Source organism: Balaenoptera ricei, chromosome 1 (genome assembly GCF_028023285.1).
Source record: "Balaenoptera ricei isolate mBalRic1 chromosome 1, mBalRic1.hap2, whole genome shotgun sequence".
NCBI lineage: Eukaryota > Metazoa > Chordata > Mammalia > Artiodactyla > Balaenopteridae > Balaenoptera > Balaenoptera ricei.
In genome coordinates, this window is record NC_082639.1 from 21,170,563 (window position 1) to 21,283,038 (window position 112,476).

The 112,476-nt window shown below is 49.3% G+C and overlaps 1 protein-coding gene, 1 long non-coding RNA gene and 1 other non-coding gene across 5 annotated transcripts; 1 reads left to right on the forward strand and 2 right to left on the reverse strand.

The window, feature by feature from the left end:
- Positions 1 to 37,916: 37,916 nt before the first annotated feature.
- SLC9A1 (solute carrier family 9 member A1) lies at positions 37,917 to 88,500 on the reverse strand. Its single transcript, XM_059916299.1, has 12 exons — positions 87,347 to 88,500; positions 50,904 to 51,364; positions 47,571 to 47,821; positions 46,431 to 46,648; positions 45,268 to 45,470; positions 43,227 to 43,316; positions 42,682 to 42,752; positions 42,390 to 42,563; positions 42,043 to 42,157; positions 41,788 to 41,889; positions 40,399 to 40,471; positions 37,917 to 39,776 (listed from the first exon to the last, which is right to left on the reverse strand). Exons 1-12 carry the CDS (start codon positions 87,696 to 87,698, stop codon positions 39,439 to 39,441), a joined length of 2,448 nt encoding a protein of 815 aa, XP_059772282.1. The 5' UTR covers positions 87,699 to 88,500; the 3' UTR covers positions 37,917 to 39,438.
- Positions 77,295 to 102,300, forward strand: LOC132362204 (uncharacterized). Of its 3 annotated transcripts, XR_009502300.1 has the most exons (5): positions 77,295 to 77,468; positions 79,967 to 80,311; positions 90,142 to 90,312; positions 98,923 to 99,046; positions 101,499 to 102,300. It is a non-coding gene; the product is annotated as an uncharacterized LOC132362204 (long non-coding RNA). The 3 variants fall into 3 exon arrangements; XR_009502298.1 differs by lacking the exon at positions 98,923 to 99,046; XR_009502297.1 differs by lacking the exons at positions 98,923 to 99,046; positions 101,499 to 102,300 and adding an exon at positions 93,102 to 93,229 and having other exon boundaries at positions 90,142 to 91,410.
- TRNAV-CAC (transfer RNA valine (anticodon CAC)) lies at positions 92,681 to 92,753 on the reverse strand. Its single transcript has one exon. It is a non-coding gene; the product is annotated as a tRNA-Val (tRNA).
- Positions 102,301 to 112,476: the final 10,176 nt, after the last annotated feature.

The following is a 112,476-nucleotide window of genomic DNA, read 5'->3' on the forward strand; positions in this document are numbered from 1 at the left end:
CTTAGTACAAGATTATGTCCCCTCCTTAGGGGCAGCCTGGATTCAGGGACTGGTCACCGGGGAAGCTCAGGGGCCTGGTCCCCTTGCCTCAGCTGGGGTTAACTCTGAAGGGCTGTCCCAGCGCCTTGAGGAAAACATTTCTGACACCCCACCACCTATTAGGCCTCTTGTTCCCTCATGCATAGACTTCCTGTATTTTTCATTCATAGCCTTCGTCCCACCTCATAATTGTCTTCATTCATTTGTTCAATACCAGGAGTGCTCCACGCACTGATACACCAGTGAACAGGAGGCAAAATCCCTGCTCTAGACGGGAGACAGGCCATAGCACGTATATAGTATAACGTGAGGTGGTGACCTGCGTTCTGAAAGAAAGTGAGGAGGACAAAGGATGGAAGGAAGATGCACTTTTTTTTTTAGAATTTTTTTTTTCTTTGATGTGGACAATTTTTAAAGTCTTTATTGAATTCGTTACAATATTGCTTCTGTTTTATGTTTTGGTTTTTTGGCCTCAAGGCATGTGGGATCTTAGCTCCCCAGCCAGGGATCGAACCCGCACTCCCTGCACTGGGAGGCGAAGTCTCAACCACTGGACCACCAGGGAAGTCCTGGAAGATGCTCTTTTGAGATGTTAACATTTGAATGGAGGCCTGTGTGGAGTGAGAGAGGAAGTCACAGTGACATCGGGGCATGGGGCATCCCAGGAGAGGGAACAGCAAGTGCAAGGGTCCCTGAGGCAGGAATGTGACCATGAACTTGAGAAACAAGGAGGCCAGCATGTCCAGAATGGAAGGAGCCAGGGCCAGCTGCATGTGCTGGATTCCTTGTTCCTTCATCCCACCTCACCGGTGCCCTTGGGCAAGAGCCTGCCCTGTCTTGAGATTCAGGGTCTCCATCAGGTGCAGCGGGGGTGAGTCATCCTTGGCCACTGCTGGGCAGGCCTGTTGAGGTTAAATTGGGGCCCCTTATCATTTTCTCCCCTGGCTCCCCTCTATCATTCTCTCCTAGCCCTTAACCCGATTTCTAACTATATTTTTATGTGTGATTACTCGCTGTCTGTAAGGTCTCTAGGTGCAGGGACGGTGCCTGCCTCATTCACCAGGAGATGCCCAGAGTCCAGCACTGTGCTGGTTTATACAGGAGGCACTCAGTAAATGTTGAATGAATGAATGACACCACTTTATAAATTATAAAGCAGGAGTGATGGGAAAGGCTGTGATGGTTGTAAAATAACTGCTGTCTACACAGGCAGAGGAAGCTGCCCAGCAGGAATCTAGCCAGTGTGTGGCTCGGGGTGGGGGTGGGGGGCGGGGAATCTGAGCAGCCTCGTCCCCACCCCACCCCTAACCCCAGGACTTGGTAAGACTGAAAATAACACTGATAACAACAGTCATTTCGGCCATGCTACCTCATTTAATCTGCATAACAAAGTCACCGGGTGAGTACTACCATTATACCCATTGTAAAGATTTGGAAGCTGAGGCTCAGGGATTTTAAGGAATTCACCCAAGATAAATAAATGGTGGGGCTAGGATTCACGCCCAGGTCTGTCTGAGATCATGGTCCACCAGAGGGTTAGCAATGACATTCTCCTGCTCCTCTCCTCAGTTTTACACTTTTAAATCTTCCCTATCCCCATCTTGCCTTCTCCAGACTCCCTGCTCCAGGCACCTCTCAGAACCTGTTTATCTATCTGTAAAGTGGACACATTAATCCCTGCCCATTTCATAGTGACGGCCCATGAGGATGAGGACATTCTGTACATTGTCAAGGGCTGGGTGGTGCCGAGGTAGTGGAAGACGCAGCAGGGACCTGCCCAAGGCCACCTCGAGGTGGCAGGTGAGCATCCCTGGGTTGTGGCTGGGCACTGTTGGTGAGTGAGTGTGAGTGTGTGAGAGTGTGGGTAAGTGTGAGTGTAGACCAGCCTTCAGGGGACTCTTGGAGGGCAAGAAAAGCCCCCTCTGCTTCTAACGTAAGGCTTCCAGTTTATTAAATGAAAAAGTAAAAAGGGCTGCATGATACATGGTATATTTTAAATGTTTACATTTAACAAATGAATGCTTTTAACACACAGAATACAATGCAATATAATAGTGCTATTCACAAGATAATTACAGGATTTATAGAAAATATTAATTCATTGTGCACTGCAGGGGGTGTGGTCGGGTAATGAGACCCAAGTTTAGATTTGCCTAACGAGCAGTCTGTGCTTCTCTCCCATCGTGTACCTTTGTCACTGCATGTTATATCCTCATTTGGGCATCTCAACAGCCTATAAGGCCCTACTCCATCTGGTCCCCTCTTCCCCCCACTCAGCCCACTCTCTGGCTTCTTCACGGCTCTTTGAATCAAGGCAAGCACAGTCTTGCCCCAGGGCATTTGCCCTTGCTGTCCCCTCTGCCTGGGACCCTCCTTCCTCAGATACTCTCATGGATTACTTCCATCACATCTTCTGGTCTCTATGCAAATGTCCTTTCTCAGGAGGCCTTCCTGTACCATCCTATTTAAAATTGCAAACCATCCCTACGTTCCCTATTCCCCATCCCATCTTTATTTTTCTCCCTAAAATAACTTTTCAACATCTCATCACCACACACACACACACACACACACACACACACTATATTGGTTTATTGTCTAGCTGCATCACCAGGGCTGCTAACAGCTGGACCATAGTAGGTACTTAATAAACAAGAATGAATTACTGGTTACATCAAAGGGTTCTATCTGATGCCCTGTCTGTGAGGCCCACCCCAGTTCCTTGACCTGGTGCCCATGCGTTATAGGACGAATCTCTGCTATCTCATGGGTGTTGGACATTTGGACCCCAAGGGATGTCCTGGTGCTGCCATCTGAGAGGCACTGGTTTAAACCAGATGGGGACTGTGATCCCCTGCAGCTCGAGTCTCAGGCCATTCCCCAGTGGCCTCTGGGACCTACTTACTGCCCCCTGGTGGCTATACCTACCCCTGAAGTGCATCTGGTGTGGGTAACAAGTCAAGAGTACTAAAGGTTACTGTGGGCCAGGCTTCAAGACTCATGTCATCCTCATCTTATTCCCATTTTGTGGTTGAGGAATCTGAGGCATAGTCAAGGGAGGGTTTTGTTTTAATGGCAAATCCCTGATGAATTCCCTGCAGACCTCTCTTCCTCCCTTTATGTTCTCCTAAAGGCTTAGAATTCGCAGTGCACACCATGCAGGTGCTTGCTTGAGCTGTGGCCTCTATCTGGAGTGCCTTTCCCCTTCCCTCCTTTATAGGTCTCAGCTCTGCTGGTTGTCCTTCTCAGGGCTTCAGGGCAGGATGCAGTTAAGTGCCTCCTCTGGGTCTGAAATCTCCTGTGCATCCCTCTGGTAAAGCACTGAGGGAAGGTGGGCAGTGCAGGAGGAGGGGGGTGCGGCGGGGGAGCAGGAACCACTCCTGCCCTTTACTGATCTGCTTTCCTCACCAGGCCCTCAGCGCCTAGAGGGCAGGGACACATTTTCGGGTTTTTAAAAATCTTGTATTCATTCATTGATTTATGAGTTCATTCACAAATGTTTATTGAGCACTTATTCTGTGTTCTGAGATCGATTTTAGCTCAGAGACACAGCATCAGTGCTGTGAAGGGGATTAACAGGGACTGAGACGGAGGATTACAGGAGATCCCAGTGCCCAGTGTAGGGTCTGGCAGAGTCAGCAACAAAAACATTTGAATTAGAGCCGAAAGGCCCCAAAGCCAACCAGCGGTTAAGGGGCAGGACCGACTGCTTCACCGTCCCTCTTCTGTACAGAGAGAAGCTCTTCTGGTCCACTTCCTAGCTGTGTGGCCTTGGGAAAACTCCTTCACTTCTCTGTGCCTCAGTTTCCTCATTTGTAAAATGGTATTAAGTATTACCTCTCTTTTAAAGCTGTTCCAAGAATAAATGTGGTAAAGGCCTGAAAAGGGCTGAGCACAGAGTCTGGAATACAGTTAGTGCTCAATACATGGCAGGGAGAAGATGAGGAAGAGGATGGAGGCCAGGAAATTTGGAGGAGTGCTGGCGGGCCTCCTTCTGCCCTTGGATCACCCGCTCAGCCTGGGTGGGCAGTTTCACAAATGGCCACGAGGTGGCGCCCAAATCCCAGTTATTTAGTTGTCGGTAATTTTTTTTTTTTTTTTTTTTTTTTCCTTTAGCAGATGAAGCTCTTCAGGGGAGTTGGGGCCAGAGAAGCAGCTGGGCTCCTATGGCTTAGGATGGGTGGGGGCTGGGGTCTGGTCATGGCGGTCCTTCCAGCCTCTCTCTCGTTTTGGTTTTTCTCTTGGGGTTTCCCTGTTAGTGTTCAGGTATACAGTCCACCCCACCCCCAGTGTCCGCCCCGACTTTTCCCCTCCCCTCCCAGGTTTGGAGTCCAAGGCTTCTGCTAAGTAGGCCATGATCCTTGACTGCCAGCTGATGGGCACCCTGGCCCCTCAAGCCATTTCCCCTTCCCTTTCTCATTCATGAACGAGGCTAGGTTGTAGGGATTGGGGGACACTTAACATGTCCCATAGGCCTTGCAGGGTGGCGAGCCAGAGGAAACGACCCTGTTCCTGTTCTTAATATTCTGGGGGTGGGGTGGGAGGTCGGAATAGAAAGCAAAAGAGGCAAAAGGAAAACATGCAGGAGTTACTTAAGAATTCCTTCCCATCTGTATTTGCAGCACACCAGAAATATTATCCTCATTGCACAGATGTGGAAACTGAGGCTGAGAAGTGTTAGGCCACGTGCATATATTGCCCTTCGCGTACACTGGGCTCTCTCACCAGCAGGGGTTGTGGTCCACACTAAGTATATTCATAAATTCATTCAACAGCATCTACCAAGCTCTGCAGATCCAGTGAGAATCAGACCTAGCCCCTGCTCTCGGGCACTAGCAATCTGGAGGGAGAGGCTGGCAGGGAAGCACACAGGGCAGTTTGTCCTTGAAGTCAGTGCTGGGGGCAGTGGGGACCCAGAAGATGCAGTTGCTGGTGCCACCTGAACAGGTTGGGGGCACGATGGGAAGGAAGGTCTGAGAGATTTGTAGATTCCTTGAAGACCAAGAATCTACTCAAGTGTAATTTTCAAAAAGGTAAAATCATGACCTTCATACAAAAAAAAAATAATGAATGTGTGTCAAAGATTTTCTTTAACTCTGTAACTGACAAGGAACCAGCAAGGTGTTAAAAGTAGTTCAAATGAGAATGTTCTCTCCTGGACAAAATTCCTTTGCGTGATTATAAATAGGAATCATTTGCTTGCTATGGGCAGGAATCATTTGCATTATTATCTGTTTTCTACAAATTACTTCTATCCCTACAGAGTTATAAAGTCAGTCAAAGACAACCAACAGCACACAGTCCTACGGATCAGATCATCATCAGAGGATGCTCAGCCTTCCTCTGAAAGGACACCTAGGACTCTCTTTTGCTTTTTCCAGGGGCTTTATATGTTTTCTTGACTAACACTTAGAAGGATCAGGAAAAATCAGGTAGCAACTGTTCCTGAGGGAGTAGGTCATCTGGAGAGAGCCTGGTCCCCATCCTTCCACCATCCCCTTCTGCATCCAGGTGACAGATTTCCAACTCTAGCAGGAGCTGTCCAGTCAGTGCCCACCAGCAGGTGGCACTGAGGGGAATTCTGGGGCTGGGAACTGGGGGCTGACTCCCAGTTTTCCACCACTGCTGGCCTTCGGGAGTCAGGTTTCATGACTTGAGGATATCACAGGGCTGTTTCCGTGTGAGCTCACCTAGAGCCGTGAAGTCAGTCATTCACTGATTCAGCCATTTTTTCATTCAACAAACATGTGGTCAGGCCCACAAATCATGTTCCTGAGATTCTCCAGAGAATCAGTTCTTTTCTTTGCTTGTCTTTGCTTGCCTGGCTTTGCTGCCAGGACTCAGAGTGATCTGAAATTCTGAAAACTCAGAATCACTCCACTGCACCCCAGCCCTGCCTACGCATGTGTCCACTTCCCTTGGAAAATTCACCTCATCAGAGGTTGAATAAAAGCTTTAATCCTATAATCTCCTTTTAAGATCTTATTATTCCCATTTTCCAGGTGAGAAAGCAGATTCCTCCTCTTCTGGGGCCGTCCTGGCTGTGTGGGAAGGCTGTGCCCCCAACCCTTGAGGACCAAAGATGGCTGAGATGCCACCCCAGACCTCACCATTTCCCTGGCCTTCCCACAAGTTCACACTCACAGAGGCCTGCAGCATAAAGGGCACCTCCTCAGCCCTTCCCAGGGGTCATAAGAGTTCTCCAAAATGTTGTGGGGATAACTACAAACTCAGTGCCCGCCCGACTCAGCAGACAAGGAGCTCTGGAGTGACCTCACCTCTCCTCAGCTGGGACCCCTGATCTGGGGAAGGGTCAGCCGGCTCAGGGATGGAGGTGGGTAGGTGGGGTCCTGAAGGCCACTGTGGTAGTAAGATCTGCGCTGGGGCGTGAGAGTGGTGCGGGGAATGTGGCATTGGGCCACCAGAGGACGCACCTGTCCCACTGGGCACTGGGCAGCGGTTTCCAGGAGGGTCCTGCCCTGGCTCCTTGGCCCTGCCCTGTGTGCTGGGTCCAGGATCGTGGAAGAAAATCTTCCTCCCATCCTGGGAGGTGGGGAGTGAGTTAGGGTGAGGGTCCCTGCTCCCACCATGACAAACATCCACAGGACAGAGGTCACCACAGTGCTGTTGTCAAGCCCCTCCGGAATTTCCCGAAAGAGGAATCTTTGAGAGAAAAGAGTGGGACTACATGGGAGGTGGATCCTGAGGGAAAAGGCCCCTGGTCTCTAAGTACCTTGGGCCTGCAGGCAGCCAGATATGGTGGGAATGAGGTAGAGGTGGCGGGGTGCAAAGCGTGTGGAGAAGTAGAGGACAGGAAAATGAAGAGGAATCATGAAGCTCTCAGAGGCCTACATTTCCCTGAGGGAAGTGACGAGCCCAGACAGGCCAGGAAGATTCTCCACGCTATTAGCACAACCTTGAGTCTCCCTTCTTTCCCGAGAACCATGCAGCCTGACTCAGCATCCAGGACAGCTTGTACCAATGGCTTGGATTTCTTTGCTCTAAAAAATTGGGACATCCCTAAGTTGTTCCTTCAGGAAGGGTCCCTGGGCTTTTTGAAAAGGCAATGTTTCCTTTCCTCAGAAATGCTCTGGGAAACTGCTAGAACTTCTGGTTTGGCAAAGGCTGTGCAGCTGAGAAATGGGCCTCCTCAGTGGTCTTGACCAGACTTTCTGGTTTCTTCTTCTACCAGGAGAAACCAACCAGGGTGGCCTCCTTTGGACTGGTAGATTCTCTGCGATCCTTGGATTTACCTCAGGAGAAAAAAAGGTGCATCTCTCACTATCACCAAGGTGGGCACTAAGATGGGCACGTTGGTGCTATATGATGGGGCAGGCCCTAGAGCTGGTAATATTGCTGAGGGCTGAGAGTCTCACTGGGAGATATTTATTCAGGAAAGAGGTTTGTTCTGTGCAGAAATAAAGTATCTGAAATATTAGGGAGTGCCAAGGCCACATTGCATCCCCTTTCCCTTTCTAGAATCTTCCTGGGACTCTGAGAGCCACTGACTTATTCAAGAAGCTTTCTTCTTGCTTATTCTTCCCCTCTGAATACCTACCGGCATCTGGCATCCACTTATGGGCTTCGAAGTCACTTCAAAATGTGGTTCAAAGACTACCCACTTAGGAAGCTTGTCAAAAATCCAGGCTCTAGGGATTGGGCCTATGAATCTGTATTAAACCCACTACTCAGGTGATCCTAATAAATAAGGTTGAGAAGCACCACCTTGGAGTACTTCAGATGTGGCCCACAAAATGACAGAGCTCTATGGGAAGCCACTTCGTCACCCCCGTCCCCTCCACTATCCCCTGACCATCTCCTGGATCTAGTTCCAGCACTCTCCAGCGACTCTCACGTCCCTCTCCTAGCAGGAGCTTGGACCTCTGAGACACACATCTTTGTTCTGAACCTACTCCTGCTACCATCTTTTGTTTTTTTCCTACCTTCACTTTCCTTCTGTTCTGATTCTCTCCGATACTCATTTTTAATTTAATTTTATCATTTAAAAATCTTTGTGTTTATATAAACAACCTGAAACAAATTTTTTCGGAGCTAGGTGATGAATATCCAAATGAAGGAATGAATTTCAATTGTCCCTAATCCTAGGGGATTATTAGTCCCTATGCAAATAGGCCTAATGAGCACTGCACTAGGATTTCTAATTATCCTTAATGAGCTTCCAAAATGCATGGGGCATAATAGGGTAAGGTGGGTTGTTACCTAAATGGCCCAGTGAATCAAGCCTCTGGTATCTATACCCTCCCACATTGACTCTGGGCTTGACCATGTGACTTGCTTTGGCCAGTGGAGTACCAGTAACCATGATACAAACAGAAGCTTGAAAAATGCTGGTACTTTGGGTGTTTCATCTTGGAACTCTCATGGAATCACCATGTGAGGAAACCTAGCTAGGACTATCTTCCTTGAGGATGAAAGACCACATGGAGAGGGAGGCCCAGCCCTCCCCACTGTTCTAGCTGAACTCAGCCCTCAGCCATCCCTCCAACTGAATGAAGCTGCACAAGCAAGCCCTGGAAAAACCAGCAGAAGAATGCAGCCAATCCACAGAATCATGAGAAATAATAAAGCATTATTAAGTCCTAAATTTTGGGTGTTTTTTTTTTAATTAATTTATTTATTTTTATATTTATTTTTGGGTGTGTTGGGTCTTCGTTTCTGTGCGAGGGCTTTCTCTAGTTGCGGCAAGCGGGGGCCACTCTTCATCGCGGTGTGTGGGCCTCTCACTATCGCGGCCTCTCTTGTTGCGGAGCACAGGCTCCAGACGCGCAGGCTCAGTAGTTGTGGCTCACGGGCCTAGTTGCTCCACGGCATGTGGGGTCTTCCCAGACCGGGGCTCGAACCTATGTCCCCTGCATTGGCAGGCAGATTCTCAACCACTGCGCTACCAGGGAAGCCCTTGGGTGTTTTGTTATGCAGCAATAGCTGACTGATACATAAGGTCATAGTAATAATCACAGAACAGTACTTCTGTGCCACTATTTCTACCTGATATTCTGTAGCCTCATGTATATCTGCTTTAGTGAAGCAATAAAAAAATACACTGGCTTAAACAAGATAATTTCTTTCTCTTATATGTAAGAAGTAGGTGGTTCAGGGCTGGTGGGGCAACTCTGCCCACCCTCAAAATGGCTCTTCCATCTTTGGGTCCAAGATGACTGCTCAAGCTCTTATTATCTTCCCACCAGCAAGAGAGAGAAGAGCAAGGGGAGGGCATGCCCAGTGCTTTTAAGGGCAAAACCCAGAAGTGGCACGTATCACTTCTATTCACATTCTTTTGGCTAGAACTTGGGCATATGGCTTCACCTAGTTGTAAAGGAGACTGGGAAATGTAGTTTCTAGCTAGGCAGCATGTGCCCAGCTAAAATATGGCAGTTCTTTTTATTAAAGAAAGGAGAAACTACACAACATTGTAAATCAACTATACTTCAATAAAATAAATTTAAAAAAAAAAAAAGGAGAAACTAAGTATTTGAAAATAACTGGCAGTCACTGCCATAGTCTGCCTGCAGGGTGAGTATTCTCATCAATAACTATGAGTGTCCTGTAGACTAGGTGGTTTTATCCTCATTGTAAATCAATAATGGAGTCAAGTTTTTTTTTTTTTTTAATTTTATTTATTTATTTGTTTATTTATTTATTTTTGGCTGTGTTGGGGCTTCGTTTCTGTGCGAGGGCTTTCTCTGGTTGCGGCGAGCGGGGGCCACTCTTCATCGCGGTGCGCGGGCCTCTCACTATCGCGGCCTCTCTTGTTGCAGAGCACGGGCTCCAGACGCGCAGGCTCAGTAGTTGTGTCTCATGGGCCCAGTTGCTCCGTGGCATGTGGGATCTTCCCAGACCAGGGCTCGAACCCGTGTCCCCTGCATTGGCAGGCGGATTCTCAACCACTGCGCCACCAGGGAAGCCCTGGAGTCAAGTTTTATGTACAAATTGGTCAGGATGATTTAGGACGCAGGTAACAAAATACTCAACTAAATGTTGCCTAAAGAGTTGAGAGTTTTGGGCTTCCCTGGTGGCACAGTGGTTGAGAGTCTGCCTGCCGATGCAGGGGACACGGGTTCGAGCCCTGGTCTGGGAAGATCCCACATGCCGCGGAGCAACTAAGCCCGTGAGCCACAACTACTGAGCCTGCGCGTCTGGAGCCTGTGCTTCGCAACAAGAGAGGCCGCGATAGTGAGAGGCCTGCGCGCCGCGATGAAGAGTGGCCCCCGCTTGCCACAACTAGAGAAAGCCCTCGCACAGAAACGAAGACCCAACACAGCCATAAATGAATAAATAAATAAATAAAAGAACGTGAATTTCTTTAAAAAAAAAAAAAAAAAAAGAGTTGAGAGTTTTATTATCGTAAAAGGGCTTGTTTTGGAATCAATACTGCTGTCTTCTTTCTGCCTTCCTGACTTTTATTGATATGTTAGGGGTCCCTCCTTCATGGCTAAAAGATGGCTACAGTGGTTCCAAACATCATATCCACAGATAAAAATAATAATAACAGCTATCATGTATCGAGTGCTCATCATGTGCCAGAGATGTCTAAACATTTTAGATGTGTTTGCTCATTTGATCTTCACGACAGCCCTATGAGGAAGGTGCCATTATTATTTTCATGTTGCAGATGAGGCAGGAGATCAAGTAACTCTCTCCAGACCACACAGCTAATCAGAGCCCAGCCATGCTTTTAACCCTGACTCTGTTTTTAATGGCTCAGCTGCTCGGCCAAAGACAGCATCTCCAAAACAGAAAGCTGGGGCAGGCCTTGCTCTAAAATGGCTCGCTCTCCTTTTATTAGAGAGGGCAATCCTTCCTGAAGCCCCCAGCCCACTTCCCCTTCTGTCTCATTGGCCAGAAGAGGGTCACGGGCCTACCGCAACCCAATCACAGCAGAGGGGAGTGGGAACACATAGAATTATCTTTGACAAGTCATCAACCTCCCCCAGCTTCTCTGGGTGGGTACATTGCCCTCTCACCTGAACACAACAGGCTTCTTTTAGTAAGGAAGCAGGGGGCAGAGTCTGCCCCGATGGCAGAACCCAGGCTTGCCTGGGGGTTCCCAGCTCATCAGGACTGAAATAAATTTGACTCAGACCCCATCCCTCACCCTCCCCAAGACTTCTGCAATTTCTCAGGCTTACAATTGTGTGGCTCTGGTTTCCTGCTTCTGCTGAATTCTAGCAGCTGTTCCCTTTATTTCTGCCCTGGAATTGACTCAAACGTAGGATGCAGCCCATTTCTTCTCCCAAGAAACCATGAATACCAGGCTGCTCTAGTGAGCAGAAGCTGTCTGGGTCTCTGGAACTCACAGCGCTGCTCAGCACACAACTGAAAGCGACATTATTAAAAGCTGCGGCCCCCAGGCCTTCTTCACTCACGCTTCATCCCAACACCCCCAGCCCTCTCTGCTGCCCTCGCTGGGCTGCCTGCTGCCATCTGCTGGCTCCCCCATCTCCACCTGCCCTCCTTCCTTCACAGCCCTCCCACCTCACTGCCCACAGGGGCTTCCCCTGCTCGGCTCACTTGTGACACCAAGCAGTTTGAGTGATTCGGCCTTCCCCAGCTTCTCCTCCTAAACTCGGCTACCTGGCTACCTTTGCCAAACCCAACAAGGGGCCTCAGAACAAAAGGGCTATTTATTTATTTACTTATTTAATTTTTGGCTGTGTTGGGTCTTCGTTGCTGCGCGTGGGCTTTCTCTAGTTGTGACGAGCAGGGGCTTCTCTTGTTGCGGAGCACGGGCTCTAGGCGTGCGGGCTTCAGTAGTTGTGGTGTGTGGGCTCAGTAGTTGTGGTTCGCAGGCTCTAGAGTGCAGGCTCAGTAGTTGTGGTGCACGGGCTTAGTTGCTCTGCAGCATGTGGGATCTTCCCGGACCAGGGCTCGAACTCATGTCCCCTGCATTGGCAGGTGGATTCTTAACCACTGCGCTACCAGGGAAACCCAGGGCCTTTTATTTAAAGAAGCAGGATCTACTCTCCAGAGAAGGAAGCTGTGGTTATAAATAACAATTGTCCCCCCTCTGGATTCCTCTGGGTGAAATCAAAATTTCACAGTAAATTGACAGCCAAGAGGGTCCTCTCCCTGTCGGGACCTCAGCATCCTTAAAGTTCACCATAAAGGAGACAGTCGCTCTTCCAGAACCTGAGAAGTAAAACCAAACTTAGATCAAAATTAGAAAGGCACTGTCCTCCTGGAGCTTTCTAAACCCCTGTCCCCAAAACTGGTGCCTCTTGATGCATCTAGGGGTTACCCGTCCCAGCCAGCAGGTTCTCTGCTTCTGAGACTCAAAAGCCTCAGTGATTCCTCGTATGAGCCTGCTGTGAGTGATTCTGAGAGCCAAAGAAGTAGGAAGGATCCTCAGCCCAGCATCTCTCACAATATTCCTAGAATCATCTCAGGGCCAGCTTAGCTCAGAACCAAACCCCAGTCCTTGCCCAGCCCACGGGAGGCAGAGTCCCACCTTCAGGCCTTAGCTGTCTTCTGTCTGCCCACAGGGTTTGCTCAGATCAGAAGCACCCCCTTCCTGATCTGGGGGCTCAGACTCAGTATCCTTACTCCCAGGCTCTGCACAGGTGCATTTCTCTGACTCTCCTGCCCTGGGCCCACTGATCAAGGGTTTGGCCACTGGTGGGACTAGGGCTGAGTTGGGGAGGAGGGGGTGGAGGGAACCCATTGTTCTGATGGAGGCATCGAGGGGGGAGGCGTGTGTAGGAGAGAAGGCAAGGAGGAGGGGAGAGGAGCTGGCTGGGCCCTGTGAGGGGTGAAGGGCCCTGAGAACTCACCGAGAACCTCAGTGTCAGGGCAGCCCCAGGGCTTTTAAGAACAGGAGCGGCTCCTGTGCTATTTTCCACTGTGTGCTGCATCTTTACTAAAAGTCTCGCTCACACAACAGCCGGTACCCACGGTTGCTCTGTGAGCTGGGGAAAATGTTCTCCGCCCCTCGTCCTTCACTTGGGTCCATTCCAGGGCAGAAATAAAGGCCATAGTGACAAGAAATCAGCAGAAGCAGGACAGTGGCCATGAGAACTGGCAGAGATCGGGGGACGTCTTCGTAGAGCCACAGCCCATCTCCAACCCCAGAGGCTGGTCAGAGGCCGGGTTACATCTTGGGGGCAGACATTTGTCCCCCTCCTCCTGGGATTCTCAAGGTCTGGTCCTGGGATCATCAGCAGCAGCAGCAGAAGCATCTGGAAAATGCAAATTCTTGACCTTACTTGAGACCTACCTAAGCAAGCCTGGGAGGTGAGGCCCAGAAATCTGTGTTGTAACAAACCCTCCAGGGGATTCCAATGCACCTGGAGTCTGAGAAGCACATCAGAGCTAACAGAAGCCTGATTTTGTCCAGCTCTTGTATAACTAGGGCTTTTCCTTTCCTCTCTGCCAGTTATTCATTTAGGGACAGATGTGGAACACAGTTCTGGTCAATGAGACAGAGGGGGTTCTGGAAAGATATCCCATCCCCAACCCCCTCATCAAACAGGAAAGGCATCTGAGTAGAAGCCTTGCCCTGTCTTATCACCTTTGGACACTGTCAGAAGCTGTGTACAGAGGGGTTAAATGTGGGCGCTCTGCAGTCAGGCTGCTGTGGCATGAGTCCCAGGGTAGAGGGCAAAGGGAAAAATGGAACAAAATTGTAATAGTCATACTGCTAACTTTTATCAAGGGCTTTTCATATGCCAGGTGCTGTTCTAAGTACTTCACTTAGCATATTTCACTCTCATAGCAGTTCTAAGAGGTAGGCTCTGTTATTCCCATTTTATAGATGGGGAAACTGAGGCATGGAGAGGTCTAAATGACTTGTCCAAAGTCACATAACTGATATATGGAGTCAACGATTCAGACCCAGGCCGTGGGGGTGGGCTTCAAAGGCCACGTAGGAGATCTTGGCCTTCTCCTAAGTGCCACAGGAAATTGTTGAAAGATTGTGAGCAGGGGTGCAGCCCTGATTTACCTTTTAAAAATCACTGAAGCACTTTGCTCATAAAATTCTCCAGGTGGCTGGGGACGAGCCAGATGCACTTGCAGGGCCTGTTCTTCAGCCTCTTTCACTTGCCTCTGAGCCATCATCCCCCTTAGCAAACCCAGAGGCTTGGGTGACTGTGTGGGACCAGGGTGACTCATGCTGGTGGGGGTGGGAGAACCACAAATACTAGTCACCTTCTGGGGAAAGAACAAATAGCACCAAATCACTATGATATTAATTCAATACAAGAATAGAAAGATGATCTTTGGAGAGTGGGATTGTAGGTGATTTTTTTTCAATCTGAATTTTTGCAGTTTCTACCAGTTGACCATGTATCACTTGTTACTTAAAAACCAACTTTATTATGCAGAAAAAGGAAGAAGAAAGGACAAACAGCCCTCTCCAGGTGGTTGGCTTCTGCTGGTAACATCTTTCGCTGAAATAGGCATAATGATGACTAATTCTTGGAGACTGTTGATAGAGAGTGTGCTGGCCCCTTTCTCAGTGCTTTCTGTGACATATTAACCCATTTAATCCTCACCAGGTCACAAAGCTGAGGAGTGACAGGCTAGAGTCCAGCGGTTCAACCACGTACTCTGCTGCTTTTCTGGAAATTGTTTCCAAGTCCCCTGTGGATAAAAGGCCTGTCCTCCTTTCCTCTCTCCACAGTGAAAGTGGCCTCCATTTTGGGCAGCAGGATCACTCAGGTGGTGGGTTAGGAGCAGGGGAAATTGAGGAGACCGACAGGAGTGTCCCGCAGTAGTTTGAATCCTTGGAAGCCCAGACAAAACTCATTCTTCTTGTTTGTGTCAATGCACAGAACCATCAGCCTAGACCCCAGGCTCCTGGGACTTCCATGGTACGTGTGGGTAGAGAGGGGTGGCTATTTGAGAGCTGTAGACATCCAAGCATTGTGGTTAAAAAATGTGTGGCTTCAAATCCTAGCTCTACTATTTACCAGGTGTGAGACCTTTGGCAAGTACCTTGTCTTTGTGAGTTTCAGTTTCTTCATCAGTAAAATGAAGATCTTGACAGTTGTCAGTGTTAAGTGGCATAATATATGTAAAGCCCTGAGCATAGTTCCTGGTGCGTGATAAGCACTCATTAAATGATGGTTATTGTCGTTATTATTCAACAAGCATTTAGGGAGCAATTACATTGTGCCCAGCACTGTGCCAACAGCAAACACTCCTGGAGGTCCCAGAGCCCAGGAATTGCACCTCCAGGCTCCAAACACCCACAGACATAATTTAGCAGAAGCAAGAAGCCAGAGCTAGCGACCCCTAGCATGACCACGGGATGGGGTTTGAGTGAAACTTACCTCAGTCTCATGGGGCTCCTCTGCTGACACCTGGCTTATAGACATTAGGGCAGCACATACCCTTTCTTCCTGGCTGGCAGAAGTCTGACATGGTCAAGGTTTGGGGGGCACAATGTATCCAGGTCTCAGGGGTAAATTGTGTCTGGTCTGAGCTGAGTATGGCTTACCTATTCTGTTTTGCCAGCAAAGAACTTGATCAGAGTCACTCAGGAAGTAGCTGGCAAGGCTAATCTTTCAATTGGTGCAGTTTGGGGGTGAGTGTGTGACTCCATTCTGACAAACAAGGAATAGTAGGACCTATGTCACAAGATTGTTGGAAGAATTGAATTCATGGTTACACACAAAGAGCTTAGAACAGTTACTGACATTCATAAGTATATGACTGGGGTTAGTAGACTGGTTTTATCTTCCTCTCCCACCACCCTTTCCTCTCTGTTTCAGCTACTTTACACACTCTGTGCCTTAAATCACTATTTACAAACAAATATCTATATTTCCTGATCTCCCTTATGACAGATCTAGCCATTTAACTAAGTTCTGGCTAATGGAATGTAAGTAGAAGTGGTTGTTTAACTTCCAGGAATTGCCCTTAAACAAGACTGTGCTGTTCTCTTCCCCTTTTCTTTTCTCCTACTGGATGAAATGCAGGCGTGATGGCTGGAGCTGGAGCAGCCATTTTGGACCACGAGGCAAAGCTGAATGTGGAGGATTTGGGACCAACAAGATAGAAAAAATCTAGGTTCCTAATGATTGTGGAACCACCATACCAGCCTGAATCCAGGACATTCCTGGACATTCACATGAGAGATGGAAACTTCTAACTTCCCTCTTGTTTAGGCTCCTGTTGTTTTGGGTATCTACCCCTCACTGATGCAATGAATCCAAACTGATTCAGGAACAGAACTTGGATTTGGACCCAGGCTTGCCTGTCCCTGAGACGCTCCACCAGGTACATGGCAGACTACCTGAATCAGAATCATGGGTGTGGAACTTGGTTAAAATGTGTATTCCAGAGTCCCACATCAGCTCTGCCAAGTTAGACTTTCCAGAGTTAGGGCCTGGGCAATTCTATTTAAAGCAAGCTGCCCACCTAGAGGGTTCTGATGTACACTCAAGTCTGAGAATATGACATGTCATTCTGTTTCCTCTTGCAAATCCTAAGAAAATCAGAAGTCCATTCTGATCCCTTGGGTAGAACTAAAGGTAAGTAGAACTCAGGGGCCTAAAAATAACAGAGGACTCTGGGTTGGAGGGGGGCTTGTGGACAGAGGTCAAGAGTCAGGAGCCTCAGGTAATCTGCATCTATCCCCCGAGGCAAGGGGCTGTGCAGCCCTCTCTGAGGTCGAGGACGTAGCTCTATTGCGGTGGTGGGTAGGGGTGGCTGGATAATGTGGAGGATCAGCCATCTCCACACTCCTGCCCTCACACATGACAGTTGCTCCAAAGCTGGGATCGTCTGAGTCCCCGAGTGTCTCTGGCATATTGAGATGCCCTTATGGAGCCCAGGACAAGCCCCAGGAGGCAAATCTCAGCTCAGGAGCCTGGATTTTGGTGCAAAGCTGTTTCCCCTTTTGCCAGCCACTGTTCTTTTGAGAAACAGCTCATGCCTTTCATAAGCTGGTGGGCCCCAGGGGAGACTCAAAGCCTGACATGAGGCACCTGGGGACCGTGTGACGAGAGCTGCGTGCTGTCTGACTTTGCCACAAAGTCAGGTGTGCCCAGCAGCATCTGTCATCAAAGGGAGAAGGCACACAGGGAGAGAGACTGGGCCCAGGCACGTCCTGAAGCCCAGGCGAGCGCTGAGCAGGCAGCTAACTCCCCGGAGGCCCTTCTCCAGCTTCCAGCTGCCCATCCCTCCACCCACACCTCAGACGCAGGTCCCCCAGGCCCAGTTGCCCAAGGATTGAAAACTCGATCCTGTGCCATGTAAAGAGCTCGGGGGACACTTGGCCCAATACTCAGTGAAGATTGCAACTCATGGGCAGAGCGCCCACAGACAGCAGGTCCCTGGTGAGACTGGAGGCACCATGGGACAGAGGGACCCTGGTCCCCGCCTTGTTCTCCCTTTCACAGGCAAGTGTGAGAAGGACCTCGGGGCGATGGCGTGAGGGGAATGAATGCTAAGCAGTCTGACCTTAAGCGTCAGCTATTTGGGAAAGCCAGCCTGGAGGCCTTGGGCGCCTGTGCCCCACCTCATCATCATCCCAGGAAAGGCTGAGTTCAGGCACAGCCCCTCCTTCAGGGACCCAGAGCCACTGGTCCCAGCTTGCTAGTTGCCAGGCAACCCAGGATGAGCCTTCGAGGTCGTTTCTCAGACAATCCTGAGGTCTCTCCACAGGCTGCTAACAGATGGTTCCGCAGCAGCCAGCCCAGCCAGAAATCGATTGCTGTGGCACTGCTGCCCGTTTCCGACGGCGACGGTGACGAGAAACCTTTTCAGGGTTTCTAGCAGTACATTTTGTTGTCCGTTTTGCCTGGAAGGAGAGGCGGCTTGAGGTCAGGCTCTATGTCAGTTCTGGGCAGTGGCTGGTCTTGCCAGGTGGGCAGGGATTTGGAGGGAGGGAGATCGGAGGACTGGTGATAAGGAGGTACTGTGTGGTTGGACTCTCAGGATGGGCCCGGATTGCGAGACAACGATTGTCCCAGGTGACTGTCCACCAAGGGGCACCCCTTGAATGGAGGCTCAATATTCAGGGGATGCCTGTGGGTGTCATTCTCTTCCCTTCTCTGTTTTTAGGACCTGGACAAAATTAGAGAAAATATTGCAACATCCACTAGGCCTTACCTTTGATACTTCTAATTGCAGTGAGACAAATTTTAGGACAAGAGACACAAGTCATGGCTTTTTCCTGTCCTGTTATCCTGACCTAAGATAATGCTAGCAACATTTGGCTACTATTCCCTGGGGACAGAACTAGTCACAACTAGATTGTGACTCTTACTCATTCCAGGCAGCTTCAGAGGTGACATCTCAGCATGACTTTCTTGCCTTCTCTGAGGCACGAAGAGCTTCAACTTCCTGATAGAAATGTTAAGCTGCAAGCCAGCATTTTTTTTTTCCAGGACAAGGACAAACTCCCTTAAGAATTTTGCAAACATTACATGTTCTCTTTCCCCTTGTTGCAATATGTATAATTTATCTTCTGGTGTAACTTGCTTAATAGTCATAGTTTGTTAATTCCATCTGTTTCCCAAGAAGAGGACAAATTGTTACATGGTGACACCCTGGGTTCTGAGAGTCTCCATAAGCCACAGCTGGTCAAGAGCCTCATCAGTGGAGAAGCAGCAATTTGTCCTCCTGCAATAGAACCTTATTGTAGAGTTGGACGTGCTTCCCCATCCTCCTTCTGCACCGCCATTCTTAAACTTATTGAATGGCAGCGCTGGGCCTTGTCTAAGACAGCATGGCCCACTACAAAGAAGCTCATGTTTCTGTGAAGACCAAAGGCATACACCAACAAGCCAGGGCCCATGAGGTTCAGTGGTCTTTCCTTGTGCCCCTCACCCAGGACCAGGTGGCCTTGAAGCATGGGGAAGTGTCCCACTGCAGGCTCAGTTGTGATATGAGCTGAGAGACACCTCCACATGAGACCTGCTGGCCTGAAGATGGTGGAGTGCTCCGAACCAGTATCAACATAGGATGCTAGTTCTCCTGGAGTCATACACGTGGGTCTGGGAGCCAGCGGGGGGAGGTTGGAGCGGTACATACTCAGTACCCAGGAGGAGAACTGGGTCCATCAAGAGATACAAAAGTGATCCCTCTGAAGTGGAAGCTGAGACTGTCACTGGCCACTGAGAAAACAGGTAATGAGGTGGGTTATGGTGTTGGCTGGGTGTTGACCTTGACTGTGGAGAGGAAATGCAGGCTGCCATAAAGCAGAGACAAGGAGGAACCTGGAGACAGCCGGGGGTGGGGTGCGATCATCTGGACACCTCCTTGTTCCTCCAGTCCCAGTGGTAAAATTAAATGGAGGATTTCTACCCTACATGGCAAAAATACACGCGGGGTTGAGATTCTTCACGAATGAAGCCTTGAATCATGAATGAATCCTCCAGCGGTGGTGCTGGCTAAAGGCAAAAGGAACGTGCAACCGAAGTGCCAGTGAGAACCACTGCCCCAGGAGGACCAACAGACTCGGATGCCCCTTGGTGGGCCCTGCGGAGGGCGGTGGGGGTCTAGACTGGGACAGTCAAGAGGGAGCCTGTTCAGACAGCCCAGCCCCTCCTAGGACAACTGGGAACCCTGAGTCCTTCCAGCCTCTCCTCCCCTCTCCTCTTCTCCAGCCCCTAGCGCTCAGCTCTCTCTTCCCGTCTGGAAGGACAGGGACGTCTGGCCCTAGAGAATAGTTTGGTTGGGTTCCCTCTCTCCCCAGTAGCACCTTTCAAAAGTGGTCCAGAGAGGTGTGTCAGAGTTTGGGTCTAGCGTCTGACCTCTTGGATTCCAGCCCCAGCACAATTACTTGCTAAGGGTGTGTATGTGTGTGTGCCCATGTGCGAGTTACTTAGTCTTTCTGTGGCCGTAGTTTCTTCCCCTATGAAAGGGGAAAAAGTACCTAAATCTTACGAATTGTTGTTGAAATTAAATGTAGAACTAAAACCATAAGGTTGGGCTTCCCTGGTGGTGCAGTGGTTAAGAATCCGCCTGCCAATGCCGGGGACATGGGTTCGAACCCCGGTCCGGGAAGATCTCACATGCCAAGGAGCAACTAAGCCCGTGCGCCACAACTACTGAGCCTGTGCTCTAGAGCCTGCGAGCCACAACTACTGAGCCTGCGTGCCACAACTATTGAAGCCCACATGCCTAGAGCCCGTGCTCCGCAACAAGAGAAGCCACCACGATGAGAAGCCTGCGCACCGCAAGGAAAAGCAGCCCCCGCTTGCCGCAACTAGAGAAGGTCCGTGCGCAGCAACAAGGACCCAATGCAGCCATAAATAAATAAATAAATAAATAAATGTGTAAAACCGTAAGATTTCTAAAAGAAAAAATAGAAAATTTTTACAATCTGTGGGTAAGAAAAGGTTTCTTAGACTGGACACAGAAAACAATAACCATCAAAAAACAGTAAATTAGACTTCATTACAAAAGTCATCTTTAATAGAATGAATAGACAAGCCACAGAGTGGAAGAAAATATTCACAAAACCCATATCTTGACAAATTATTTGATTCCAGAAAATATAGAGTTTCTAAAGCTCAATGATAAAAAGACTAATACCCAGTTTTAAAATGGGCAAAAGATTTGAACAGATACGCCACAAAGAAAGATATGAACTTGGTCAATAAGCATAAGACAATATGTTTAACATCATTAGTTGTCAAGGGAATGTAAATTAAAGCCACAATGAGATACCACTGCAAAACCTAACAGAATGGCTAACAATGAAAAGACAGTCCCAAGAGACACTGAGGATGTGGAGCACCTGGAATGCTCGTGTATTGTTGGTGAGAGGATAAAATGGCTCAGTCAATTTGGGGAAAAGGTCTGGCAGCTTCTTATAAAACTAAATACTTACATACCCTGTGACTGGCAAGTCCACTTGCAGGCATTTACTAAAGAGACATGAAAATATATGCCCACAAAAAGATTTGGACAACAAGATTCATAGCAGCTTTATTCACAAGCCCAAATTGTAAACAGCCCAAGTGTTATCAACAGGACAATAGATTTGACTGTATACTTACAATAGAATACTAACCAATGAGGTAGAAGGGACTATTGCTAGATGGCAGCAACATGGATGAATCTTAGAAACAGGCTGAGGGAAAGAAGACAGACACGGAAGAACACACAGTGTATAATTCCATTTATATGAAGTTCTAGAACAAGCACAACCAATCTATGGTTAAAAAAATTATTACAGTGTCTGCCTCAGGACTGGGGACAAGGGTGACTGAGAATTGACTAGGAAGGAGCATCAGGGAATTTTCTGCGGTGATGGAGGTGTTCTATATATTGATGAGGGTCTGGGTAACATGGATACATGCCTTTGCCAAAATTCATCTAATGGTACACTTATAATCTGTGCATTTCACTGAGTCTAAATTTTATCTCAAAAGTAAAAAAGGGGGCAGAAGACCTGAATAGACGTTTTTCCAAAGAGGTCATGCAGATGGCCAAAAGGCACATGAAAAACTGCTCAGCATCACGAATCATCAGGGAAATGCAAATCAAAACCACAGTGAGATATCACCTCACACCTGTCAGAATGGCGATCCTCAAAAAGAACACAAATAACAAATGTTGGTGAGGATGTGGAGAAAAGGGAATCCTGTACACTGTTGGTGGGAATGTAAATTGGTGCAGCCACTGTGGGAGACAGTGTGGAAGCTTCTCAAAAAACTAAAAATGGAACTACTATATGACCCATCAACTCCACTTCTGGGTATATATCCAAAAGAAACAAAAACACTAATTCGAAAAGATACATGCACCCCAATGTTCATAGCAGCATTATTTACAACTGCCAGGATATGCAAGCAAACTAAGTGTCCACCAACAGATGACTGGATAAGGAACATGTGGTATATATACAACAGAATACTACTCAGCCATAAAAAAGAATGAAATTTTGTCATTTGCAGCAACATGGATGGACTTGGAGGGTATTATGCTAAGTGAAATAAGTCAGACAGAGAAAGACAAATAATGTATGATATCACTTATATGTGGAACATAAAAAATACAACTGACAAGTGAATATAACAAAATAAAACAGACTCACAGATATAGAGAACAAATTAGTGGTTACCAGTGGGGAGAGGGATCAGGATAGGTGCATTATAAGGGTAGGGGATTAAGAGGTACAAACTATTGTGTATAAAATAAGCTACAAGCGGGAATTCCTTGGAGGTCCAGTCGTTAGGACTTGGTGCTTTCACTGCCGAGGGCCCGGGGTTCAATCCCTGATCAGGGAACTAAGATCACACAAGGCACACGGCGCAGCCAAAAAATTAATAAATAAATAAAATAAGCTACAGAGGGAATGGATAAAGAAGTTGTGGTGTATATATACAATGGAATATTACTCAGCCATAAAAAGGAACAAAACTGGGTCATTTGTAGAGACATGGATGGACCTAGAGTCTGTCATACAGAGTGAAGTAAGTCAGAAAGAGAAAAACAAATATCGTATATTAACACATATATGTGGAATCTAGAAAAATGGTACAGATGAACCAGTTTGCAAGGCAGAAATAGAGAGACAGATGTAGAGAACAAACATATGGTCACCAAAGGGGGGGAATTGGTGGGGGGGATGAATTAGAAGATTGGGATTGACATATATACACTAATATGTACAAAATAGGTAACTAATAAGAACCTGCTGTATAAAAAATAAATAAATTAAATTAAATTTTAAAAAATAAAATAAAAATAACAGAAAACCCTAAAAAAAAAAAAAAGCTAAACAGGGAATATAGCCACTATTTTATAATAACTATAAATGGAGTATAACCTTTAAAAATTGTGAATCACTATACTGTACACCTGTAACATATAATATTGTACATCAACTGTATTTCAATAAGAAAAAGAAAAAAAGAACTGCAAACAAATATTGAACTCTAGTCAATGCTATTCATGCTGAAGTGTTTAGGAATGAAGTGTACTGACACCTGCAAATTACTCTTAAATGCATTAAATATAAGATGTGTTGTTATTCACAATAGTCAAAATGTGGAAGCGATCAAAGTGTCCATTAACAGATAGATAAATAAAATGTGGTATAGACACACAAAGGAATATTATTCAACCTTAAAAGGGAAGGAAATTCTGACACACGCTACAACATGAATGAACCTTGAAGAAATTTTGCTAAGTGAAATAAGCAAGTCACAAAAGGACAAAAACCTCTATGATTCCACACATATGAGGTGCTTAGAGTAGTCAAATTCATAGAGACAGAAAGATCGGTGGTTGCCAGGGGCTGGGGGTGGAGGGGAATGGGTAGTTATTATTTAATGGGTACAGAGTTTCAGTCTTGCAAGATGAAAAAAATGCGGAGATGGATGGTAGTGATGGTCACACAATGTGAATGTACTTAATGCTGCAGAACTACATTTAAAAGTGCTTAAAATGGCAAACTTTGTGTTATACATATTCTACCACAATTAAAATAGACAAAGTAAGATGTATTGATGGATAAATACATGATGAAGCAAATATAGCAAAATGTTAACAATTGTAGAATTCAGGCAGTGAGTATATGTGCATTCATTGTACAGTTTCTTCAACTTTTCCATGCATTTGAAATTTTTCAAAATAAAATATTGGGAAAAAATAGATATGGGAAAGTAGTAATAGTGTAAATTAGTACAACATTCCTGGAAAAAAATTCAGCAGCATTTATCAAGAGCCTTGCCCCACTAATTTCCCTGTTCTAAGGGAATAATTGGAAATGAGAACAAAGATGTATGTAAAATTGGAATTGTTACTTTAATACTTGGCAGAACTTAGCGTGGAGGCCTGGGATTTTTCTCTGTGAGAAGATATTTGACTGCCGATTCAATTCCTTTACTCATGTGATGAGCAGACTCTAAGATGACCCTCTTCTGGTATCAAGTCTTTGTGTAATCTGCTCCCCTTGAGTGTGGCAAAGACATGTGATTTGCTCCTAAACAATAGAATATGGAATCATGGAATGTCACTTCCATGATTAGGTTACATAAGATTGTAACTTCTGGCTGGCTGGCAGACTCTCCCTAGACTCTCCCTATTGCCTTCTTGGCTTGTACCCTCTGATGAAGCAAGTGGCTGTGTTGGAGAGGTCCATGTGGCAAGAAACAGATGGTGACCTCAGGTTAAGAGCCAGCTGGGAACTGTAAGCCCAGAGTCCAACAACTTTTGAGGGACTGGATTCTGCAAACAACCATGTGAACCTACAAGTGGACTTTCCCCAGTTGAGCCTTCAGATAAGACCTAGCCCTGGCCAACAATTGCAGCCTTGTGAGAGAGTCTGAAACAGAGCACCCACCTAAGATGTGCCCAGACTCCTAACCCACAGAAATCATGAGATAATAAACATGTGTTTTTAATTTGCTAAGTTTGTTGTAATTTGTCACATTGCAATAGGTTACTAATTATAGAACTATTCAGATATCTTATTACTTTTTGATTCAGTTTTGTAAAGTAGTAGTTTTCTAGAAATGTATTCATTTTGCCTCAGTTTTCAAATATATTGGCATAAAGTTGTTCTGTTTAAAAACTTGATTGTAAAATATAACTCACATACAGAAAGGTGCATAAAACATAAATGCATAGTATAATGTACAATTACAAAGCAAACATCTGTGTAATCACCACCCAAGTCAAGAAATAGAATATTGCCAGCACCACAGGAATCCCCATGGGCCCCTTCTCAATCACATCCCCACCTTTCCTCTTAGGAGTAATCATTCGTTTATTTACGGTTATCTCTGCCTAGTGTTATAGTTTCATCGTTCTATATAGCTTATCCATCCTTATATAATATAGTTTAGATTTTTCTGTTCTTGAATTTTAAATAAATGGAAAAGTTCCCTACATATCTTTTGTGTTTTGCTTCTTTCGCTCATCACTGGATTTATAACATTAATTCATGTTGTTGTGAAGTTCTAGTTTATTGTCACTGCTGTTTAATATTCCATGGTATGATTATACCAAAATTGACTTAGCTACTTCACTATTGATAGGCATTTTGATCGTTTCCAGTTTGGGGCTCCCTAAATAATTCTCCTCTGAACATTTTTTACATGTCTCCTGGTGCACAGTCCATGCATTTCTTAGGGCATTTTTCCAGTGGGGATGTTGCAGGGTCACAGGATGTGAGTATTTATACCACTTTACTGGAGAATGCCAAACTTTCTCCCAGAGTAGTTGGGCTAATAGTCACCAGCAGTGTATGAGAGTTCCTGTTGGACCATACCCTTGTGACCACTTGGTCTTGTCCCACTTTTGAATTTTACCCAACTGGTGTGTGTATAGCGGTATTTCATTATAGTTTTTGTACTACCTTGATTATTTATGGAGTTAAGCACTTTTCCATGTATTTATTGGTCATTTGGATTTCCTTTTTTTGCAAAGCATGTATTGAATTTATTTGCCTATTTTTCTGTTTGGTGGGTTTGTCTTTTCTTGTTGATTTGCAGGAGTTCTTTATATATTCAAAATAAGACTCCTTTATCAGTTATATGTGTTCAAGTATTATTCCATTGTATGGCTTGTCTTTTCATTCTCTTTGTGGAGTTTCTGGATTGTGATATAATTAAATGTATCTATTTTTCCTTTATGGTCACTTATGATAACTTGTTCCCTTGTTTGCATGGTTAACGGTTCACATTTTAAAAAACATAACTTGTTGAAATTTTGAGGCTTAGGATGATGGTGCATTCCTTCGGTGGGCATTTGCTTCTATCAGGTGCTAGGGGACATTACAAGTCCAGGATCATTTTAAATTAAATTTACAGTCTGAATATTTGTAGACCATGATAGATGATGTGAATTGTATGCATAAGGGACAGCTTCAGGAAGCATCTTCTCAGGGATATGGTTTCTTTCCTCCTGCTCTTTTCGGCACCATGGCGTATTTCCTTGTAGTCCCCGGGGGGTGGGGGTGGGATGGTTTCTGCTGCTTCACTCTTACAGTGAGAATGTGGCCCCTTGGGGTCTCTTATCAGCTTCTCCTTCTTGGTTAGGTCCTAGGCTTTGTGAGATCATCAAACCCGAAGACCATCAGATATCAAACCCAAAGTTGGCAAATGACCTCAGGGAAAAACAGCTCCACACCTTGACTAACCTCACTCATTTCGCTTAGGTTTTGCCTGGTTATTCATTATAAGCTTGTCGGAATTCAACGATGCTTATTCATATAAGCATCTTCCTAAAAAAATCTTCTTTTCAGGAAGATGTTTTTAGGAAGATGCTTACCAGAAACTTCACTCCCAAAGACTTATGTACTAAGATGTTAATTGGCAAACTAGTTAAAATACATACAAATTAGGTAGAATAGGTAGTGTTCAAAAAAAGGTGAATTATTAAATTATGATATCCATATATGACAATTACCGTGCCCATTTTCTAAAGTACCCCCTATGGCAAAGACTGTCAGATGTCCATCAAAATCTGTTGTCTCCTTCTTTTGTATCAGCAGTAGGGTTGCTTATCTGCCAAGCTAGAAACTACATTTCCCAGCCTGCATTGTAGCTGGGTGTGGCTACATGATAGATTATTATCAGTGGATGCGAGCAAAAGTGATGGGCGTTACCTCCAAGCCCAGACCTTCAACTTTAGGTGCATTCCCCTTCATGTCCTTTTTTTCCCCACTGGGCTAAACATGGGCCATGATTTGACTATGAAGATGAAGACAACACCTTAGGAGATGTCAGAGCCACAGGATGGGAGAGACCTAGTCCCTGAATGACCGCAGGGAGCACAGTGGCCCCAACAATCTGGACCACTTATCTCAGGATTGATACATGAGAAAAAAAAACAAACTTCTGTTGAGTTACTGTATTTTGGGATATCTTTGTTATAGCACTTTGCCTTTCCCCCTAATTAATACACACTCACTTAATGCTCCCATTTCATGGAGATGTCAATCCATTGACCTCAGTTGTTCTTCTTCCTCCCATCTTTACTTCTCTTGGGATCTCTTCTTGATTCTACGGTCTCTTATGACAATCACATCCCTGCAATATTAAGTCTTTAGCCCCTCTTTCATTTCATTTTACTTGGCAAAACTCATCCTTCGGTGCCTGTGCTCAAGTATCTGAAGACCACTGATAAAATCATACAATTAAGGCTGACTGGTTTTCTGTTCTCAAACAGAAAATGGACTCAACATGGAAAATTCTACTACGTTTTTTGAATAAGCACCATTTCCTTCTTCTCTACTCTCTCAAGATTACAGTTTCATTTCTTTTCCTTGTTCTTCAAAATTTGTACCTCCTTCCCTAGGTTCATTCTTGTTTGGTGACCTTGCCTCATTTTTTCCTAAGAGAATTAAAGCCTTCAATCACACCGACATGTTTCATCTTCCCGCCACTAAATCTGCAAACCCACCTGCTTCTGCAGGCCCTGGAGAAGCTGGCCCCGCTTCTCTCAAGGGTGTCTGACTCTGAATCTCCACCTCTTTTACATTCTCAAAGTGTTTTCTTCTCAACTGGGTCATTTTCCAATAGCTCACGGATATCTGTAATATCTCTCTTGTTTCGCCCAATGAAACAAGACACATATCTCTATTCACTTTCTATTCCGTATGACACACAACCACAGACTTAGCAGCTTAAAACAACCCAGATTTATTGAGTCACAGCTTCTGTGGGTCAGAAGTCCAGTAGGTTTTTGCTGGGCTCTCTGTCCAGGGTCTCACCAGGCTGAAAGCAAGGCTCTGATCGGCCAAGGCTCTGATCTCCTCTGAGGCCCATGTTCCTCTTCAAACTCACCAGTTGGTGGCAGAATTCAGCTCCTTGCTTCTCTATCCACACTGTCTCCCTAGGTAGGGTCAGTTCATCTGGTGATGTGGCTTTAAACGCCATTTAGATACTGAAAGACTCACACCACTTTATCTCTAGCCCAAACCTCTTCTCCAAGCTCCAGACTCATTTCTGTGGGAACTTATCTGATAGTTTCATTCAGCTCTCTCACTGGCATCTCAAACTAAACGTGTCCTAAAGGGAACTCTGGATTTCCTGCTCCCCAAACCTGTTCTCCCTCTGGGTGACTGCACCAACCCGCACCCAGTCAGAGAGCCAGGAACCTGGAGTTTTCCTTGATCCCTGCCTTTCCCTCACTTCTCATACACAGCCTGTCAGGGTCTGTCATTATACCTCTAAACTACACACACCTGCATCAACACTGTCTGTACCCTAGTCCTGACCTCTGTCACCTTTTCCTGGACTACTGTTCTAGTCTCCTTACTTCCTACTTCCATCTCAGAGCCCCTAAATCAATTCTCCATATGGCCCAAAGGAATCCTTTAAAAGCATAAATCAGGTAATATAACTTTCCTGCTTAAGTCATGTGAATAATTTCCCAATGCACTTCAAATAAAATTCACTTTCTGGGACTTCCCTGGGTCCAGTGGTAAAGACTCCATCTTCCACTGCAGAGGGTGCAGGTTTGATCCCTGCTCAGGGAACTAAGATACCACATGCCTCGCAGAGCGGCCAAAAAAAAAAAAAAAAAAAAAAATTCACTTTCCCCCCTGGCCTATGAAGTCTGTGGTCTGTGTAATCTGACCATTGCCTTCTCTGAAGCTCTCAAAAATGTCATCGTCCTGCCCGTCCCTCTGACCAAACAATCTCTCTACTGTTCATCAGGGCTGGTTCCCTCTTTCCTTCAGCTGTGGTTTAAATGGTACCAGCTCAGAGAGCCCTTCGCTCTCCAATGAATCTAAAGGGTCCCCTCCTAGTGCTCCCTCCGTCTCTTTCAGGGCACTTGTTTGATGTGTGCACTTGTTTATTGTCCATCTGCCCCACCAACCCATGGTTGGTTTCACCTTTGCACGAATGGTGAACTTGCAGAGAATGGGACGCTATTCTAGCTGTGGGACTGGGCTGACTTCTAACCAGCCAGGCTCCCAGAAGCCTCCCAAGTAGCAGCAGAACAGCGAGTGCTGCAGGGGTGAATTATCCAGGATGTGAACTCAGGGCTGGTCGCTAGATTTTTTTTTTTTTAATTTTATTTATTTATTTACTTTTGGCTGCATTGGGTCTTCCTTGGGTTGCGTGGGCTTCTCATTGCAGTGGCTTCTCTTGTTGTGGAGCACGGGCTCTAGGCTCGAGGGCTTCAGTAGTTGTGGCTCTCGGGCTCAACTGGCACAGGCTCAGTTGTAGTACACGGGCTTAGTTGCTCCCCGGCATGTGGGATCTTCCCGGACCAGGGCTCGAACCCATGTCCCCCGCATTGGCAGGCGGATTCTTAACCACTGTGCCACCTGGGAAGCCCCAGATTTTTTGATATCTTTTTTTAAATGGATATAAAATTTACACATAGTAAAAAAATGCACACATCCTAAATGTGCAATTCAATGAGTTTTGATAACACCCTGATCAAGATATAGAACACTTCTATCACCCCCAAAATTCCTACTTTCCCCTTTCCGGTCAGTCCCCAAACCACACAGGCAACTGCTGTTGGTAGCTGGATTTTTTATTCCCTGTTCAGGCAAGGACAGTGGAGTGTTTCTATGATACTCCAGCCAATCCATATATCTTGACACCACTATTTTTATCAATGAGACCCATTTCTATAATTAAAAAAAATTTTTAATTTATTTTATTTTTTAGCAATAAAGGTATGTATATTGTTTTTGTAGACAGCGCTATTGCACACTTAATAGACTACAGTATAGTGTAAATATGACTTAAAAATAGTTTTTATTTTATATGGGACTACATTGATTTATAATGTTGTGTTAGTTTCAGGTGTACAGCAAAGCGATTCAGTCATACATATACATATATCTATTCTTTTTCAAATTATTTTCCCATTTAGGTTATTACAGAATATTGAGCAGTTCCCTGTGCTATACAGTAAGTCCTTGTTGGTTATCTGTTTTAAATATAGTAGTGGGTATATGTCAATCCTAAGCTCCCAATTTATCCCTCCCCCTCAGTGAGACCCATTTCTAATATTCAGTGTGCTAACTGTCACAGCTTCTGGGGTCAATGGGAAATAAAATAAGCTGAAGCTCTGGCAGTGGTCAGGACTGGAGAATGGCCCTTCTGGCTAAATGAGAGCTGATAACCTCCAACCCTCTTCCCTCTCAGTGTGAATTCCCAATCAGAGCAATTGTCTGCTCCCTGGAGCAGAGCTTAAACTAATACACATCTCACATCACACTGTTTATGCTCAAATTCAGACACTACAGCGAAGTAGAACCAGTGGAACAGGCTAAGCAAAAGGGACCTTGGGGGTGGGATGGTGGGCCTGGAAAGCCAGCCAGTGGACCCAGGGCTGGTGGGCTGCTGAAACAGTGAGTCTGGGTGATGTGTCCTCCGGGGCACACACCCAGCCCAGCAGACGGAGATCACATCAGAACGCAGTCTTCCCTTACGACCTGCCACCTTGTTTCAGAGCCACCCCTGACCTCCCCTTCCGCCTTCCACGATGCAGGCTGGTACCAGGGGCTCCTTGGGGATGTGGAAGGAGAAACAGTTCCAGAGATGCTTGACCAAGGCTGCCCCCTTCTCTTTCTCTGCAGCTCCCAGACTTTCCACCTTGGACTCAGGGACTCCCTCTCCTGGGTTCAATTTCCTTGGTCTTTCTTCCTTACATCACTCTCTGGGACACCTTGGGCACTAAGAAGGTGGGCTTCAACTATCTACAAGTGTCCACTTCCACCCCCCCATCCTCTCCCTGAGCACAGAGAACAGCATACAATGGGTCCTCAAAAAATATTCCTTGATGGAAAATTGCTTTCCTGGATCTCACTGGCATGATCCTTTTACTGAGTTTATGACGTGGGCAATAATTAGGAATCCTTTGTTACAGACGAGGAAATGAGGCTGAGTGTGTCTCCCTCACCAGGCTGCCAGTTCTTCCAGGATGGGGCTCTGTGCTTCTGTCTCTCCACAGCAACACCCCCCCACCACCGAGCCTATTTGCTGAATTGCACGAGGGCAGCTAAGGCTTAGTTTCCTTATCTGTAAAATGACGCATCATGTCTGGCGTTCTCCATGTGCCAGTACCGGTCCACTCTTCACTTTTCTCCGTTCTGCACTGGTCAACAGAGGCTGACATTTCCTAAGGCTGCAGCTCTCATCAGGTTCTGGGACCGTCCCTTGCTCCCTGGGTGGTGAAGCTGCCTGCCGCTGCTAGCCCCTGAGTACCTCACCAGCCTTTCTTGGTTCCTTTAACTGTGCCCACTACTTTGAAATAATCCCTTCATCAAACCCTTTTCAATTACCCCTTTAAATGTGCCATCTGTTTCCATCCAGTGCCCTGACTGCTACAATAATTGGTACTAGAATAGCCTCGGGAAACAGATTCTTGGCTGGGATTCTGGGATTCTGGGATTGGGTGGCTCACACATCTTGATTAGTGTGTGAACAGCCTCCTTGACGGGGGTAATGGACGATGGTTATCTGCGGCATCACAGTTACTGCCTTTATGACCAGTGGTGGCATGACATGAACTGGTAAGATGTTGGGAGATCAAGTAGCTATGACACTTAGTCACTATGGTGACAGAAGTGATTACAAAGACGGGAGTGGCCTTCTGACTCTACATCTGATTGCCCTTGGAAACACACACAAAGGAAAAAAACAAAACAAAACAGATTGAAAGCCTTGAACTGGACTAAATGGGATAGAATTCTCATTATGGTCCTAGAGGCAATGAGAGGTGATGGAGTGCATCCTGAGGAAAATCAGCATCCCTTGTGAGGAAACTGCCCCAAGTGAAGTCCCTGCAGGATATTTATGCTAGGAAGGCTGGTTTCCTCAGACTGAAGGCGGGGGGTGGGGGCTCGGGGCGGGGTAGGGTTGCTGCCTTCACCAACGAGGAAGATTCAGGAGGTGTTGGGGGTTCCAAGTTCTGACCAAATGTCCCCATCCCATGCCTGGGCTTCCCATTCTTTCTTAACCAGTGCCTTTCCATTAGCATAAGAGACTTGGTAGGGTTGCACATTTAACTGGCTCTGCAACCCTGGGGCCCTGACCATCAAGGCCTGGGCTTGGTCCTCTGTTATATCTGCTCTGTGACTACCAGAGATCAAAGATTCCTTCAGAGTCATTCTGGAGGCTTTTTGAATGTCCACCCTTGCACTGAGTCATGAGTTCAAGGCTTTCAATTCGTTTTTAGCCTGAGTGAGCTCAATGTGACCACAGACCCATCCTGTGTCTGTAAATTAACTGGCAGAATCCCACCACTGATTTCCTGACTCATGGTAAAAGAGCACTTAGGTGTGGAAGGGCCAAATGGAAGACCCTGAACGGCAACGTCCCCACCATCAAAACAGCAAACCAAAGGCAACACTACATCCCTAAGGGAATTCTAGAAATTAGCACCACCATCAAGGTTCTGAGATATGTCAGGGGGGTCACTCCTATTAAGACTCAGTTTAACATACCTATTTGGCTGGTGCAAAAACCAGTTGGGTCTTGAGGAAAGACTATAGATTACTGTAATTAATTATAGATTACTGTAATTACTACAGTTAACTAGGTGGGATGCCAATTGTAACTGTGATTCCAGACATGAAATCTTTACTGGAACGAATCAACACAACTCTTGCCCTCGTGTACATCTTTGACCCCAAATTCTAACTTTTCTATTCCACTAAGTAAAGATCATCAGAATTAGTTTGCCTTTGTGTAGCAGGGACAGCAGTATATCTTCACTCTACTACCTCAGGGCTTTGTTTACTCTCCTGATTTCTGCCATAATATAGTCCAAAGGGAAACTGATCATCTTGACATAGTTCCAAACATGCTGGTCCATTATATTGATGACATTATGGTAATTGGGCCTAGTGAGCAGGAAATTGCAAGCACTTTAGATTCTCAGTAGAACACATGTATGCCAAAGGAAGGGTGATAAATCCCACAAAAATTCAGAGGAATGCCTTTTCAGTGAAGTTTCTAGGGTAGCCAGTGGTCTGGGGTATGTCAGGATATCTCCTCCAAAATGAGAGACAAGTTATTGAACCTGATACTACCTACAACAAAGAGAGAGGCAAAACATTTGATGGGACTCTGGATTTTTGAGGCAATATACTACATTTAGTCATGCTGTTCTACCCATTTACTGGAAAAACCCATAATACTGCAAGTTTTGAGTGAGGCCTGCAGCAAGATTAGACTCTACAGCAGGTCCAGACTGCGAGCAAGCTGCCCTGTCACATGAGCTTTACGATTTAGAAGTTTATGGCAGAAAAAGATGCTGTAGGGACAAGCTCCAGTAGGAGAGTTGCAGTACAGTTACAGACCCTTAGGGTTTTGGATTAATTCATGCCCTCTTCTGCCAATAGCTATTCTCCACTTAAAAACAGCTCCTGGCTCAGAGCTGGGCATGATAAAGACTGAATGCCTGACTGTGGGACACCAAGTGACCCATGCAACCGGAACTGGACATTTTCTGATCCATCTAATCATCAAATTAGACATGCATGGCAACATTCTATTATTAAATAGTATATATGAGATCAGGTCTGAGCAAGTCCAGAAGGCACAAGGAAATTGCAGGAACAGGCGGCTCAGATTCCCGTGGTAGGTACTCTTAGTGCTTCACCGCTTCTCTCTCAACCCAAAGGTCGGGAAGTTGCTATGGCCAGTTATCATGGAGGAAAAAGCAGACATGGTTTCCAAATGAGTCTGCATGGTATGTGAGCACCAGCCACAAATGGATAACTGCCACATTAAAGCCACACTCAGAGTGTCTCTAAAAGACAGTGATGAAGAGGTATCCTCTATGGGCAGAACTTCTGGTTATACTGATTGTCCATTTTGCATGGAAGGAGAGATGACCAGAGGTACAGATCTACTCTGATTCATGAGCAGTGGCTCACAAGTTGACTAGCTGGTCAGGGACTTGAAAATAAGAAGATTGGGAGATGGGTGATGAAGTGTTAAGAGGTCTAAGGGAAAGAGATATGGATGAATTGCTTGAAATGGGCACAGGTATTGAAGTTATTTTTAACCCACACAAATGTCCTGAGAGGGCATCCATTGTGAGGGAGGGTCTCAGTGATTAGGTGGACAAGATGCCCTATCCTGTTGATGTCAACTTCTTTCCCCATCTACCCTGGTTCTTGCTCAATGGGCCCACATACAGAGTGGCCATGATGGCAGGGATAGGGGTTATTCACAGTGTGGTAGACGAATAATGACCTCCCAAAGATGTCCATGTCCTAATCCTAGGGACCTGTGAATATATTTTATATGGCAAAGGGTAAATTAAGGTAGCAGATAGGATTAAGGTTGCTAATCAGCTGACCTTAAAAATAGGGAGATTATCCTGAATTACCTGGGTGGACCCGGTGTCATTACAAGGGTCTTTAAATGTGGAAGCAGGAGGCAGAGGCAGAGTCAGGGTGGTGTGAGGTGAGAAAGATTCTACTGGCCATGGCTGGATTTGAAGATGTAAAGAGGGAGCAAGCCAAAGAATGCAGGCAGCCTCTAGAAGCTGGAAAAGGCAAGAAAACAGATTCTCCTCTAGAGATTCCAGAAAGGACTGCAGCCTTGCTGACACCTTGATTTTAGCCCAGTTAAACTCATTTCAGTCTTCCGACCTCCCAAAATGTAAGATAATAAATTTGTGTTGTTTTAAGCCACTAAGTTTGCGGTAATTTATTACAGCAGCCATATAAAGCTAGTACACATAGACTCAACAGATTTCCCTCACCAAATCTGATTGGGCAGTTGGCACTGTTGAGTGCCCAAGCTGCCAGCAGCAAAGACCAAGCTGAGTTCCCTGTATGGCACTATTCCCTGGGGCAATGGTTCTCAAACTGTGGACCAGGAAGCCCTGGGGGTCCCCAAGACACTTCCAGGGGTTCTATGAGGTCAAATCTACTTTATTAATACGAAGACAGTATTTGCCTTTTTCACTGTCATTCTTTCATGAGTGTACAGTGGAATTTTCCAGAGGCTACACGACGTGTATACAACAGACTGAATGCTGAAGCAGATCTGAGAATCTAGCTCTCTTTTATTAAGCCAGACTCTAAACAGATTTGCAAACATGTCAAATAATGCCACCCTTCTCACAATTTTTGTTTTGTTTTGAAAGTTATTTTTCATTAAAATATTATATTTATGTTGCTATGTAATGGGTTTATTTGTTTTAAATAAATAGTTTAAAGCTTTAATTTCTAATCCAGTAAAATAGATATAAACCATATAAACAAAAACCCTTTGCAATTTTTAAGAGTATAGTTTTTCAATAATTTTGAAGAGTGTAAAGGGATCCTGAGACCTAAAAAATATGAGAACCACTGCCCTAGGGGGACCAGCTACTTACCTATTGGTAGGTTGATTGTCCCCTTCCTTCGTAAAGGATCTATGACCTCATGGTAATAAATATGTATTCCTGCTCTGGACTTGGTGTCCCTGCCTGCAGTGCTTCTGCCAGCCTCATCATTTTTGAACTTGCTTATTCATCACTATGCTATCCCACACATTGCCTATTTTCATTTTATGGTGAAGGGCACATAGCAATGGTCTCACCCATGGAACGTACTGGACACACAATATGCCCCATTGCTCAAAAGCAGCTGACTGGATAGAGAAACCCTCAGTGCCAGCTGGGAGACAGCAACCTTCAAGGTTAGGTTATTGACATGTAGGATGCAGTATAAGTTTAAAATCAGTGGCTCCACCTCTCTCACAGGCAGAATGCAGAGGCCCAGGGACCAAGGGGTGGAAGTGGAGGTGGCTCCTCTCACTATTATTCCAATTCACCTCCTGGAGGAATTTTTGCTTTCCATCTCTCAACTTTCTGTTCAGTGGGTCTGGAGTCCTTAGTGTCCAAGGGAGGAATACTTTCTCCAGGCAACACAGATGTGGTTCCTTGAAACTGGAAGTAGAGTCTTCCTTCTGGTCATTTTGAGCTCTGTATGTTGTTTAACTAAGAGGCAGAGTGGGCATCAACTGTACCAGACAGAGTGATGAATCTGGAAAATGGAGGGTGGGCAGGAAGGCCACGTCTGGAATCCAGAGTATTCACTGGGTACCTCTCAGATCTCCCATGTCTAATAACAACAGTGGGAAACGGCAACCCAATAAACCAAAGACCAATAAGAAACTGAATCGCATAGGAATAAAGACTTAGGACACACACACACACACACCTGGTAAAGAACCAGATCAGCCAAAGTGCTGGCAGCTGGTGAGAGGAGCATGGAAGGGGTGGGAGGAAGAAGGCGTGACTGCTAACTCAGGCCTCCTGACCAGCTACAGAAGCGGGGCTGGAGCAGGTTTCTGCTGTTATCCCCCCTCTGCTGTCTGATTGAAAGAGCCTTGATGATGACTAAGTTAGGCTCCAGGTGAGTGTGACTGAAGGATGACAAGGATATGGTGGCTGGTGAGACTGTTTTTCCCTGTTAGGGATGAGCTTTCTTTACCCCTTAATTTTTTTTAAGTATTGAGGTGAAATTCACATAACATAGAACAAGCCATTTTAAAGTGAACAATCAGTGGCATTTGTGCAACCATCACCATGATCTATTTTCAAAACTCTTTCACTACCCCAAACAAATTCTGTAACCATGAAGCAATAGGAACATGAGTTTAACAAGGACAAGAGTGAATGGTGGGGGAGAAGGGGGGGTAAGGAATTGCTCTGCTTGGATACCCTGTCTCCCTTCTAAACCTACTCTCCCCTTGTTCCATTCCTGGAAGGCTGACCTCTGTGGACTACACTCAGTGAAGTCACTCAGGTGCCTCCGCTTTTGGCTTGCAGATGGGTCTGACCAAGGGGAGGCACCAGCAGGATCCAAGTCAGAATATTTATCCCCCGGCTCCGCCTGGCAGAGGCTGTGTTCTGCTCCCCATGGCTGCGGCCCCAGCAGGGCATCCCCTCCCACCCACCCCCCTGCCCCCATAGTAACAACTCCCCCCTTTCGCTCTTCAGGTCTAGGAGTTGTAACGGCTTCCTGTAATGTGAACCCCCTGGGTCCCATCCCTGGTAGGTTCCCTTAACCCTGCCCATACCTCTGTAAAGAATTCCATAGTTGAAGGCTCTTCAGTAACCCTTTGAGTGTACCATCCGTTTCTAGCTGGGACACTGATACAGAAACGGATTGTGTGGTCCCTCCGTATGGTCCTTTTGGCATGGACCACTTCAGGTTTTATGGATTTAACCAGCTCTGTTCACAGGTCCCAGTCTGGGCAAAGGAGATGCTTTCCTCCACAGAGCAGGTTCCAAGGGTGCCGGGTGTGTGTACCAAGGCCTCACTGCCCTCTGGCGGCCAGCTCCTGAAAATGCACCTCAGGGATCCAACCTCAGCTGAACTCAGCCCACTGGGCACTGGTGCTGAGCCCATTTCACTCCTGAGCACGTTTCACCCAGGGGTTATTGTTCCCACTTTAGAGCGGAGAGCCTCTCCATTGCCCTTAGTATAAACCAAAATCTTGACCATGGGCTGCAAGGTCCCATCTTCGCCTCCCCTCCTGTCACTCTCTGCCCCAGCCACATCAGCCTTTCCTCAGATCCTAGGGTGTTCCCACATGCAGCTCCCAATTAGAACATGTGGGCACTCTCTGAAACCTTCTTCACCAGGTTAACCTCGGCTCATCCTGTAGTTCTATCCATCACTTAGGAAAGTCCTCCTCATCACCCCTTCCTCCCCTCACTGTCATTCTCACACACACACACATACACACATACACACACACACACACACACACACACACACACACACACACACGGGTTTTCCTGGTAGGACTGATTAATGTTGCTCTTCCCCAGAGGCTGAAGGGGCCTGAAGGGAGCGTCTTGCTTTGCTCACAGCTGTATTCCTGGTGCTGGACCCACAGTAATAACCACACCAACCTCTGACATGGATTAAGTGTTTCTCTGTGCTGGCCATTGAGCCAAGTCCTTCAGGCCCCTGGGCCACCCTCCTCCTGCAAGTCCCTGGTCCCCAGGGAGCAGCCCTCGACTCTATCAAAAACTCACATGGATTTATTAGAATATGAAAAAGATTCGGTTTCTTCTGTACAGGCGGCAGAGCGGCAGCAGCTGTGGTGGCTTTGAACATGGTTGTCAACGTTACCCTTGCATGGTGACTCCTGCCCAAAACAGCACTTACATGGAGAAGAGGGGGGACAGATGAGCACCCACTGCCCAGTCCATTGGGAAGGGGGACGCTCTGACTATTGCACAATCCTGGGGAAAGGAGTACCCTTGGGAGAAGGACAGACACCAGGAGGCCTGGGCCTGGCCCATGGTGGCAGTGGGGATAGGAGTGTGTGTCTGTGAGCAAAGGCCTCTGGGGGCCCAGGACTCAGCCCACCCACCAGCCCTGGCCGGTGGGAGATGCTCAGGGGAGGCCCCTCCCCTGAGGACGGGGCTCCACGCAAGCTGGGTGCAGCGCTTATAAGAGAGGTTCCCGGGGCCAATGGGGGAGTGGAGAGGGATGAGAGAGAGAACAGGCCAGCGGGAACTGAGGGTCAGGCCCAGGAGAAAGAAGGTGCCAGGAGGCCCGGCGTCTGTGACTTAGAGACAATCATGATTAGGGTGTGTATGTGAGCGGGTGAGGTCACTTCTGAAATCAGAGCCCTGGGGACAGAGGACTGTTGTGGGGGAGAGTGTTGGGCAGACAGGCACAAATGAGGATGGCTAATGCTCCAGAATAGGATGGCTGGAGCTCTGTTCAGCTAGAGGTTTTCAAAAATGTTTTAAAAACAGGAATGCCCTCTGTGCAAATAGAATCATACATGGAAGTGTGAACAAACAAAACAGATAAAAAGGCAGCACTTTCTGGAGCCCCTGGCAGCGGCCCCTGAAGGGCCCAGTGGTCCCCGCTGGAGCACAGTTTGGAGAGCTGAGTCATATCATCGTCCAAAGCGCCCCAGCTCCAGACAGAGCTCAGAGATGCCCTCAGCCTGCAGCTCTGAGTAAGGACAGGTCAGGTGGCTGGCCAGGGTGACAGAGCTGGCTGGAGGAGGGTAGGATGGCCATGGGTCACCGATCCCTCCCCCAGTCAGATGCCTGGTCCCCTAGTCTTAACGCTGTTAATGGAGGGCCTGGCTTAGGCCAACAGAAGCCTCGGCTCCTTCCCTTTCCAGGAGGGACCAAGGCTGAGCCAGAGGCTCTTTGGTTAGAAACTAAGATTGACTTCAATGAGGAGGGTGACAGATTGGGAGGGGGCCCTCCGAGGTCTGGGAAACTCAGAGGCCCTGGTCTGGGTATGGGAGAGAGCTTGGATCAGGAAGGGCAGGGTTTGCCTCAGCCCAGCAGGTCTGCCAAAGGACTGGGAAGGCAGTTCTGGTGGGAGGGAGGGCGCTTCCCAGGAGGCAGGGGGAGCCGTGCTGCGGTGGGGGCTATGGGCCCAGCTGCCATGCGACAGGGGGAGGGGCAGGGCCAATCCAGGTCGGGAAGGACGAGGGGAGCCCCGCCAGCAGGCCCCTGCTCTGGTGGGAGAGTCTGTGGTGGGACGGGCACTGCCCGCTGGCCCCAGTGCTACTGGCCCTTGGGGATGAAAGGCTCTCCCTCCCCAGGCTCAGGATGGGGGCCTGGGTCACTGAGGCAGCGCTGTATCCTCTGGGAGCTGGGGCTGTCACTCGGCGCAGGGCTGAAGACGTCGTCGGTGCCTGGGGACGAGGGCTCCTTGGTTCGCATCATGATGCCCCTGTCGTCCTCATGGTCCTCCTCGGCCACTCTTTCTGGATCCTGGCTCAGCCCCAAGACCTTGCCCTTCAGCTCCTCGTTCACCAGGTCCACAGACTCGGGCGACTGTGGGGAGGCTGGGTCGATGGTGATCGCAGGCAAGTCGGCCTTTGGCTCATAGGCCAGCGGGTCTGGGGACGGAGAGCAAGGCACAAGCTGGCTTCTGTCCCTGAGCCCTGCCCAGCGTGTGCCCCACCTCAGCCCGTGCCAGCAACTCCTACAGAACCTCAGCAATCCTGGCGCGCTTCAGATCACTCCACAGGGGCCTTTCCAAGCCCTTGTCAACACAGCAGATTGCTTTTCTTCCCCTCGGACGGGGGTCTGAGAGGTAGGACTGTGTTCCCCTCCTCAGCCCTGGGGCTCCCATAGGAGTCCCTCCTCAGACCAAGAATTCAGGCTCCCTCCTGAGCCACCGGGGTCCTGGAAGGTCTGCCCTTGTTTTCCCCACACGCTGGCGATCCCAACGGTGCAGCCGCCTCCAGCCTCCCTGCCAGGCACCCAGCTCCTCAGCAGGAGCCCCACGTGGAGCGCTCTGTCCCTGGGGAAGACAGCAGGGCCACTCTTCTGCCCCCTTTGGTGAACCCCCAACTCTACCCGATGTAGGAGGAGCTTGGGAGGAGGTCAGGGAGGGAGCAGCCCGTCCTCCACGCGGGCTCTCTGAGGCCCGTCCCTGTTGGAGCCTCATCCTCGGGATGGTGGCACTGTGTGCCCAGCCTTGAGGCCCCTCGCCCAGCACCCTACGCCCTGCCTTACCTGAGCCAATGCGGGCCCGCGACATGGTGGGCGAGTCCAGCTTGTGGGCCGGCACCGTCAGGTAGTTGTTGATCTGACAGAGGAAGAGCAGACAGGGGTGAGACTGGGCGGCCCCTCTGGACGGCGCCCAAGGCCAGTGGCCACACCCTCCTTTGGTGTGTCTGGGGTGCCCGTTCCCTCTCTGCCCGGGCCAGTGCTAGGTCCTGAGGGCTTGGTCCAGCCTCTTGCCAAGCTCTGCAAACTCCGGGGTGGCCTTGAACACGCCCCTCGCTGCCCCGCCTCTCCCACGGTGACACTTGCCCAGACTCTAGCTCCAGCCCACACCTACCCCTGAGGTACAGACCCAGAGAGTCAACTCAGGAGTGTCACCTGGGCCCTGGATGGCCCCCAGGTATCTCAATGCAACACGCTGAAACTGAACTTAGCTTCTTATCTTCCTGCAAAAGCTGTTCCTTCCTCGGTGTCCCCTCTCAGCCACCACTCCTGACTACCCCAATGGTAGGCTAGACATGACCCCTGACTCCTTTTCCTCTTCCCTCAGTCCCACCGCAGTGTGGTGACCAAGTCTTGCTGCTTCCACCTCCTAAATGTCCCTTGAATCTACCTGCTCCTTTCCTCCCCCTGCCACTGCCCTAAGCCGGGCCACCCCCACTGCTTCCCATGTCGTTCCCTTGCTTAGAACCCTCCTTCATGACTCTCCACGCCCTTGGAATAAAGCCCAAACCCTTACACCATTAACAAGCTTCCTGGAAAGCTGAGCCCCCTCAGTCTGTGGTCAGGAACTTATGCACAGCTTCTTCCTTCCGCCTGGACCTCCCTCTGCCACACTCCCTCCCCTGTGGCTCTTATTCCTAAGCATACCCTGACCACTTCCTTGTTCAAGGTGCTCAGGGCCCCTTGCACTTCCTGTCCTGCACGGGCTACTGCATGAGAAGCTCCGTACGGGAGGGACTGGGCCAATTCACCACCGGATTCACAGAGGATACTCTGCTGCTTGGCACTTAGGGATCGCTCCACAAATGCTTCCTGAACAAATGAATGAAGGCGTGTGTGCCTTGCTTTGTGATTGTGGACAGGTCCCTTTCCCCTGAGCCTTAGTTTTCTCACTAGAAAATGAGGGGTTAGAGCACATGGATAGACTCTTCTAGCTCTGATGCCTGAGGACACAATGGGGAAGGGGGCCTCTTTGCTGCTCTGAGTGGGGAAGAGGGAGAGAAGGCAGCTTTCTGGAACCCGCCCTGGGGCTCAGCCTTTGAAACAAGTGGAGGAGGCCAAAAAACCAGATCGGAGTGGCTCTATCTCCAAAAGGGCCTGGTGGTGGCGGTGCAGGAAGAGGAAGAACCCAGGCTCCCGGAGAAAGGCGGGAGCCAGCTCCAGTCCCAGACACACCTTCTGCTCCAGTTGCCGGGCCTTCTGTCTCTGGAGCAGCATCTGGTTCCAGGCCTCCTCGTAGGGGTCTGCCACCAGGGTGTGTCTGTTGTAGGACCGCAGCTGTGGGAGGAACAGTTGTCAGAAAGGGCAGGCCCCAGAAGCTGGGCCTGGAGGGGCTGGGCGGCTCTGGGCGTGTGGGGCGGGGCTGGAGCAGAGAGGGGGCGGAGGGGCTCCTCTGCTGTAGGGGGGGCCGGGTGGGGAGGAGCTCCTCACCCGCTGCCTGGTCTTCTGCAAGTTATTCCTCAGGATCTTGCGGATCTCCTCTTCCTTGTCCTTGGACAGTGCTGGCAGGATGCGCTCGGCAGGCAGGGACTTGGGGTGGATGTTCCTGGGATAACGGGGCACAGATGAGAAAACTCCTGGGACCCTGGGGCCTGCTGGGCTGGGCCAGAAGGGTCCCCGGGGGATGGCCGGGAGGGTGGGCCAAGCCTCAGGTCCTCAGTGTGGCCCTGCAGCTCTCCCGCCCACCCCGGTAGGATGCCCCAGGGGGCCTGCTCCAGGTGGGTGTCGAGGGGTCAGTGCGCCTGCAGAGGCTGCCAGGGCTGGCCACTAGCACTCACTGCATGGAGACGGTGGAGACGGCAGAGGGGATCTTGCCCATGCCCCCACTTTCCACCAGCTCGATAGCCTGCTTCATCTCCATCTTGTGGTAGAAAGCGATAAGCTGGGGCTCCTTGGAGCGCTCGCCAGCTATCAGACACTTCTTCACATACTTCTTATTAAACCGATTGAGCCTGGTGGGAGGAGGGAGGACATGGATGAAGCCACCTCCTGGGATGGGTTGATGCCCAGGCCCCGGGAGACCCTTACCTGCCCCTCCCCACCCTCCTGCCCACAAGGCCTGCCACCTACTTGTCCTTCCAGTGGTGGTGGCCGTAGTGGCCACAGATGTCCTCGATGCCTGTCAGAAGGTGGTCCAGGAACTGAAACGGGCCCAGGGCCAGGTCAAGCCTTACTACTGGGCTCCTCCCCTACCAAGACTTCTGTATGGGCGCCCCCCTTCCACCCTAGTGCAGCTCTGCTCAGCCCAGCCCTATAGTTCCAGGACCAGCCAGGAGGTGGCACCTATACCTCACTCATCCTGAACCCCAGGGAAACCTCAAGCCCTCTGGCCACTGGGGCCCGGCTGAGACCCCTTCTCTGAACCCACTTGTGCCGATGCCTGGGATAGGTTTGTGCAGAGGCAGAGATTGCATGACGCCCCTTCCTCAAGTTCTCGGCTGCTCATACCACACCTCCCTATGGTGTGACCTTGTGACCTCAGGAGGCTGAAGGACCACCCGGGCACTGGGATGAGGGAGGAGGGGCTGACTGAGGGCATGGACGCGAGGCCTAGCTGCTCCCCAGCTTCCGGAGCCTCCTCCTGCAACACAGGGCCCAGGCCCAGCTTCCAGTACCTGCGTGTGGATCTCCTCGTTGATAGAGCGCTTCGTTTCTTGCTTTTTCTTCACAGCCAGCAGGTCTACCAGGGGCCGAATGGTCATGCCCTGGGGGGCAGGTGGGTGTCAGGCACTCTAGCTCCGCTACTCTGGCAGGGAGAGCACAGAGGTCCCCCACCCCAGCGTCCCTGAGTCTGGGATGCCCTCTGCTCTGAGGTCCCCAATCTCCCAACCTCCCAGCAGCACTTATATAAAGCAGGTCCTTAAGGCCCGCTTCTTCCCAAAGACACAGCCAGCGGTTTCACAGCCCATCCAGCCGAGTGACTCACACACAGGCATCTAGCCCAGGTCAGGGGTCAGAGGGCCTGGGTTCAAGTGTGAGCTCCACCACAGATGCGTTCTGTCACCCCAGGGAAGTGAGGCCTGGCTAACAGGGAGGACCACCTCTGCTCTGCCCCCCCTTGCAGGACTGCTACCAAGGAGGACCTAGTAAGAGCAGCAGCAATTTAACTGCACACTTGCCATGTGCCAGGACCAGTTGTGTTTTACTAGGATTAGCACTTCAATACCCACAATGACCCTAAGAGGTAAGCCCATTCATTATCCCCATTTCACAGATGAGAAAACTGAGACTCAAAGAGGTTAAGTAACTTCCTAAGGTCTCACAGAAGTAGTAAAGCTGGATTCAAACTCAGGCAGGGAGGTCCCTACCTCAAAGCTGCTTTCATTAAAAATGGGCTTGGTAGGGCTTCCCTGGTGGTGCAGTGGTTGAGAATCCGCCTGCCAATGCAGGGGACATGGGTTTGAGCCCTGGTCTGGGAAGATCCCACATGCCGCGGAGCAACTAAGCCCGTGCAACACAACTACTGAGCCTGCACTCTAGAGCCCGCAAGCCACTACTGGAGCCCGTGTGCCTAGAGCCCGTGCTCCGTAACAAGAGAAGCCACCGCAATGAGAAGCCCGTGCACCACAACGAAGAGTAGCCCCCACTAGCTGCAACTAGAGAAAAGCCTGTGAGCAGCAACTAAGACCCAATGCAGCCAAAAATAAATAAATAAATAAATAAATAAATAAATAAATAAATTTATATTAAAAAAAAGGGCTTGGTAAACCATTAGCATATACAACTGCAAAGTCAAGGTGATAAAATATTTTTGAAGATGGAAGCAGGGTAAGACGACAAAAGAGGCAGTCCCCTCTCCTTTTAAAGGACAGAAAACAAGTCCAGCCCCAGGAAGTTTCCTCTCTACTGTTTTTTCCCCGAGAAGGCAATGATGTTTCCCATCTAGGGCCTGGCCAGGATTAGTGTCCAGGAAAGATGGAGGGGATGGTAGAGAAACAGAGGCCCAGACAGGGTGTTTCTCACTTGCCCAAGGTCACAGGTCAGATAAGGAAAAGCAATTTACATCATCTCAGGCTGGGCTTCCTTGGGGACTCTGAGGGCGGTGAGGCTCTCAGCTAAGTCTGGGTTGTTTAAATGCACAGGAATCACGGCCAGCAGGCTGGAAGGATTCTTCAGGATCATCCAGTTCAGTCCCCTCACTTCACAGATGGGGATCTGAGACCCAGAGATGGGAGGAGAGTCTTTCCCGGGGTCACACTGACAACAGCAGAGCTCTGGCTAACTCTAGACCTCCTGCTGGCCAGTTTAGGGACCTTTCCAGTTCCCCATGTTGTGCTATTATTCCCATTTTACAGATGCAGAAACTAAGTTCCTAAGACATTAAACCACTTCCTTAAGCCCTTACAATGAGCATCATGGGCCTGCTGACTGGACCCGCTCCTCTTAATGCTATCTGGATTCCTAACTGAACTAGGCAGCAGTCTGGTTACTTTATATTCTGATTGGTCACTTTGTAATGACACATGATCACAACTCTCCCTTTACAATTTAGGACACTGGGGCCCAGAAAGGGGGAGTGGCTTGTCCCTGTGATAACTGCACAAGTCATCAGTGGAGCTGGGACTAGAACCCATGGGCCCCCTCTCGGGTCATGTGCTTCCTCTTTCCTGGTAGAGTCAGGGTCCCCAGGCAGGGCTGCTCCACCCCGTCCAGCACCTGCACAAAGACGGTGAAGAAGATGACGGTGATGATGGCCGTGAGGAACAGGTCACACATGGGAAAGTGCTTCTTGTCCAGGAGGTAGCCCAGGGAGAAGGCGATGGCCCCTCGCAGGCCCCCGTAGGCAATGATGAACTGGTCCTTGGGGGTCAGCTTCACGATGCGGAACTTGTTGATGAACCAGGTCAGGCCCAGCACGCCTGCCAGGGACGGGAAGAGAGGGGTCAGGCTGTCCCAGGCCCTCCTGGCTTCTGCAGCAGAGAGACTTCTCTGTCTGGAGGAAGCCTCCATTAGTAAGCCCGCCCAGCTCACTCATTTCTCAGGTCCCTCAGCCCAAGATGCTCCAGATCCCTCAATCCAAGAGCTGGGTGGATCTTCAATTTAAGGGGGTCCCTCAACCTGGACATATTTTAGAGACATTACAGAGGCCTCCAGTGGCTGGAGGTCAGGAGGGGGATGGGAAAAGAGATGGCCACAAGTTGATACCTATTAAATATGATGGGTACATGGATCTACTTTTCTGTGTGTTTGAAATCTTCTGTAATAAACAATTATTTAAAAATGCAGAGTTCGTCCAATCTCAACCCACAGAACCAGAATCTCTGGAGGATGAGGCCCAGGATTAAAGGGGTTTTAAGACAGTGCAGCAAGTAAATGTGACGCCCAGACCTAACCTCAGAGAGGAGGTGAGATCCAGAGCGGGGAAGCCATGCAGTCACTGAGGTAATATTTGCCTGCAAGGTGAAGCAGCACCCAAGGGCCTAAGGCCTGGTCCCCGTGTGCACCCCAGGCTGGCAGCAGAGGTTGGGAGGAGCTGCAGGCAACTTTGAAAGTGCTAAAGTCCAGACACTCACAGACCTGGCTCTGTGGGCCTCGGTCCCCTCCCCAGACACCGACAGGCTCAGAATCATAGGGCTCCTGAGGCCCCTCCACTGGCACACCACGACTGTCTCCCCAGAGATCACGGATGCACCTCAAGCACGTCCCTCTCTCCCCTCAAGGGCCCATCATGGCCTCAGCACTGCAGACAGCAGGAGTGGGGAAGCCCAGCCAGGAGCCAACCCCAGCCCCTCCACCCAGTGCCCTTCTCACACACACACACACAGCACCCACCCCCACCACGCACACACACCGCCCCTGGCTCGGGCCCGGGACCTCACCCAGCACTCGGGCGATGAGGCAGAAGAGCAGGGTGCTGATGACAAAGGTCCAGTTCCAGTGGTGGGAGCCGGCCACGGTGGAGACACCGAGGAAGATGAAGATGAGGGTCTCGCTGACACTGCTCCACATCTTCAGGAAGTACTTGATGGTTGTGTGGGACTTGTGGGAGATGTTGGCCTCCACGTAGGGGCGCATCACCACTCCCGAGGCAATGAGTCTGGGGTCAGGGAAGAGCGGGGTTCGGAGTTCAGAGTCGAGCTGTACCCTCCCAAAGCGCCTCCACTGCCAGGGAGGCGGACAGGTGCACATCTCCTGAGCGCCCCTTACGAGTCAGACGCCCCTGCGGGCTTCACACACTTGTTCTCACTCAATCCTCTCACCCAACCCTGTAGATACAGGCATATTCTTGCGTTTTCCAGATAAGAGATCTGAGACTTGTAGAAATAAAGTCGCCTGCCCACGGCCACACGGCCAGTGAGTGGCAGAGCTGAGACGCAAACAAAGGGCTGCCCAACTCCTACGCCTGTGCCTTCTCCCCGAGGCCATGCTGCCGCTCGACCTTATAGAAGTCAAGTCTGCGGCCTCGGGTTTATCCCCCCGAGTGTGGTGTCCCTTTAACCTGTGGGGGTCCCCACGGGGAGCTCTCTTCCGAGCAGCAGCCCAAGCCCTCCCAGCCTGGTGCCCACACCTGGGCCCCATTCCTGCTGGCCCAGCCTCCTCGTTGTCGCCCCCAGTGCCCCAATCCGGCCCCGCCTCCACACTTCCAATGGCCTCCCCTACTGTGAGCACCTTTGCACCTCACTGCCTCTCCACACTCCCCCGGCTTCACGACCCATGTGGGGCCTCAGGACCTCCAGGACCCTCACTTCAAGCGAAGCCTGGAGCCTCCTTGCTGGGGCTGCTGAGGGGAGCAGCAAGCGCGAGTGACTGTGTCCGGCTACCACAAGGGGTTCCCTTCGCGACAAATGAAGGGAAGGAATAGCTGGGCTGAGACTTTCCAGAACCTTAAACTCAGTGCTTCAGGGGCAGTCCCGGGACCTGGAGTCTGGATCTGGGGGCTGGGCGCTGGGTAGCTCCCTTTGACCCTACAAGCCTGGGGAATCTGAGTTGGCAGCCCCCCACGCCACGCCCAGACTCACGCCATGATGCCCGACAGGTGGAAGAGCTCGGCTGACAGGTAGGCCATGTAGCTGTAGAGGAAGACGAAGAGCGGCTCGATGACGCGGATGTGGGAGGTGAACCGGGAGGTGAAGGCTGCGATGACCCCGTAGACCACGCCCACAAACACCCCGCCCAGCGACACCACGAAGAAGCTCAGGAAGCCGAGGACGATGTCCACGATGCCCACGCGGTCGTAGTTGGCAAACTCCTCAAAGAGGTGATACAGGACCTAGGAAGAGTGCGCAGGCTGGTCGGCAGGAGGGTGGGGCCCTGCCCCACGGCTCCCTGGGGTCCACCCAGGGTGATCCTATCCCCTCCGCTGACCACGGCCATGTGGTAGCAGAGAAACCTTAGCACCGAGCAGGTGCCAAAGCCACCGGCCTCAGGGCCAGAGGGTCTTCGGGCCTGCAACGTGCTGTGCAGGTAAAGAGCACAGCTCTGCGGCCAAACCACCTGGGTTGAAATTCTGGCTCTGCCGCTCCCCAGTTGTATACGTGAGGCAAATTACTCAATCTCCCTGTGCTTTAGTTTTCCTGACCAGAAAATAGGGGTAATAGTACCGACTTTACAGGGCTATTGTGAAATTAAATTAGTCGATGAAGGCCAAGTGCCTATCACGGTATTAGCTGCTACTGCACCAAGTTCGCCTCTCATGTCCTTGCCTGGATTTCGGTTTTTCCTTCAGCACAAAGCAGGGGAAGTTCAGATAATGAACTAGGACAGGACTTAACCGCTGAAGTTTTCTGAAAATATACACGGCCAGGCCATACATACCCCACTTGGACTGTCTGGAAGTGGGGTCCAGAAATCTCTGCTCAACAGGTGGTTGCAATGAACCACCAAGTTCAGGCACTGTGGGACTAGAGGCTCTCCATGGCTTCCCCACCTCCAGGCGGGGGAAATAAACGGTCATTGTAACACTACCATCAGACTTTAAGTGGCACTTCATACACTGTAAAGCCCTTTGATTATGGTCATCCTGCTCGACACACTACAGCCTGAAGAGGTAGGCGGGCTAAGGATGCTTGTTCCCTTGCTAAACTTACGCTCAGAGTAGTGAAGCGACTTGCCAGATGGCCCCCAGCCCAGGAGCAGCAGAACTGGGCCTAGAGCTTGTTCCCTGACAGCAGTGGACGGGGCCTCCCTGGGGATTCAGCTTGGAGGTTCTGCCCCCTCTTAGGTGCTGGCTGCTTGGCCTGCTCCTAAACAGCTCTACCTAGAAACCAGCTGGGGAGTGTCCAGGCCCGGGGCACGCTGAGGGAGTGGGGAAGAGGACCTAAGGATCCTTGAGACAGAACCCTCCAAAGCCCCCAGTACCTGGGCCGCACCTGGAAGCAGGGCACCTCTGCTCCAGGGCAAAGGCCTGAGGCCACTCAGCTTGGGGCAGCCTTCAGCTCTACTGTCTGGAAAATGGGGCACTCACACCCATGCCCAGAGCTCTAGAAAGGGCCTGACTGGGGCTAGGCAGGAAGGGGAGATGCCAAGCACCGGCCAGTCCCCGGTGCTGCCAGGACACAGCCGTCTGGGAGACGGGGCAGGGCTCCGGTGAAGGACAGCGGTGCATTCTCAGCCCTGGGCTACCTAAACTTACTCCTGGCCTGAGGAAGTTCATGGGTCCCTAAAGTGCATCACCTGGGCCAATGGGGCAGGTATAGAGGGCAAGGTCCTCCTTTCTGGCCTGGTACCACTGTCACTGGGACTAGAGAAGCAGAGTAGCATACTGGTAAGTGTTTGGACTCTGGACTCAGACTGTGTAGATCTGAACCCCAGTTACATCATTTATCAGCTAATATGACCTTGGATGAGTTCCTTAATCTCTCAGTGCCTCAGTTTCCTCACCTGGAAAACTGGGGAAAATTACCATGCTAAGCTCATGGAGCTTCTGTGCAGATTAGATGAGACAATACATATTCCGACAGGAAGCACTCAGTGAACACCAGTGATTACCACCAATGCTGCCACCGTCTTGGGGAGGTGTGGCCGTGGCCCAAGGTGGCTGGACTGAGGTATCCACTCTTGCAACCACGCCCTGCTGCTCCCCAGTAGTGCCAACCTGGACCCGAACACCCAGATCCTCTGGGGAGGGCTTCGTCTCTGGCACCCACTGATTTTACAGACATCAGTGAGTGTGGCTCCTGTCAGAACCCCGGGAGGATGACAGGCTAAGCACTGCAATCCCTGTTACAGATGGGGCAACAGGCTGGTGTGGTAACCCTGGGCAAGAAGAGACAGAACAGATGCCAGCCTGCTCAGGTCAGGCTGAACAGCACTCCACCAGCCTCACAAGGAGCTGACGAGGGTGGCAGGGAAGGAAGAGGGAGAGGAAGCCAAGGCTGTCAGCAGCCGACCACCACCGTCTGTCACTTCTTTCAGGTGTGGCTTCCTGAGGGGCTGGGGGGGAAGTGGGAGTGTGTGTGCGAGCGTGCACAGAGCATACACACACGTCCTTGTGTTTTCCTGTGCGGGCAGCTGCTCTCTGAGGGGTCCAGCTAGGAGAGGGGTGTAGGTGTTTTCACAACATAACGTGAGTGTGCACATACACGTATCTGTTTCCTGAGGAAGCCGACTGGGAGGAAGGGTATGTGCAAACATATACAGCCTTGCCACGTGCAGACCCTGCAGTAGGGGATGTCTGTCCTCGCTAGACCTGGAAGGAAAGCACTAACTACTCTGCCACTCTGCAGCTGTCAAAGGTGAGGCCCAGAGAGGTACAGTCACTTGCCCAAGGTCACACAGTAAGGAAGTGGCCAACCCAAACCAACCCCCTTTACTTGTCACTTTCTGGAGGTTTTAGAGGCAAGGTCCCCTTCCACAATTGCTGCCCCTGAACTCTAAACAAATTAAACTCTAACTTAAGACACAGTTAACATGAAAGCTGAAATGCCCCTCAGAGACTAAATGGTCTATAAAGGGTAAACTGAGGTACAAAGAGGATAAGTAATTTAACCAAGATCATACCACAATCCATCAGGGACAGAGCATACGACCTGGTAAGGCCAAGAGCTCAGGCCCTGGAGTCAGACAGACCTGGCTTCTAATTTTGGTTCTATCATATTCTAGCGAGTTATTTAACTTCTTTGAGCCTGATTCCTCCTTTGTAAAGTGAGAATAATAAGCACCTCCTAAGGTGGTCATGAGGATGAAATGAGATAATCCATGTCCAGTGCCCATCATGATGTCCGCACACAGCAAGCAGGAATGGACATTTGCTATCTTATTACTATCATTAGCGGGTGGATGTGGGATTCACTCTGGACCTGGATTCGGATCTGCGTCTTGTGTGCACGTGGGTGTGGTCCCTGCCCCCTCACCACAGTGACGGCGTCATTGAGCAGGGACTCCCCGAAGACAAGGATGTGCAGCAGCTCATTGATGTGAATTTCCTCGAAGACGGCCAGCACGGCCACGGGGTCCACGGCGGAAATGATGCTGCCGAAGAGCAGGTTTTCCAGGAGGCCGATGTTGTTGATCTGCTCGCCGCCCACCAGGCACACGGCGTACATGAGGCCGCCCAGGAAGAAGGCATTCCACAGCGTGCCCACCACAGCGAAGATCAGGATGGTGCCCAGGTTCTCTGTGAACTGCCGCAGCGGCAGGAAGTAGCCCGCATCCAGGATGATAGGCGGCAGCAGGAAGAGGAAGAAGACGTCTGACTGCAGGAAGGGGGGCGTCTCGCCCACGCCCTTGATCAGGCCCCCCACCAGCAGCCCCACCACGATCAGCAGGCAGCTCTCCGGGACAATGCTCGAGATGGTGGGGATCACATGGAAACCTGCAGAGGGGGAGAGAATGGGAGGCGTGGGCTTGCGGGGAGCAAGGAGAACAGAAGGCTGGGGATGGGGTTGGGGACGAGAAGGGCAGCTGGTGAGAGGGGCACGGGCTTGGTTTCAGAGGGCCGCTCTGTTAACTTCCTGAGCCTCAGCTTCCTCGCCTGTAAAACAGAGCTGATGATACCAGCCTCAGGGGGTTGCTGTATAAACTAAGCGATGATGTTGTTAAAGGGCTTTTTGCAAAGGATATACAGATGCTATCTCTGTCACTGTCATAAAGTAGTAGAAAGAAGCAGCTCTGTATGCCTCCAGAAAGCAGAAATTATACACTGATTACTGAGGCTCCAAGTACCTCCAAGTTCCCTGACCACCCTGTCTGCCCAGGTCAGGGTAGGAGTTCTTTTCTGGTGCCTTCCCCTCTCACAACTTCTATCTGCAATCCTAAGGGCATTACCTACACCTGAACCCAAGTCACTTTCCAGGCACAAGTTCAGGGAGACAGATGTGAGCTCAAGACCAGGCCTAACAATCCAACAATTCTGTCTGAGGGAAGACAGCCAGTTCCTCATCATGGAGGTATTTAAGCAAAAGGCAGACAATGGTTGGTGGGGAAGTGACACAGGAGATACGAAGAAGCACAGAGGAGTCAAAGAGTGTCAGTGCAGGAAGGAACCTGGGGAATCATACTGCCAGGGGCCTGCAAACGTGCAGAACGCACGCAGCAACTTCCAATCCCAGACTCGCGTGCTTTCCTGCTGAGTCCAGAGAGCTGCTCAGGAAGCCGACACCAATACAACAGTTTTGCATGTGAGACAAAACCTGTTTGCCACCCTGTTTCTAGCCCAATTCCACCCACTTTAAAGACAGGGCAACTGAAGCTCAGAAAGGGGAAGGGACTTGCCCAAGGTCACACAGCAAATCAGTAGCAGAACCAGGACAGAACCCAGGTCTGACTCAGAAGTTCCCATCAAATTCCACAGTTCTTTAAGTCAACCCGTCCTTCCTCCCCATTAAGGCATAAAATGACCCTCTGCCTGAGACCCATCAACTATCTCCCCAAGCCAGGTCCTGACCAGCAGTAGCAGCAGGCCACTCTCTGCAGCGGGTCCCCTTGGTTCCAAACCCAGAGCTGGGAGGTAGCAAAAATCCCTTTCAGAGAGGGCACCTCTCAATGCTATGGGTTTGGCTATGGATTTTTGGGTTGTTTTGGGTGAGGAGGTGGGTGGAGAAGACCTGGGCATCTAGCTGCATGTCAGGCACATAACCCCCAAGTCCTCTTGGTTAAGAGGGTCTGCTTGACACTTTGCTCAAGGTGAAAGCTCTTGCTCTCCTACCCTCCTTAACCTGTAAGCTCTGTGCAGGCAGATTCCATATCTGTTTATGATTATATCTCCAGGGCTGGGGACACAGTAGGCACTCAACAGGTATCTACTGATCTGAAAATGCAAAGGGCTTGGCCAGGACCCACATGATTCCCGATAAACTGTTTAGCTAGGTCTCTGCTCTCTTCATCCCTGAGATCCTTGGGAAGGAAGAGGAACATCCCTCCCCATGCCCAAAGCCCTCCTGCTCTCAGGTACTGATCTGGGTGGTGCCAGTACAGCTACAATTCAAGACTCAGTACACTATCTGGCCCAGAACCTTGTCACAGCACCAAGCACCCAGGAGATACTCAAAACATGTTGGAAAAAACGCATCTCCATCCTAGGCCAGGAGACTTGAAAACAGACCTGACCAAAAGTCACCTCTTTTGCTAAAAAGGCCCCCTCCCCCGTCCCCTGTCTTTGAGTGTCCTTCAGTAACCCTCAGTGTTCACCCGGCTGGTACACTGGGAAGGGTAGGTCAGGTTGAGTCCGAGTCTCCCTTGCTCACTTGCTAAAAGGTTAAAGTCCAAGCTTTCAGCACTGCCTCCATCATCTGGTCCTGCTCCTGTCTCATGCTCCCCACTCCCCACTGTCAATTTTTTTTTTGGCTGTGCCGTGCGGCTTGCGGGATCTTAGTTCCCTGACCAGGGATCGAACCTGGGCCCACAGCAGTGAAAGCACCGAGTCCTAACCACTGGACTGCCAGGGAAGTCCCCCCACTGTTTATTCTTATGTTTCAACCTTGACAAATTCCTTGCAAATGAGCTACATCCTCTTTTGCCTGCAGAACTTTGTGTAGTCTAGTTTGCCTCTCCAGAACACCATTCCTGTACCTCTACCCCCACCATGTGTGGCTGACACCATATCCTTGGGGAGACAGGACAGCATGTGAGTTTGGGGAAGTCAAACCCAGCCAGCTGACCTCCACACCCCTACCCCCCACCCCTGGGAGCTGAGCACCAACGGCTGCCTCAGGAGAAGGTGGAGTCTAAAGAGACAGCCCAGGGCAGGTGGAGGACAGCTTCCACCTCCACCTAGCATGTTAGGCTTTGAAACTGCCTCACCGCCCTCTCTGCCATCATCCAATCCACAGAGCTTTCCTGGCCCCAGGAAGTGCGAGGCAGTGCACGGAGACCCAAAGACAAATAAGCCACAGCCCCGGGGTGGGGGGCTGGGGGTGGTTGGGTGTGTGTGTGTGTGTATTTGTGTGAAACAAGCCAAGAACAATAACATGAAGAATGTTCACTACTCCTAAAGGTGCATCAGGATCCAGGCCCTGGGCAGGGAGCATGGCACATGTCATCTCTTTAGTTCTCACAACAGCCCTGTGGGATAGGTATTGTCCCCATTTTGCAGAAGAGAAAGCTGGGGCTCCGGCAAAATTCAGTAGCCTCCCCAGAGTCTAATGGAGGAGTTCGACTCTAGCTCAGAACGTCTTACTTTCTTCAAATAAGCCAGCCCCCAGAGTACCTGGGGTGGAGCCCTGCTCCCGGAGCAGATCCTCCCAGGTCTTCCTGTGTTGGCCCTGCCTCTCAGAGAGCAGAAGAAACTCCGGGCCCTGAAGGCGAGGGAAGGGGGGGATGGGGCAGGCCCAGGCTGGGGAGGAAGGTCTGGGATCCACGCTGGAGCCAGCGGGTAGGCGGCACATTACTGGAAAGCAGCTTCAGGGGGAGGGGGTAGATTCTGTCATCAGCACGGTGGAACGGGGCCTGAGGGCCTGTTCTGGCGTGTCCCTCTCCCAAGGCCCTGACTCCACCCTGTGGAGTCCCCACCCTGTACCCCTGAAGAGTCCCCTCAAAGCGCAGGAAGCTTGCTGACACTGAGTGAGGTGAAAGGGGGACAGTTGGGTTCCTGGTCCCCTCACAAAGGCCCAGCACTGAGGCAAGACCCCAAGATGCCAAGACATGAGGCAAAACTTCCAAGGCTCGAACTTGTGGCAGTGGTGATGTCACCAGGATGGAATCAGGGGTGGGGCAGAGGCAGTTAGAATCAGATCCAGCACCGTGAGAGGTGAAACAGACCTTGGAGATCATCCAAATCCTCCATTACATGGTTGGGGAAACTGAGACTCAAAGAGAAGCGGTGACCTGTCAGTGGTCACGACCAGTCCCACCACCAGAACCCGTGAAGCTCCAAGTCCAATGAGCACTCAAGCCACACGGCCTCCTTCAGGAGCACCCAGGCCTCCCAGAGCAAGGACAGGAGGAGAAGGTGTGGAATTCAACATCCCCGCCATGGGGCAAACCCTCCGACACAGGTTGGGGCTGGCCTCCCTTTGATGTGAAGAGGCTGGGGGAGGGGAGAGGTGTTTCTCACTCTGTCTAGTGTAGGTGGCAGTTGGGCAAGTGGGGGCACTGTGGGAACACACACACATACATACATACACACACTCTCACTCTCTCTGACACACATTCACACTCACACCCACTCACTCACACACGTACTGACACACACACTCGCTTTCTTACACACATGCACACAATCACCCACATTCTTGCTCTCTCTGACACACTCTGACAAACACACACACTCACCCACCCTCTTCTCCCTCTTACACAGACACACGCACATACTCTCTCTCTGACACACACACGTAAACGGAACAGGCACTGGACTAAACTTCAGATTGATGAGGGGCTCCTGGTCCTCTGCAGCCTCTCTGCTCTCCACCATGAGAACATTTTATTTACAGCTCCTCAGACTGTCTGCATCTGCTGAGACTGGCGCGGTGGAGCAGGCAGGCGAGGCTGTCCCACATCACCCTTGGTTGCCGGGGTGACCAGACACCCCAGTCCCACTTCCCGAATCTTTCCCCTGCCCTGGCGGTCAGAGGAGAGTGCCGGGAAAAGGGGCCTCCTTGGCTCACCAGTGCCGGGTCACCAGGGACCCAGGGGCACGCGATGGGCTCTGCCGCCCTAGTTCCAGGCCTGAGGACTGCTCTGGGGCTGCAACTCGGCCAGGTCCCAAGGGATTCCTGGTTGCACAGCAATTCCGTTTCTTTAACTCCCTCTTCAACTGCCCCAGCAACCAGTCTCAACTACAGTAATGAAAGGTAATACCTCCCAAGGAAAGCCTGGTACTCTATAGTTTACAGCAGTGTGCTGACACGTCTAACTTACTTGCACCTCACCAAGCTCTGGGAAGTCACAATTACCATCCCCTCATTTTAGAGATGAGGAAACTGAGGCACAGAAAGGTGAAGCAACTTGCTCAAAGTCAAGCGGCTGGTAACTGATTCAAATCCAGGCAGTCTGGCTCCAGTCTGTGTTCTTAGCCACTCCCTACATTATCCCTGGTTTTATTCTTATTTTGTTTCTAAGGGGAGCATCAGAACCCAGGACTGAAGAGCCCCAAAGTGGTTCCCAGGGTGCCAGAGGTATTTCCTTCCAGGAGCTCTTCTCCAGGGAAGTCTCGCCACTGCTCCTCTTCCACTCTAGAGGCCGAGGAAAGACCTTGGGGAATCTTTCCCATCTTTTAAGCCTGCCGCCTCACTCCCCAGTTAACTCAGCCAGAAGGGATCAGTCTTCTCCTAAACTCCTAGGGTAGGAGGAGGGAATTGTCAGATTGCTCAGCCCCTGCCTGCCTGGTCTGTATTCAGCTCCGGTCTCCACTGGGGCTGGAGGGTTCTTTGGGGTAGGAGGGGCTCTGATTGTTCTTGAGTCAGATTCCTCTCCGTGTCGATTCTTCCCACCATCAATGTCAGCTCTGAGGACCAGGGAGAAAGATAAACCAGACGCAGTTGGCGGCGCCTCAGTAGATATGCAGCCAGACCGGCAGAGACAAAGACATGTGGCACTGGCCACTCTGCCCTGGGTTCCAATCAGGGTGTAGCCACTGACTAGCTTGGTGGCCTTGAGCAAGTTACATCTCCTACCCTCTGTTTCCCCATCTGTGTAAAAGCCTATTTCAGAAGGTTTCTGGAGCACAAGAGGACATCATCAGGGCAAAGAATGCCAAACAATGCTGGCACTCAATGTTAGCAAAAAGCGGTGACTGCTATTATTATAATCTTCAAAATCCAGGTATAACATGAATCACTCTACGTTATCATGACCTGCTGGTGTGCACTTGTCCATCACTTAGGTGTCAAGCTCCTTAAGGGTGGGAACTTTCTAGAGTCATCTGGGTCTCCAGCTGCCAGCATAGAGTAGGCATACTAACTATTTGTGAATTGAGATAAAACTGACTTTCAGATGTGAAGTGTGGGAAAAAGGGAGGGGGCTCTGAAATTTCAAGAGTAGGTGATGCTCCCAGAGCAGGGACCATCTGAATTGGGCTTTGAAGTTCACCAGAGAGAGAAGCAGGAAAAAAGCCATTCTAGGGTCTGTATTCTTTAAAGACCCCAGCATAAGTACCCTGCACGTAGCAAATGGATGTATGGGTAATGAATGAATTAAAAACAAGGAAAGAAAAAGACATATAGGAAGGCTTGACTTCGCCAAGCCTTTGCCAATATCCAAATATGAGTGTTGCTGAGAAGATTAAATGAGATGGTGTATGTAAAACACTTAGCACAATACCTGTTACATGTCTCTTTGAGTCTTGGTCCCTCCTCTGTCACTGGGGTGATGAGTGACCTGGTCACCCAGTGACCAGGGTGGCTGTGTCACTAAGATCATTTATTTAGAGCTCCTGGCCCACAGGAGTCACCCAATGAGTGACAATTTAAAAAAAATATAAACCAACAGTGCCCACTCAGTAAGACTATATTTGATCATGATTCACTTTAAGATACAATCTCCAGCACAGAGAAGGAGAAAAACACTTACTGGACACTTAGAGTGTCTGATGCAAGGCTTTTACATATCTCCTCTCATTTCATCTCATATCCTGACCCCCATTTGACACATGAAGAAACTGAGGCTCAGAGAGGTGAAGTGACTTGCCCAAGGCTACCTAGCTGGGAAGTGGCAGAGTCAGAATTAGAACCCAGGTCTCCTAATTGCCAGTTCTTTGTGCCAGGCTGCATCAATGAAAACTAAACCTGTGAGCATCAACAGGAAGAGAATTCAAGTCTGCAATATGCCTCCCCTGCAAGACAGCCAAAAATAAATCTGTTCCAAGTACCTGGAGAAGAACTGTTCCCCATGCTGGTGGAGTCAGTCTCTCTCTGTGCCTTTTCCCATCATTCTTCCAAATGGTACCTCTATCTCTTGCTGTTTCAATCTACATCTCAGGGAGACAGGGTCCCACCCTCTGGGAACATCGAGTCTGGGTGGGAAATTAGCTAATAAGCTAGCTGAGAACACAACAGCATACGCTGGGCCACCTGAGGCATGGGGAAGAGAGGACTAGGCCAGGAGGTCAAAACCTGGGTTTGAGGCCCAGCTCTGCCCTTTAGTAACCAGGAGGCTTGGGCAAATCATTACACCACAGACGGCCTCAGTTTCCTCAGGTGTAGACAACTGAGAATCAAGGGACTGGATACAGAAGCACCTGTACATTGTGATGTGGCAGACACACTTCAGAGATGATTGATAAAGGAGAGGTAAGGACAGAAATGCCACATCGGCCGGAGGGCAGGGGGGACAAGGAGACTCGAAAGCAATAAGCAGAGTGATGCTGTGACTGCCGGGCCCTCTCGGAGACCTGGCAGGGGAAGCTGTGATCAGGATTCCAGGTTCGTTAACCCTTAGCACTGAACCTCCCATCCCTATCAACCCCTGTCCTCCAGTTGCGAGAAGTCCCCAAACCCCACCTCTGTGCACACAGAGGGAAATCCTTCACCTTGAACTTCTACCCACCTTTCAAAACCCAGCGCAGGTGTCACCTCCTCTGGGAAGCCTTCCCTGAACCCCCAGGCTGAGTCAGGTGCTCCTGCAAACTGAGGAGTGAGAGCTCTGTAGCTGGTGTTCTAGTCGACTTGGCAGCCCAGCACACGGGGCTGGCACTAATCCTGTCGAATGGATCTGAGGTGGCTTTCCAAATATCCTGAGCCCCATGAAAATAATGCTCAGGATGAGTGGGTTAAGGGAATGATGGAAGCTTCCTAAAGGATGTGGAATTGAAATTGGGTCTGGAGGGCAGGGGGGCTGATGGGGGAAGAGTGAACAAATGTACAGAGAGGGCGTCTCAAAAGCCTTCCAAGGACCCTGAGGCCTCCAGCCAGCCTGGAAATGAGACTGGAAGCGAGGAAGGTGCTGGCACACAGCTGGAGGAGGCAGGCGTGCAAGGACCCAAGTCAAGGGGCCCGAGCTGATGCTGCAGGCCTCAGAGGGGCCCCTGACCTTCAGGCCTGGCCCTTGAGCCAGGTTCTATTCCTGCCCTGCCTTTCACTCCCACCAGACTTCTCCCTGGGTCTCAAGACCCATTTCAGTACCCCCTACTCCCCCCTCACCCCACCCTGAGCTGGAACAGCAACTCTAGGTACCTAGTCCAGCCTCCCCAATCACCCAAGCTCTCCATAAACATTTGTTGAATGAATTTCACTCCCGCAGATTCTCCCCACCCCCCACAGGAAAGATGCTGGCTGGAGAGTCCCCATGCAGTGAGGTGAAGGATGACTCACAGAGGGGCGGGGAGGCAGGGACACAACAGGGACAGGCAGTAAACAGCCTGTGTGTGTTGACAAGATACAGAGCTCCAGCAGGCAACAGCAGGCAGCAGAGGTCTCTGCGCAGCCCGAAAGGGCAGCAGCTCAGCGGGGTGGGTAGGACCTCAGGCTCCAAAGACTCTCGTGGCTGGTTTGGGTCCCTGGCAGGGGACCATGTGATACACACTGGTTTCTTTTGATTTTTTTCAAAATGGAAATATATTACTTTGGTGATTTAAACGAAATCATTTAAAACTTTTTTCCAGAAGTATATAAGTTCGTTAAGTCGAAGGAGAATAATCCGCCAGTGATTCTCCTTTTCCTATACCCATTCTACAACCCCCTTACCCCCGAAACAGATTGATATATAAACTTCGAAGCTTTTCTGTATCTATAAGTTTAAAATTTTTGTGTAAATGGTGTATGTTACACACTGTGCTGTGACTGCTTCTATGGGGCAGAGACTGCGCTAAACACTTCACTGCAGCATCTTGTTCAATTCTCTCAACAACCCTACTGCAGTAGGTACTATTATTGCCCCCATTTTAAGGTAAGTAAAGAGAAGGTCAGAGGGATGACCACTTACGTGCCCCAAGGTCAGAGAGCCAGGGTTACAGAGCAGTGTTTCAGACCCGTGCCCCAAGGTCAGAGAGCCAGGGTTACAGAGCAGTGTTTCAGACCCCACGCCCCCAGCCCCCCACCCCTGCCCCCTGTGAAGCAACCTCACTGTGTGTATGGCCTTGCCTGTGCCATCATGTATTGGATGGTCCCTCCACGATGGCATTAGGCTGAAGCCTGCTTCCTTATACTCTGAGATCCTCCACTAAGAGTTCCAGGGAGGCCTTGCCTCTGTGGCTGGCAGTGAGACTAGAGGGCCTCGGCTTCTGCTTTCTCCTGACCCTGTGGTACCACTGGTATCAGAAAAATCAATCACATCCGTTTCAAAGGAGGCCTTTCTGGGCTCCCCAGATTTCAACCACAGAGTGTGGAGGAGAGGAAAGCACAGGATGCTTGAGCTGGAAAAGAACCTGGCATCAGTCTGGTTTCAAGCCACTATCCCCTTCCTTTCCTGGTGCCCCAGGTATGCCACTCCTGAGCTTGGGCTCTGCCCTCCTTGCCCATCCCCATCCCCAGCCCTGTCGTGACTCCTGCCAGACCGCTCTCAGGACTTACAGAGAGCAGCAGGAGCTCCAAGCACCAGTCTGCCCCACACCTGGGGTGGGGAAGAAACAAGAGGTTCAATAATAGAGGTTCTATTTCCAGAAACCTTAGAGCCCTGGGAAAGCTGGGTTTTTCTTTTCCTTTTGGTGGGGGTAGTGTGTAGTTTGCAAAATCCAAATTTAAGAGAAAACTGAAATTGAGTATACCAAATACCTGTTGTTCTTAATGTCCCAGCTGAAAGTCACTTAGCTTAGACGTACAACAATGAACTAAATTCATTAGATATAACTTGAACTTGCTCACGATATCATCGTACTCAGATATAGAGAGGTGGAGTACAGAGAGGTGGCCGTAGGAAAGCAACACAAAGAGAAATTCTACCATTTCCAGGACAACAGCCGTGCAGAAAGCAAGTCCTGGCGCCCCATTTTCAGCTGCCGCAGAGGAGGGAGGGGGAGCTGCAAAGAGAGAACAGGACTTAGGTGGTGCTGGCTGGGCGGGGAAGAGGGAACAGCGCCCTGGGGAGGCATCTGGGGCCCCTTCGACCCCTTCCAGCTCAACTGGCTACAGAGTCTACTATGTGCTTCACAGTGTCTGGGGGTGGTGATGAAGAAGGGGTGACCGGCACCCCTCAACTAGGTTTTGGTAACCACTCAGAAAGGCCAGAAAGACACTGATGAAAGAAAATGACTCTCAGAGGACAGAGCTTGGAGCAAGCCTGAGGAGATGGGGAGGCTTCCAGTGGGATGGGCATGGGGTGACCCTGAGGCTGGTGTGTCTGGGTGTGCACCTGCAGAGTGGCAAGGGCACAGGAGCTGAATTCTCATTTCCCCACCCCCAAACCCGCTCCTCCTCCCACGGTCCCCATCTCCCCAGCATCACTCAGTTGCTCAGGCCCCAAACCCTGGAATCATCCTGACTCCTTTCTTTCTCTCACAACCCATAACCCAATCCAGCGGCAAACACCGGATTTGGCTCCACTCCCTCCCTTCTGGCGCTACTGGCCTCCTTGCTTTTCCTTGGATGCAAATATGATTCCACCCCAGGGCCTTTGCATTTGTTGGCTCCTCTGCCTGAAACATTCTACACTGAATACGTGGACATGGATGGCAGATTCCCTCCCTTCTTACAGGTCCCTCCTCAGGGAGGCCTTCCCGTACCCTCCTATCCGCTTACCCTGCTTTATCATTCTTGAGAGCACTTATCACTTCCTGACTGTCTGTATGTGCTCACTGACAGTTCCCCTGACCCAGAATGCGAACTCCGTCAAGGCAGACTGTCCCAATCGCTGTCGTGTCCGTAGCACCTAGAGTTGTGCCTGGCACACAGTAGGCTTGCAATCAGTATTTGCTTAATGGATGATCGTCTCCTGCTTCAGTGACCTAACAAGGTTGTTGTGAGGACCACATGAGACCCAGACATGGGAGCACTGAGCAGACCAAGAGTCTGCTCACACCGTATTGCTGGTTGGCCGTCTCCCGTCCAGATTGCTCAAGGGCAGGGACCCTGTCCTACTCACCACTGACTCTCCAGCACTTAGCACAGAGCCTGGCACAGGGCAAGGGTAAAACTTGTTTGTTGAGTCTGCATGACTATTCGAGGGCAGAATTCCTGTCCTAATTTAACCTAATCTCCAGTGTTTGGCACTAAGCTTGTGTGCACTAAACACTAGCTGAACTGGCCTGAGCCTGAAGGAAGGGCTGGGGTTAGGGAGACACGGGGAAGGCCTTGCAGGCAAAGCCCCTGCGTCCGGAAAGGCAGGACAGGCGGAACAAGTGTGGTGTAGGCAGAGGACTTCTGGGCGTAAATGACAGTGAAGGCTGAAGAGGAAACCATTACTCAGATGGTCATCAAGCAGCCTTTCCTCTGGTCCTCATTAAAACCCAAGGCAGTAGACAACAGATGAGGAAACAGAAGTTCAGAGAGATCCAGACATGCACCCAAGATCACGGGTAATAGCAGAGCCAGGTCACAAAGCTGAGACCACTGACCCAGTCCAGTGCTCACCCAGGGCCAGACTGTGAAAGGCCTTAAGTAGCCTGGAGAGAGAATTCTGGGTCAACCTGGTGAACCAGGCAGAGCTGCTGGAGGGTTCTGACAGAGGTGGTGAAAAAGTCCTGCCTGCAAGCACCTTGGGGAGGGAGTCAGGGAGATGGTGCTGCCCCCAGGCTCAGCACCGTGGGGTGGAGCAGAGCTCTCCAACTGCCCAGCCATCAAGTCTAGGCTCCAGGGGCAGCCGGCACTGCTTCCTGCAGATTCCAGCAGGTGGACAAGCCCAGCCCCCATCTCACCTCCAAATGCCTGCAGAGACCAGGAAGCAACATTGGGAGAGGAAAAGGGCCTGAGCCAAGCTCAGGGTGGGGATCAGGAGATCTGGATTCCTGTCTAGATCCTGCCACCACCACCTCACTAGGGGCTTTGAACAAGCCCTTGCCTTTCTCTGGCCTCAGTTTCCCCATCCTCAGAGGCATGTTGAGAGCCTTTCCAGCTCTGACATCTGACCGATGAGCCCTGCTGACGGACAAAGCTGGGGCTCTGTCATACCGTCTCTGTCCATGCCAACAAGCATGATGTCTGGGCCCAGAACAGTCTTCATGCAGAGCAAGATTGCACAAGCAGCATGGGGCAGTGTACAGAGTCCTGGTCTGCCAACAAGGGAGTTGGCTTCTGTTCTAAACTTGAACTTCTCCGTGATCTCTGGCAAATCACGGTACTGCCCTGAACCCCACTTCCTTCCCCTCTAGCATGGGGATAAAGCAATACCATGGCACAGGGTGTCTGTGAGAAAGAGGAGGGAATGGAAGTAAAAAGACTGAGAGGAAAATAAAACAAACACCCAGAGAGCTGCGGCAATCACCGTGACGACTCCTCTTTCAAGGAAGACGCGGAGGGAGGACACATCTTGGAGGGAGGGGTGGGATGGCAAGGGGCCTCTCTGCTCCTGGGGGGAGCAGGGCATGTCTGCCCTCCAGGGCTCAGCTTATTGTGTGGCCCAGCGTGGCTGCCACCTGACTTGGGTTCCACAAGAGCACAGCAGGAATATGGTGACGCCAGAGGTGCTGGGCCCCCCGCGGGAGCAGAGACTCGCTCCGAAGCCTCGGCCCAGCCAGGCAGCCAGGCCCTAGTGAGAGGAGGAACCCCGGTCAGGCGGCAGTCTGCACTAGAGGCAGCTTCTCCTGGGGGCCCGGCAGCCAGCTCTCTGGGGGACTGAGGCAGAGGGACCGGTCCCGGGCTTGTAGGAGGGCTGGACCAGGGGAGGCAGTCCAGGTGCAGGCTGGGAGCGAGATGGCTGGGAAGGGAGACACTGAAAAAGCACACTGGGGTGTCGCCTCAGAATTCTGTCCCAAGTTTCAACTCAAACTCAGTTACCAGAGGAGGCAGGGAGGCTGGTCTTGAGAATGCAGCAGCCTGGTTTCCTGGCTCTGCCACCTACTAGCAGGCACTCAACCTCGGAGTCTCCATTTCTTCATCTGAAAAGTGGGGCTCATAATCATTTCTATGTCAAAGGGCTGTCCTGAGGGTCCGAGGAGATGATATATCTGGAGCAAAGGGCTGCCAAACAAAGTGCTCAGCAAAGGCCATGGTCCCATCGCTGTCTCCCCAGTCACAGGCCAGAGAGGGCCAGCTGGCACCAGAGCACGGCTGCCAGGGAAGCAGCTGTCAGGAGACCAGGGCACCTTCTGAGGCAGCCCCTCCGAAGCAGAGCTTGGTGCCCTGTCCCTGTCATCACTGGTTCCAGGCTGAGCCTGGCTGGCAGGAGTTTCTAGAGGTGCTGAGAGAAGACAGAGGGGACGCTGAAGAGAGGCAGAAGCCCCACTGAACCTGCTTCTCGTCCCCTATAAGACCTGTAAAACCTTCTCCCAGGGTACCTGAGTACAGATCTTGAGAGCTGTGGATGCGGCTGGGGCCCTGCGGATGCAGGTTCCCTGAAACCTCGGCAGCAGAGTCCCTGCGGTTAAGCTGCTGGAGCTTCCCCCTAAGCAGGTGCCTGAGGCATCCATCTCGGGTCTGCCCTGAAAGTCTCCACACACTTCTCCTGAAAACAGCCCAGTTGGCTGAGTGTCACGAAGCTGGGGGCGGGGGGGGGGGCATAGAGGGAGCATTGGCGGGCCTCTCCCCGCCTCCTCTCCCTGTCCACTGGGGACAGTTTGCCACCTCAGGCCTCTGGGAGCCAGGAGATATGCGGAGTGGATGGGAGAGCTGAGCATGCTCAGAGGAGGCTGCCCTTTAGAGGACACTGTAGAGATGAGGATACAGCCGGCTGCAGGCCTTGGTCCTGGTGCCAGGAAGGCCTGGGGCTCCAGAAACAGCAAAGGGAAGTTGGACCTCTCCTGGCGAAGAAGATGGGCAGCAAAAAGCCACAGGAGGTTAGAAGAGGCAGGGCCTCCCCAGACCATTTCAATCTGACCCCTCCATTTCACAGATGCAAAGAATGAAGCTCAGAGACAGGCAGGGACTTGGCCAAGGTCACAGTGCAAAGTGGTGGCAGAGCCAGGATTCACACCCAGGACTCAATATTCCAAAGCTAGTCCTCACTTGGAACACAATACCACCCCTCATATTACTCCCACCTTTTTTCAAAGAACGACCTTTTTTCTAGCACTTCACTGTGATGCTTTGTACACGTTAACTACATGGTTCTCCTGAAAGTTCTCTGATACAGGTATTGTCATCCTCATTCTGCAGCTAAGAAAACGGAGGCAGAGAGAGGTGAAGGGACTTAACCCAGGCCCTACAGCTGGTCTTTTTGACTCCAGAGCCACGGCTCAGCTAGGCTGCCTCCATCTCGAGCCCTGGCTTTCTGTCCTGCTGGCTGGGAGCAGAAGCCTCAGTTTACTTCCAGCTCTGTCACTCCCTTGCTGTGTGACCTTGGAGGTAAGCCACCCACCCACTCTAAACCTCTGATTCCCTCTAGGTAACCCCTAGCAGTACCCACGTGCCCTGGTTCTGCATGTGCTTTGCTTGCAGGAGAACCAGGAGCTATCTGGTACCCTAGTGAAGAGGAATGGAACTCTTGCAGAGGCACCTCCCAGGCCTGGGTTGGGCCTGTGCGCACGGCCTCAAGGGGCACAGCGTAGCCCTCCAGCTGCCCACCAGCCTAGGAAGGGAGGATCACACCAAGCCCTGTGCTTTCTCATTTCGCCTTAGTAACGCCATGAGATAGGCAGTGTTTCCATTTTCTGAGGAGAAACTGAGGCTCACAGCCTAAAGAACTTGCCCAGGTGGCACACAGCAAGCAACACAACTTGCTTGCTGTATTTGATCCCAGGACCGCCTGATCCCCGAAGACAAGCTCTGCCCTCAAGCCAGGCTGCTCAGTAGAAAACGACCTGTAACAGCTTCCTACTGTCTATCACTCTCGTCCTCAGGGCACAGGTTCCGGAGTCCGGCTCAGATTGTGCGGGGAGAGCCTGGCTGGAGGCTGGGAGCCCATCAGTGAAGAGCCAGGCATGGAGGGGCAAGGTCCCAGGCAGGCTGAGAGGCTGCCCACCTGCCTACTTGCCTGCCACCAGCCCGCCCCATAGAAGGCAGTGCCCCGTGCCCAGGAAGGAGTAAAGAAAGTCTCCATGAACACATGCTTCCCCCTGGGCAGGGCCCATCGTATGATCCTTCACATGGTACAGAAGTGGGGATACCTGTGGCAGCAGAAGCTGGGAAAGTAGCCCCTGCAGGGCAGGACACGGAGGGCCTGGAACTCCGGCTGGAGCCCCGGTTCTAATCAGCTAGCTCAGTGGCCCAGCTTCTGCTTGAGATGGGGATGTTAATGATGACAGCCTCACTGAGGGCTCCTTAGTCCTCACAACTACCCAGTGACAGACGCCCTTTCATGCCCACATCACAGATGAGGAACCTGAGGCTCAGAGGGGCTAGGTTACTTGCCCAAGGCCTCCTAGCCGGTAAGTGGCAGGGCCAAACAGGACTCCAGCCCAGGAAGCTGACTCCAGAGCTGACAGGTGCTCATCCTCCAGGGCGTTTCTCAGCCAGGTTCCCCATCTGAGCCACAGAGAAAATGATGTGGATACCATTTTCTCAATTCTCTGAAGGATGGACCTAACTAGAACTATCTCAGAATGTTCAAAGGACCAGGCTGGGGGCCTCAGTATGCAATAACTGTTGTTGTTATCAGTGGAAAGGAAAGAACACTGTCCCTGAATGCCAGTCCCCACACCGTCCTAACTATGGGCCTCGGGTTTGCTCCCCTGTGAGGGGAGGGGACCAGGGAACTTCAAATGGGTCTTTCACTCTGGCTTCCCAGGATTCAAGGTCACTCAGTTCTTCCACTTTCTGGTGCGTGTGACCCTGGGTAAGCTAGTTAACCTCTCCAGACCACAGGGTCCTCATTTGTAAATGGGGACACTTCCACCCACCTCACAGGGTCAGGTGAGCCCCATTGAGTCGATGAAGGCAAAGGGCCTGTGAGGTCAGGCTCAAGCACCAGGTGGTGGTGCCTCCTATTCTTTGAGCAGGACTCCTGTGACGTCACCATTCACTGCCTCTAGAACACTTGTCACTCCACAACCTCACCCTGAAAGCAGATACCAGGGCTCAGAGCCCCTCCCCAAGCCCCACCCTGGATCAACACGGCACTCCCAGGCAGGGCCTTGCCAGCTCCCCGGTATCACTGCCCTGGTGCTTTCATAATGAGCTGCGGCTCCTAGACGGATGGGAGCCAGAGCACAGGAGCCATTTCCGCTGCTGTGTGCCTGGCACCACATGCGGTGGCTAAACACCGAGGAAAGTGGGGCCCTCCTGGGCTGGTACCGTGCAAATCTTATCATGCCAAATTCTTCCCGGGAAGGGGCAGGGTAGTGAGGCAAAGGCCTAGCCCATGCTGGTCAGGGTTTTGTTTCCGGATTCTTGACCTCAGCCTAGGCTGTAATCTCACAGGCCTGGAAGACGCCCCTCTACCCTCTCGCAGAAGCTGTGAGGGTGAAGCCTCAGGAGACCTGAACACTGAGCTGGAAGCTGTCTGAGCGACTACTCAGTTCCAGGCCTTTGTCTACCTGAGGACAGGGGCAGCGGTGCTAACTTGGCTTCTTAGGAGGAGGAAGTGAGCTCCGTGGGGCTGGGGGACTCACACAGCCCCAGGTTTGGGGGTCCTAGACCAGGGCTGCATCTCCTATCCATCCAAGTCCCATCCAAGTCCCCGCTCCTCTGCCCCACCTCCCTGCTTCTCTGCTTTCTTGGACCAGGGGAGGGTGGGGACAGATCAGTGCCTGGAAGTTCTAGTCTCCAGTGGCCTCAGTCAGGAACCAGGGGGAGAGCACCCTTCCTCCCAGCAGGGAGTCCCCACAGATAGGAGGTGGACCGGTTAGAGCCAAGCTCTGGTCCAGAGAGAGTGGGAATGGTGGGGAGGGGGGCGGCGGCGGCAGGCGGGGGTGAAGTGGGGTGCCCTGTGAAGCTGTAGCTCCTACGCCTCCCTTGGTTCAGGTCTGGCTCCATCACTTGCTGGCTCTGTGACCTTCCCCAGGCCACTGTTTCCTCACATTTAAGACAGTGGGCTGAGTTAGCTTCTCAGAGGCCTCCTCTAGCTCCGACAGCCCCTGATTTTACATAATAACCAGCTCACATGCATCACTTTCCATTTTGCTTTGTACTTTCGCATACTTCGTCTCATTTAAACCTCATGGCATGCTTCAGAGGCAAGTATGGGTTCTCCTCGGTTAAAGATGGAAAAACCAAAGCTCAGGGCATTTAAGCCCAAGAACATATCCAGATAGGGCACAACAGAGCCAGAACTTGCACCCTGGGCTCCACATTGAGGAAAGCTGAAGGCAGTCCAGCCAGGCCAGGGCAAAAGGCCGGAGAGACTGGTTCAGGAGCTCACTTAGCCTGTCTCTCTCAAAGCTGCTCCACTGACACAGAGAAGGGGACTCTTTTAAAAGATCAGATTTAATGACAAAAGTAAGTTGCAAAAGATTACGGACAGCATGATTATTACTGTGAAACTATTTATATTAAAAAGAACTTTATACAACTGTAGGGAAAAGTCCAGGCAGACACACTGAACTGTGAAGACTTATCAGCTCTGAGGAGCAGCTGGGGTGAAAGGTATGATTTGCATTTTTTTCTTTAAATATTTATGTAGTGTTTGTTGGTTGTTTTTTTTTTTTTCCTTTTTACAAACGACAGCAACAAAAATCTGGGGGGAATTTTCTGGGCAGCAGCTCTAAATCAAAACTCAGCATTAAACATGTTACTGTAATTGATTATCTCACTTAATTTTCACAAAAACCCTATGGAGGATAAGAATATTCATAGCAGCTTTATTCATAATTGTCAAAAAAGGGAACCAACCCAAATGCCCACCAACAGGAGAATGAACCAACTGTGGCTTACTCACACGAGGCGATGCCGCAAAGCTATGGAAAGAACAAACCTCTGGGACATGCAAAGATAAAGGGAAACCTCACAGAAATGCTGAGCAAAAGAAGCCAGACACAAGAGTACCTGTGTCTGACTGCGGGTATATGGAGTTGAAGAACAGGTACAACCAAGTGACAATGACGGAAGACAAAATGGTGGTTCCCACAGGGGACAGTGGGGGTACAGACTGGGAAGGGCAGAGGGGACTCTGGGGGGGTACACAGATGTTCTTTATCTCCATCTGGACGTGAACATTTGTAAATAATCAGTGAGCCATACGGACACTTTAAGATCAGCGTACTCTACTGCGTGTATGTATGTTATTCCTCGATTAAATGAACAGAGGGAAAAAGGTTTAAAAAAAACATGCAGGCGAGGGACTTCCCTGGTGGCGCAGTGGTTAAGAATCCACCTGCCAATGCAGGGGACATAGGTTCGATCACTGGTCCGGGAAGATCCCACATGCCGCAAAGCAACTAAGCCCGTGCACCACAACTACTGAGCCTGCACTCTAGAGCCAGTGAGCCACAACTACTGAAGCCCATGAGCCTAGAGCCCGTGCTCTGCAACAAGAGAAGCCACTGCAATAAGAAGCCCGTGCGCTGCAACGAAGAGTAGCCCCTGCTCGCCACAACTAGAGAAACCCTGCGCACGGCAACAAAGACCTAATGCAGCCAATAAATAAATAAATAAAAGAAAATTTAAAACAACAACAACAACACCACGCAGGCGACAATTATTTCCAGATAAAAATGATGCTGGTAGGTCAGGTACTCAGCCCAAGGTTATACAGCTGGCAGGTAGTAGAGCTGGGATTCAAAGCCAGGTTTGTTAGCTTCTGAAGACCTTAAGCCGCCAGGCTATTCTGACCCCTGACTGCCTCGAAGGATGCCCTGAATCTCCCCATGGGTCCCTGTGTCACTGCAAAGGCAGCCTTGCCCCTGGGTTCAAGACCGTCTAAGACCATCTGGCTCTTCACTGTTATCACTGTGGTTCAGTCACCTGCTCACACCAAGTGGGTGGAGCCTGGCTTCCCGGGAGGCTCGGCACACCGAGGGCTGCGGTTTAACCCACGAGGCCAAAGAGGAGCAGAGGCCACGCCCACAGCTAAGGTCTTGGGCCCACTGGGAGCTAGGATGCAAGGAGTGCTCTGTGCCAGGAGCGGGTGCCTGGTACACACCTGCTTCCCATAATAGGCCCTGGCCCACAGTGATGGGATTTCAGATGTGTAAGGATAGCTAAGCAGCAGTGCTGGGCCTGGGCTTGGCTCTGATACCCAGCCCAGCGCTCCAGCCGCGAGGCTTCACTGCCTCACATTCTCCCATTAGGACCCCAGCTCCTGTTGACCCAGAAAAGCCAGACGCTGCCAGTCAATCTCACCCTTCTTCCCCACCAGGGACCAGGAACAGAGGAGCTCTGAGGAACTGGGCTTCCCCGGAGCCACCACATTGTGCTTTAACTTTCCAGCCTGCCCAGGCTCCCCCTCCCCCTCCAAAGGGAGCCACCTCCTGCTGCTTGGCATGGATCTCCCTCTCCCGCTACATCCTCCCCACTCTCTCCCCAACTCCTACACAATCCTTGTCCCAAAGCATTTCCTGCAGCTTCCCATCTGATCAGTTTCTTAGGAAGCATAATTATCCAGGGAGGGAGGAGGTGGAAAATTCCCAGAGCCAGGAACACTGGGGAAAAGTTCATCCAGTTCATTCTCCACCTGCCAGGAGAGCCTCTGTCCTAAACACAAGCCAGTCAGTCATGGTCACACCTCCCTCCTAAACCTCCGCAGTTCCCGCCACTGCACTACAGTCCTCGCGGCTCTGCAGTGAATCAGAAGCCTTTCTGATCTGGCCCAACTTCAGCGCGGGCCTCATCACCACTACATTCTAAGTGACGGCGCCAGAACTGAGACCGTCTGCCACCAGGGCCCACGCTGCATTGTGCCGCCTCCCTGTGTCACTTCAGCCTGCCTTGTATTTAAGCTGTTTACATGTCTATCTCCCACACAGCCCTGCCATTGCGTAGTAGGTGCTCAGAGGCAAGCTGAGGAGGAGGTGGGATGCCCAGGGGCAGCCGCCTCACCCCTGCAGAAGGGCCAGAGGACTGTTCCAGAGGAACAGTGCAGGAGGGAAGGAGGGAAGGGCCACTCACTCCATCACAGGGGAGCTCCGGACCAGGAGCTGAAGACCTGCACTAGCCCAGCTCTGCCACCGCCCCCCTGTGGCCTGTGGGCAAGTCATTTCCTCTCTGGCCTTCTGCTTCCTCTTCCGTGAGATGAGGAGGCCTGGCCGCTGCTCGGTGCTCTGCACGGCACTGTCACCGAACCTCCACAACTCTGCCCGTCAGTCACCACACAGCTGCAAGGACAGGAGCCGGGATTCGCGTCCAGGCCTTTTAATCCCCAACGCCCTTATCTTTTTCCATTACACCTCCTGGACTCCCAACTCCGTCTCTAGCATCCCTCCCAACAATCAAGTCCAATTCTCTGATTCCAGGCCTGCCCTTTCTGGGCCTGATAACTCCCCAGGCCACGTGGGACCATAAGGTTCAGGCGGTAAGAGGCATGTCAGGGACCTGGTGCTTGGCAGTGCCACGCCTCCCACATGACAGGTCTGGTGACATCCTGCCTAGAGGTGCTGGGGCTGGGCAGGGGAGGGGGCAGGAGTCCAGCAGAGCCTGGCACCTCGCTCAGCCCCTCCCCTCGCCACGTGCTCTCATGCCCTCCCTATCCACTCCTCCCTGGGCACGGCTCTCCATCCCGCTCCTGGCCTGGCCAGAGATGCCTGTTTGGAAGCTTCACTCTTGTTGCTCTCACAGACCTGGCTGAGTAGCCCTGGGCCAGGGTCCTGCTTTGCTTGGCTCGCTGTGGCCAGCCCAAAGCCAGAGCCGACCCTGGGAGCCATCTCTTGACCCCTAGGCTGCTCTGCACATCCCTCCCCAGCTCAGTGGCATTGCACGCACCTAGAATCCAATCCAATGCCTAACCCAAGGCCCACGGGCCAAGCAGGGTCTGGCCCCCGCCTTCCTCCCTGCCCTCACACCGCGCCTCCCTCTTATTCTACCCCAGCTTCCTCAAAGACGCTCTCCTCAGGGGCCCTGATCTTTGAAAGGTGGGCTCCTTCTTGTCATGTGCTCAGCTCAAAAGCCAGCTCCTTAGAGAGGTCTTCGCTGACCATCCAAAGTAGCACATCCTTCTCATATTTATTTTCTTCTGGACACTGATCACTGCCTGACGTTGTGGCCACTGTGCAACACCCCACACTGGCCCGTGAGCCCCCTGACATCGGGAGCCTCCTCATCTTGCTCCCGGCTGTGTCCTCAGCACCCAGAAGACTGTCTGACGTGGGCCGGGGCAGGGGGTGGTGAGGCGTGTGCTACATATTAGACTAGGGGGCCAGGGAGGCCTCTCTGAAGAGACGGCATCCAACCCAGAGGATGAATAAAGCAGCCGGCCTGCGGCCATCTCCAGGCAGTCTTCCAGGCTGGGGAAAGCAAGCGCCGCGGGCCTACGGAAGGGGAAGAGGTCTGGCAAGGCTTGGTGTGTTTGAGGAACCCAAGAAGGTTGGTGTGAGTGGTGGGGAAAGAGCAGCAGGGAGTGAAGGAGAGAGAGGTATAGGCCACACCTCTCCTGGATTTTATCCCAAGTTCATCAGGAAGCAACTGAAAGGTTTTAGCAGGGGAACACCACATTGTGAGTCATGTTTCTAAACGACCCACTGGCTACTCTGTGGAGAGCTGATTACAGGCAGAGGGGAGTGGGGCCAGGAGGCCACTGGAGGCATCCGGGTTAGAGATGCTTGTGGCTTAGATAGGGAGAGCAGAAGTGGAAATGGAGGGAAGAGGAAAGCGTTCGATCCGTGGAGCCATCTGTCCACCGGCCTGAGAGGCCTGGCCGACTCTATATCCCTCTGGCTGGAGTTCTAGACGCCTGGGAATCCCGCCCAGCGCACCTACCCAATCTTATTTCTCAGTGAACCCCAGCCCAGACTTTCCCCCCAGCTGGCTGGGCCTCCTCTCAGCTGCCCAGTCACACGTGAAGCAGGTGCTGCAACCCTCACTTGACCTGCCACCTGCCCTCCCCTTATGAGGGTCTAGTGAAGGCACCTGCGCAAAGGCCCCTGCTCCCTGCTCATTTCAGCCACATTTCTCCCCTCTCTGAAGTCCTCCTGGGCTTTGAGGCAGTGGCACAGCAATCATCAAGCACTTAATTATTCCCTCTTCCACTTTCCCGAGGTAGCTGTAAGCTGGATAAAGGCAAATACCATGACTCGCACCCTTCGGGGTTGTCGTGACACGCAGTGATGCGCTGTGTGGAGCCCTCAGTACAAGGCCAGGCACTCGGTAGGTCTCACTCAATGGTAGCTTCCTCCTTATCGCCTGCATATGAGGACACCCATCCCTGGTGCACACTGTCCCACAGGGAGGCTCAGCTTCTCTGCCCAGCCAGGCACGTGGGTTAAGTACGTTTGGGGGTGAGTGAGGTGGAGGGGATGCAGAATGCCCCAAAGGGTTTCAAAAGCAAAAGTCAATGGCTCTGCACTATCTATGCTCTGCATTATCCACATCTCGTCTTTCTCCAGCTCCTCCCTCCATGTGAAATGAGCAAACTCCTGCTTAACCTTCAAGCTCTGGGAAGCCTTCCTGATCCACCCCCCACCCAACTCCTCCCGTGCACCCACAGTCCTGTGGGCCCCTGCTGTGGCACTTCACAGCACATGGCAAGTGCCAGTTTCCATGTCAGCCGCTCCCACGAGGCTGGGATTATATTTATTCATCTTTCCATCTTCAGCACAGCATTTATCACGCACAAATCAGTGTTTACTGAGTGTGTGTCTCCCCCTCTTCCAACTGAAGGCCAAACTCAGACACTTCAGCTCATGGTCTCATTTTATGCCCACCCCAGTCCTGGTGACATTCAGCCCTACCCCAGTGTCCTCTGGCCCCCTTACCTAAAACCATCCTCCACTGCTAGACTTCACTCTCATCTCCTCTTCCTTTATTTTATTTTTTTTATTTTTTAATTTTTTTTGGCTGCTCTGCGCGGCTTGTGGGATCTTAGTTCCCCAACCAGGGATTGAACCCGCACCCTTGGCAGTGAGAGCATGGAGTTCCAACCACTGGACTGCCAGGGAATTCCCTCCTTTTCCTTTAATGTTACAGGACAGCGGTGACTCCCATTTCTGAGCGCTTATGATGTGCTCAGGGCTTTACAGACATCACCGCATTTGATTGGGAAGACTGAGGCTCACAGGGTGAGGTGATTACGAAGTGGCAGAACCTTCTGCCCTTAACGCTGGCACAGATCACCGGGCACCTCATCACAGCTGGGCCTATTTTAAAAATCATCATCTGGGGGCTTCCCTGGTGGCGCAGTGGTTAAGAATCCGCCTGCCAGTGCAGGGGACAGGGGTTCGAGCCCTGGTCCAGGAAGATCCCACATGCCGCGGAGCAACTAAGCCCGTGCGCCACGACTACTGAGCCAGCGCTCTAGAGCCCACGAGCCACAACTACTGAGCCCGAGTGCCACAACTACTGAAGCCCGCACGCCTAGAGCCCGTGCTCCACAACAAGAGAAGCCACCGCAATGAGAAGCCTGCGCACCACAACGAAGAGTAGCCCCTGCTCGCCGCAACTAGAGAAAGCCTGCACACAGCAACAAAGACCCAACGCAGCCAAAAATAAATAAATAAATAAATTTATTAAAAAACCATCATCTGTTCTGCAATATTTAGTGCTTTTATAGCTACACATCAAATTGTCATACAAAATCATGCTTTGCTCATTAAATGTTTCAAGAGAAAAGTCTTGCTACTCCAGCTAGGTGGTGAAAGGACTGTTATGTAGGAGAAACAGCATAGGACTTGGAATGGGAAACCCTGGGTCTGGTTTCAGCTGTGCCATAGTCAGGCTATGTGACCCTAGGCAAGTCACCTAACCTCTCTGGGCCTCAGTTTCCTCATTTGTAGAAAGGAGAAGAACAGTATCTCCCCAAAAGGTTTCCTGATGCATGCCGGAAAGTGCTCTACCCACTTCATTAAAATAATAAATTTTGGGACTCCCCTGGTGGCGCAGTGGTTAAGAATCCACCTGCCAATGCAGGGGACATGGGTTCGATCCCTGATCTGGGAAGATCCCACATGCCACGGAGCAACCAAGCCCGTGAGCCACAACTACTGAGCCTGCGCTCTAGAGCCCGCGAGCCACAACTACTGAGCCCATGTGCCACAGCTACTGAAGCCTGCGTGCCTAGAGCCCGTGCTCCACAACAAGAGAAGCCACCGCAGTGAGAAGCCCGCGCACCACAACGAAGAGTAGCCCCCGCTCGCCGCAACTAGAGAAAAGCCCACGTGCAGCAACGAAGACCCAATGCAGCCAAAAATAAATAAATAAAATAAATTTATTTAAAAAAACAATAATAATAATAAATTTTATTTACCCGCAGCCACCTCACCCCTGTGTTTAGCACAGCACTGGATGCCCAGCAGGGCGTCAGTAAGTCTTGCTGAGCGATTTTTCAGTTGCTGGGAGAGTCAGGAGTCACAGAAAACAAGCTAGTATTTCTCCTCCTCCTGATCCTAGAAGGACTCCTAAGTGCCACCATTTATCATATGTTCAGAATGTGTCAAACCTGTGTCATGCATCTAACAAGGGTACTCTCCCTGAACCCTCCTAACATCCCTGCCAGGTGTTACCCCATGTTGGGGAGGATCAAAATGAGACACAAACAGGGTAAAGTGACTTGCCCATAGTCAAGGTGCTACAGTGGTAGAGCTTAGATTTGAACCCAGGTCTGTCAAGTTGCAAAGCCTGTGTTCCTAACCACCATGTCTCCAAAGGAAACTGCTCTGGGACACTCCTCTGCAATCCAAAGGTCCTGCCCCGAGTAGAAGCTTCTGGCTGTGCCCAGTGAGCCCTGTTTCACTCGAGCATCTCATCTAAATCCTACCTATTCTTTAACGCCTAGTTCACCAGTCACCTCCATAAAGCCTCCCTGATCCTCCCAGGTGGGAAGTTCTTTCTGCCTCCTCTAAACCCTCAAAAAATTCCATCTGCACCTCGACGCGCACCCACTTTCTACTGCCTGACTCTCCTGCAACTATACTGAATTTCTCAGACCAGTCCTTGAGCTCCTTGAGAGAAGCAGTTCTTGTGCATCTTTGTTTGTTCCACCAGCCAGGCAGGCCCAGAAGGGTGTGGTAGGGTGCCAGCTCCCCTCCCCCACTGAGCTGTAATCTGAGTCTTGGGCTGGGCTCAGTGAGGTGAGCTGGCCCTGCCTCCACACTGGCATCCTGCCTACCTGGTACTGCATCCAGATTCCTGTGGGCCCTGGCCCCAGGAGATAAGATCTCATTCCCTGGTTTGAGGGCAAAGATGCTATAAAAAGCAGAGCACCCAGGCTCAGTATTGGCTTGTGAAGGAGTACAAAAGCCTGAAGAATTTGATGGGTATGGGCAGAAGCTTCTGGGTCCCAAGGCTTGCACTTTGTTCTCCTGCAAGGACCTGTATGACCAAAGCCAAATGGCTTCTCGGCCAGGAACAGCTCTTCTGATGGATAGTCCAGCACGAAGCTGCCCTTCCTTAGGCTTTTAGGGCCCACTAGAGAGGTACCAATGCTTAGATACCAACATCAAGGCCAAAGACCACAGCCCCTCCTCTTGGTCCAGCTCTTACTGCCTAGAGACCCTTGAGTTAGTTAACAGAGCAGGGAAAGCCCTCCCTGCCCTGCCGTTAATTCACATGTGGCTCTGGGCACATCCTCTCTGGGCCTTAATTGGGAGATGAGAGGACTGGATCAAAACATCTCCATCGGGCTTCCCTGGTGGCGCAGTGGTTGAGAGTCTGCCTGCCAATGCAGGGGACACGGGTTCGAGCCCTGGTCTGGGAGGATCCCACATGCCGCGGAGCAGCTGCGCCCGTGAGCCGCAATTACTGACCCTGCACGTCTGGAGCCTGTGCTCCGCAACAAGAGAGGCCGCGATAGTGAGAGGCCCGTGCACCGCGATGAGGAGTGGCCCCCGCTTGCCACAACTAGAGAAAGCCCTCGCACAGAAACGAAGACCCAACACAGCCATAAATAAATTAATTAATTAAAAACAAAAACATAAAAACATCTCCATCTCTCCTTTGGGCCCTGGGGCCACAGGCTATGATAAGGTTCTTTCTACCTCTAACATCCTACAGGTAGAATAATATTGTCTACTTTCGCTCCCGGAAGCAGGGTCAGAGCAGGAGATGGGGGTCCTCAATCCAAGAAACAGCAGAGGCCAATCGGGGCTGCCTAGTATTGTGCCCTCAAAGCCTGTCCCCTTAAGAGGCAATGCCTTGTTTCTGCTGCCTCCAAGGTAGCTGCTTCGCGTAACAGAGTCTCAGAGGACTGTCTGGGCCCTGGCCACTTTAGGAAAAAGGGCAGGAGGACTGAGTTACCTCCCAGGGTGTCAGCTGAGCTCACCTTGGAAACCCAGCAGAACCAGGGGGCAGAATGAACCCAGTACTTTCCCTGTCTACACTGGGCAGGGGGAGCCTGCTTCATCTGCTTTGATCCCCAATCCAGAAAAGTTTTTCTCTACTTTACAGAATCATCTTTCCTCCTCTTCTCCTGGGACACAGCTTGTTCACTCTGACTGGGTTCATTCCCCTTGCCTAGAAGGAGTCCTGCAGTTCCCCAGGCAAACCCCTCTCATCCCAGAGGTAAGTACCACTTCGTCCAAGGAAAGCCCTTTACCCTTCTTCAGATTTCCACAGGACAAGGGCCAAAGCTCTTAACCTTTGGCCGGGGGGGCAGGGGCACAAATCGTGCTGAGAATCTGTGGCTACTATGGGCTTTCTTCCTCTGATACAAAGACACAAATGTCTGCAGATATTTGGAGGGGGAAGGTCCATGGGTCCCCTGAACTCCATCAAGAACTCAGAAAGAATCTCAGAAACCTAGATTTAGATCCTAGAAGAACAGCAGGTCACCCAGGCCATTCTCCCACCTAAGCCAGGATCCTTCTAACAGCAAGTCCCCCTGAGTGATGTTCCTCTTCTCCACCTGGCCCACTGCTCAAGATCACCTCCTTCAGGGAGCCTTCCCTTGTCTCTCCCCCTCCTCTCTGAGCCCCTCTGTATCCTAGCCAGAGCCACACAACTTCCCACCTGTGCTTTCTCCCCTGTGTGTTGTCTTACTTCCCCAGCAAGAGAGCTGGCTCTCTGCAGACCCATTCATTTAACCCCATAACCCTGAGCTAGAGTTGGAGATGACTATTACCATGAACTTGAGAATTCTGTGCTTTGAAGCCAGTGCTCATGATAGCAGTGGCCCATTCCCCCAAAGGATGGGGCTGTGGAGATCTCCTTCCGAGGGCCTCAGTCTGCCCAGGCCTCACCAGAGGAGGGGCTCCTCTGCGACAACTGCCTTTCCTGCTGGAAAGTCCCGGAGAGCCTTTCAACAACTGAAGTCAACAGACAGGGAAGCTAAGGCCCAGGGAGGCAAAATGACAATATTCAAGAAAGAGGCAGAGCTAGGACTAGGACCCAGGTCCCTGATTCCCAGCCTGGAGCTCTCTTCCTTACACAAGTGGCTTTATAAAAACTAAATCCGGTTACAATAGCCAGGACATGGAAGCAACCTAAGTGTCCATCAACAGATGAATGGATAAAGAGGATATGGCACATATATACAATGGAATATTACTCAGCCATAAAAAGAAACGAAATTGAGTTATTTGTAGGGAGGTGGATGGACCTAGAGTCTGTCATACAGCCTGAAGTAAGTCAGAAAGAGAAAAATACCGTATGCTAACACGTATATATGAAATCTAAAAAAAAAAAAAAAAATGGTTCTCACGAACCTAGGGGCAGGACAGCAATAAAGATGCTGACGTAGAGAATGGACTTGAGGACACGGGGAGGGGGAAGGGTAAGCTGGGACGAAGTGAGAGAGTAGCACTGACATATATACACTACCAAATGTAAAATAGCTAGTGGGAAGAAGCCACATAGCACAAGGAGATCAGCTCAGTGCTTTGTGACAACCTAGAGGGGTGGGATAGGGAGGGTGGGAGGGAGATGCAAGAGGGAGGGGATATGGGGATATATGTATATGTATAGCTGATTCACTTTGTTATAAAGCAGAAACTAACACACCATTGTAAATTATACTCCAATAAAGATGTTACGATTAAAAAACAAAAAACAACTAAATCTGGGAATTCCCTAGTGATCCAGTGGTTAGGACTCCACGCCTTCACTGCTGAGGGCACGGGTTCAATCCCTGGTCGGGGAACTAAGATCCTGCAAGCCTCGCAGCCACACACACAAAAAAGATTAAAAACTAAAATCTGCCCTCACACTCACACTCATATACGCACAGAGAATTTCTGAAAAGATGCACGAGAAAGTTAACAGTGGTAACCTCTGGGGAGTATGACAGTGGAGGTGGTCAGAGAAGTGAGGAGGAAAACTTTTACTTTTTACCTTAATACCCCTCTCTACTGTTGAACATGTTTTATTTATTCATATCATAAAAATAAACTTGCCACAGAAAGGAGATTCTGGCCCCAGCCCACTCCCAACACACACACACAAACAAAGAGAAGGCATAAGTCAACCTGTCTAGGTACAACTATAAATTAGCAAGACTGCCTTTTTGCATGGTTTATGGCACTGGTCTCATTAATTCACAGTCACAGTGCGGTTGATGACTCGATGAATCTTCCCAGGAAAAGCTTAATTCAATTAGGGCTCTCGGCAGCTCCCTGAGGAAGCTCTGGTATCTTGCTTTTACTTATACAAATTGAGGGTAAACCAAACAGATGCAGACTTTCCCAGAGAGACCCCACCCAGCCCAGAGAGGATGCCCTAGAAGACCCTCCATTAGAGCCAAGCCGAGGGAGACAGAGGGGGAGGAAGGCGGCTGTGGCAGCAGCACTTACACAGGTGCTGGCTGACGCCTAGAGCATCAACTCTGTGTCAAGCTGATTTCTTGTCTTCCTCAAAGGCTTCACATGGACACTATCTCTACACGGGAAGTCAGTCATGCACTTATTTGTCCCCCAAGTATTTAGGAGCCCTCCCTCTGTGCCAGGCACAGAGAAGAAAGCAAACAAAGGCTCTGCACTCAAGGGGCTTACATTCTTGTAGGAATCCTGTCCTAAGAATAGCTCTCTCTGTCCTGCCTGCTTGCCTAATTCCTCTCTATCTTCAAGACTGGCTCAAATTCCACCTCCTCTGAGAAGCCTTCCCTAACCACCTGTGCCCTCGGGGACTGCTTGTTCCCTCTGAACTCTGCCTCTGCCAGGAGTCCGCCGAGACCTCAGCACAGATGGACCATTTTCTCCAAACAGACTGGAAGCTCCTGGTGAGCCAGGCCTGGGTCTCACTCTTCTTGGTTCCCCGATGTGCCACAAGCTCAGAGCCCGCTGGCTGGTTTCAGCTGACCTGCCTCTACGACCCCACCTTGGACAGACGAATTAATTAGCTGCTCTCAGTCCTGGCTGGCCAGCCCAGAGCCAGAGCCTCTGTGAGTCTGCCCGGCACACAGCAAGTGCTACGTAAGTGTTAGCTACTTATTATTTTTGTGAGCTCATAGATTCTGCCTGACACAGCTGTGATGTCACCTCTCCGCTTTTCAGTGGCCTGGTCTCAGATAGGCCCAGTGCTGTGGAAGGGCCAGTCTGGGCTTAGGGGTAAGTGTCCCCCAAGGGACCGGGAAGGGGACTTGGGAAGGAATAGGAATTCTCATCCTGAATCTCACTCAGAGCTGCTTAAGGCTGTATGTTTTCAGGAAAGAGCTTGCCTGGGTAATTTGGGGAAACTCCAGGTTCTCAGCAAGTCAGTGTCAGAACTCAGGGGTCATGTACGACCTAACAGACTCCAAAACTGGCCCCGCATGTTGAAAGAGCTTTCAGGGGAAGGAAATGAAGTCAGCACGATCCCAGGGAAGGGGGGCAGCCCACTGATCCCGGCCCAACTCAAAACTTAGTTCAGTTAAAATTAGATTAGCCTGTAAGATTAAAAATACCCACATATAATCACGGCCTGCCTTAAAGTATCAGTTGATGTTTGTCAGCATCTAAAGAGATGGTTGGGCCCAGCGCAGTGTGTGCAGACAACCTTGGGGAGACATGTCTGACTCAGACGTTTACAGGGGGAGTGAGTGCTGCAGAAGGAGGCCCACACAGGCAATGGATGACTCAGGAATAACCCAGGTCCTGGGTTTGCTGAGTGAGCCTTCTCTCCCCACCACGGAAGGAAAGGGGGGCAGGTGGGGGAGGGTGACAGGAGGAGGGAGGGAGGGAGGGAGGGAGGCAGGCCCGCCGGCCGTGTACAGGCTGGCATTCCCAAAGGGAGCCCAGGGCTGCTGAGCTCCAGTGCCCTGTCCCTCCTGTGTTTCTGAATGCTACCACCTCTGAGAAGGGCTATTTGCTTCACGGTAAGACTTGGAGCGGGGGGGGGGGGGGGGTCACAGTTTTCCCCCCAACCCAAGAAATGATCCACAGAGAGCAGCCAAGACTTGAAATGCCTTTAATCCTTCCCTGTTCAAAATGATCATGGGAAAAATAAAACTTTTGAACCGAAAGGGAATCAGGGCATGATGATGAAAAGAACAAGAGCTCCAAAGTGAGACAGATCTGGGCTTCAACCCCACTGTTTTCTAGCTGTGCAAGTACCTGACACAGCCTCTGCAGCAGGAGCTTAATAAGTGACAGCTAATATAATTAACAAATATTTAGCATAAATATTACAAATTAGGACATGAGGGCTCAGAGAAGTAGTGCCTTGCCTAAGGTCACACAGCTAGGCAGCAAAAAGCTAGCAACATACCATACCTCAGGGTCTCTTGACCCCTTCCCTCTCCTGCCCCATCCAGCATGTTTTCTGTTGTAATTCACTTCTCTGCCTCTCCCTTCTCCTCCCAGAGTGCCTACAACACATCAAGGGAAAGGAAAAGTTTCCATTTCAAAAGTTTGCTGCTCCCCAGACTGTGAGAATGACAGGTCCCAAGGCTGAGTCAGCCTTCACACTCTCACACACTTTCTTCATACAAATACAGGCATGCTTGAGGGGTTAAGAACTTGGAGTTAAGTTGGCCTGGGCTCCAGACCAACCCAAACCACCATGCTCCTTTAGCCCTTCGCTCCTCCAAGAGGAAACAGTGTCTCTCCTGTCAACTACTCAAGTTACCAACATGGATGTGCCTGGTCATTTACTCTAGTTAAAGACCCTTGGGAAATCTGGTCCCCCTTGGTCTTCACAATGACCTGACCAGGCAGGAAAGAGGACACGGCCTTGGGTTAGAAATCCAGGGATTGTGTCCTTTGCCACTTACTTGCTAAGTGACCTCAGGCAGGTCACAACCTGGGGCTCGGTTTCCTTAGATGTAAAGTGGTTACATCAATACCACCTGCTATTCTAACCCACAGGACCACTGAGAAGATCGGAATTAAATACTGTACACGCAAGTGCTTTGGAAACAAGTTACAATACTAATGAGAATTACTACTAAACTCTACCTGCCTTACAAGGCTAAAGAGAGTTGTGCCATTTGCTCCCAGCACAGAGGCTGCCTCTCAGGGGATCCTGCTGGGCCCCAAGGGTAACCAAAAGCAGCCCAGTACCCTTCCAGCCCAGAAGCAGGAGATGGTAATCACAAGGTTAGCCATCCCCTGCTGGGAAAAGGAAACTACTCTTTAAGTGGCATTCCCCTGCCCAAGCAGGGAAGAAGCAAGCTCAGTCAGACCACTGAGAGAGCAAAGAGATGGCAGGCAGGGTCACTAGCAGAGGACAAGGGATAGGCCCAGCCTGGCTGTGTGATTCAGGTACACGTATGTGGACTCACAGGGACAGAGGATGGGCCCAAAGCCGGCACAGAACCCCTACAGCTTTCTCAGGGCAGGGAGAGGGCTTCCGCCATCAACAAGTGCCAGCCCCCAGAGGGAGTCCTAAAATCCCGGAAGGCAGGTGCAGTGAGCTGGGCACCCACCCCGTGCAGGGGCCCGGGCATCTGCTGAGGAGGACGTGAGGGGCAGGAGATGCAGCTGCACCCTGAGAGGAGACTGTGCCAAGGCTCAAACAGAAGATAAATGGCAATTCAGCATCACAGCAGATAACCCCTTTGGGCTGTTTCCTCATCTGTGAGACAGAGAGCCTTTATCTCATAGGATGATAGTAGGAATTAAATGAGATTACTTTTATAAAGTGCCTGACACCACTCTGTAGATACTTAATAAATGGTAATTCTTACTAAAACACACATCCCCCCCCAACAGAAGAGATGTCACAGGGCAGGCTAGGCCTAATGCCAAAGTTGTGGATAAACAATAAGGGATACGGTTTTAGGGGAGAAATGAAGGCAACGGCTGCGGGCTGGAGTGGGCTGGGAAGACCGCCCAAAGTGGAGGAATCCGAACAGGCCCTGGAAGCTGCCACAGCACGCTGGGCTCTGTGCTAGCATTCCACGTTCGGTCTCTACATCCGTCCTGGAAGGTAGAGACGGCATCCTTACCTTCCCGATGCGGCAAGTCAGGTTCAGAGAAACCAGGGGCCTGGTACCGAGGGGCATGGGCAGAGACCAGGCTTTTGTGACAACGTCTGTCCTTCCCACCAGGGCCGGAGGGGCTAGGTGGGGCGGGAAGGAGAGGCAAGGTGCACCTCATGGGTGTTCAGCTGAATGAAGTCCAGGCGATATGACCAACAGAGGCCCTCTAAGTGTCCTGGAGCCTCAGGACACACATGTCCTACCTGAAGCTTCTTCCCAGTCCCCAGATGACCTCCCCTCCCACTGTCCTGCAGTCACTCAGCTGTTTTCCCAAAGAGGAAAAGGTCACCTCCTTCTTTTTGGAGAGTTCCATCTGGGCTTCTAGAGACAGTTTCAAGGTGACCTTTAAGTCGTTCCTCTCTCATTCTGAGAAGTGAGAGGCGAGTTCTAGTCTTACACAGGAAACCAGTTGCTGGGTCTGATATCCACGCATGTGAAGTGGGCAATAATGATCCCCATCTCCCCTCCTCACAGACTTGCTCTAAGGAGGCAATGGCAGAACACACCTTGCAAACACCAAAACCAGAAAAAGCTGTAAGATGTGAAGGGACAAAGGAAGGTTTTTTTTGTCTCTGGTCAGGAGACGAGATGAATACTTGCTTCATAGGCTGCCAGGAGTTCCGGGTCCGCGATATGTGTAAACAAACGCAGGGGGTGCCAGTGGTGACCTGGGTTACAGTGAGGCTCTCCCTTGAAACAGGCACTGGACTGGGAGCCAGGTAAACAGGGACAAAGCGGAATTCACGCACAGTCCGAACCACAATGTAAGGCGGGGCTGGGGGAGGGGAATGGGCCTACTTAAGGCTTGGAGTCATTCTCACAGTTCTCCCAATAGTCTAACCCCAACTCACGTCACGAGCCCCTCCTCACCAAGGAAAAGGCAAGAATCCCTGACTGTCAGAGAGAGAAAAAAGGCCCAGAGACGGGAAGTGACTTGCCTAATGTGACCCACTGAGTCACTTAGAAAAGAATCCAGAAGCATCTCCTCTAGAACTTCAGCTCTAACCCCACCCTTCCCACACGCATCTCCGACAGTATCTACCTGAGGCTCTGCTCAACGATTAGGATAGGAGTGAGAACTGCACACAGCACCTTCTATTTTTAAAGGAGGGGTAACTTGCAAGGGAAGCAGCTGCCATAGATGACAGAATGAGGCCTCCAACATAGCTCCTACCCATGCTGGGGTGCTGAGAGAATAGGCAAGACCCCAAAATGAACTCCTAGGCTCCTGGGTATCTGACAGTACAGAGGGAGCATGGTCTCGGCACACCCCCCATCCCCCAAGTCGGTTGGTGCCATGTCCCCTCCCCACAGGACCTGCTCTGGAGGCAGCTTAAGTGAAGGAAGAACAAAGTCAGTAGGACTGACTTTCAGTCCTTCCTGAAACCTTAAGGAAGGACTGCTGGTGGCAGCCCAGGTTGAGAGATTTGTAATCCTCCAGCCTCAGAGGAAGACTGTAGGAGGGGCTGAGGTAGGGATGCATTTACCTTAGGTGGTTGAAATACCAACAGGAGCAGCTGCAACTCACTGAGTGCTTCCTATAGGTACAAAGCCAGCTTTACGTGCGTTAATTTTTGTCATCATCATGCCAGCAGCATTATAGCTAGATACTATTATTTCCCCCTTTTTATACTTGAGGAAACTGAGGCTCAGAGAGGGTAAGTGGCAGAGTGGTGCCAACCTCAATTCAACACTGCAAAGGGGGAGTTCCCCAGCGGTCTAGTGGTTAGGATTTGGGGCTTTCAACTGCCGCAGCCCAGGTTCAATCCCTGGTTGGGGAACTGAGATCCCACAAGCTGCGCAGCCAAAACAAAACAAAACACTGCAAGGTAAAGGGAAAAATGGGCTTTCACTTTTTGCCACCTGAACTGGGATCCTTAAGATCTTTTGGCCATCTTTCTCTCTGCCCTCTTCCCAGGATGGCCAGATGCTAGGGCACCCCTGTTTTCAGAGGCAGAAAATTGCCCTATCAAGCCAGAGACACAGTCTCTTGGAACTACAAATGCCCTTGGAGATCATATCCAGCCTGCTCACTTTACGATGAGAAAACTGTGGCCCAAGGGTGAGTGACTTGCCAGGGTTACCCAAGTCAGCGGAATGGCAGAAATGTCAGACCAGCAAGAAGCCACAAAGATCAATTGACAAGTGGAGAGGCATGACTGGCCCAAGGTCACAGAGGGAGGTGGTATAAGAGGCCAAGTTTCCTAACTTCTAGACTGACACCCTTGTCATGGCACCACCTCTGCCAGCTGCCCAGGGTCCCGGGCACAGTTTTGGCGGGGACAAAGCAGGCCAAGCCTGACCCCATTAGGATTAGAGGTAATCAGGCCTGCAGAGACAAACTCCTGACTATCCAGAGTAGGATCTTTGTGGTCATGCTGTCGACCCACCAGAAGGCACTGAGACCCACAGTGTGTGCATTAGCCTCTAATGCCCTAACACAATGCCAGGTGAGGGGGTTGGAAAGAGGAGGGCAATTTATAAATAGTGCTTATGAGGCCTCTTCCTGGTCTCACACAGGCAAGTGACACATCAGTCACTTCAGCTTCTCACCAACAAATTAAGACACAGGGTTTCATGATTCAATTGATACGGTCAAATTTAGAGAGTCTTGCCAGTTTCACAGGTGGGCGAGACCTGCAGAAAAAGGCCCCAGCTTGTTCAAGGTCATGTATTTGTCAGAATCAGTACACATGGCTCCCCTTGCCCAGGCCTCGATTTTTTCCGGGAAGCTGGCTGCCATCAGGGGATAGGTGCTGGTGGCCCAGCTCCATGTGCAGGCCTGCTACTGTCACAGCACCAAAGCCCCGTATCAGGAAGCCAGCTCCTGGATCTGTCAAAACAGAAGCACGAGTGCCCTCCTGCAGCATGTCCCAGAGCCTGCCTCATACCAGCCTGGCATCGCCACTCAGCTCCTGCATGTCCTTGGGAAAGCTGCAAGGCTTCCTGCCAAAAGTCACAAACTCTCCAAACCCAAACCAGCAGAGTTGCAGGCCCCCGTGCCTTCCACAGCTAGCTGGGGGCTAAAAAAGCAAAGGCAGCTTTCAAACTCCCCCACCCCCCGCCTCCCGGACACCACTTCAAGGGACTTCTGGGCTCTGCAGGCTCTGGTGAGCTCCATCAATCACCCAGCAGAGCAGAGCGCTCAGGCCTAGCAGGGAGACGATCCTCTGGAAGGGAACAACTCTTCTGTTTCCTTCTCCCAAAAAGAACGTTTCAAAGTCTCTTCAGATCAGAACATGCTGAGCTCCTCCACCTGTCCCTCTCCCTCTTGGATGAGCAGCCGGCAGGCCAACATGACAGCACCTTGAGACACAGCTGGGTGCAACCTGGAGATGAGCTGGGGCCAGACCAAGCTTGACCCTCCTCCACTCTCCCTCCACCCCCAAACCAGACTTCAGGAATTCCCAAGGCCCCTGTCCCATAAACTGTATAAGGAATGGCATTCCCAGGCAGGAAACTGACTCAGGGGCTCCTGACCAGCCTGGGCAGGCAAAGCTGACAGATAACACGCTGGGGACGAAGGAAGGTGAGGATATGGGGATGCCTCATCTTCCACCACACCTGTAAGTCTCCAGCACACAGGTCCCCCACTACACTCAAACTCCTTAGACAAACCAAGTAGAAATAGCCTCCATCCTGGAACACCCTCCCATGAAGCATGTAATTACACTGGTCGCTGTGGACAGAGCGGACTCTGCCACTTGCTGAAGACACTCCTGTCTCACACAGCTGGGTCCCTGGCTCCCCTCGGGGTCTGTCCCAGCCAGAGGAGACTTGCCAGGCCTGGAAGCCTCGCTGAAGGTACCTAGTACCTGAAGCATCCCATCCTCTCCCATGAACAATGCTGCCTCCAATCTTAGGAGGCCTCAGACCACAGAGGCCACAGAGCTCCCGTTTGAGAAGGACCACGATGATGGGATAGAGGCTGCCTACTTTACAGGAGTAGTCCAGACCTTTATTCCTAGGCAGCCTCAAGTGGTAAGGATGGTTCAAGAAGCTCATTAGTTTGGTGGCGGCGGAAGCATTGGGGGCGAACTGCACTTACCTATCTTCATAAGGCAGGCCAGCAGGATCCACAGGGAGATTTCGAAGGGTGTGCGCACGTGTGTGTAGTCGATGCCCAGGACTGGAAAGGCCTTTCGAGATTTCAGGCTGTGTTCAGTGAAGGAATGGTTAACAGGGCGGCTCTCGGGGGCGAGCTCCGGTGGGGCGGTGGTGACCTCCCCAATGGAGCGTTCCCGTGGCGGCTCTGAGCCTCTGATGGTGCTGGCAGTAGGGCTGGGCTGGAGGCCATGGCTTCTAAGAACGGGTAGCAGCCCCACCAAGGCTACTGCCACGAGCAGGGAAGGGAAGATTCGAGGCGGAGAGAGGCCACAGACACCAGACCAGAGAAGCATCCTGCTGCCACCCTCGACCCTTAGCAAAGTGAGAGTAAGACCTGGGACATAGGTAGCAGGGGGTCAGCAACGGGGGAAGAGAGACTGGGGGAGTCTCTAAGCAAAGTTCATGTTTTAGAGATGTGTTTTTGTGGAAGCAGTCCTCTGGAAGTGGAGGAAGGCTGGGTTCACGATCTAGAACTCCAAACTGGGGAACAGGGACAAGGACTCAGGACCGTAAGAGAAGACCAAAAGGTCTGGAACTCCAGGCCTGGGAAAGGGGGTGGGGGAGGGGAGAGACTGCACCCTAGGGACAGAGGAAGGGACAGGATGGGTTGGATCCCAGGCAAGGAAAAGGAAAAGGGAGGGTGGGGACCCTCGGCTGAGGAAAGTGACTGATGAGCTGGGACTCGGCTAAGGTAAGGGGAAGGGAGCCTGAGCTAAAGGAAGGGGATGGAAGGAGGTGAGACCCAGTCCAGGAGAAGAAGAGAGGGGGCTGAGAGCCCAGGCTGCGAGGAAGTGAAGCCAGAAAGCGGCCGGGAGTTTCCCCACCCAAAGAAGGACCGGGGTGCAGGCGCGCCGGGCTGAGATTCCGGGGAAATGGAGGGAGGCGGAAGGCGGAGGCAGGCGGCCTGGCGAGAGGGCGCCTTGGCGCGCGCTGAGGGCGGCTCGCGGTGGGCCAGCAGCGAAACGCCCCTCCTTGCGGCCCCGGCGCGGTGCTGCGCTGCGCCCTGGCCCAGCTTCAGTTCCTCCGCGTCCAGCTCCACTTCCAGTTGCAGCCCCGGCCCCAGCCCCGGCGGCGGCGGACTGATGCCTCTCTGAGCCCGGCGCTGCCACTTATAGGCACCAGCGAGCAGCCGGTGCAGCGGGCTAGAAGGACGTGTCAGCGCCCGCTCAACGCAGCGACCCCTGTCTCCGAGGAAAGGAAGTATCGCGTCGAAAGAGGAGGGAGAGTCAGAGATGGCAAAAAAAAAGTCCTGAATCTACAGAGATTCTAACTAACATGAGTAAAATGCTCTACTACTTACAAAGCGCCTTCACATCCACATCCACAGTCTCATGGAGACTCCCCAGTAATCTTGTGAAGGATGTATTATTATCTTATACATTTAGTTACCATGTGATCTTGAGCAAATTACTTAACCTCTCTGTTGCACAGTTTTCTCATCTGAAAAAGTGGGGATAACAGGAGTACCTATATCTGCTGTAGTATAGTATATGTGATGACTAAATGAGATAATCTATGTAAAGTGTTTAGAATGGAGCCCAGCACATAGAACAATTATTATGGTTCCACTTTTGCAGATGAGGAAACAGGTAAAGAGAGTTCCTTAACTAGTATGTAAATAGTTATATCGGTTTGCTAGGGTTACTGTAACAAAGTACCACAAACTGGGTGGCTTAAAGAACAGAAATTTACTGTCTCATATCCTGGAGGCTAGAAGTCTGAAGTCAAGGTGTCAGCAGAGTTGGTTCCTTCTGAGGGCTGTGAGGAAGAATCTGTTCCATGTGTCTCTCCTAGCTTCTGGTGGTTTACCAACAATCTTTGGTGCTCCTTGATAACTCCAGTCTTCATGTGGTGATCTCCCTCTGTATCTGTCTCTGGGTCCAGATTTCCCCTTTTTATAAGGTTTCCAGTCACACTGGATTAGGGGCCCACCCTAATGACCTCATCTTAACTTGATCATTTTCAATAACCCTATTTTCAAATAAGTCCACATTCACAGGTGCTGGGGGTTAGAACTTCAACATCTTTGTGGAGGACAAAATTCAACCCACAACAGCAGTGGAACTGAGATTTGAACATATAGTGTTGGTTGGAATTTGTAAGATTTGAGAGATCATGGCCATACACTGGAATCCTTGGAAAGCTTTTAAACACTACCGTTGCCTAGGACCTTCAGAGGTTTGTATCCACTTCCTCCAGGGTAGTGCCCAAGCAAGATGGATAGTTTTTCAAAAGTTTCCCCAGGTGATTCTCAACTAGGGTTGAGAATTATTGAGATTACTGAAATGCCACCCTTGTTTTGCAGAAGAGTGAATCAAGGCAGAGAAAGTCCAAGTGACTAGCTTGAGATCACAAAATGATGTCAAAGGGCTTAGTTCAGTTTAGCAACTATTTATGGGCCTCTTGACAAGGCTTTGTGCTGGGCTTTGGCAACACAGACATAGACATGGGGCGGAAGGAGGTGGCAGTGGTTAGGAGGGGGCACAAAGTGGACACAACAAGGGCTTCTAGGGTGCTGATAATGTTCTCTTTCTTTACTGGGTGGTGGTTACAAAGGTTACACAGATGTAATTGTTCTGTGATAACTCATTGAGCACTCATGATCTGTGTACTTTTCATGAGATATGCTCTCCTTTCACATAAAAGTATATTTAAATGCTACTAGAGTGATGTGATTGTGACTGAAGGTGCCAACATTAAACTGAATTCTCTGTACTTCACATTCTCCTGGCACAGGTCCAGCCACTTGGGAGATGACAGAAGAGCCTAGAAAAGCCTTCAGAGAAATCCAAGGGCCTTGTGTCACCTGGAGCAGATGAAAGGAGAACATCAGCTATAATGGAAATAACCAAAGAGAGGAAAAGCATTTAGGACAAGGATCAGAACAACGACAACATGCCTCACATGGTTCGGTCCTTTATAGTTTACAACCAAATGCCCCAGGTTTATCAATGATCCAAGTCCTGGTGCTCAATAAATAGCAGCTATTATTCTCATTTCCATTTTACAGATGACAAAACTGAGGACTCAGAGACATAAAGCCATTTGGCCAAGATCACACAGCTGTTAGGTAACAGATCCAGGACTTAAGTCAGTTTTCTAACATCTTAATCCAGAGCTGTTTCAAAACACCACAGGTTCAGTGTAGAAAAAAGGAGGCAAAGGTGGGGCTAGTGGAGGGACTTTATGCAGGTGACATGGGCCAGAACCCTGAGACTTATAGTCCTTTCCAGTCTTTTTTTTTTTTTTTTTTTTTGCCATGCTGCGTGGCTTGCGGGATCTCAGTTCCCAGGGATTGAACCCAGGCCACGGCAGTGAAAGTGCCAAATCCTAACCACTAGACCATCAGGGAACTCCCAGTCCTTTCCAGTCTTGAGGTCGACATTCACCCGTGCACTCTGATCCTCCTCACTCTCTGACTCTCCCTCATTCCGGTCCTCAGTCAGTCCTTGGGTGCCAGCCTTGGAGGTAGCAGATCCCATGAGGACCAGGAAATAGCGCCCTAAGATCCTCCGCAGCTTGGAGAAGGTTGTATCAACATGACAGTGCCAGGAAAGAGCCCTTGGGAAAAACCACCTGGGACAGCCCGTGGCCAAGGCCCAGCCTGGACCAGGCAGTATAGCATAAGAATTAAGATTAAGAATCTAGCCAGATTGTCTAGGTTCAGATCCCCACACCACCACTCACTAGTTAGAAGGCCTTGGGTAAATCAGTCAACCTCCCTGATTCACTGTTTCTTCCTCCATCACATGGAAACAATAATGCCAATCTCATGGGGCTGTTCTAAGGGTCTTAGCCAATGTACATATAGAACTCAGGGCAGCAGCCAGCAAGTACCACATATATTTACCATCTTTATCTTTATTTACATGTACTGAGGGGCTCAAATGTAGACTTTCGGTGTTAGGGCCACATGAAGTTATACATTCAGACACAGAAACACAGGCTAGAAAGAAGTCCCTCACATCTGTGAAACTGGTCCCATCATCAGACCACTCCCCCGTGGTATGCTATGAATTTAATAATTTTATATAAATTATATTGCTGTGTATTCCACATGTTTTTTTAAATTTATTATTTATTTTATTTTATTTATTTTTGGCTGCTTTGGGTCTTTGTTGCTGTGTGCGGGCTTTCTCTAGTTGCAGTGAGCAGGGGCTACTCTTCGTTGCGGTGTGCAGGCTTCTCACTGTGGTGGCTTCTCTTGTTGCGAAGCAGGGGCTCTAGGTGTGCGGGCTTCAGTAGTTGTGGCACATGGGCTCAGTAGTTGTGGCTCATGGGCTTAGTTGCTCCGCGACATGTGGGATCTTCCCAGACCAGGGCTCGAATCCGTGTCCCCTGCATTGGCAGGTGGATCCTTAACCACCGCGCCACCAGGGAAGTCCCTCTGCATGTTAAAAGCATGATCTTGTTGAAGGTAATCAGTTAAAATATGCTACAATATTTGTAACCCTGTTTTAGCAAGTCCTCTTTTTTTTTTTTTTTTCTGGCCACCCCAGGCGGCATGTGGAATTTCCTGGACCAGGGATTGACCAGGGATCGAACCCATGCTCCCTACAGTGGAAGCACAGAGTCTTAACCAATGGACCACTGGGGAAGTCTAGCAAGTCCTCATTTTTTAACCATTGCAGGCCCACATTGCCCTTGACTCAGAGGGGCTGTATATCTGCAGACTCTTCTTCCTGCAGATCCAGAACAGTCTCAGGATGCCTGGGCCTGGGTGGTATCCCCCCTTGCTTAGGCCATGTCTGCTCCTCAGTCCCCCTCATTGAATCCTTTTGCTAAAAGGAATGGGAATTTTATGGAATTGCTATAGCTATGACAGATGCGTAGCAAACAATGTGTGGTGCTTGGAAAGGATCCTCTGGGCCACTTACTAGCTGTACATCATGAGCAAGTCATATTTTGTTTATGTCACTCAGTTTATTCATGTGTATAAAAGTGGGTGAGGTCACAACACCTGCCTTTAAGGTTAGTGCAAGGATTAAATGGCTGACATATGTCAAGCTCAGTTACTTACACATTATTGGCACTCTGTAACTGAGTTCATTTCCTTATTTCCTTTGTTATATAACATCACAGCCCTGCAAGGCCCTCTTCTTTTTTTTTAATAGTCTTTTTTTAAAATATGTATGTATGTATGTATTTATTTTGGCTGCGCCAGGTCTCAGTTGTGGCACACGGGATCTTCGTTGCAGCATGTTTAGTTGCGGCATGCGGGATCTTCAGTTGCAGCATGCAAACTTCTTAGCTGTGGAATGCATGTGGGATCTAGTTTCTTGACCAGGAATCGAACCCAGGCCCCCCGCATTGTGAGTGCGGAGTCTTACCCACTGGACCACCAGGGAAGTCCCAAGGCCCTCTTCTTTCAGTCTCCCCTTCACTCACTTCACTCCAACCACACTGCCTCCTTGCTATTTCTCAAACACTGCCAGCCACACTTCTACCTCAGGGCCTTAGCACTTGCTGTTCCTTCTGCCTGGAACACTCTTCTCCAGATATCCACTTGGCCTACTCCATCACATCCCTCAAGCCTTTCCACAAATCTTCCTTCTCACCACTACTATGTGGTGACTCCTGATACCTCCCCTACCTGACCACTACTACCACTACCACTCAGGCCCAGCCACCTTCTCACATATGATATAATAAACCTATTTACTGTATTTATTGTTTACTGCCATTCCCCCCCATAGGATGTGAGCTCCAGGAGAGCAAGAGAGCCCTAATGAATGAATGAATGACAAGGTATATTACTTGCACATGAGAAAACTAAGGTTCCAAGGAGAGAGTCAGTTGTGGCCACAGAGCTGGGAAGAAGGGGAGCCAGGTGAGAATCCAAGTCTGTCTGACTCTGAAATCCAAGCTTTTCCCACTTCTCTGGGCTGATAGCCAGCATGAAAAAACACGCATGTCCTCGGCAACTAGGAGAGAGTTGGTAAGGAGGTAGAATTTGTGATCCAGTGAATGGCTTTTAAGCTAAATTCATAAGTCACTTAATAAACATTTAGCACCTACTGTGTGCAAGTCCCTGTGCTTCCTGCCGTGGGAGACTTGACTATGAATCTGATAAACACCCATCGGTGAACTTGAAACTCTTATATCTACTCACAGGCTGAAAGTCCTGTGGGCACCTCCATCTCCACAGGTACTAAACGCAGCCCCCCACCTTCCCCTGAACTTGCTACCACTCCATCTTCTCAGGTACAGATTGCTTGGCCCTGCTGGAAACATTAGGATTTAGTAGGCTGGAGGGGAAAGGCCCAGGGTTTGAATTTTATTGAGTGCCCTTGGGAGATTTTGATGCAGATGGTCCTGTCTACACTTTGGAAAACTCTGGCCTGGACTATTAAAGTAAACTTTTTATTGTTCCCACATCCAGTCTGAGCTACACACAGCTTTCAGGGAGAACATTCTGAGCCATGGTCCCCCTGTTTAGACAGCTGCAGACCCCATTCCGGACATGGCACTCAAGGGCCTTCACACATTCAGGCCCACAAACTTTTTTTGCCCTCTAATTATTTACAAAGACATTTGAAAGTGTAAAGATAATATAACAAACCAAATTTTTTACCTTTCTGAATTATCAGCTGTTACAGTTTGTTCTATTTGCCTTTAATTTTTTCTTTTTTACAGATATCTACACTATTTTATCAAATTTTAAAGTCTCTTTGAACCTTCACTGACATCAGCCTCTATCAAGAATGTAATGTAGGACTTCCCTGATGGTCCAGCGGTTAAGACTCTGCCCTTCCAATGCAGGGGGTGAAGGTTTGATCCCTGGTCGGGGAACTGATATCCCACAGGCTACACGGCCAAAAAAAAAAAAAAAGTAATGTACATCAACCTCTACCAATGACAGGGCAACCTCTATCATGAGCGTAATGCTTTTTTTTTTTAATTTAATTTAATTTATTTTATTTTTGGCTGCTTTGGGTCTTCGTTGCTGCGCGCGGGCTTTCTCTAGTTGCAGTGAGTGGGGGCTACTCTTCGTTGCGGTGCGTGGGCTTCTCATTGCGGTGGCTTCTCTTGTTGTGGAGCACGGGCTCTAGGCGTGCAGGCTTCAGTAGTTGGGGCATGCGGGCTTCAGTAGTTGTGGCACGCAGGCTCAGTAGTTGTGGCTCGTGGGCTCTAGAGCGTAGGCTCAGTAATTGCGGCGCACGGGCTTAGTCTCTCCGCGGCATGTGGGATCTTCCCGGACCAGGGATTGAACCCATGTCCCCTGCATTGGCAGGCAGATTCTTAACCACTGCGCCACCAGGCTAGCCCGCATTATTTTGACACCTTAACACACATCTGTTCACCCCACACTCCCTTCCAGCTATTGCCAAAACCTTGAGAGAATTGTCTGTACTGCCTGCATCGTTTCTCTCCTCCCAGATTCTCAAATCTGATCCAGTTAGGTTTTCACCCCCGTATGGTGTACCTAAAACCACTCTTGTCAATGTCACTAGTGACCTCTGTAGGAGAATAAAAATCTCTTCTTCTGCCCATCTTAGCTTCTCCAGCTGGGCCTGCGTAAATTATACTGGCAAAAGACAGATTAACAAGAGAAGAACAAACAGAAGTTCATAAACACGTGCATAATATACCCAGAGATGAGTGACTCAAAGATTAGTTAGAACTTGGGCTGATAGCATCTTAGCAAAGGAATGGTAAACTTTTAGATAAGTGACAAGAGAAAGGAAAATGGTCTGACTCTAGGGGCAGGAAATTGTGGGAAGGCAAATCAAGGGAAATGATGGTAGATAAAGGTTAGTTAGTAAAGTCTGTATATAGATTCCTCCGGAGCTGTCTCTAGGCTGATAAGGGCCTAAAGTTGTCTCTGGTGATTGACTTCTGTCCTTCCCGGTAGAGACAGGAGGAGGGACACCTTTATAGATGTATGTCCTACTTTTATACAAATAAGGGTAGGGTAGAGAAGCCTCTCCTTCTTCTCAATTGCCTCTACCTCAAAATAATCCTTATTTGACGTAAGTTGCAAAAATTAGTAATAATAATAATAATAATCCTTATGCCAAAGTGGCATATTTTGGGATGGCACATTCTGCCACCCTGTACCTCCATGTTGCTTGATCAAATGGTCATTTCTCAGTCCTCATCTTTCTTTACCCATCAGCAGCCTTCAACACATTTGATCACCTGATCCTTCTTGAATCACTTTCTTCAATTAGCTGGCTCTCTCTCCTGGCTTTTCTCCTGGTTTTTCTCCTGCCTCACTGGCTGCTCCTTCTCAGTCTCCTGTTGCTGAATTCTGCCCCTTCTCCCTTTCCTCCTCCTCAGCTGCAAACTCTGAATGTTGGGGCCCCAGGGTTCAGTTCTCACATTTTCACTGCTCTATATCTGTATTCATTTCTCTGGTGATCTCATTCTTTCTTGTGGTTTCAAATAAGATCTATATGCAGATGATGCATAGATTTTCATCTCCTCTTCTCGAAACTCTAGACTTTTACGTCCAACTGAACGCTCAATGTGTCCACCTGGTTTTCCAACAAAAATCTCAAACTCAGCATGTTCAAAAAGAAACTCCAGGCCTTCCCACCCCCTCCCCAAGCCTGCTTCTCCCACTGTCTTCCCCATCCAGGAAATAATCACTCTGTCTTCCCACTTACATAGGCCAAAAACCTGAGTCATCCTTGACTCCTTTCCTGAATCCAATCACTTCTTTCCACCTCCACTGCTACCACTCCAGTCCAAGCCACCACCCATTTCTTGCCCAGATTATTACAATCGCCTCTGAGCAATCTCGCCTCAACAAAGAAGGATCCCTGTAAAGCCTAAGTCAGATACTGTCACCCCCTGCTCAGACCCCTCCAAGGTCCACATGACTTATAAGGACCCACCCAATCTAGCTCCCACCTCTCTCTGGCCTCATCTCTTTTCCCCTTATTTGCCCTTATTCCCTCTGCTTTAGCCACCCTGGCTTCCTTGCTATTTATTTTTCAAACACTCCAGGTTTACTCCTTCCCAGAGCCTTTGACCTTGTTATTTCCTCTGCCTGGAATGAAGTTACCCTCAGGTATCAGCATGGTTTCCTCCTTCACTTCCTTGGGGTCTTGCTCAGATGTTATCTCTCAGTGGGGTCATCCATGACCACCACACCCCACACCCTATCTCATACTCCCTCTTTCCTTCCCTTCTTTTTTCTTTTTTTTGGCCGTGCCGAATACTTGCAGGTCTTAATTCCCCAACCAGATTGAACCCAGGCCCTCAGCAGTGAAAGTGCAGAGTCTGGGCTTCCCTGGTGGCGCAGTGGTTGAGAGTCTGCCTGCCAATGCAGGGGACACGGGTTCGAGCCCTGGTCTGGGAGGATCCCACATGCCGCGGAGCGACTAGGCCCGTGAGCCACAATTGCTGAGCCTGCATGTCTGGAGCCTGTGCTCCGCAACAAGAGAGGCCGCGATAGTGAGAGGCCCGCGCACCACAATGAAGAGTGGCCCCCACTTGCCGCAACTAGAGAAAGCCCTCACACAGAAACAAAGACCCAACACAGCCATAAATAAATAAATAAATAAATAAATAAATAAATAAATAAATAAACCCAAAGTTTAAAAAAAAAAAAAAGACAGAACTTTCTACCTAAAAAAAAAAACTTGCTTTAAAAAAAAAAAAAAAGAAAGAAAGAAAGTGCAGAGTCCTAACCACTGGACCACCAGGGAATTCCCTCCTTCCCTTCTTTATTTTTTTCCACAGCTCTTTCACTGTCTGACTTACTACACATTTTTGTGGTCTATCTTGCCTTCACTAGAATGTAAGCTCCATGACAGCGGGGGATTTGAGGCAGAGAGCATGATGGTTGTAGGACAGACTTGGAGCCAGTATGCCAGGATTTGATTGCTGTCTCTACCACTGTCCAGCTGTGTGACCCTAGGCAAGTTACTTAACTTCATTGCCCCTCAGTGTCTTCATAAGTTGGGGGTAATAACAGACCCTGTGTCGTAAGGTTACTATGAGAATTAAATGAGTTAATGCATGTAAAGCGCTTAGAATTATACCTCTATAATAGTAACTGTATAACTATATAACTATAGCATAACTATATAGTAAATGCTACATCAGTGTTTGCTATTATTATTATTGTTATTATTATTGCTACTATTATTACAGAATGCTTGGCTCTTAGTAAGTCCTATACAGTTGTTTGCCATTGTTCACTGCTATATCCTCAGAACTGAGAATAGCACTTGGCACATAATAAGGTATTTAAGAAAGATCTGTTAGGGAATTCCCTGGCAGTCCAGTGGTTAGGACTCAGCACTCTCACTGCCAGGGCCCTGAGTTAGATCCCTGGTCAGGGAACTAAGATCCCACAAGCTGCGTGGCACAGCCAAAAAAAATCTGTTAGATGAATGAATTAGGATACATGTATACATAAACAATATAAATTATTTTTGTGTGTCTTTTAAATTTATATCAATGGTATCATATCATATATATCCTTCTTCATCTTTACTTTTTCACTCAATATTTGTAACATCTGGCCATATTGATATATAGAGATCTCATTCTTTTCTTTTAGCTGTTGTATAGTAAATATTCCATCACATTTATATATCTCAATTTTTATATCTGTTTGCCTATTGATAGACATTCAGGTTGCTCCAATTTTATGTTATAGTGGACAATTTGTATCAAATGCCTTTATAAATATCTCTTGGTGTCCATGTGTAAGAACTCTTCTCTCTATATACTTGAAAATGGAATTTCTGGATTGCAGGGTTTGTACACTGACTGCTTTCCTAGACTAAATTGTTTTCCTAAAGTACCTTTGGCCCTTCTGCCTGCAAGTATGAGAGAACCATTTTTCCCATATCCTCCTGACTTATTTGAGTCAGACTTTTTATTCTTGTTAATTTCATGGGTAGAAAATAGTATCTCATCATTTTTTTTTATAGATAAGATTTTTAATTTATTTATTTATTTTATTTATTTTATTTTTTATTTTTGGCTGTGTTGGGTCTTCATTGCTGTGCACGGGCTTTCTCTAGTTGTGGCGAGTGGGGGCTATTCGTCGTTGCGGTGCGTGGGCTTCTCACTGTGGTGGCTTCTCTTGTTGTGGAGCATGGGCTCTAGGTGTGCGGGCTTCAGTAGTTGTGGTGTGCAGGCCTCAGTAATTGTGGCACGTGGGCTTAGTAGTTGTGGCTCACGGGCTCTAGAGCGCAGGCTCAGTAGTTGTGGTGCACGGGCTTAGTTGCTCTGCGACATGTGGAATCTTTCTGGGCCAGGGCTCGAACCCATGTCCCCTGCACTGGCAGGTGGATTCTTAACCACTGTGCCACCAGGGAAGCCCTCATCATTTTTTAAAATAAACTTTTTACTTTGGAATATCTTTAGATCTACAGAAAAGTTACACAGATAGTCAAGAGAGTTCCCATATACCCCTCACTCAATTTCCCCTAATGTTAGCATTTTACGTCACCATAGCAGATTTGTCAAATTGAAGAAGCCAACATTGGCTTATTACTATTAAACTCCAGACTTTCTTCAGATTTCACTAATGTCCTTTTTCTGTTCCAGGATCCCATCCAGGATACTACACTGCGTCTAGTCCTCATGTCTCTTTAGTTTCTTCTGCTCTGTGACAGTTTCTCAGTCTTACCTTATTGCTATGACTTTGGTAGTCTTGAGGAGCACTGGTCAGGTATTTTGCAGAATGTTCCTCAATTTGGACTTATCTGATGTTTTCCTCATGGCTAGACAGAGGTTATGGGTTTTGGGGAAGAGATGACGTACCTTTCTTTCTTTTTCTTTCTTTTTTTAATTAATTAATTAATTGTATTTTTGGCTGCGTTGGATCCTTGTTGCTGCATGCGGGCTTTCTCTAGTTGCTGTGAGCACAGGCTTCTCACTGCGGTGGCTTCTCTTGTTGCGGAGCATGGGCTCTAGGCACGCAGGCTTCAGTAGTTGTGGCACGTGGGCTCAGTAGCTGTGGCTCGTGGGCTCAGTAGCTGTGGCTTGTGGGCTCTAGAGCACAGGCTCAGTAGCTGTGGCACACGGGCTTAGTTGCTCCGCGGCATGTGGGATCTTCCCGGACCAGGGCTTGAACCCATGTCCCCTGCATTGGCAGGCAGATTCTTAACCACTGTGCCACCAAAGAAGCCCCCCGAAGTACCTTTCTTATCACACCCTATAGGAGGTCACATGCTACCCACATGACATTACTGGTGATGTTATTACCTTTCATCACTTGGTTTAGTTGGTTTTTCTCCACTGTAAAGTTACTATTTTCCCCCTTTCCCTACTCTATTCTTTGGAGGTGATATCTAATCATTTTAATTTGCATTTCCCTCTGCAGTTGCGAGTTCCTGTGAGAATTACCTCTTCATCCTTTGCTTATGTTTCAACTTGTTTGCTTGTCTTTAGTTCTTACTGGCTTCTAGGTGTTATTTATATATAAATTGCAATTATCTTTTTCCAGAGAGTCATTTAGTATTTTAATTTTGTTCATAATGTCTTCTGCCATTTTTAAGTTTTTAATTTTAATTTAATCATATTTACAAATAGTTTCCTTTAATCTTTGTGCTTTCTGAACTACCTTTTGAACACCCAGCCAAGACTCAGCAATCCCCTAACAATCGTTGGTTCTCCTGACTTGATTCATGTTGCCCTTTTGCCTCAAACGCCCTTTCTCCTTTTCACTGCCAAGCAAGCGCCTACTTATCTTCAATGCCATAAACCAAATAAAACCTTCTGTGGGAAGCCCCTCCCAATTTCCCCAGGTAGAATTGGTTGCTCTCTCCACAGTGCTCTCACAACTTGTCCACACCTTTATTAAAGTACATATTGTGGACTTCCCTGCTGGCGCAGTGGTTAAGAATCCACTTGCCAATGCAGGGTACACGGGTTCAAGCCCTGGTCCAAGAAGATCCCACATGCCACGGAGCAACTAAGCCCATGCGCCATGACTACTGAGCCAGCGCTCTAGAGCCCACGAGCCGCAACTACTGAGCCTGTGTGCCACAACTACTGAAGCCCACACGCCTAGAGCCCATGCTCCGCAACAAGAGGAGCCACCGCAATGAGAGAAGCCACTGCAATGAAAAGCCAACGCACTGCAACGAAGAGTAGCCCCCGCTCGCCGCAACTAGAGAAAGCCCGCATGCAGCAACGAAGACCCAACACAGCCAAAATGAATTAATTAAAAAAAATAATAAAGTACCTCATATAAGTGGAATCATACTTTTTTTGTCCTTTTGTGACTGGCTTATTTCACTTAGCATAACATCTTCAAGGTTCATTCATGTTGCAGCATGTGTCAGAATTTTTTTTTAAGACTGAATAATATTTTATTGTATGAATATACTACATTTTGGTAATCCATTCAATAGTTGATGGACACTTTGGTTGCTTCCATGTTTTAGCTATTACGAATAATGCTGCTGTGAACATGGGTGTACACAGTAGTGTGTCTTCAAGACCCTACTTCCAATTGTTTTGAGTATATACCAAGAAGTGGAATTGCTGGGTCATAGGTTAATTCTGCTTAATTTTTTTGAGGAAACTCCATACTATTTCCCACAGCTTCTGCATCATTTTGCATTCCTACCAACAGTGCACAAGTGTCCCAATTGTTCCACCTCCTTGCCAACACTTGTTGTTTTTTGTGTTTTTGATAGTTACCATCCTAATGGGTGTGAGGTGACCAACTAATTCATCTTTGTAACTGAACACTGGGCATGATGCAGTCAATGTTTATTGAATGAATGAATGAGGCTATAGCCTGGATCAGTGGTCTTCAGACTTTTTGCTCTTGTGCCCCCTTAAAGAATTTTTTTAAATTCCACATTTGTGAGGATTCCAACAGGAAACAACGCACTCAAAGTAAGACAATTCAAGAAGGTCATATATGCAAAGAAGCTAATGTAGAAGGTGTGGTCAAGGTGTAGGGAAATCACAAGGGATTATGCAGGGAGCTGGGAAGGGCGGGAGCCAGGCTGTTACCACCTGAGGTCTAAAGGGCAATTTCTCTTCCTTAAGAGGAGCACTAACTTTCTGCCCAGGGCCAGGGCCAGACTGACTAGATGTCCAGAGGTGGGAACAAGGGAATAGAGACCCTAATCTCACTCTCTTCCCTCCCTCCTGTCTCCTGCCAGGACTTCCCATTGAGCAAATCCAAGCCGCGGCTAGAAGGCATAGAGCCGTTGATGTCCTCCATCCAAGTCAGCCAACCAGGGGAGAGGAAGGGAGGAGTAGGTCGAAGAATGGACCTGCTGGTCCACATGCAGGCTATCTGGCACGTTTTAAAATTGACAACTGAAACGTTCATTTTAGGGACTTCCCTGGTGGCGCAGTGGTTAAGAATCTGCCTGCCAATGCAGGGGACACGGGTTCGAGCCCTGGTCCGGGAAGATCCCACATGCTGCGGAGCAACTAAGCCTGTGCGCCACAACTACTGAGCCACGTGTTGCACATACTGAAGCCCGTGCACCTAGAGCCCGTGATCCACAAGAGAAACCACCACAATGAGAAGCCCGCGCACAGCAATGAAGACTAAACGCAGCCAAATAAATAAATAAATAAATAAAATTAAAGATACTGCAGTTTTAAAAAAATGAAAATAAAATGAAGGAATGGATATAGATCAAACATTTAAAAAATAATAATAAAATATTCATCTTAAATGTAAGCCATTGCAAAGGATATACTTGCTAGCATATCGAAAATATCTTAAAAAAACTGTTCCATCATCAGTTGAATGTAAGTATCATCATGGTTTGATACTCACTATCATTCATGTCAAGAAAATATCAGAACAAGCTGTACATTAGCAGGCAGAAATGCTACATCATTATTTTTTTTCTTCTTGAATGTATAGTTACATTTTGCTTCCTCTCACAGAATGTTCTCCTAGGGTAATATATTTTCTGCTGGAAAGTCTGTTATTGATTACCTAATTCATACTCCCAACAGAAATTTATATATATGATTGCACTTTAAGAAATTTTAAAATTTAAATAATTTAAAATTTCCTTTGACTCTAAAGCTCTATGTTTTAAAATTTCTTCTGGATTGAAATATCACTTATTATTGCATTAGTACACAATTGATCAAAGCAACATAACATATATCTTTTGAAAAATGATTATTAAACAAAGAGTAAAATGATATTGGAAATGTATCTCTTACTGAAATAGATTTTTTTCAATTAGTTTATGTATTTATGAATAAATGTTACTTATTGCTGGAATGAAGCTGGGTTCTGCATCAACTTTATATCTATTTTTAACTTTTATAAATAGAAACTCTGAGAAACCTTGTTCCAATAAATAAGTAGGTGAAAGCGGAGGGAGTTCTGTTACAATAATATCACTTAATTATTTGAATTCTTGGCGTTACAAGCCAAAAAATTACATAGTGACCTATCATCAAAAGTTATTTTTAAGACAACAAAATCAGAATCTCCTTCAACTCTATTGAAAGCAAAGTACCAGCAACTGTCCCACTTGCAAAATGCTTTATTATCCAGTCATCACAGTTCTTCACCTTTGGTTGGTGCCCTGAAGGTGTTTAACCCCCAACCCCAACCCCCTGGGGTAAGGTTGTGGGTGAAAATCAGGGCTGAGAGCCTTTTGTAAAGTATGAGCAGGGTGGGTGGGAAAGAAAAAGGTGGACCTGGACTTCAGAGCATCTTCTCCAGAAAATGTGTCTTAGGAAAGAGCATGAATAGAGTTTGAGGATCTGCAGGTCAGTTCTTGGAAGTATCTGTGCCACACACCCTTGCCTTCAAGGTACTTCCAATCTAGTAGGGGAGAGAAGTTAGCAAATTGCCGAAGTACAAAATGCACTGAGGGGTTGGTGAGTAGTGATGGAGGTGTTCAGGGAGTTTACTTCCCTCTGTGGGAAAGGCTTCATGGGTGAGGTGGCATGTCAGCTGCTTTTCAGGTCGGGTAGGATTTTGACAGAAGAGATAGTGGAGAGGACATTCCAAATGAACCGCACTGGATGAACAAAGGCTCAGAGAGAAGAAGCCATAGGGAAAAAAAAAAAAAAAAAGGAAGCCATAGGGCATGTTTGGGGAATAAGCAGAGTGTAGACAGAGGCAAAGAGTAGGAGAAAAGGCAGATACATAGAATCATAAACTCTCAAGCCTAAAATCTTAAGAATCACCTAATCCAACCTCCACAATTACCACCAGCACTGGACCAAAATCCACTCAGTGCTCAAAAACATCTAGTCACCAGGAGCTCTTTCTTTATAGAATACCCCATCCAGTGGAAATATAAGTCGAGCCACATATATAATTTAAATTCTTCTGGTAACTACCAAAGGGAAAAAAAAAAAGAAACAGGTGAAATTAAATTTTTTTGTCTTCTCAGACTTTTTAAATCCCCATTATTGATTTACATGCAATAAAATTAACCAATTTTAAATGTATAAGTTTTGTCACATGTACAGGGGCAATTAATTTTAATAATGCTTTATTTAACTCAACACATCCAAAATATTATCCTTTCAACAAGTAATCAATATAAAAAACTGTTAATGAGATATTTTACATTCTTTTTTTTTGTACGAACTCATCCCAATTCAGACCAGCCACATTTCATGTGCTCAGTTGCCCCATGTGGCCCCATCTGTGTGAATGAAGCACAGATCTAGAGGGAAATCATCATATCCTTGGACCACTCTTGGTGGTTAGAAATTTTCCCTTGGATGGTAGAATAATGTTGGCTTGGTTTCTTCTTTAAACATCTGAATCTTCAACTTGTTTACCATAGACATGTATTAATATAGAATTAGCATAGGAATAAGTACTAGGTGTTATGGTTGCTCATGTGAGGGGCACCCCATCCTGGCCTTGTAGGTCAGGGGAAGGTTTCAAGAGGAAGATACACAGGAATGGACACAATTAATGCTAAAACCAGATTTGATTATGTTCAGCTTATAATTGTTCTTTAAAACATACTTATATGTTTGATGTACTCTTCTGTATATTATACATTTCACAATTTAAAAACATAGGTCTACTCCCCAGTAGCAATGAGCAATGATCCAGCATCCAGAGTTTGTCTTCTAAAAACCATTCTCCGATAGAAAGAACCAGGGATCTTTGGAGAAGTAGATGATTTTAGGGCTGGGGTAGAGAAAAGACAAGATGAGCTTAGAGCATGTTGCAGTGCCAGAAAGTAAGGAAGTGTTCAAAAACCAAAGGTTGCGGGGGCATGGCAAACGCTCGGGAGTCATCCTGACAACCTGAAAGAGCTCCTAAAGGGCAAAGCTGGACAATTTGAGCAACAAAAGAAATAACATAGTATTGGATTATAACCCAAAGTGTAAAATAAATATTACAGAGTCCCTACTGATAAAACTAAATGATTGAATAAATAAATAAATAAATAGGGGAGAAGAGACAAATCTTCTTTAAAGAAGTATTCCAAAGAATTTATGTAGATGCTTCCCCTTCTAGGAGGTGGAACTTAATCCCACTCTCTACTCGTTGAGTGTCAGCTGGATTTAGTGACTTACTAAAGAATAGAAAGGTAGGGGTGGGGGTTAGGGAGTGGGAGTGGATGGAGTCACTTTACAGTGGAGAGGCCTGGCAAATATCACCAAGTGATGGCGGTTAACATCACCAGTAATAAGTCATGTGGGTAGCATGCAATCCATGACAGGGTGTGATGAGAAGGGCACTTCATCTCTGGGCTATTTTTTCCCCAAAACCCATAACTTCAGTCTAGTCATGAGGAAAACATCAAGTAAGTCCAAATTAAGGGACATTCTGCAAAATACCTAACCAGTGTTCCTCAAGACTGTCAAGGTCATAGGAACAAGGGAAAACTGGTAAGTTGTCACAGACCAGAGCAGACTAAGGAGACAGGAGGATGAAATGCAGTGTAGTATCCTGGATGGGATCCTGGAACAGAAAAAGGACATTGGTGAAATCTGATTAAAGTCTGGTGTTTAGCTACTGCTAATACGTATATCAATGTTGACTCCTTAGTTTTGACAAATACACCTTGGTAACATAAGATGTTAATGTTAGGGAACTGTTGACTGAAACCATCTGCCTTGGCCAGGCCTGGTTGCTTGAGTTGTCTCACAACAGGGGTCCCGATAAGGAACATGGTTCTGCCGCCGAAAACTAACCGGGAGAATTCGAGAGGGGCCGAAAGGAGGGAGGAGACGATATGTCCTGCCCTAACCCCCCAGAAACCCTCACGCTGGAATCCATCTTGGCTGAGAGATGCAAGAGCCACCAGGAAGGACCCTGAGTCACCAGATATGGGCCAAGCAAGATGACTGGCCAGAGACAACCCAGAAACTAACCCCATTACCGTAAAACCTGAGACTGTGAGCCGCGTGGCAGAGCAGTTCTCCTGGGTTCCCTTACCCTGCTGTTCTCTGACCACGTGCCCCTTTCCAATAACGTCTCTTGCTTTGTCAGCACATGTGTCTCCTCAGACAATTCATTTCCGAGTGTTAGACAAGAGCCCACTCTTGGGCCCTGGAATGGGTTCCCCTTCCTGCAACATTAGTATTAGGGGAAACTGGTTGAGGGGTATACGGGAAGCCTTTTGACTATCTTTGCAACTTTTCTGTAAATCTAAAATTATTCTAAAGAAAAGGTTTAATTTTTAAAATATATCACATATATATGATATGCATATATGTATATCATATATGAAAGCGGAGGGAGAAAGAAAGAAAGAAAGAAAGAAAGAAAGAAAAGAAGGAAGGAAGGAAGGAAGGAAGAAAGAAAAGAAGGAAGGAAGGAAGGAAGAAAGAAAGAGAGAAAGAAAGAAAGAAAAAGAAAGGAAGGAAGGAAGAGAGGGAGGGAGGGAGGCAGGAAGAAAGAAAGAAAGTAGGAAGGAAGGAAAGGAAGGAAGGAAGGAAAGCAAGCAAGGAAGGAAGGAAGAAAGAAGAAAGGAAGGAAGGAAGGAAGGTCTTGCTTACTCGAAGCAGAAACCTCTGATGTGGTTGCATTGCAGGGAGCATGGGGAAGAGGCCGGGTGGAGTAGCAGGCCCAGAGGTTACTATAAGTTGGGTCAGGGTTAAGCCTTTGGGCCTTCATCCCGTGGCTGTGGGGAACCATTGAAGGTTACTGAGCAAGGGTGTGGCTGATTATGGAATGACTCAGCCAAAGTTACACAGTTTCAGCTTCCCCAGGCCCCTTCCTTCCATGTGCTCTTTATTCTTTGCCTGCAGAGGCCAAGCTCTGGCAGGAATCTAAGTCACTAGCACAGAGATGATCACCTCCACTGCCCACCCTCCCGCCCCCACCCTATCCTGGTTCAGTGGTCTTTAGAGGCTCAACCTTGCCACACCTGGTAAGGACCAGAGCCACCTTTCAACCTTCGCAGCAGAGACCCCTGGGCAGGGAGGTGCAGGGCGGGGCCTCATGTAAAAATCCCACAAGCTCTAGGTGGAGTCATTTCTACCATACCCTCCTTGCTCTCTCTCCTCTCTCCTCCCTAGTGAAAGGAAACCAGTCCATCGGTGGGGGAAGGGAGCTCAGGTACAGAAGAGGCAGCTTCAAGACTGAACCTTCAAGACTGACACCAGGAAAATTGTCTGTTATCAGTCTTTCTTCCATGGCCTGCTTGGAAACACAAATATGTCCAGGTCAGAAGCTGGGGGGGAAGAAAAAGGGAGAGGAAAATTGTCAGTGTACAGTCTGCCCTCCATATCCGTGGATTCAACCAACTGCAGATTGAAAATATTCAGAAAAAGAAAATTCCAGAAAGTTCCAAAAGCAAAACTTGAATTTGTTGAGCACTGGCAATGATTTACATTGTATTTACAACTATTTACATAGTATTTACATTGTATTAGGTATCATAAGTAACCTAGAGATGATTTAAATCTTTTTTTTTATGGTAGATTTATGTTTTTATGCAGATTCACTCTTTTTTTTTTTAATTAATTGATTGATTTATTTTTGGCTGTGTTGGGTCTTCATTGCTGCACGCGGGCTTTCTCTAGTTGCGGCGAGCGGGGTCTACTCTTTTGTTGCGGTGCGCGGGCTTCTCATTATGGTGGCCTCTCCTGTTGCAGAGCACGGACTCTAGGCGTGCGGGCTTCAGTAGTTGTGGCACACGGGCTTCAGTAGTTGCGGCGTGCGGGCTCAGTAGTTGTGGTGCACTGGCTTAGTTGCTCCACGGCATGTGGGATCTTCCCGGACCAGGGCTCGAACCCGTGTCCCCTGCAATGGCAGGCGGATTCTTAATCACTGCACCACCAGGGAAGCCCCTAGAGATGATTTAAAGCAGGGGTCCCCAACCCCTGTCCCCCTCCCCCCCCGCCGTCTGTGGAACAATTGTCTTCCAAGAAACCAGTCCCTGGTGCCAAAAAGGCTGGGGACCACTGATTTAAAGTATACAGGTGGAGGGTGGGCTGAGGGTGCGGGTAGGTTATATGCAAATACTATGCCATTTTATAAGGGACTTGAGGATCCGCAGGTTTTGGTATCAGCAGGAGGTCCTAGAACCAATCCCTCACAGATACTGAGGGACGACTTGTACACATTTCCAGCCAGCAGTTGTAGCAGTGAGAGTTCAATGCTAGAATTTATCAGATTTCCACACATCAATTAAGCCAGTTTGAACTTCCCTGGTGGTGCAGTGGTTACGAATCCGCCTGCCAATGCAGGAGGCAGGGGTTAGGACCCTGGTCCGGGAAGATCCCACATGCCATGGAGCAACTAAGCCCATGCACCACAACTACTGAGCCTGCGCTCTAGAGCCTGCAAGCCACAACTACTGAAGCCCGAGTGCCACAACTACTGAAGCCCACATGCCTAGAGCCTGTGCTCTGCAACAAGAGAAGCCATTGCAATGAGAAGCCCATGCGCTACAATGAAGAGTAGCCCCCACTCACCGCAAATAAAGCAAGCCCACGTGCAACAATGAAGACCCAACGCAGCCAAAATTAATTAATTAATTTTTAAAAAATTAAGCCAGTTTTCTCATCCTTTATCTTTTATCCCTCCATGGAAAAAAAAGAAAACAAAAGGCTAACATTATTGAGCAACCTGTTCTGTGCTAGGCACTACGCATAACTTCATTTGGTCCTCACGGCAACTCTACTAGTATATCCATTTTATTTATTTATTTATTTTTAAATTTTATTTCATTTTTATTTATTTACTTTTAGCTGCATGGGGTCTTTGCTGCTGCTCGCGGACTTTCTCTAGTTGCGGCGAGTGGGGGCTACTCTTCGTTTCGGTGCGTGGGCTTCTCATTGCGGTGGCTTCTCTTGTTGCTGAGCATGGGCTCTAGGCATGCAGGCTTCAGTAGTTGTGGCACGTGGGCTCAGTAGTTGTGGCTCACAAGCTCTAGAGCGCAGGCTCAATAGTTGTGGCGCACAGGCTTAGTTGCTCTGTGGCACGTGGGATCTTCCCGAACCAGGGCTTGAACCTGTGTCCCCTGCATTGGCAGGCAGATTCTTAACCACTGTGCCACCAGGGAAGTCCCAGTATACCCATTTTATAGATGAGAAAGCTGAGGCTCAGAGAAGGTAAGTGACATGCCCAAGGTTATGCAGCTAATCGGTGGCAGAGCTGGGAGAGAGCAAAACCAGTTCAAGTCTTCAGAAGCACGGGCTTGAAAATGATCTTGGGGAATTTTACCTTTCAGGGTAGAGGAAATGGTTTTATGGTAAAATCAAAATTTCTTGCAGGATATCTAGCCCCCATTTCTTTCTTTTTTTGTTGTTTTTAATACATTTATTTATTTTATTTTTGGCTGCATTGGGTCTTTGTTGCTGCACGCAGGCTTTCTCTAGTTGCAGGGAGCGGGAGCCACTCTTCGTTGCGGTGCGCAGGCTTCTCATTGAGGTGGCTTCTCTTGTTGTGGAGCACGGGCTCTTGGCACATGGGCTTCAGTAGTTGCGGCTCGTGGGCTCAGTAGTTGTGGTGCACAGGCTTAGTTGCTCCATGGCATGTGGGATCTTCCCCGACCAGGGCTCGAACCCGCGTCCCCTGCATTGGCAAGCGGATTCTTAACCACTGTGCCACCAGGGAAGCCCATCATTTTGCACTTATTAATACCCTGCATCCAATTATGTACTCTTGCTCCTGTGTGGTAGCCTGCTGTTTACAACCAGTGCGGAAGCCAACTGGGATCATGTCTCTTACAGCTCTTCTGCATCCCCTAGAGTTCAGAGATCAGCGCCTAGCTAACAGAAGGTGTATTTTATTTCTTATTACTGTGATTGTAACCAACTACCATTTATTGATCGCTTATTATGCACTAAATACTCTATATTTTATTTCTCAGAACTACCTTAGAGATAGGTATTTTTATCTCCACTATGTAAACTGAGGCTCAGAAAAATTAAATAACTTGTCCCAGGTCACAGAGCTGTTAGGACCATGGGGGCAGGAGCCTTGAAAGTCTGGCACTGTCCCCAGACTGATGTTAAGGGGCTTGTGGCTTTTCACCTACTTGCTCTTCCCTTAACCATCAGCTGAGCTGTGTCTGGAGAAAGAGAAAAAAATATCAAACTAGAGGCTTGTCAGAGGAGGTGGCTGCCATGTCATGGACCAGACCACAGGGACAGGAGACTTTTGACAAGTAAGTTAGGTATGACTCCACCAAAAGCAGTCACAAAGTCTTGTTCCTGTGGATGCAGGGGGTGAGAAGTGGTCAGGAAAAACCCTGGGACATCTAGCAGTGTCAGCACTGGACAGCTGCCTACATCTACGTGCGGAGAGTAGAGAGTGGGATCTGATGGCCAAATCACTCACAGCGAGGGGGTGATCAACTCACGAGGGTTTCCATCTTCCTTGTCCAAGAATTTGATCCAAGAGGAGGAAATGCAGGGTTCATAGTGCACCACTAGGTGGCACTGTGTGAGGAGGGCACAAAAATTATTCAATCAGAACTTTTCAACATGAATAATTAGAAGGGATTTTAGAGCAAGCAAACCATAAAGTAAACATCTCCTTTTACAGAAGGCATGTGAGATCCAGAGAAGTTATACAAGTTTCCCAGCTTTGTGGCTGAGCCAGTACCAGAGACCCAAGTCTGCCTCTTTCTAAGTTCAGTGCATTTCATTTTAACGCTCATCAAAACACATCTAGATGTCCATCTACTCATGGTGTGATCTTACTCAAGTCACTGATGTTTTTCTGAGTCTCAGTCCTCTGTGCATAGAATAGAGGATTAGTCTAGATCCATGATGTCAATAGCCATACGTGGCTATTTGAATTTAAATTAATTAAAACTTAAAATTCAGTTCTTAGTCACACTAGCCATATTTCAAGTGCTCAATAGGCAATGTGGATAGTGGCTATCATATTGGACAGCGTAGATATAGAATATTTCCATTATTGCAGATAGTTCTAATAGACAGCATTGACTGGTATTTAAGGTCCTTCCAGATTTAGTATCCTATGGATCCTCTGTGAGAGCATTGGAGGGTATAGGAGTAAATGCATAAGGTTTCCCAGCTCTCAGCCTGAGTTTTTATTTATTTATTAAATTTATTTATTTATTTATTTATTATTTACTTTTGGCTGTGTTGGGTCTTTGCTGCTGCGCGCGGGCTTTCTCTAGTTGCGGTGAGCGGGGGCTACTCTTCATTGTGGTGCACGGGATTCTCATTGTGGTGGCTTCTCTTGTTGCGGAGCACGGGCTCTAGGCGTGCGGGCTTCAGTAGTTGTGGCACATGGGCTCAGTAGTTGTGGCTCGTGGGCTCTAGAGCGCAGGCTCTATAGTTGTGGCACATGGGCTTAGTTGCTCCGCGGCATATGGGATCTTCCCGGACCGGGGCTCGAACTCATGTCCCCTGCATTGGCAGGCGGATTGTTAACCACTGCACCACCAGAGAAGTCCAGCCTGAGATTTTAACCACATGTAAGCACTGAGGGATACAGAAAAGAATAAGATGGATACAAATCCTCTGTTAATGGAGTTGACATTCTAATGGACCTAAGGTACTGACTCTAAAAACCACAGCTTCTGCAATCAAGGCACTTAGAACCGTGTGTCTTCAACTTTAATATATATACATGTAAAATGCAGTTTCTGATTCAGTAGGCTTGGGATGGAGCCTATGAACCTGCATTTCTTTTTTTTGTTGTTGGCCACTCTTAGCAGCTTTCGGGATCTTAGTTCCCTGACCAGGGTTTGAACCCGGGCCCTTGGCAGTGAAAGCTCTGAGTTCTAACCACTAGACCACCAGGGAATTCCCTGTCCTTTAACTTCTTTAAAAAACTTATAGCCTACCTAGGACTTCATATTTAAAATGTATTTATGGTAGACAGAACATAGTTGGATCTTGCTTTCTTAATCCAATATGACAATTTCTGCCTTTCTGTAGGGCGATTTAGATCACTTTTAATGGAATTTTTGACATGGCTCAATTTAATCTGTCTTGCCACTTGTTTTCTATTTGTCCCATCTGTTCTTTGTTCCTATTTTTCTCTTTTCTTGCCTTCTTCTGTATCAGTTGAGTTTTTTTTTTTTTTAATTAATTAATTAATTTATTTATGGCTGTGTTGGGTCTTCATTTCTGTGTGAGGGCTTTTTCTAGTTGCGGCAAGTGGGGGCCACTCTTCATCGCGGTGCGCGGGCTTCTCACTATCGCGGCCTCTCTTATTGCGGAGCACAGGCTCCAGACGCGCAGGCTCAGTAATTGTGGCTCACGGGCCCAGTTGCTCCGCGGCATGTGGGATCTTCCCAGCCCAGGGCTCGAACCCGTGTCCCCTGCATTGGCAGGCAGGTTCTCAACCACTGGGCCACCAGGGAAGTCCCTCAGTTGAGTATTTTTTTAATGATTCCATTTTATCTCCATTATTGGTTTATTAGTTATACCTCTTTAAAAAATGTAGTGGTTACTCCAGGATTTATAATATACATATTCAATTCATCACAGTTTACCTCCAAATAATATTCTACCATTTATCTTATACAGTAAGAACCTTAGAACAGTAAACTTTCAGTTCCTTCTGAGCACCTTTTATGCTGTTATCGTCATGTATTTTACTTTTAAATATGTTATGAATGCCATTATTGACTATTTTTGCTTTAGTCAGCCAATTTTTAAAAAAATTTTTTTTATTTATTTATTTATTTATTTGGCTGCATCGGGTCTTAGTTGCAGCACATGGGATCTTCATGGCAGTAT

Coding starts and splice junctions, on each gene's coding strand:
- SLC9A1 (XM_059916299.1), bottom strand. CDS start 87,698: ATGCTTCTCTGGTCTGGTGTCTGTGGCCTCTCTCCGCCTCGAATCTTC. Junction 43,317..45,267: donor TCTTCACCGTCTTTGTGCAG/GTGCTGGACGGG, acceptor CCTGCCCCCCAG/GGCATGACCATTCGGCCCCT. Junction 42,158..42,389: donor GTCTCCACCGTCTCCATGCA/GTGAGTGCTAGT, acceptor CCGTTATCCCAG/GAACATCCACCCCAAGTCCC.